Raw genomic sequence first — 144,179 nt, 5'->3', positions numbered from 1 at the left:
CTCAGCCGCATCCTGGCCTTTTTCACGGCAATAACACCCCTACCCCACCGCAGCCGCCTCGCTGGGTAATTACGGTTCCACAGTGGCTACAGAGCAGTGGGAACTGTTCAATGGCGCATTCCCTGGAATCCTAGACCCACCAGAATGAATGAAATGCGTATTTTCATTCCATTCCATTCATCCCTTTGTAAATTAAGGACAGAAAATGAAAATACTTAACCTGTAAAAAACATATTGAAAACATTCTGTTTCTATATGATGACAAGGCAAAAAAAAAAAAAAAAAAAGAGAGAGAGAGAGAGACAGGAACCTCATTCCTTTTGAATCCCTCTTTCTAGTCACTCCTCTTGGTTTCTTTCGCTGTCTCCCCTCCCCCTTCCAGTCTGGGGAATGTGGGAATCTTCCAAGATTCTCTCCTCCTTGGTTCACATCCTCTGTCGTGGCCGTGTCCTGCCAAGGGCTTCAAGTCTACGGAAATGCCCCACCGGCTTTCTAATCTTACCTCTCACTCCAGTGTTTCCCCTAATTTCCAAACCAAAGTATGCAACTGTCTACCGGATAGTTCATTTGGGTGTCACAGAAGGGCCTTGATCTAACACGTAGAAAATGACACTCCTTGTCCACTCGACTTTGCAGGCTCGGTTAGGAGGGTGCCAGCTGCCCACGGTACATGGGAGGGCGGCTTGGCTGACACCTCAGTTTGATCACCGGGGCTCATTGATTCTGCCCCCCAAGTTCCCCTTCCTGTGGGTGAGTTTCATTCTTCACGCCCAGTCTTGGGGCTCTAACAGGCACTCTGTGCCACTCGATCTTCCACTGCTAAAAGTGTCACGCTCCAAAAGGTGGGGGACTGATGTGTCACACTGCCTGGCTTTGGTCCAAAAATAAGATGAGAGGTTGACAATGACTGCCACGGACTACTTGCTGTTGAACTATTACTCTACGTGGGCTTGTAAGTGCTGCATCACTTTGAGGGACTGCCATAAATAACCAGGAACTGGTGGCTTGAAACCAAGGAGATTTATTCTGGAGGCCCGAAGCCCCAAATCAAGGGCTGTGCTGCACCGGTAGCTCTGGGGCAGAAGCCTTCCTTGCTTCTTGTGTTTTCTGGAAGCTGTTGGCATTCTCGACTCGTGGCCTCATCACCGCGGCGTGCGCCTCCACGGTCACATCCCCGCCTCTTCCGGGTCGAGTCTCCCTCTGCCTCCCATAAGGATGATGAAATTGCACTCGGGGCCCACTGATAATCCAGCACGATCTCCTCATCCCAAGATCCTTAACTGCACCTGCAAAGGCCCTTTACCCTTATGTGGTACCACTCGCGGGTTCTGGGGGTTAGGACGTGGACCTATCTTTTGGGTCTCTGTTCAGCCTACGTTAAATGCTTGAATTTACCCTCCCCTTTAATCCTCCCGACAACTAGGAAAACGTTGAATCACCAGGTACTGTTCATACTTGCCCACCCAGCAGGCTATGGTATGGATGAAACAAGATTCCACCCGTGGAAACACTTTGTAAAGCGTAACAGTATACGCACATGTTCGTTACTGTTTTATGCTATTTTCAAAACCTCCTAATACATTTTCGTAATTGTGAATACCTCCAGGGGTGGTGAGTTCAAGGGGGCAACAAGGCAAACAAGGCCTCGCTGGCCTGGCGTTGACCATTTCTTCCCCTGCTTCACTCACATCGGGCCACTTGAGACTTTTCATACCTCGCGCTGCTTTCTCTGAAGAATGCTTCCCTCCACGTCCTCCTGTAATCGCTGTCAAACTCCTGCTTTAAGTCCCGGCTCAGATGCCACCTGTTCTATGAAGTCCCTCCCGGATCCACCCTCGATGCCCCTTCTCTCATCCAACCAGAAAGAACTGCGCCTTCCTGGGGGCCCATGGCACACAGCACAGCACCCCACTTAAAGTGCTCGTTGGCTATTTTCTCTTTCTTCTCCTCACCTGTGAGCTCCCCAAGGCCAGGACAGGGTCTCTATGGCCTCGGGCCTGTGGTCTCTATGGTCCATGGGAGGGGCTCAAGCCTTGCCTGTAGGATGAACAGAAAATGAGAGAGGTAGAAAGAGGAAGACAGAATCATGGGACGGGTGGACACAGAGTTAGAGGGAAAGACACTGGGATACTTAGCGAGAATAAACGTAAAAGAAAGCAGTGGCACATGGCTTGCAAAGACGTTTTTAGAATATTCGGATTATAGATTTTTAAGTTACTGCTGCTGTTAACGAAGAGGGTTAATTCTAATAGCATTTTATTTGCAGGAGCTTTGTCAATGGAAATAAAAAGCGTAGACGCAGACCTGACCTAGAGACTTTTAGTAAGAAAAACCGTTAGACAAAAAGAAGAAAGATGTCCTGGAAATTGAGTGCACATCTCGTCATGTTGGTCATCCAGGCGGATTAGCATTAGGGAGTGGGGGGTCCGCTCGGTCTCAGGTCCTAGAGGCAGCCAGGCATGGCCTCTCCTGCACCCGATGCCTTCCAGAATAGGATCTTGGCAACAGAAGGCGGCCAGCACCCAGCCTGTCCTCAGAAGGAGGAAAGGCCTCAGGCAGCGGCAGCCAGAGGTGTTCCTGGCTTGCCCATGTGATCAGTTGGGAGATGTTACCCCGGCGCTGTGTTGCCAGGGTGTTTGAGGTATATTTGGGCTTAACAGGAAATTGGTCTGGCCTGGGTCAGTGTTGTTTGCTTTAGGAAAAAGAGGGGGAAATGGTGCGTGGGCTCTGTGCAGAGAGGATCCTTCCTGAGCCCTGCAAACGTCACACTCCGAGGTTCAAATCAGGTTCCATGGAGGTTTCTTTTAAGAGCCACACTGCCTCCCAATTTCTTCCCACTTACTTGTCCATACTTGGAACTCTCTGAACAAAGAACATTTAATGCCGCAGTTGGAACAAAATGCTTCGAAGCATGAAGTGACTCCCACTAACGAGCCGGTGTCAGAGCATGACGTCATTTCTCGGAGGCGCGTGGGCTCGGGGCGCGCACGCCCGCAGCGTGTGTGTAAACGGAGGCACAGAGCGTAGCCTGCGGGGCTCTGGCTTTTGTGAGACCCGGGGGAGCGGGCGGAGGGGAGTCTCAACCCGTGGGAGGGCAGTGGGGAAACAGTCACGGAGGAGCGGGTCCAGCTGCCTGGCTCCCCCAAAGGGCCTGTTAAATGAGAAACAAGACCTGCCTGGGAGATGGGAGAGGAAACAGAAGTATAGAGGCAGCACGAATGAAATGTTCCGTCAGGGCCCTACAGGCCAGGCGGGGCATATAGATTGTAAAGCTATTTGGAAACTGCAGACGTATTTGAGAAAAGTATAGCGATTGTTTTCACGATACAGGAGTGGGAAGATACACAGGCAGTTAGGTGGCTACAGGGTTCCTGCGGTGAGGCCCTAGACCCCGGACAGCGGGTTATTCAAATAGTAAAGGGGACCCTTTGGACCCAGGTTCTAGTGAGATGTAACCAGGTTAATTGCCTAGATAGGAAGAATGAGAAAATGTCGGAGTTAAATTTAAAATCTGTATTCCCAAGAAAGGGACTTTCTTGGTGCTTTGTGGACAGTGGGAGGCTGGGGCAGTCAAAGCCTGTTGTTGCTAGCAGGTGCCTGATGGTTAATTCTCTATCCTCAGTCGTCTGGACCCAGCCTGGCAGCAGTTGCCATGGGCGATCCCTCCCCCACCACCTAGTGGAAAGCCCTCCTTCCTGTGGCCCCTGATGTCCTCTGCCCTCGCTGACTGCTTTTCTCAGTCTTCCCCAACCTCTTGACATTGGCGTGCCCCAGGCTTTATTTAGCCTTTGGGCTGGTCTCCTCCAGCTATGCTCCCTCTCTTGTTGAATCCACCTGCTTGTGCAGATTGAAATATCACGCATGCTGCAGAATCCTGCACAGTCGCGGCAGAGAACGCATCAGAGCTGCCCCAGATGACACTGTTCAGTGACAGAAGAAAAGGACACTTTGTGTATTATGAGCCCAGTTTGGTAAAACAAGATGGCGGAAACTAAAACCCAATATGTCAACGTCCTTATATATGCATATATAAATCTCTGTATCATCGTATCAGCAGATGCAAAAGCGTGGAAAGAAACCAGCACAATTGTTAACATGGTCTGGGAGGAGGCCTGAGGAGGAGGAGGGAGCACGGGGAAGGTGCCCAGAATAAAACCGGAGGTGAGCCCCTTTGTGCAAAATCATTTCATGTGCATATAGGTTTATCTAATAGGGTTCATGAGAAGTTGGTCACTAAAGTCACAGTGGGCATCTTAAGGGGATAGAACTTCAATCGAACTTTCTGTTTTATATTTTTACGCATTGCTTAAATTCTTCACAATAGCATGTAGGAATCCTCAGGAAAAACAATGGACCTACTTTTATATAGGGAGGAACTCAGATAATTCAATTGAGCCTCCCCTCTTTCCTGAAAGAGGCCACAAGTTGGCATTTATTCCTTTAGACTTTAATTTTTTTTAACATTTACTTATTTTTGAGACAGGGAGAGACAGCATGAAAGGGGGAGGGTCAGAGAGAGAGGGAGACACAGAATCTGAAGCAGGCTCCAGGCTCTGAGCTGTCAGCACAGAGCCCGACGCGGGGCTCGAACTCACGGACCGTGAGATCATGACCTGAGCCGAAGTCGGCCGCTTGACCGACTGAGCCACCCAGGCGCCCCTATTCCTTTAGACTTTAAATTACTATCCCCAATTTTTTTCTCCTGAAAAATTATTTTAATTATGAAGACGACACATGATGGAAGTATTCTGGTTTGCCACATTTCAAACCGTTTTGTCATCCTTTTGCCAGGCGAGGCCACCTGGGATTCCTACGCGACCACAATGAGGACTGCATTCACACCCAAGACGGGAGCGGTGCCTGCTTTAATTCGGTAGATCCCGATTTGTGTCAGGTCGATGGACTCACCTTCGTCTGTTCACCTGTGTTCTATTATTCGGAGTCCCAAACCAACAGAAAGCAGTCATCAGAGAAGGTTTAGAAAAGTGCACTCGGGTAGAACCTGTTGCGTGCACAGTGCTCCTCCAAGCACCAGACAGGCTTTCCCCCCTTCGGACCCTATCCAGACCTCCTACAGGAAAACTAAGGAAAGAAACACATGGATCCTTCATAAAGTCACTGCGGGTCAGGACAATAGAGCCAGTATGTAGGTTAACAGAATTGTGCTACTCAAAAACATGGAGCAGGCATTGAATTCATTACCTGGTATGTAGTAGGCAGACAATGACGATTCAGTAACTGGATGAATGAAGAATTGTTAGCACTTGATCATCAACACTCATCTTGGAAGCTGGAGGGCCATGACCCACTCACCCTTACCTTCACTCCTCCACTCACTGCTTCCTAAGTGGCCTCTCAGCGTCTCCCATTTCCACCTGAAATGTGCGGGGTGGGAATTTCTGTCCGTCAGCTGCCTCTTTAAACTCATTGGCGGGTGAGTGGGATCGGGAAAGCCTCGTTACTGTTCATTGCATCACGGGTGGATGGGAAACCAGCATGGAGACGCTTCACCGGCCTGTGTTTACTCTGTGAATTGTTTCCAATAAAGAGGATCCTGGCACCTTAAAAGTTCAAGCTGCTGAGAAGTCAAATGGATCGTGGGCAAGACCACGGCTGAGGAGTCGGGCAGAAATGGGCTCTGACCTCTGCTCTTTGCTCTACCCCTTCTTATCTCTGCTACCTTCGGCAGGTGACAAGCTGTGGCTCAGTTTTATGGTTGGCAAAGTAGGAATAATGATTCCTGCCTCAGGTGGTGGTTCTGATGACAGAAGAAAACACTAGTACAGTGACCAGCATGGAGAAGTAACTCAAAATTTTTCATTAATTCCCGCCCCCCAGGGTAATCTCTGATAGACTTTCACAAACTACAGGGCTGTAAGACTCCTCAGTGGCTATCCCACTGAGTTACATTATGTCCCCTAACTGGGAGATTTATCATCTGACGGTAATGATCATGCCAGCTTCCCAGACAGTAACAGTTGTCTGAAGAAGAAACATTTGGGATAAGAGCCAAAAAACAAATGGGTACTAATGGAGTCTAGGTCAGTGGTCTTCAAATTCGCATATTTTTAAAGTTCACAGGAAAGTTTTCATCGTAAATTAAAATAATTGCAGAAGATAAAATGTATAGCCCATCCTAGATATTGACACTTTAAGATAAAACTATTAAGTCATTAAAAAATATAGCCAATGGGTAATCTAAACACCTTAGCAAATTGATACTTTCTATGATCTTTTTAAAAAATACACCAGACAGTAGACAATTTATTTCATTCCTTTTGCTTCTCGAACTTTTATTCCTCGCCACTTCCTCCGTAGAATTTTACCCTGCTATCATATATTTTGTGTTTGAAAGCAATTTATTGATCGCCCCATTATACTTCTTTGAAACTATTTTAGTATATTAATTGAAATTAATTTTTAAACATATTATGTGACCCTAAGTACTGAGTTATAACAATTATTTTTAGTACACGATTGCTCAAAGCAATAAATACTTTACCGATGTGAATAGTCACTAAACACAAGAAGGAAATTTTTTGGAATTGTATCTTAACGAGATAAATGTGACTGTTCTGTTTGCAATTAGTTTATGTATCCTGTTTGAAGTGTTACTATTTTGGGAGTGAGACTGCATTCAGCGTCCATTTTTTTTCTGCTCTTGCTGTTTATTTTTCAATTTATAGATGCTAATGTTAACCAGTCTTGTTCACGTGAATAAGTAGCCGTGAATGAAAGGAGTTGGGTGTGGCACTGCCATTCAAGACTTTGAACTCTCTCTGAGTTAAGTGCCAGAAATGACAAGGTGATTTTTGTTAACGATTGAGCAGCTGACAACCTGGCTGGGAACTCCTTGGATTTTATTGAAAGCAAATAATTAGATGATATGTCTTCCAGTTATTGAGTTTTTCCCCATCTCATTTTCCAAGTATCCTGAAAGTCTGTGTCTTAACAAATGGCTATTAAATCACATCAGTTACTCTTTCACATGGAAGGAACTTGTTTAATATTTTTTCCAGTTCTATTGAGGAATAATTAACACACATCACTGTATAAATTGAACCCGTGCGGCACACCACGGGTGATGGCTTGGCTTCCATACATTGTGAAATGATCGCCACAATAGATTCAGCTAACACCCATCTTCTCCTATAGATACAAATCAAACATCCACTATGCATTTAATGAAGGAGAAAGTTCTATATGCTGAAAATTAATTGGTCTGGCCAGCCAGCCTATATTTCCGTGTATCGTTAAATATTTTACAATGTAGAATGAGATGAGGACTGGCTGGACTGGATTAAATATTTCATCGTATGTTTGGCTTAAAAAAAACCAAGACTTGAGTACCTTATTGAATGATGGAAATCTGAAGGAAAACGTGACAACATTTTTATGTGCCAGCGTTACCCAGTGAATCCTTAAAAATTTGGTAGTCTCAGAAAAGATTCCAGTTGTGTTTAAAAGAATCAAGCATCACCACCCTGTCCTGCTTCCCCTGCTCAGAGATGCTTTTCTTTCTAGCTAATGACATGTCTTCGGGATTTTTTTTTGAAAACCTGAAAAAAAAATGTTTAAATAGGTGGGGAGAAGAACCATTCAAAGCATTCTATATTCTCTGCTCTCTCCTCAGAGGCTTCTCCCCAAAGAGGGACGAACGTTTTGTAATTATTAGGAAATGAGAAGCTAGACACTGCTCTTGGCCAAAGCAGGGCACAATGTACCTAAAACCAGAACACCCTCTCCCAGAGCATTTGCCCTCGTTAGAGCACCCCCAACCTCCACCCCTTCAGAAATCCTCGTGAGCCCAAGGTAAGGGCATGGAACTTGGATTACAAGATGGCTTCCTTGGAACCACACCCCTCTCACTGTTGGAGGCTTAGACCCAGAGGCGTACTGCACCTTCCTAAGATCCTGCCATGACCTAGGGGAGAGAGAAAGGTGTGGGACAGAAGCACTTGGGTAGCGACGCGGGTTTGCTTTCAGGCAGAGACACGTTAAGGAAGATTACACTGGGAGATGGAGATCTGAACATCAACTCCTTTCAAGCCGATTGTGCTGTGTTGCCTTTGGAAAATCGTCATGTGCCTTTGATTACTTCAGTTTGATTTAGGACCACAGTCCTACCTGAGCCCACACATCTGAATAACAAGTAAACTGGTTCATCATCCAGATGTATCCCACTTCCCAGATGTTTGGTTTCTTATAGATAGTACCTGAATCTAACCCAGTCTTCTTTTTTTAAAAAGCCAATATGAAACATTTTAGACGTACACAAAAGAACATACAACGAATCCCCAGCCAGTATCCAGCTACAATAATCAATACCCAGACAATACCTTCCACCCCGCCTTCCCACTGGATAATGTTGAAGCAAATTCCAGGCATTCTATCATTTTAATTCTAAGTATTATTCTTATGTATCTCCAAAAGATAAGGACTCTTTAAAAGTATGCTACGATATAGGGGCGCCGGGGTGGGTCAGTCAGTTAACTATCTGACTTCGGCTCAGGTCATGATCTCATGGTCCATGAGTTCGAGCCCCGCGTTGGGCTCTGTGCTGACAGCTCGGAGCCTGGAGTCTGCTTCAGATTCTGTGTCTCCCTCTCTCTCTGCCCCTCCCCCGCTTTCTCTCTCTCTCTCAAAAATAAAATAAAACATTACAAAATAATAATAAAATCATATGCTACAATACCATTGTGTCGGCTAAAAAGTAATTCCTTAATATCAAATGGCCAATCAGCAATCAAATTTCCCCCTGATGTCTCACAATTAAGAAAAAAATAACAAGTTGGTTAGAAATTAAATTCAAAGAAGTTCTACACATTGCATTTGGTTATTATGTTTTTTGCCTCGTTTAATCTATAGGTTCCCTTTCTTTTTTTTTTTCTGAGAATTTCATTTTTTTCCCCTGAGAATGCTGGATTTTTCTGATTTCATCTCCACTGTGTTATTTAAAATATTCCTCTTTTTATGCATTTCCTATAATCTAACATGCCAAAGACTTCATCTAATTCAAGCTGGGTATTTCGGCAAAAATATTTAATAGGTGTTGTGTATGTCCATCTAGGGAACATGATAGCTGGTGGACCCTCTTCTTGAACTGTGAGTACAAATGCTGATCGTTGCCTGGATGCTTGGTTTCCTTACAGCCTTGCAGACCAGTGATGGCCTGTTCTTACCTACCTTCCTTTTATTAACCAGAAGGAATACATGCATAGAGAGAAACATTTCTTCAACAAGTATTTGATTACATTGAAGTGCTATTTATACAGGACAGTACCTAGCTCTTTAAGAAGTATTTTTAATTAAAAAAATTAATGAATTTCAGATTGTTGTTCTTTTAAATTCCATTTTAGGCCTCCAGTACTTTTGTGAAGAGCCGTCCTAAGATATGGGATTGTTTCCTTTCAAGGGAATCTGGAAATTAAATTCTTTCTGGCATCAAGTCTTGCTTGAGCCAATCTTTAAAAAGAAAAAAATGTAATAAGGAAAATTATTTGACCTGTGTGTTGCTGTGTGATTTGGCATTTAATCCCTTATTCTGATTTTCGCTATCTTTTCTTGTAGTCGAAAGGGTATCAGAAGACTAGTATATACCTATTCACTTAGTGACCCTATTCCCAATCAGACACAGTACAACGATGAGTATGTTTGGAAATCATATTCTAAAGAAGACTGGATCAAAACCGGGACTTCAAGAGGAGTCAGGAGCCAAATATCTCGCCCCAGTCAAGTAAGATGATATCTACATATCTGTTGAATTTAATGCTGTATCAGTACTCCATAAGAACAAGAGTTTGAATATTTCCAAAGATCCTCATCTACAGTTATGGTCCTTCTTATACTATTTTTTCCCCCACCTTCTCTCATTTATAACTACTTCTCCCTTATCTCTCCAAGTTTTCAAAACATTTTTTAAAATTTAGGGATGTCTGGGTGGCTTAGTTGGTTGAGCGTCTGACTTTAGCTCAGGTCATGATCTTACTGTTCATGAGTTTGAGCCCCACGTCAGGCTCTGTGCTGACAGCTCAGAGCCTGGAGCCTGCTTCAGACCCTGTGTCTTCCTCCCTTTCTGCCCCTCTACTTCTTGCACTCTGTTTCTTTCTGTCTCTCAAAGATGAATAAACCTCGAAAAAAAATTGTTTTAATTAAAAAAAAATTTTTTTTTAATTGAAACGAAATTCACAGGGCATAACATTAACTATGTAAAAATGAACAATTCATTGACAATTAATACATTCATAATGTTCTGCAACTACCACCTTTATCTTATTCCAAAACATTTTCATCATCTCAAAAGGAAACCCCCTACCCTTTAAGAAATTGATTCCTGGGGTTCCTGGGTGGCTAGGTCGGTTAAGCGTCTGGTTCTTGATTTCGGGTCAGGTCATGATCTTACAGTTTGTGAGATCAAGCCCTGTTATCTGACTCTGCGCTGGCAGTCTGGAGCCTGCTTGGGATTCTCTCTGCCCCCCATCTCTCTCTCTCTCTCTGCCCCTCTCCTGCTTGTGCTCTTTCTCTCTCTTAAAATACATAAACATTAAAAACAAATAAAATTACTTCCTGTTTCCCTCTTCCCTAGCCTCTGGTAAGTAACAATCTACTTTCTATCTCTGTGGATGATGTATTCTGGATACTTTTTATTGGGAATCAGAGAACACGTGACCTTTACACATCTGGCTTCTTCATTTCGTGTAATGCTTTCAAGGTTCATCCGCATTGTAGCATCTATCGGTACTTCATTCCTTTTTATGGTTCCCTTTTATGGTTGAATAGTATTCTATTGTATGTGTATCCCACAGTTTCTTCATTCATTTAGCCATTGCTGGACATTGGGCTGTTTCCACCTTTTGCCTATTGTCAATAGTGCTATCAACTGGCACTCGCAAACATTTGTGTTCAGTATTATGCGTCCTCAAACTGCCAGATCTTTTGTCATTTGTTTACTCTACCTAGAATCCCTTCTCCTGTCCACCAAGGACATTCATACATTCACCAAGGCTCAGCTTAAAGAGAGCTATCTCTAATTCCCTTCTCCTATAGGTGGAAGTAACTGACCCTCCCTCTGTCTCCTGGGCACTGGGTACCCTTCTCCCACCATAAAAGGCACTGCTCAGTTGTAGTAAAGAGTTTCATTTATTTGGATGCCCCCCGGAATGGTACCCACCGGGATGTATTCATTAGGTAATAAGGTGGTGGAAAGGGTAGGATTTGATGACTAAAAGAATATAAATGGCAAGGAAGGGGAAAGAATGAAGGATGATGTTTCTGGTTTTGAGTTGCATGGCTGAGTGGACACTCCTGCTGTTTACTGAGCAGGCATGGGTGAGGACCAGGTTGGGTGGGAAAGGGCATAGGGGAAATGTGAACTCAGCTGAAGACACGTTGGTTGAAAATATGTCCAACAGGCAGTTGAATATCTCGGTCTGGAGTTTGTGTGGAAGAGGTGAGCTATAGATGTCGACTTGGGAGTCATCAGGACATACACACATATCCCATTTAACACCCCATTGCCTCCTGGAACCCATTCATTATAATGAATTTACCTCTTAAATATTTGCCTTAAGATTTTAAAATTAATGTAAAGCAGTTACAATATTATACTGTGTATGTATACATATATACACACACAAAGCATTTGTTTTCTTTAGGTGTTATTGAAGGCTCCCAGCCAATGAGAGCTAGAGCGGTAGGTGGTCCTGGGCACTCGTAGCCAATGAGCAGTAGCGGGGGCCACTGCCCTGTACGCTTTCAACCAATGAGGTTTCACACCGGGCGTAGCCCCTCCAGCCATCAAGGCTCTTCCAATCGACCTGAATGAGGGTGTGCTGCATTATTTACTCTGCCGAGGCCTCTCTATCTGCCATTTGTTTGTTTCTGTTGAACAGTTACGACTGTGGCTCAGGACCTGAACTAGGATGAGACTGGCCAGGTGCTCCCTCTCTGCCAACAGAGAGGATCTGCCGCAAAGTGAAAATACAGACTGGTGGGTTGGAGCTCCTTCAAGGAAACCGTGGTGGGAAACAGGGGCCTGATGATATATTGGCAGCAATTGTGACGCATCCGGGTGTGGGCAGTCAGGCAGAACACGGGCTGGAGGTGGGTCAGGGCTTGTCTAGTGATCACAGGACCCTGCAGCCGTTTCCGTCGGCTGGCCCCTTTTGCGGTCAAGGCTTGCATGTGTATAGTGATGCCTCAGAGTGACTAGTATTACGAGGATGTACATGTGGACCATAAAGATACCTCCGGCTGATGAAGCCCTGGGGAATCCCCAGGTTTGAGGTGCAGGTCAAAGAAAGAAGCCGTAAATGGAGACCAAGGAGCAGCCCCAGAGGAAAGCCTGAAAGAGGTGGTATCATAAATGCCTGGGAAAGAGATACAAAAGAGATCCATCACCGTGTAAATTATCTCTGCTATCTATGGAGTGTCCCACCGGAGGTCAAGGGTGACTGCAGTTCCCATTCAGGATATTGGAAAAAACCAGTTTACCTGGGTTTAGCAATGACCGGCAGGGCAAAGACCTCAGGCAGTGGATGGTTATATGTGCCACCTTTTATTCATTCATTTAAGAAACGAATATTTCCCGAGTGCCTCATATGTCAGGCACTCTTCCAGGTCTGGGATGTAGCAGTGAAGAAAATGAGAAAAAAAACCCTGTCTTCACGGAGCTTGCACTTTAGTAGGGGGAGACGGACAGCTGATGATAAATATAACACTCAGGCAAACTGTAATGCACCATAAAAGTTTAGAAAGTGATAATTCTATGGGGAAAAAAATTGGTCAGGGTAAGGCGGATCCAGAGTGGAGTGGTGGGGGAAGGGTTTGCAATGTTAAGTGGGGGTAATTTAGGGAGGTGTCATTTAGATGGTGACAGGCGAATTGAGATTTGAGGGAGGTGAGAGAAAAAGTCATGCCGAAATCTCGGGTGAGAACCTCTCACCCTTTCAAAGGCAAAGCCTTGAGGCCGGAGCGTGGCTGATGTTTCAGGAATTGCAAGGCAATCCAGGCAGCTGGAGAGAAGAAGGAAGTGAGGACAGAAAACAAAGGGGAGGTGCGTTGGAAGGAGGTGAGGGGTAGGTGTGTGAGGGGGGCGTTGTAAATTGTGTAGAGTCCTATAGGCCATTGCAGAGTATAACTATTACTCTGAAATAAGGAGGAGCCACTGCTGAGTTTTGAGAAGAGGGGGTCACATGATTATGCTTTAACAGGTCGCCCTGGCCAAGAGTAGACTATAAGAGCGTAAAGGTGGAAGCCAAGATACTGGCTAAGAGGCTACTGCAATAATCCAGGAGATAAACGATGATGGCTCAGACTAGGGTGTTATGTGTGATTGGAAGAACTGGTCTGCTTCTAAATATATTTCATAGGTAAATAAGTTTCCTGATGCAAAGAATGTGGGGTGGGAAGCAAAGAGATGCGCCAAGAATGACTCCAGGGATTTAGATTGAAACAGTGGCAAGGATAGAGTGGCCATTAACTGAAAGGTAGAATATTCAAGACTCAGGGGGACGCTCAGGGGTTCGGTTGTGGGAATGTGAAATTAGAAGTGTCCTAGCAAGCTTCCAACTGGAGATCGACAGAAGAAGGACGTTGGGCCGTAGGGATCTGTGTTGAGGGAGAGGGTCTAAGCCAAAGATAAATGGGAGTCATCCTATGTATTTGAAACAAATGAGACTGGATGAGATGATCAAGCTAGAAAAGACAAGAGGTTCAAGGACTGAGTCTTGGGGCATTTCACTAACAAGCGGTCAGTGGAAGAAGCAGCAAAATGGACTGAGAAGGGGCAGTCAGTTGTGAAGGAGAAAGCCCAACAGAGCGTGTTGTGCTGAAAACCAAGTGAAGAAAATGAAGGAAAAAGGACCGATCACTGTCAAGGTCAAGGAAGTCGAGGATAGACTTGGCCGTTGGCGTGCATGGAATGGAGTTCATGGGTTGCCTTGACAGGAGTAGTTGTGGTTAGAAGAATGCTTGATCAGTGTGAGACAGAGGGCTCCTGGGAGAACTGGCCGAGTCCAGATCTGGGGTGGGAAATGTGCAAGATGAGTCTGGAACTACATAGAAAGAAAAAGAAAAAAAAAAAGACTAGAGCTATATCAAAATTAAAGAGGTGCCCACAGGCTCAAAGGTAATTTGAGCTTCAATAAGGATAACATATGCAATAGATTGAGACACCTCAAATATGCTCAAATCTGTGAGTTCTGTTAAAAAAAAAATGGGACCACTTTCAGAGGATGATAAGAAACCAATTCATTATCTTAGAAACTGATGGAAGGAAAATGATCAAGCTCCCACCCCCGCTCCCCCCCTGGTAAACTAAACGGTAGATGAGGGAAAATGTCTCTTTATAAACATATTCTAGCTTACACATGATAAAGAACTGATAGACTATCACCCCCTTTCATCCATTAATCTAGGCATTGAGCATCAACAGCTGGTAACCTCACACAAAGAGAAACAACTATATGTTGTAATCTTCCTTGTCACATACCACTTGCAGTCTTGTCAGAGGGATCTATCCTGAGAGGAGGTCAGTCTCTGCCAATTGTAGGAAATACAGGGAACAGAGGAACTTGCTAAACTACACAATGAGTATGCATTCAACAAAATCCAGAGCGTGGGAACCTCTCCACATCCAATGGCTTGGTTTCTTCAATAGATTATAAGGGAAAGAAGGGGATGGAGAGGGACCCTGAAGATTAAAAGACACGTAAAAGACAAATTCGGGGCGGTCAATGTATGTAACTATTTTGGGGGGTTTCCTGGAAGGGAAATTGGGAAATATCTAAGTAACTAGAGGGGAAGTAGAGTGAAGGGGGCGTTTTTTTTTTTTTGTTTGTTTGTTTTTTTTTGGGACAGAGAGAGACAGAGCATGAATGGGGGAGGGTCATAGAGAGAGGGAGACACAGAATCGGAAACAGGCTCCAGGCTCCGAGCCATCAGCCCAGAGCCTGACGCGGGGCTCGAACTCACGGACCGCGAGATCGTGACCTGGCTGAAGTCGGACGCTTAACCGACTGCGCCACCCAGGCGCCCCGGGGGGGCATTTTTAAGATAAGAGAAATGAAGGCAAGCTTGGACAGCCATATCCCCAAAGAGAGGGAGAAATGGAAGTTGCAAGAGACAAGTGAGAATGGGGGGGGGGGAGGGGGGGGTCACGTGCCAGAGTAGGCTAAACACAGTGGTCTCCCATCACAGCGTAATGAGTGCAGATGTGGTGACGTGCCAGGCGGTGTTTGGAGGTTCTCATCAGATGGCTTCAGTTTTCTCAAGGAAATAGGAAGCAAAGTCGTGAGAGTGGGTAGATGGAAAGAGGTGCTGGAGGCTTCAAGTTTCATAATCGTAAAATCTCTTTGGGGGTAAAGAGGAGAGAGCGCCTGCCCTCCCCCTCTTACAGGCTGCTTCTGAGAACTCTGCATGGGAGGCAGGGTGTCTCTTGAAGCCTGAGACTGTCTGCTCCTTGGGCATTTAAAGCCAGGTCAAGAACTCACGTGGGTCTTCTTCTCTGGTCTCAGCTGGAGATTTCTGGTTGGAGGCACACTCTTTGGACTCGGCACACACTGCAGTGTGGTAAGTGGGTGTAGAGGACCCAGAAGAATATGTACCCACAAACACACATAATCTTCATTTCATTAGGTGAACCTATATCGATTTCCTTGAAAATTGTGTTTGTATTAATAGGATTTCTTTCTCTGGACGTTGCCTCAGGGCCAATCAACAGCATCAATAAAGAGCCACCTCCCTTGGAAAATCGCTGCTACAAAGGAAGAGGTTAGGAAGGCGATAGCAAATCAGTTTATTTCTAGTACTAGAAGAGACTTTGTGGACACAGCAAAAGGTAAACATGTTCATTTTCTCTCTGCTCATATGTTGTGCCCTGGAGTTGCAGTGGGGAACAGCATAGATGCAGTCTCTTTCCTTAAGGAACTCACAATACAGACACAGAAAGAGGCAATTTAGCAAACAAAAGGTCACATATGAAAAGGTGTATCATACGGGAAATTCTGGGTGCCGTGGGTGCAGACAGTGGGACATCTAGCCTGAAGTTGGGAAGGGGAAGCCAGGAAAGGCTTTCTGGGCCTGGAAAACGAGGATGAAACAGCCCTGCAAAGATGAAGAGGTCAAGTTCAACATGCCATTTCCAATTATTGCTATTTTGAAAAAAAAACTTTTATTAAACTAATGCATGTGTACATCTAAATCAAATAGTAACCTAATGGCTTATTACAAAGTAATAGCAGTTCTTTGACCCTACTCCCCATTGGTGATCAATTCAATCCTTTCAGTGGTTCTTATGTGATACTCCATATTTTAAAATAATATGCATATACCTTTATCTTTGGTTCATCAATTTTAGACATTGTTGTTGACTTCCTGTTATAGTGGTTGAGGATTTGGCTCTCCTGTAACTCTTTCTCACTCCCCTTCCATCCATTCTCTCTATAATTATATTACAAATTCTTGTTTGATTCAATTGCTAATGTTTATATTGTGATACTGATATGATATATTATGATTATGTAAACATTCATTGCTGAGCTACGTGGTATTTTATAATTGTTTCCTTTCCTTTTTGTTTTCTTTTTTTTTTTTTTTTTACCAGAGTTAATAATTGACTTTTTATTCATATGATTAGTTTTCTATGGGCCTGTCACTAATTTTTGCCAAATTCTTTATCACATACGTTTCAAGACTTTTTTCCAAACACAGTTTCAAACACTCTATCACTTCTGTTTTTCCCAGAGATCTTCTGCTTGACACCCTTCATCATTCTCTTCTAAACCAGACTGGCTGTTCTGTAGCTTTGCTGCCCCACCTTGCACTGCGACTTCCTTTCTCATCATTCTAGGAATGACTTTGGCCTCTGCCTGCATTGAATCTTGTTTCCTCTTCCTCTTTCTTATCCCTTCTCCCTAGTTTTGCCAAAGGACATCTTTCAGTACGTTCCTAAGAAAGAGTGCACGGGAGGAAGTTTTTTGAGTGCATTCTGCCCTATTTGGAAATGTCCTTTTTAATTCCTTAAACTTGTCTGATAGTTTGGCTGGATATAAAATTTTAGGTTGATAATCATTTTCCCTCAGAAAGCATTCCTCCAAATATCTTCTAGCATCCAGGATTTCTTTGTACAAGACTGATGCCATTTTGATTCCTGACCCTCTCATATATATTTTTTTTCCCGGCAGCTCTTAAGATCTTTTCTTTATTCCTGACATTATGAATTTCACAACTGTATGCATTAGTGAGAATCTTTTGTCATTGATTATATTGGACAATTAGGGGCCCTAGAAGCTAGAGTCATGTCCTTCAATTCTGGACATTGTTTCCTGCATGTCCCTTCCCACATTTCTCCCATCTCTTTTCTCTGTTCTCTTCTTGAACTCCTATTAGTTGGACTGATCCTCCAATTTTCTCATCTTTTCTCTCCTAATATCTTTCTCTTTGTATTTTTGTTTTGCTAACTTGAAAATTTCTTTAGCTTTTAATCTAGCTCTTCTATTGGATTTTTATTAATTTACTAGCTTTCTTCCTCCCTTTGATTTTTTATTTGAATAGTAAAATTAATAAGTTTTATTTACTGCAATATATAGACCTCTGATTATTATGGTCTATTATGGTCTGATTATTATGATTATTTTTTAAAACAGCATTCTGTTCTTGTTTTATATATGTAGTAATTCTCTTATAAATTTTAGGATGTTTATGATACACTTAATTTTCAACATTTTCGTCTATTCCTTGCATTGTCTCTATTTTCTGAGTGTTTTAATGGTCTAATGAAAATTTGGTTTTCTGTTCATACTTACAAGAGGGCAGAGGCAGATTTACTATGATGCTAATAAAACTTCTTTTAATTCTTTGGACTCTCTTTTTAAGTGAGTGTAGGCAAAACCTTAATCTCTAAGGTTCACAAAACCTACAAGGGAGACACACAAATCTGACTGCAAACTACATACAGAGATGGGGCTTATTAGCTGGTACTTGATTTAGGTGGTTAGGTGATAAGCTCTCTTTCTGTTGGGAAACCCCCAAATACCCATATTTATAGGTCAGTTTCTCCAAAGAGAGAAACCCTTGGCTGTTGGCCTTCTGAGAGCAGGATTGGGGAGGAAACTGGGATCTTCCTGCTTCCCATGCAACACTTACTGAGCCCTTCTTTTTCCTGTTCATCTCACTACCCCACCTTCTACTGTGCCTCATGTCCTGGAATCTCCTGAGCTTCTCTCATTCAGTTTTACACCTAATAAATTTCTGGTTAGGAAAGGATCACCAAATGACTGCATGAGGTTAAGAAGATTGTGCAGGAACTCAACCATGCTGTATACAAGCTTTCACCCAAGCTGCTTGTTTTCAGCCTGAGCCTCAGTACCTGCCTTACCCTGTTCCTGTTACAGAAGCCTATTGGGGGTCTACAATGTGGATTAGCTCACTGATTTGTTATTCCTTTCGGCAACCACTTAGTTTTAGCTTCCTCTATTTTGCTAATTCAGTTGCCACATCTGTATTTGGTCTCCAGCTTCTAAAAATGTGGTAACCTCTAATCTACTATCATTCTGGTGAAGTTTGGGGAGGGAGGAGTCCAGTATGATATATGATAATTTTTATGAATCTAAATTGGATCATATTATTCCACTGCTTTATTTCACTGGCTTTGCATTGTATTTTGTTTTGATTTTGTTTTTGAGAGAGAGAGAGAGAGAGAGGGCACAAGTGAGTGAGGGGCAGAGAGAGAGAGAGACAGGGAGAGAGAGAAAGAGAGAAACAGGACTCACCTGAAGTGGGGCTCATGTTCACGGGAAGTGGGCTTGTGTTCACCCAAAGTGGGGCTCGTGTTCACCCAAAGCAGGGCTGGAGCTCATGAGAAGTGGGGCATGAGTTCACTTGATGTGGGACTTGAACTCCCATCCAAGTACTAACCAGGCCCGACCCTGCTTAGCTTCCGAGATCAGACGAGATCGGGCGCGTTCAGGGTGGTAGGGACTTGAACTCATGAACCGTGAGATCATGACCTGCGCTGAAGTCAGATGCTTAACCCACTGAGCCACCCAGGCTCCCTGCATTGCACTTGGAATGAAATCCAAGTTTCAGTTCCTTCTCTTTGCTCACAAGGTCCTGCAAGACTGCCATAGCCCTTGCTTACCTCCTCACTGTTCCTCCTCCCTCCATCCCCTTGTTCATCAGGCTCCAGCCACATGGGCCTTTTTAAAATTCCTATAGGATACCGTTTCCCCCTACCCCCAACCTTCAACCAGTGCACAGGCTGTCCCCTTTGCCTTCATTGTTCTTCTCCCAGCTCTTTCTGTGATTTTACTGTGTCATTCTGTAGACTCCAGAATGTCCCCTTGCCTGTGAGACCTTTCCTTACTGTTTTAGCTGAAGAGGTGTGCCACCATCTCATTTGTTGCCTTCTAGCACCTGGCATTTTGCAGTCATTTGTTTACTGATTCTTGTTTTTTGTTGTTTTTGCTTTATTCTTTCTTCCACTATTCGGCAGGTGCCCCAAAGGCCTTTATTCACTCAGAATCTAGCACGGTCGGTATAGTCTAGTCTGGGTATGGGAGGTGCTCTGTAAATATTTGTGGAATGATGGAAAACATATACGGGAAGTACACTTTTTGAAATTAGATGAGTATAGAATCAAAAGACCTCCCTACTTCAGGTAAATATTAAGGGTGATGGGAAAAGATTTGAAATGTCAGCCTTCTTAAAAGATGTCTTCGAGCTTCTAAGCAAAGGCCTTTCTGCATGTACAAATTACCATCTCCCTATGTGTAGATAAATACCCAAGACCTGCCAAGAGTCTCTCCTAAATCTCTTAGCTCCGTCTGTTCCTCTTCCTCCCCAAAGCCACGGCCGCCCGTGTCTCCCCCTTGGATGACCTCTAATCCAGCTCTCTTTTCCAGTTTTGTCGCTTCCGATCCATCACCAGGACCATCACCATAGTTTCCAGATGTGCGAATTGATGTCACCTTCCAGCTGAAAACCTTTCAGTGACTCCCCAGTGTCCTCAGGGGACACTAAGCTACATGCCTTAAATGCGAGGCTGTACAATCTGGTCCCTACCTGCCACGCCAGCATGCTCCCTCACCAGCCCCCACACTCTCCCCGAGACCATCTGCCTTCCTTCCTCCAGACCCACCGCGCCCCAGGCGGCCTTGTGCCTTGAGCACACACTGCCCCCCTCCCGTGGGCCACCAGCCGCTCCCTTTTTGAAGCCTATGTCTGTCCATAAATGAAGTCCAAAGACAGGCTTCGTGTCTCTCCTGGGAGTCTTCTCTGATCCCCCACGTTTGGATTGCTGGCCTTCCCATATGTTTTTATAGATCTTATTCTTATCTTTTCCACATTATTTATCACCCAATATTGTCATTCTCTCTTTTTTGTTCTGTTTCTCTGGTATTTGAAGCTTCTAAAGCACAGGGGCCATGTCTTATCTTTGTATCTTCATCATTGTATTAAGGCCAACGAGTGAGAAGCAGGAAAAGGTGCTTGTTTACACATTGAGGCCTGGGGAACTTGGCTTCGATGAATTAGAACAGCAGACAGAGACAGCAGAACTGGTTCTTGCTTGGCTGTAGATGATGCGCATGGTCCCAGTGGTTTTGAACAGTCCTTGCTGTAGATGCACATTTGACTGGGACTTTCTGCAAGTGCCATGCTAATCTTAAATGGGCCAGTTTCTCTCCTTGGGCTATAGGTACACTAGTGTGGCGTCAACTGTTCTCAAGTGAAAAAGAAAGAGTGGGAGCTGAGCTCCTGAGGAGCAGGGATGGCTCCCCGCGAGGAGTCCAGGGCTTGGAAGTGTGGTTACCATTGGGTCACGTTAGCTCTGAGTCATGGTTATCCCGTCAGGGCAAACTTCAGTTCCACTACGGGGACTTCAGGCATAAGTTGGGTCCCTTGGGATCAAGAACTTCTCTTCTTGATGATACTGAAGGAACTCATTAACTGAAATTTTGTGAAGACAATAAAAGCGTGCGTTGAGAAGAACGAGGTCGATTACTGTGATAATGGCTAAGGATCAATGAAGAGTAAGACTTAATCTTTATCTTCAAAGGAACGCAGACTAAGTCTAGGCTCTAACTTTGTCTTTTCTGGGTCTTCACGTCCAATTGCTCCACTACGCTTCTTGATCCTGGTCTACACGGACCAGCCCCTCAAAACCCTTCACAACCTGGTTTCTAACTTACCTCTCCTGATTCACCCTCAGCTACTCCCTGCCCTGCATACCTCACACTCTTGCCAGCGAGATCATACTTAATGAACACAGTGCACAACTTTTGCTGCCCTGTTGACCCATCACCGAAGCACATCCTTTGCTGTGTCTGCCATTTAACTCTTGTCTTCCTTCCCTTCCCCTAACAGAGCTCATTATGCCCTCTCTGGGCTTCTATAGCACCCGTTGAAGGCTCTGAGTCAGTGATTCTTAAGCCTAGGGGAAGCTTGTTTACAATGTAAGTGCCTGGGGCCCCACTTCTAGAGATTCTCCATGTCTGGGATGAGGTTCAGCAACTGTGTTTTGGAAGAAGCTTCCTAGGTAAGTGTGATGTATTATCTCCATGTGAGAACCACGGTTCCAAGGGTTACGGTTACAAGATGTCACATTCCGTATCTGTTTGCCGTGTGTACATCTTTCTAATCATGCTAGTTTGAGGTCGTGCAAGGTAGAACGATGACTAAGTTATTTCTAGCTTTGGCACAGAGCACTTCAAGGACTTCACCAAGAATTTATTTTCCTCCTATAAAGCTACTAGTGATATACAAAAACCAAGGTATAGATGGTGCTTACTAGGAACCATACCAGATGGTTTCCCAAAACATCTTCAGGGATATCCTGTTTTTAAGCCCTTGAGTTGCATCTTCTCTATAACTTTGTCTTCTCCTTGGACAGGTTATGAGGTCATTATGAGGGCCATTGAGTACCCACATCCTCTCTTCCTGACTCATCTAAATGAAGAGGCAGCACGTAGTGAAGCTTTCTCTCACTGTGCTGGTCTAGACGTAAATCATTTCTAAACAGATCATTAAAATGCTCTTGGGTGCCAGTAGATGCCATCACATATTGTTGGATGTACCTTTGAATTAAATATCCATAAAAACTACGGAAAAATGAATTCAGCACAAGACTCGAGTTTAGTTTCAATAGATCGTGGCACCATTCGGATATTGCTCAAGATGGCCATGTTAACATTCTTGTCCTGAATAAAATTGGTGTTGTGTGACGTGCCTCTGAACCACCTTGGTAGCCAGAATTAGGGATGGACTCCCTCTAAGTGAGGTAGCTTGTGCCTCCTCTGTGATCTGGTAGCGCTTGTGGAAGCTGGCGTTTAGTCAGTGCCTCGTAGGTATTTACTGATTATTTATCATCACGTCATCGATATTTGATGAATATTCGTTAGCAGAGTTATTACAACGAAACAATGGCGTCGTTGTCCGCCGGTGACAACGATGTTACCTAACCCTCCATCAGAAAGGGATGAGCTTCAGGTGGTTCTTTCCCAGGTGATGGGGATGGTATGCACTTCTAGGGTTGCCAGATTTAACAAATGAAAATACAGGATGCCCTGTTACGTTAGAATAACAGTATTGAGTAGATAAGCGAGTATTTTACAAAAATTCTTTGTTATTTATCTGAAATTCAAAGTTAACTGGCATCTTATGTCTTACATGTCAACCGTAGCCTTACCTGAGATCTCTCTCTCCACTCCCCACCCTGCCCCAGGGAGGAGGCATCCCTACTGGAATGAGGGATGCCTTCTGTGTCCATTGAGCAGAACGGAAGAGCGTTCCAAACTGACATACAATATATTCATTAAAATCCACTTCTAATCATTGGAGCATATACTTCCCATGCCTGATAAAGCAGAAAATTATTTCTTGGTTGAAATATCCATAAAAACGACATTGATTGTACCTCTAAATACGAGAAGAGTGGGTTTACTGTGATAAAATTGGAAGCTACTGCCGGAAGTAAAAAGGGAATGAAAATATGATGCTATTTTAAGTAGCTTACAAGGGGTTACTGCCTTGTGTCTGTGCCTCCATTCCAGCTCAGGAGATTCAGGAAAGTTCTCAGATGTCGCTGGGACAGAAAAAGTTATTTCCTCGACCTGCGGACACTGAGTTTCGACGGAATTACCAAGTTCCAGCTAAAATTCCTGAGCTTCAGGACTTTAGCTTCAGATATGGATGCCACTCAAGCCTCCCAGTTGCTTCTCAGGGTCTAGGTAAGTACACCTATAGCTTTTAAAGCAACTTTATAGATTCTGTCCTTGTTCCAAGATTCTTCAGCACATTGGGCCCTGGCAGGTAATCTTGGTGACAGTCACAAAGAATGCCAGTGATCCCTGTAAGCCTCCAAGGGATCAAAACTAGGCCTAGCTTCAAACCCAGGGAATGAGTAAGTCCTGGGAAAGAACTGATTCCTTTTGCTGTGAAATGAGTGCACGCTCTGCCTGGGGGCAGCGGTGGGGATTGAGGGACACTTCCTCCTTGTAAAACAAAAGGAAGAATTTAGTTACTCTAAAATGACTAAAAAAAGAGACTGAGTGGGACTGAACTTAGATTTGTCAATCATCCACTGGAAGCTTGACCGTATGGTATGTCCATCAAGTATCTTCAGATTCAGCAACCATTCCATTCACGTATTCTTTTACGATCCTGATTCCTACTGTTTTCAACAGAAAAGCTCTTAAAAGTTCCATGATCAAGCCACCTCCAAGCTACTGGTTAAGAGGATAATTTGCTGTCAGTCTGAGACGGTGATATATTCCTGGTGTGGAGGTGGGATCGAGTAGTACTCTAGACAAAAATCACAGGATAGAAGCTTAGCCTCTCGGGATTAGAAGACAGCGTAGAAGTTACCTCATCTGGATCTCACACCCTGTGGGAATCCCCTCTACCCCGTCCTTGCCAAGGGCTGATGTTTTCACTCTTTGGAGGATACCCTCCACCCCCAAGGCAACTCTTTCATTCTCAGATACTCCAACTCTTGGAAAGTTCTCAATGGCTGGAACCTTCCTTGCTACACTTTGGCTTTGGTTCTACGTCTTCCTACAGAGGTTAACTAGTGTGAGTTATTCTATGAAAACCTTCCTTTATACCTTCCACGCTCTCTACCGAAAGCATTTCCAGACCCTCCAAATGCTCTTCTTAGGATGTAGCATGAAAGTGCCCTCTTCCTCCCCCTGCTTCCTTCCCCTGGCCAGTGGTCCCTGTAAAGGGACGAGCTGGAACTGAAAGCAGTATTTAATGTGTCCTTAAGGTTCAAAGATTGGGCATGCTGTAGAAGTTAGGTTCTCACCTCATGTTTTCATTGCTTTTTTTTTTTTTTTCTGTGATAATTCCATGACCATCGGAACCCACATTAAATGAGCAAATATTCAGAATCAAACGTAAGTGATTTTGGTTTTGCTTGCACCTGATGCCTTTATTAGTCTGAACGTGCAATGAGTGCCAGCTGGAGATGTCATCACCGCTCACCTGAACACACCTGGGTCCCTGAGGGACTCCTGTTAGTGTGTCAGCCCGTGTCTGCACAGGGGATGGCACAAAAGGGAAAGAAGCTCCTGTGAAGGCAGTGGTTTACTAAGGAGGTAGTGGATGCTACCATCCCACCACGCTGAGCAGCAGAAGAGTCGATTTCAGGGAGCATTTTTCTGAAAACGGAGGTCAAACTTGAGTCTCCGGCCATCAGCCCCAGTCGCCACCACTGCCAACAGCAACGGTCCTGAGTCGGAGCAGCTCTGCTCAGCCCGAGTCCCGGGAGGAGTCACTCATGTACAGCGCCTCCCTTTCCAGCACCTTAAGGGTGATGATTAAGCTCCAAGTGGGTTCAGGGCTGTTGGGGGCTTGCTAGACAAATAAGGGCAGGAATTCTTTCCTCAGTGACAGCCTCCGTGTCTTTCCCTCCCGTATGTCCCTCTAGTCCCTGTACAGCCACATGAGGAATCAAGAACGCACAAAGAAGCAGACTACGTACCAAAGCGATTATGGGAAGACCTACCTGGATTTCTTAGTGATTTTAAACTCATTTACTCCCTCTCAAATCACAGAGTACCTTCAGAGTCTTTCCTATAAAGGTAAGAGGAGGTCTTGAGTTACTGTTTAATGGATTTACAGATCATAATACACTGCTTTATGCAAATAGAAACTGTTGCAACTTTCAGCCACTGGAGTTAAATGTTCACAAAAAGATAGATATTGCCTTATAGAAATCCCATAGTTTTGGGTAAGCCTCAGCCCATTGAAAATAACGTTTTCTTTTTCTTTTTGTTTTTTTTTTTTATAACGTTTATTTATTTTTGAGACAGAGAGAGACAGAGCATGAATGGGGGAGGGTCAGAGAGAGGGAGATACAGAATCTGAAACAGGCTCCAGGCTCTGAGCTGTCAGCACAGAGCCCGACGCGGGGCTCGAACTCACGGACCGCGAGATCATGACCTGAGCCGAAGTCGGATGCTTAACCAACTGAGCCACCCAGGCGCCCCTCTTTTTTGTTTTTAACTTTTTAGTGTTTATTTTTATTTTTGAGAGAGGGAGAGAGACAGAGTGTGAGCGGGGGACGGGGCAGAGAGAGAGGGAGACGCAGAATCTGAAGCAGGCTCCAGACTGAGCTGTCAGCAAGGAGCCCGATATGGGCCTCGAACCGTGAGATATTGACCTGAGCTGAAGTCGGATGCTTAATCGACTGAGCCACCCAGGTGCCCCGGAAAAAAAGCTTTCTTAAAAGAGGCCCCAGTGACTGTAGCCCCACTTATTACAAAAGAAACACCTAGCTTTTCACTCATTCCTGATCTCGCTCATTTCACTCATTCAGCCCGTGGTTGAATTGCTCCCATACGACTTTTGTTTTTATTACAGTTAAGTGATTTCTTCTGTGGGTGTTTATACTGTCTCACGATTTCGTTTTATCTTATGTGATCTTTATTTCCTGTTTGGTGGTACTTTTTGTGACAGCCTTTTAGAGTACATGAGAATCTCTGTGTATAATGCCCTCAAAAAGAGCGAAGGCCGTGCTCAGGACAGTGTTAGTTCATTCTGCATGACAAAGACTTATCCCAGCTCAGGGCCTGGGGACTGGAATCTCCTCGAGAGCATCTCAGGGGCCGCTGGTCATTCTGTGCCTGTGTAAAATGTCAACTCAGAGCAGTTGGAGAGAAGGAAACTCAACTCCTTCAACAGCTGTGCTCGACACCCACTGCTAGTGACTGCCCTGTCACTTCTCATCTTTGAGCACATGCCCCAGTGCAGACATTTATTTTTATGAAGTATATTCATACGCCACTAAACTAACATATTAGGTAAGTTATAAAACACACTAAATGCTAAAGGAAGAAGTGCTTCGGGCTGTGTGGGGGTCACTGCCTTGTTTTGTGCCCTGTGCTCGAGCGTAAGCTTAGGTCTTCCGCCAGCTCCTCAGTAATCCTCCTACTGCTCCCTGTCGCCTACCTGCCTTGGTCCCCAATCTCTGTCCTTTGCCTGTCCCCAGCTACGATCGGAAGAGCTTGATCTTCTGAAATCTTCACTGAAACCCTTTTATCCTGAGATCTCCTACCCCACACAAAACTGAAACCCTACTGTGGGCAAGACAGAAAAGGGAGTGTGTGTGTGTGTGTGTGTGTGTGTGTAAGGGGGAAAAGAGGATACTTCCTATGATTGCAGACTGAGGGCTGATGGCCCAAAGGCCTTTAAAAGAGCTTAAATGTTGGGTTTTAAGAGGTACAAGAAGTAGGTGTTTTGCCTCACTCTAAGGCAGAAGCAGAAGTCTGTATTTTCCATCGGGAGCCTCATTCCTCTCAGCAGGTGCCTCTCGGCCCGTTTGGCACGTCAAAAGGAAACCAAGAGGCTCTTTGAGGTCGGCTGGTCAGATCTTCCAGGGAGTCATCCCATCAAGCTCAAGCCTGCTTTCTGTTCCTTTTCCCAGCTTGGTTCACATATATAAAACTGTGGTTAGCATCCTGTAAGGTGCTCTTTTCACCTTGGAGCCACATCTGTTTGACCCTATAGAGTGCTCCCAAAGCAGATGCTCCCATCTGCCCAGGGACTTGAGATACAGATGCAGCTGTCGCTTCTCTGCCTGCGTGGAAAAACCGTGGTGGCCGCTGGCACTTCTGTCCTTGGTTGTCTGTGTGTGTGATTTGTAATTGAGCCTTAGTGGCGCCCCCCAGGGGTGAACTGAGGACTCTTTAGATGCTTTGCAGCCTCTGCTCCACTCAGATGTACCTTCTCCAGGATTCCTAGCATAAGCTGATTCCGTTGGACTTCTCCAGTTGGGCTTTTCTCTCCAGACAAGTGAGACATGGCCTATTAGTTAACAAAGTAGCTTTGGGGCCAAGCTAGGCTTCGGTAGTTTTTCAGATCTCCTCTGTTCCTGGTGCCCTCAGGATGGGTGCTGGGGCAGGTACAAGATGCTTGTGCCCCAGAGCCTTGCCATTTTGCACTGACTTGGTGGCTTGTAGGATCTGCTTGCTATGGGGTCTTGGTTTCTCTTCCCTAGTTTTGCTTTAGAATGACCTACCCATCAGCTAGCTATGCTACAGGCTGACAAGCAAGTAGGAGGTTCCCTTTGAATTCTTATGCCCAAAACCTGCTGTCATTTTCTAGTATCTGGGACGACGCTTATGCTTTTTGGATGGCGAGTGTCTCAGCAGAGCTCATTTGTGGTAGGGCTGAGCCAGTATGCAAGAGAATAACAATCTTGGCAGATATATTAGGCTGAATGAATGATTACCACCTCAGGTTAAAGTATTTTACTGGATTATCCCTCTTAGACAGTCTCAGAGCCCAGAGCAGGTACATTTTGAAAGAGAGAGGGGAAGGGGAGGGATGAAGGATATGGCCCAGGGCAGGGGCTAGGGAGGTGGTGGGGGGAGATAGGATAGAGAAGACTCCAGGAAGACACAAAATGAAGCTGGGGAAGAAGAAAGGGGGAGCAGCTGAAGGCAAATCTTTTGTTTCCAACAATTCTGAGGATCGCTGCTTGGTATTGAGTTTCTCTATGAGAACTTGAGGGGTTTGAACTAGATGTCTTTAGTGGCCATTCTGTTTTCAAAATTGTTTTAATCTCTGAGTGATTCAGACCACCAACAGCTCTGACTCTTGGGGCCTCTGTTATCTATTGATAAGGACTGTCATCTCCCCAGGTAGTCCCCCCTCGAATGACAAAATTACCTGAAATCTGGCTTCAGATGCTTTCAACTATTACTCCCTCTCTATCTCTTCCAATCAGCACTCCCAGGAATATTCCTTCCTAGGGTGTGGATTCAATGTTGTGGCGAATATATTCACGGACTCGAAAAACTTCACCGATTGAATACCTATAATGCCTACTTGATAAATACCAAGATAAATAAAAAACAAATCCTTCTTTTTTCAAGGAACTCATCGTCAGGTGTGGGAGACAGGCACACAGTGGTAATGTCATGAGCTGTGTAATCGAAGTAGTCTTTGGGTCTGTTCCAACCCTGTGGATTGACATTGCCTGAGGGAAGGCTGCTTCTGGGAGGGAGGCTTCCTTTGAAGGTTAAGGATGAATCACCCTGACAAGAACCAGGGCCTTTCAGAGGGAGCAGAGGGAGGAGCATAAATGAAATCACGGAGACATGAGTCTGAATCTGTACGTAATAAATACAGTAGCATCTGGATTACAACTAGTAGCCTGTCTGACATTAATTTATTTAAATTGATACTAAATTGGACACAATCTCATCTTTTTTTATTAATTCACGCCAAATTTGATTCACCTCTGTTTACCTTTGGTATAAGAATGATTTTTGGTTCATTTGCTTGCTTATTTAAAATGACCTCTTTGCTGTAAGGTTTAAAATGGAGCCATCTGGGGCTTGCAATGACAAGGACTCAAACTAGCAAATGTTAAGAGTAGGGAGCAAAAAGTTGCTGGTGGGTATATCGAATAGTAGGATCACTGTAACACTTGTAACAGATCTGGCAGTTTCCCACAAAGTTAAACCAAATCTACTCCATGACCCAGAAATTCTACTTCGGGGTATTCACCCAAGAGACAAGAAAACACATGCCCGTGGAAGGACTTGTGCAAAAATGTTCACGGCCATTTTATTCTTAATAGTCCCACACCGGATACAACCCAAATTACCACCAATAGCAGAAGGTAAACAGACTGGTATGGTCACAAGATACTACTAGATCTTAAAAAGCCCCAGTGATTGGTGTATTCAACGACAAGAACTTCCAAAACATTATGCCGAGAGGAGCCAGACACAAAATCATACGTTTTGTATGTGGGCCTTTCTTCAAAGGGCTACAACAGGCAACATTTATCTGTGATGAAGGAAATCAGAAGAGTGAGTGTCTTGAGGGAGGAGGTGTTGACGGGGAAGGAGCCTGACAAGCCTTTCTGGAGTGGTGGCAGCGATCTCTATTATATGGGTATGGGTTACATACACCCAAGTGTCAACCCATCGAACTGCACGCGAAGGATCAGCGCGTTTCACTTCATGAGAAATATACCAAAATTCAAAAAACGCTGAGGTCAGAAAAGATATGGAGCAGGGTGGGGATGGCTTACAATTAAATGTTAGGTCATAAAAGCAAAGAACCACAGAGAATTGGAGAGTAAACCTGGTGCACACACGTGCACTCCTGATCTTTAGACCTGGGCTGACATTTGTAACATGGGCATTGAACTTGATGACATGGTACCACTTGCATTTTTCCTTTCTTTTGGTCTTTGCTACATAGATGACAATTGCTGGGAGTAAGAAAAATTTTACAGCTCCTCTCTGATGTATATAATACACACACGCGCGCGCGCGCACGTATATGTAACGACGATGGGGGAACCATGGATGTTCTGACTCAGACAGGGCTCCTTTACTTTCCAGATGAGGAAATGGAGGCCAGAAGGTTGAAGGGCCCTCTCATGGTCAGTTATTACTCAAAGATAGCAAAGCGTACCAAGGTTTGTTGGCAGAAGAAATAGCCCTGGCTTCAAGAAGCTCTTGAACAGTAGCCTCTATGGTTTTATGTCATCACGGTTTATTACTGTGTTCTCAGTAGTAAAGGACAAGGCTATCCTATTTATTGTCTTTTATGGACCAGGCCCTGCCCAGGGACCTGGACCATTCCTAACCCAGTCCAGCAAAGGTGCAAGGTAAGCGCTATTATATATATTCAAAGACAAGGAAGTGAAGAGATGGAGAGGCCACGTGACTTGCCAAAGCTCGCGAGCACGGAAACAAAACTTAAGTCAGTTTCATTCCAAACTCCATGCCCTTTCCGGGAAGACTTGCTGATCCTTTGAATATGAAGTGTACTCTTTTTAATCCATACTTATACAATTGTGCCTTTCTAGGTATTAGACAAATGCCCTTTGATATTTTGGTCCCATCAAATTTGTATATAGAGCGCTATTCTCAGATATTTTTCCTCCTTCCTAGAATTTCTCTATTTAGTGCTTAAGTAGTTAAATGGAAGATTTCATCCTGTTTTTCTTCATAATTTTCAGACAGACAAATTCTTGATCGCTTTATTCGCTCTCACTGTGGCGTTGACATGGGACAGGAAAATAACGGAAACGGTTCAAATGAAGAAAATTGAAAATCAACGAAAGCACCGGGTCAGAGGGCCTACTGAGTCATTTTTTCAATAATGAAAAAATAATAAGATCCAAATTGTTCTAAATAATTTATTCGTGATGCTGTGTAATTTTGTTTTTTTTTGTTTTTAAACAATAAAATCATTTAAGGTCATAAATCCTTCCCACCACCATAGCTTTAAGTGTATCTAATAGATTTTGCTGTAATGTTTTGTCCTATTATCTTTTGGATACTTAATTTGTGGTTTCAGTTTTGATATCCTCTTAGACCCAGAAATTATGCCAAAGAGGTTTCTTAATTTTCCAATAATTAGAGGATTTTAAAAAAACGTGTAATTGTTGATTGCCTGTTTGAAAGTTAAAAATATATATATTTGCTTTGAAAAATACACCAAAGTTTTCTTTCGTTGTGCATATGATTAATTTGTAAATTACATGAATATAAGAGGAGAAAAAAATGTGTAGGTTATTGTGTTTCTCACGTCGTGTCTATCTTTGCTTGTATACTTGAACTGTCAAATTCTGAAAGAATAATATTAAAAACAGCCCACAGTAAAAATGTTTTCATTAATGTCTCCTTGGATTTCATATATTTATATTTATATATGTAAATATATAATATATAGCTGCTATGTTGTTTGTCAATGTTCATGACTCATAGAGCTTTTTCAGTGATTAGTTTCCTACTCATTACATGCTCTTCCTCTTTGACCTCATTAATAATTTTGGCCATGAATTACCTTGAAGCTGATATTAGTGTTGCCATCCATGTTGGGCTTGCTTTTCTTTGCCTTTTCTTGGTATATCTTTGCCTTCCCTTAATTTCCAATCTTTCCTTGTAGCATTGCTTCAATATGCTTCCAGAAATACCTTATGCCTGGATTTTATATCGTAACTAATGAGAGTCTTTATCTTTTGCCAGGAGAATTTAGTCAGTAATTATGATGTTTGACATACTTGCTTTTATGATTGCCATATTAGTTTTTGTTATTCTTTATTGTTCTTTTTAGATTTACTTTTAAATTTTTTCTTTATTTTTTTCTTAAGCCATTAATTTTTATTATTTTTAATGTTTATTTATTTATTTTGAGAGAGAGAGAGAGAGAGAGCACGAGTGGGGGAGAGGCAAAGAGAGAGAGAGGGAGAGAGAGAATCCCAAGTGGGGCCTATGCTGTCGGTGCGGAACCTGACAGAGGCCTCGATCTCACAAACCGTGACATCATGACCTGAGCTGGAATCAAGAGTCAGATGCTTAACTGACTGGGCCATCCAGGTGCCCCTGATTTTTAAATTATACTATTTTTTGAATTAAAAGCAGTTTTTGAAAAGTCATACATGGCCATTGCTGAATTTGGGGTTCTCTATTAAAATAAAAAATCACACAATTCCTATGCTTCCAGTGCCTTTTCCTTCACAACTCCTCCCTTCCCCACTTACTGATGGGAGATATTTTATTTCCCCAACTCGTAGTGTACTTCCTGTCCCATCCCCACACGCACATGTACACACACGCTCACACACACTTCACTGCTGAGGGAGTTTGGAATTTTTGCTTCAAGCGCTTCTTAAGGATTTCCTTGCAATTTCCTTTCCTATTTAAAGAAGATGTAAGGCATATAATTTTCAGTCACATCATCAGTATCATCCACTTATATTTAACTATCACCGGTTCCTCCATTCTTTTGTCTTCCTAAATGATGAGATCCGTGCTCTGACTTACTTTTATCTGGTTAGAATAGTTTCTATGGATTTTCTCAGATGGGTTCCCAGGATGGTAACACACTGAACCTTACTTATCCCACAAGGTCATTCTTTTGACCTTTTGTCTTAATTAAATGGTATCTTGTCTGGGTGTAGAATTCTTGGAACTAACTTTGATTTTCTCAATTGCCCACAGGTATTCTACTGTCTTGTTGAGAGTACAGTTTATAAGTCAGATACTGGTCTAGTTCAATTACTGCCATACGTGATCTGGGTTTTGTGAGTGTGTGTGTGTGTGTGTGTGTGCACGTGTGTGTGCTTCCTGGAAGTTTATAAGATTCTCTCGTTATCTTTAGACTATTTCGGTAACTTTTTGAAACTATGTTCAGTTTCATTTGGAATTTTTCTTTAACTTCAGGTAATTTCTTTTATTTCACCTTTTGTTATTATGGCCTTTCTCTATAGAACACTCTATGCTACCTTTTCTCCTTCTGAATATAATAATATTTGCAGCAGAGGCCTCCTGGATCTGTCCTTTTAGTCTTTTGCCTTTTTGTTTATAGTTGTCATTTTTAAAAATGGTTTTAACTTCTGTTGTATGTTTCTTCCTTTTGCTCACTCAAAACATCAGTTTGGTTCTTAGCAATGATCCTTCTGTTTGCCACATTTTATTTATTTATTTAAAAAAATTGTTTTTAACATTTATTCATTTTTGAGACAGAGAGAGAGAGAGAGCATGAACAGGGGAGGGTCAGAGAAAGAGGGAGACACAGAATCTGAAACAGGCTCCAGGCTCTGAGCTGTCAGCACAGAGCCCGACGCAGGGCTTGAACCCACGGACCGCGAGATCATGACCTGAGCCGAAGTCGGACGCTTAACCAACTGAGCCACCCAGGCGCCCCGTGTTTGCCACATTTTAAAATCCAGGCATCAAATTTTATTTTAGCTTTAGTTTTAGAAAGTGGTTTTTTTCACTCTATGATTGAATCTCCTTGAGAGTTTACTTCTCTTTTGTTAAACTTATCCTTACCTTCTTCGTTGACTCTGCCTTAATTGGAGCCACCTGTTCTAATTATTGGGTCTGGTCTTTTTCCTCAATGTATAGAGTACTCATAAAGGATATCATAGGTTGTCTGCCCTCAGGCTAGGTCAGTCCCCTGGGGCCTCTGAGCCAAGAAAAATGAGCCTTAGGGGAAGGCCGGTCAGTATTTGTTTACCAGCTAAGCAGTGAAGGGCTTGGCTAATAGAGGGGCCCTTGCTACTGAAGGGCAGGGGAGAGTCCCATGCTCCCTCTGGCTCCTCCAAGAAGGGGATGAACAACTCTTTCTCAACTGCACAGACTGGGAAGAGTGTTGCAAACCCCTCCAGGTTTTGTATGGTCATCGGGCTTGGACAGGTTGTCTCGGAACCACAAGCGACAAGGGGACAGGTGTAGTGCTTCTGGAAGGTATATTCCCACATCTGCCCATTGGGGCCCATCAGAGAACCTTGAAACGTAGATCCTTGCTCTGGGCTTCTCCCATGGCTCGGTGCCTACTGCTCTACCATGGCACAAAGATTCGAGGGGAATAAAGATCTGTACCTACTCTGAATTTCTGACGAATCTGTGACTTCACACAAGGCCCGGGCCCCGCTCAGTAATGTGCAGTTTGGTCGTTGTGAGGTATTGGAGTGCATCGGAAGCTCTTTAAAGATAAGACTTCTCAGCCTCACTCTCTCTACTTCCCCGGAAGCTGTGTGGGGGCATTCTCTCCTCTGCTCCCTGCCCTGAATAACGATTACCGGCAAGATTTGCGTGGGGAGGCAGCTTGACCACACAGCGTTTTATGGATCTCTTGTTTGCACCTGTCCTACTTTCCATTTCCATTTTGTATGAAAGCAACAATATCCCAATGGTGTCTCGTTAAGACGGGTAATTTTCTACCTATAAGCTGGTGTTTGCCCCGCTTGGGCCAGCACTCGAACATCAAATCAAGCTGCTGTTGATGTCTTTCTTGGAGTTCTAGGGATTTCGCTGTGGCCAGCCAGTAATTTCACATGGATTCACTCTTAGTTTAGTGTGTGTAGTGTGGGGCTTCCTGACTGTCCTTACAACACTCACTCCAAAGCACGGTCCACACACCACTGGGATCCTGTGACAAATACGAAACAACGAGTAGCCACTTCAGTCGATATTTATTGAACACCTACTTAGTCTGCAGTATTTTGTTACAGCAGCCCAAATAGACTCATACACCTACCCCAGCTGACCTGCCCCACTGACCCACAAATTGTGAGTGAAAAATAAATGGTTTGCGTTGCATGCCGCTGAGATTAATGTAACCATAGCTAACCGATTCACGCACAGTATTTATTTAGATGAGACATTTCGGGGAAACCTCAAAACAAAATGAAAGGCTTGGTACAATCAGTTCTCCCTCTTAAAAATATTAAGTCTGAACACCACTAAAAACTGGGTAGTGTTTAAAAAGTGGTTGTCTTTTAACATAGGAGAGGGCGGTTGTGTTTCCTTTGTGTTTTAAAGCCTGCCAAATGGTGAAGGCATTGGAAACATTGAAAACTTCAAAGGTTCTCCTGAGGCCAGTAGCCACTGGTTATTTTAACGTGGCAAAGGATGTGAATGATTGCTTTGCTATGGTTCCTTCTCAGAGCATATTGTCAAGACCAGATCAGTCAATGCATCCGACGTGAATTAATTATGTGGTCCTAGTATCTCTATTACCGTATTTCAAAGAGAGTTGCATTTCAACACAGATAATGATTCTGAACTTGTTTCTCTTGTGGAATCCCCTGATGGTTTTCTTTTTTTTGATTCCCTTTCCACTCTCTTGCAAAACTCACCCCCGCACACACATCCAATCAAAAAAAAAAAAATACATACATCACAGATTTTTATACTTTCCAGAAACATCTGTTCTTTGTTTTTAACCTCTTGAGGAAACTGCGATATAAATATGTTTAAATTTGTTCTGTTTTGTTTAAAAAATGCTTTCGCGAACGGAAGAGTCGAAAAGTAACATCACTTTAAATTAAAGACTGCAGTAATTTATTTTAAAAAAATAAGAGGAAAAGAGAAAAATCACCATGGTGCATATGTAGTGGAATTTTCATTATGTGCTAAGAACCTCTCTGTACAGCAAGTATAGGACAGAGCGGTGCTTCTTAACCTTGGCTGCACAACAGAATGGCCTAGAGAGATTTTGATGCGGGACTCGATCTCATGAACCACGAGATCATGACCTGAGCTGAAAATAAGAGTCAGGCATTCAACCAACTGAGCCACCCAGGTGCCCCTGTCTCCATTTAAAGTGGGCTTCCTTGTGTGTGTATATACCACATCTTTTTCTATTCATCAGTCAATGGGCATTTGGGCTGTTTCCATAATTTGGCTATTGCAGATAATGCTGAAATATCAGGGTGTGTGTATCCCTTTGAATTAGTATTTTGTGGGTGGGGGGATGGTTTAAATAGGTGATGGGGATTAAGGAGTGCGCTTGTTGTGTTGAGCACGGGGTATCCTATGGAAGTGTTGAATCGCTATATTGTATGCTGTATGTTAACCGACCGGAATTTAAATAAAAACTTAAAAAATGGGGGTGCCCGGATGGCTCAGTGGGTTGAGCAGCTGACTTTTGATTTTGGCTCAGGTCATGCATGATATCAAGGTTTGTGGATTCGAGCCCCGCCTTGGGCTCTGTGCTGACACTGTGAAGTTTCCTTGGAATTAATTCTCTCTCTCCCCCTCTCTCTCTGCTCCTTCCCCACCCTCTCCTGCTTGCTCTCCCTCTCTCAAAATAAATAAGTAAATAAAAGAAAGAAAGAAAGAAAGAAAGAAAGAAAGAAAGAAAGAAATCTTTAAAAACCTTTAAAAAATGAAAATTAAAAAAATAAAGTAGGTTTCTTGTAGATAGCAAATAATTAGACTTGCTTTTATTTTCAATCTGATAATCTCTCTCTCAATTAGTGAGCTCATGCCATTCACCTTTAATGTGATTATCGGTACGACTGGATTAAAATGTTTCATTTTGATATCTGTTTTCCATTTTATTTCATATCTTCTTTTTTCCCTCTTTTTCTATCTTCTCGTGGATTGATATCAGATATTTTTTGAATCAGTTGGATTGATCCAGATTATTTTTATTATTCCGTCTTTGTCTCCCTATTATTATGTATGCTGTTTTCCAAATATTTTCTAGTGCTTGCCTTAGTTTCTCCAATATACATCTTGAAGTAGTATGCATCCTCTATCAAATATTTTACTGCCTCCTATGAGTTTAAAGACCTCATAATTTTATATGCCTAATTCCCTCCTTCTTTCTTTTATGCTATTGTTATCATACATTTTCTTTTCACCTATGTTATAAATATGCAACAGACTACTATTCTTTTTAGATAGCTTTCTTTTAGAAAAATCAAATTTAATGTTATCTTTGTTGTATCTCCAGAACTCTCCATTTCTTTGTGTAGGTCTGAGTTTCTGTCTGATGCCATATTCTTTAACATTCCCAAAGCTTTTCCTTCTGGTAGACTTTTGCGTGAGGATTAAGGTTAATCTTATCAGGAGCTGGGCTGAGTTTGAGGTTACTTGTTGCTAGGATTACCCTCGGTACAACAAAACCTACAAATTTTTCTCAGTTTCTGTTTGAGAATGTCTCTATTTTGCTTTCAGTTATGGAAGACATTTTTTGAGCTATAGAATTTTTGCTTGACAGATTTCTTTTCTTTCAACTATAATGCCCGAGGTTGCGAAACCCCCCACAAGAGACCACCAGAGTCGTAAGTCAAAGCCAAGCGGCAAGGGTCGTTTATTGCAGGTTCGAACCTGAACCTCCGCGCACTCGCTGCCAGTGACGCTAAGAGGCCCCGATCAGGGTTGGTACAGCGTTTTTATAGACAGAGACAATTAGCATAGGGGAGGTTTCAGGTTATGAGGGGCCTGATTGGTTGATTTTAAAGTAAAGACATTTGTTGTTCTCTGATTGGGCATCCTTTGTCTGTCCTTTGGTGGGAAGGCTTTGTCCGTTACTTGTGGCGGGAGAAAAAGGGGGAAGGGGGAAGGGGAAGAATGTGTTAAGCAAGCAAGATTACAGAAGCGAGAAAATGCTGGTTAGTAAGTATTTCCGTGATCTTAGGGTATAGCAAACTAAGTCTAGAAAAATTTAACGGTGCTCACATCGAACAATAGGCAAGACATACAAAATTTTAAATTCATTCTTTACAATTTCTTTTCTTTCAACATTTTAATGGTGTTCTTCCTTTGCCTTATTGCTTGTGTCATTTCTAACAAGGGGCGCCCTAATTCTTATCTTTATTCCTCTGTAATATGTCTTTCTTTGGTGACTGCCTTCAAAATTTTGTTTCTTTTTTTTTCCAAGGAGTTTGACTATAATATTAAGGTTTTTGTTTATCCTTTTGTTTGGCTTTGGTATTTACCCTGCTTGATGTTCTCTGAGCTTCTTAAATCTATGGTTTGGTTTCTGTCATTGATTTGGGGAAATTCTTAGCCATTATTCCTTCAGAGAGTTCTTCTGCCCTGTTCTCTTGTCTTCTGCTTTTATGAGCTAAGCACACGTATATTACTTGGCATTGTCACTCAGCTCTGAAATATTCTGTTTTGTTCTTTTTTTTTTTTTTTCTGCTCTATTTTCTCTTTGTGTTTCAGTTTCGCTAATGTCTATCGGCCAGTCATCAAGTTCACTGATTCTTTTCTTGATTGTGTCACGTCTACTGATCAGCCCATCAAAGGGGGGGGCTCTTCATCTCGATGTCTACATTCTTCATTTCTGGCATTTCCATTTGATTCTTTCTTGTGGTTTGCATCTCTGTGCTGACCTTACCTGTTTGGTATTGCATACTGTCTACATTTCCATTAGACTTTAATATATTCATGGTAGTTGTTTAAAACTTCCCATTACATAGTTCCAACATCGGTGCCATAGCTGAGTCTTGTTCTGTTGATGGCTTTGTCTCTTGACAGTGTACTGTTTTTTTTTTTTTTAAATTGTCCTCACATGTGCCTCATAACTTTTTTGCTGGAAGCTGAACATCTTGCGTACGACAGTAGAATCTGGAGTGAACAGTTCTCATGACTGGGTACTGTTATGCTTTGTCTTCTAGTAGACCTTTTGGTGTGGGAGTTAGCATTCCTTCCGTCAGGTTTGTTGTTGCTATGGTTACCCTGGGTGCACCACAGGTTTCAGATTCCTCTAACGATACCTTGTAGTGGAACAGTACCTTGTACCATAGCAGCTGGCTTTCCAGAGACTTTCAATTCCTGCTCCTTCCCCAGCGTTAGGTGTCTCCTGTACGATGCACCTCATTGTGGGTGTATTTCCACACTTGTAGCTCTGCTGGCAGTATTCTACTGTTACTTGTCACTCAGCTTGTTAGCATCGTGGTGGGGATGTTCTCTGGTGCACTGGCTAAGCCTTATTCTTAGGCTGATACTAGGTTCCCGGGTCTTGGGATGTGGCCTTCTCAGGACTCCTGCCTGCCCTCTAACTATAGTTCTGAGCCCAGTCCTTGTGCCCGTCCCTTTCCCATGAATAGAGGATACTTTCATTTCCCTTCCCTCAGCAGCAGTGGGTTTTCCCCTAGGCCCTAGAGGCAGTATTATTTTCTCCCCCCTTATAGAATAAAGCTTTTATTCCATAGGAGAGATAGGGAAAGGGATCGGGGCTTCCTGCTCCTCCTGTGGTAGCTACTCTCCCTAAAGCCTGCACCATATTTTCCCTGGAGAGTCACAAGTCCCTCCCATGAACTCCCGGTGGGGTCCATGGAGAAGTCTGCAAGGGGGTGGGAGATCCCCCAAGTCCCGCGGCCTCAACGGGCTCCACACTCTACTGCCAGCCCGTATTTAGTTTCTTTTTTTTTTATTTTTTTATTTTTATTTATTTTTTTTTTTTAAATTTTTTTTTCAACGTTTTTTATTTATTTTTGGGACAGAGAGAGACAGAGCATGAACGGGGGAGGGGCAGAGAGAGGGAGACACAGAATCGGAAACAGGCTCCAGGCTCCGAGCCATCAGCCCAGAGCCTGACGCGGGGCTCGAACTCACGGACCGCGAGATCGTGACCTGGCTGAAGTCGGACGCTTAACCGACTGCGCCACCCAGGCGCCCCACCGTATTTAGTTTCTATCAAATCACCAACTGTTCTTGCAGAATTCTTTCTGGCGTCCAGCTGCTTCTGTCCTAGGTTAAGCAAATATCAGTTCCCATCTCGCCGCGCAGGTGCCCGTGTCTCCTTAGATTTGGGGCTAGTTGGTTTGCCCTGTGACCCCAACTCTGTGACAGGCACAAAAAAAGTTGCAAACTTGCAGTTTGTCCAGGTTTCCGTGGTGGTTGTTCTTATCGGGGTGGGAATTATACCTTTTCCTCCTCTCCAGAGCCCTGAGCGGAAGCTGAAAGTCAGAAATAGGGTTTTTAGTTGAAGTTGTCTGTCTTTTAACAGTTTCTAACTTCCACTTATAAATAAGTCCCGAGGATGCAATGGACAGCATGAAGACGATGATTTGCTATATTGTATATTTGGAAGCTGCTAAGACAATAGATCTTAAACGTTCTCATCACAAGAAAAAAATGTGTCACTATATAAAGTGATGGATATTAATTAAACGTATTGTGGTGATCATTTCACAATACCAGCATGTATCAAGTCATTGGATTGTGTGCCTTAAATTTATACAATGTTATATATCGATTATATCTCAATAAAACTAAAAAGATGTGACTTTTTTTGCATGTTACAGATATCTCACTAAAAAATCATACAGTGTTTTTAAAATCGTGTTGACTAGGGGTGCCTGGGTGGGTCAGTCAATTGGGCGTCCGACTTTGACTCAGGTCATGATCTCGCGGTCTGTGGGTTTGAGCCCCACATCAGGCTCTGTTCTGACAGCTGGGAGCCTGGAGCCTACTTCAGATTCTGTGTCTCCTTCTCTCTCTGCCCCCCGCCCCCAATTGTGCTCTGCCTCTGTCTCTCAAGAATAAATAAATGTAAAAAAATTTTTAAAAAATCGTGTTGACTGTTTTTAAGCAATTGATGGATATAATTAATCAGTAGTCAGTTATTAATTAATTTTACTAGTTTTTAAGTTTTATTTTATTAGCTTAATGTTTCTTGTTTTTATAGTAATTATAAAATACTTTGGGTAACATTTAATCAGAAACGTACAGGACCCATATGAAGAAAACTCATAAAATTCTCTAAGGAACATGAAGTAAGTCTTGAGGAAATAAAGAGGGGGTGCAGTTTCATACAGAAGATTCAATATTGCACAAATGTCACTTTTTCTTAAATCGACTTATAAATTTAATACCAATAGAATTTTTAACTGTAGCTTCATGAGTGTATATAACTTGACAAAAAATTCCAAAGCTCGCTTGGAAAGAATAAATGTCAAGAATAACCAGGAAATTTTTAATCCAGAAGATAATTGGAGAAAATAATTAGGAGAAAATTTCCCTTATAAATATTAAAATGTGTCATAAAGTTGCCATACTACACTCTGTCATAGGTGGAGGGAAAATGAACAGATTAATGAAAAAAAATAGGCAAGGAAAAGACTAAAACATATATGGGAATGTGGTATTTAATCAAGATGCCAGTACAAAACTGTATGAAGGAAATGGCTTATCAAATAAATGCCACTGAAAGCCAACCATGGAGGCAAAAAGACATATCTATACATCATTCCCTTAATAAATGGCAGAACGGATTAAATAAACAAATGTAAAATGTTTAAAACATGAAATCTTCCAGGCACCAGAATTTTTTGTTTTCCTAGTGAGGGTAAAAAACACAGATTCTTAAATAAAGAGACTATAAAATCTGTCCACTTCCCCAACTCCAAAACAACCTTGACCGTAAGAAAATGAGAGACAACTGAAAAAGTATTCACATCACCTATAACAAAGTAGCAATAGTATATTCAGATCGTTTTTACAAATCAACCAGAAGTTAACAAACACCTTGATGGAAAAATGGGCAAAGGCTTGCCATGTTGGCAAAGATGAACCAAACAGCGATGGCAAGGGTGGGAAAGGATGTCCTCATGCGTGGTTATGATGTGTATTACTTTGTAACAAGTGACCAGGAACTGGGCGGCCTGAAAGCAACAAAAATTATTGTCTCACCGTTTGGGAGGCGAGAAATTGGAGATCAAGGGGGAAACTGGCAGGGTCATGCTCCCTCCAAAGCCTCTAGGGGAGAATCCTATGATTCTTCCAGCTTCTGGTAAACCTAGGTGTTTCCTGATTTGTAGAAGCATCAATTCAACCTCTGCCTCCAATGTCACATGGCATTCTTTCTGTGTCTTTGTGTCTTCACAAGACCATCTCACCTCTGTGTCTCTGTCCAAATTTCCCTCTTCTTATAAGGACACTGATCACATCAGACAAGGGCCCACCCTAATCCAGTCTGATCTCAGTTTGGCAACATGTTTCAGAGTCCCTTTCACGAATTTACCACAATAAGATCTTTGGATAAATGGGAGAAGTTACATGTGCAGTTTATTTTTTAAATCAAAGATCTATGAAACTGGAGAAAAGTGTCAATGACTATTATGTCCATTAATAGGGGAATGTTGAGGCACCTGGGTGGTTCAGTCAGCTGGGCGTCCAACTTCAGCTCAGGTCATGATCTCATGGTTTGTGAGTTCAAGCCCCGCATAGGGCTCTGTGCTGACAGTTCAGAGCCTGGAGCCTGTTTCACATTCTGTGTCTCCCTCTCTCTGTCCCTCCCCCATTTGCTCTCTGTCTCTCTCTCTCTTAAAAAGTAAACATTATTATTTTTTTTTTTTTTAAAAAGGGAATGTTAAGTAAATTCAGAACGTAACACCATGCACACAGTTAGGTCTCTATTTTTTTAATGTTTGTTTATTTTTGAGAGAGAGAGACACAGAGCACAAGCAGGGGAGGAATAGAGAGAGAGGGAGACACAGAATCCAAAGCAGACTCCAGGCTCTGAGCTGTCAGCACAGAGCCTGATGCGGGGCTCGAACCCACAAATCATGAGATCATGACCTGAGCCAAAGTCAGATGCTTCACCGACTGAGCCACCCAGGCCCCCCTACATCTCTACTTATTGACAAAGAAACCCAGTCTGGACATCTTGCTAAGTGAAAAAAAGTGACACGATGTCATTTCTATAAAATTGCACAACTTCACATTAATGTAAGATAAAAAAAGGAATACACCGATGTCCACCAAAATATGCTTTATCTTGAGGAATGCATATCAGAGTGCTACCAGAGGATATCTCACAGGTAGTGCATAAAGTCAGAGCATTTCCACACTTTGTGTAAAACATCAGGAGAGACGAAAGGGGACGCAGCTGTAGTGAAGTTCAGGGGACCCCACACTTGAGGACAGAGAGCCAAGCTGGCACATCTCAAAGCAGAAATCTCAGATGGGTCCCATCCGAGCTGGGCTGCTTTCTTCACGTGTAAATGAGGATCGCCACACTTCAGGGGGTTGACCCAGAGAATAAGCAGATGAAGTTTTCGGACCGACGGGCAAACCGAGAAGTGCCATTCATTCTCGCTTCTCCTATTCCAGACATAGTTCTAGCCTCTGGGGATTCAGCTGGAAAAGAGATCAATTTATATCCATGGAGCTTATGTTCTTGAAGGTAGAAAATTGATAACTAATAAATGCATGATACAATGACAGTTCCAGTAGGGTGAAGGAAACGTACATATAATACAAATATGTATTTCACATGTAATACACCAGTGTCGAATTCAGGAGTATGAAGGAAAATACAGCAGACTAACCACAGAGACACATGAGGGGTTGCTATTTTAGGTGGGGTGGTCAGGAAGGCCTAAGGTGGCCTTGAGCTCATTCCGAGCCGACAGAAGCCACGGAAGAAGGCAGAATCTCGCGGATATCTAGAGGCAGGGCCTTCCAGGTAGGGGAACAGCGGCAGAAGCCCTGCGTGTACTAAGAGAAGGTCAGTGTGGTCCTAGATAACCCAGCAGGAAATGGTAGGAGGAGATAAGGTCAGGAAGAGAGAAAGGCAGGCAGGTCACAGGAGCCTCTGACGCTATGGATTTTGCATTGCATTTCGCTTGAACGAGATGAGAGTCATGGCAGGGTTTTGAGCAGAGGATTGACATTATCCAACTTCTGTTTTTAAAAGATGGCTCTCTACACAGCATATAGAGCAGGGAGGCAGAAATGAAAACAGGGAGACCGACCGGAGGCTCGTGGCAATGGCCAGGCAAGAGACGTGGGTCGCTTGGACCAAGAGGAGGTGTTGGTGGAGAAAGCAAGGAATGGTTGGACTCTGAAGGGGTTTCAAAGGTAGAACCTATAGAATTTGTCGGTGGACTGAACGTGCGTTCGCGAGGGAAAGAGGACGAGATGACCTCAAGGATTTTTCCACCAAGCAACTGGAAAAATGGAGTTGCTGTCTGAGTCCGGGAAGATGGGAGAGTGGGGTTGGGTAATCAAGGGTTCAGCTTTGGACAGTGAGTGGCATTCAAATGTAATTATTATGAATTGTGCCTTGGCAGGGCAAAGTGACGAAAGAATACTTTCATTTTTTAATTTTTATTTTGAGAGAGAGAGAGAGAAGGAGAGGGACAGAAGGAGACAGAGAGAGAGAGAGAGAGAGAGAGAGAGAATCTTAAGCAGGCTCCATACTCAGCGTGGAGCCTGACGCAGGGCTCGATCCCATAACCCTGGGCTCATGACCTGAGCTGAAATCAAGAGTCACTCAACTGACTGAGCCACCCAGATGCCCCAAGACTGCACTTTTAAGACCAGAGTTATTTTTCCTCTTTGGTCCCTCCCTGGCATCTCCTCCCCACCCCACCACCAACTTCACGTTAGCATCAGTTACCTTCTCCGGTGATGGGATTAATGTACCTTAAGGTACATGAGTCGGGGGGGGGGGGCGGGGAGCAGAGAGAGGAGGTACCCTGGTACTCCAGTTACAGACCTCGGCAGCGAGAGGCAAGCAGCCACTCTGGGCAGAGCTCATCAGCACTGGTTGCTCCCAGCGAGAAAGCAGCAAGATTTTCTTCTGCTGGCATCTCTCTGATCATTAGTAATTGCCCTAGGGCACCTAGTGGACACAGTTCTTATCAGTAAAGCAGCACCTGGCAGGTTTTGCTGTCTGAGACCATGAACCAGAGAGGAAGAAGAACAGACGCTGCTTTGGGAAGGTGAGAAACATCTCACGTTAACAGGTAAGAAAAGTTATCTTCATTCCTTGCCTTTTTTTTTTTTTTTAAGTCTCATAGAATTTTCTCGAATTCTGCTTGGGTACAGACAGCTGTTTGCTGTAACAGTGAGTATTCTGAGGTGACTGTTTACCTTGTCAAGGAAGCAGGTTTTGCTCCTCAGGAGGAAGGTAAAGAGAAATTTGTCACATTCACTGTGGAGCCTGACCATACCCCACATGGACCGGCATGAACATCAGTGCGTTACAGTGGATTGTGCTCAGTGTCCTTAACTGGCTGTTGCTATGGAATTTTGTCTCCGTAATCAGAGCCTCTGCCTTGATAATTTGATTGCACTTAAAAAACAACAAAAAAAAAAACCCTTGAATTGGTGTAAATCCTGATAACATCACGAGAGGGCTTTTGATTAATGCAAAATTAAAGCTCTTTCAGAAGCATTAATTGAATAAAAAGAACACTATTCAAAGAGCTTTAAGGACATCCCAAACCATTTGAAGATAACAGACTCTACAGCCGTTATCTTAAAATCTGGTTAATTAAAGTACTAAGTGTCATCAAATATTTTGACTTCGGGGTACTTTATTTATATTTGTTTCTATCTAATTTTCTTGTTGTCCTGGCCATTAAGTATCTGTTCTTCTTTTCTCACACTGCCCAGTCACGTTAGCAGGAAAAGAAACCTTAGAGTATTTCCAGCTCAGTCTTTCAACCCATCCTTCCTCCTGGCCAAGCTTTGATGAAGTATCGTAATTAAAAGTGACCCATTTCGGGGCGCGTGGGTGGCTCAGCCAGTTAAGCAACTGACTCTTGCTTTCCTCTCAGGTCATGATCTCTCGGTTTGTGAGATCAAGCCCTGTGTTGGATTCTGTGCTGACAGTTGTGGAGCCTGCTTGGGATTTCCTCTCTCCCCCTCTCTCTGCCTCTATCTTTCTCTCAAAATAAAAAAATAAACATTTAAAAAGGTGATCCATATTTTCTGAGGTGGCTAAGGTACAATGTGCCTTTAGCTCGGCAGAAGGATGTGACAGAAACAAACCGTGAACATAGTATTAAATTAGTATCTATATTGACAAACAATACGCTTAAAATTTGCTGCACAGGTACCATCTAGGAGGCTTAGTGTCATAGCTCGTAGGAGACCCACATTGCCTAGACATTTAGAAAGCTCATTACCTTACAACGTCCATTTGCTGGTAGGGAGTGCTCCGAAGCTGGTTAAATCAACAACTCAAAAGCGTCATTTAACACAAAATATCCTTTCCAACCTCCTTGTTCGGGCTTTGGGCCTCACATTTATCTGGGTTGCGTGTGGTTACGGCATCTCCAACCAGAGTCCCCACGTCTGAGGCAAAGGAAAACCTCGGTGTCCCCCTTTTCTTCACTTTTTAAATTTCTTCTTCTTTTTTAAAATTTATTTTGAGCAAGAGAGAGAGAGAGAGAGAGAGAGCCAGCGCATGAGTGGGGAAGAGGGAGAGGGGGAGACAGAATCCCAAGCGGGCTCCACGCTGTCAGCCAAGAGCCTGACGTGGGGCTCGAAGTCACCGTCGAAGTCGCCAACGGTGAGATCGTGACCTGAGCCAAACTCGAGTGTGGGATGCTTAACCCACTGAGCCACTCAGGCACCCCTCTTCACTTTCTAAACGCATGAGACCTTTCCCAAAAGCCACCCAGTGCACTTACACTCACATCTGATTGGCCAAGTTGTGTCACGTGCCTGTGACTAAGCCCAAACCAGCAAGGACAAAGGCGGTTACCTTTGTCGTCTTGCATCTCGGGATTCCGCCCCCCCACCCCCACCACTGAGATGAGGGAGGAGCCCTGCCTTTCATGAAGGGCACGCCCCCTGGACACCCACCGCAAAGGCAGAGTTCTGTCATTAAAGAAAGGGTGGGGACAGAGGGCTGCTGGGGGGAAACGCATGGGCACTCTCTGGATTTCTTCCCATCTTTTTAGCTGCTCATCTGTAGTCCTTTTCCTTACTTCTCTTCCTCTGCCTGTCCTTGAAATATCGGGATTCCTCAGGGCTCAGCTGGGCCCTCTTCCCTTCTCTGTGTGCCCTCTCTGCTTAGAAAATCCTATCCAGTCCTGTGGTGTGAATTGCCGTTTACACGCTGGCAACCCTCCAGACTGCTCTCGTCAGCCCATACCTCTCCTCTGAGCTCCGCATTTGGCATCCAACTCCCCACTCAACAGCTCTACTTCTGTGCCTCAGAAGCATCTCAGACAGGTACGTCCCAAACTGAACTTTTAATTTTCCCCCAACCAGCCCCTCTGCAGGCCTTCGCATCCTAGAAAACAGCACCTCCCCCTACCCAGTGTTTCAGAACAGATGCCTGGGAGTCAGTCTTGACGCTTACCTTCCCTAACTACCCATCACAGCTACTTTTCTTTTGCTCAACATGGCAGCTAGCACGGGCCCAAGGGTTCAGCCCACAGTGGGCGCTCAACAAACATTTGCTGCAAATTGATTGGATGTGCTAATGCAGCACACGCCTTGATTGGAGAATGGAAATGTGAAGGTCAGAAAGGGCTTGGGGGTAATAACGGGTGGCATTCTGATAAAAGATGTTCATTCTGGGGTAAATTGAAAGGAACCTTCACAGTGCCTTCTGACAGGTGTAATGGCGTCTTCCTCCCCAATTCAAACAGAATGCCACCAATCTTTCTTTTTTTATGTTTATTTATTTATTTTGAGAAAGAGAGATAGAGAGCAAGCAGGGAAGGGACAGAGAGAGAGGGCGACAGAGAATCCCAAGCAGAGATGCGGGGCTCGGACTCATGAACGGTGAGGTCGCGACCTGAGCTGAAATCAAGAGCTGGACCCTTAACCGACTGAGCCAGCCAGGTGCCCCCCACCAAGGTTTTCGACAGGACTTGCATGAGCGCTAAAGGAGTGGTGGCCGTGGAATCTTCTAATTTACTCGGATTTCTCTCAGAAGCATTGGCCTCCTTCGTGCTCCTGGTAGCAAAACCATGTTTGATGGTGAATGCGCAACGAGGGCCCCATGTGAGGTGCAATTGTGACGAAACCTGCATTTTCTCTCTAGAAGCCTTGGGTCAGTGACTAATGAACTGTTCAGCTGAGGGATGTTATTCTTGTCTTTGCCGTCATTAATGATGCTGATACACCGTGATGTTGAACTGATGGAGAATTACACCAGTCAGCTACTGCTGCATAACAAGCACCTGTGACATCTTGGCGAGCACTTACTTCCCACGCATCGTCCGCTTGGCCGGAGTGGCTCATCTAGGTTGGGCATTGCTGGGATAGTTCTTGACGCCATCACTCTAGCTGGGTGCGACAGGGATGACTCCGTTCCACTTGTATTTATCCCGGGTCCCAACTGAAGGGGTAGCAGTTGTCAAAGGAAGTTCTTTTCACGGTGATGGCAACAAAGGCACAACAGGGAAAATGGAAACATTTGAAGCCCCTTAAGTCGTGGGCTCAGAACTGGCACACTGCCACTTTGGCCAACGAGGCAAAGCGAGCCACAAGACCCAGAGCGGTACGTGACGCCTTTTGCGGAAAGATCTACTGGGTTACAGGGCAGACAGCATGGATGTGGGGGAGGGGTGATGAATCAGAACAATGTTTCAATCTGCCTGAGTGTATACTACACATCAAAGAAAACGGAAGAGAAATCGCGGGTTCAGCTTGAACTAATCAAGCCCGGGGTAGGGCTGAATTTCCTCTGTTCCCATCTGCTTGTCACTGTAATTCAAGCTACACCTTACGGTCCCTTTGTAGTAGGCTATCCAATATAATATCCATCCCTCCCAAAGCCATTCCGTTAGTTATCTATTCAGGAATGCCCAGACAACTTCCCAGGCTGGTGCCCTGGATGTTGGTTCCTCTGGTACGGTTGTTATGGGAAACATTTCATTTCACATCTGCTGACACGATTTGCTGTCTCTCTAATTTTTTTTTAAAGGAGAAAGAGAGAGACTCATATTCTGATGGCTGTAAAGGATAATGAGTAATTTATTCAGAGCTATATACAAATCAGACTATCATCTTCCAGACAGAATCAATAATATAATTTTAAGCCCACACACATTTACAAATGCTAACGCTCCAGCGCAGCTGGGTTGCCATGGGCAACCAGGGCATGCCAGCTCGTGATCTGAGACGGGCCCATGTCTCCCAGCCTGGTAAGCACATTCTGCAGACAGAATCCAAGGGAGCCAAGGATGTTAGTGTTGGCTCTGATCTGGCCGCCGCACAAATGCACCCCTGTGATGGTTTGGATTAGTTCTTGATTGAACTGCTCAGCTTTTTTAAAGCTCCTATTTGCACAGGACTTCTTCAGTACCTCTTCTGTGTCCGTGTTTAAGCAGGTTGGGGGATGGAGTGGGGAGCGTGGAAGGAGCTGTGTGGGGTAGAGCAGGTGACGAGAAGCTCTGCCATGGCTGCTGAAGGTCAGGACAGCGAAGGGCGGCACTCAGGTCAGAGGCGAGGGAGCAGGCTGGCTAGTCAACTGGAAAAGCGGGCCCCGTGGGTCTTCTCCAAAAGAGGGCCTGATCAGATGTTGGGAGCTGACCTATGTTGGCTGGGAAGACAAGAGCGAGAAACGAAAAGTCGTGAAGGGAAAGGAGAAGGTGGTCGAGCACAGGCAAATAGTGGGAATGTGGTGAGAGGCAGGCAGGCCCCACTAAAAGGGCTGCAGGAAGGGAGGGCACACAGGAACGGTCCACGATGGTTCCATTCAAACGTGTCAGCACAGGGGTGCCTGGGTGGCTCAGTCTGTTGAGCGTCTAACTCTTGATTTCTGCTCAAGTCATGATCCCAGGGTTGATCCCAGGGATCGAGCCCCACGCCAGGCTCCATGCTAAGCGTGGAGCCTGCTTAAGAGTCTCTCTCTCCTTCTGCCCTTCTCCCCCACTCATGCTCTCTCTCCCCTTCTCAAAATAATTTTTAAAATGTCAACACAAACCGAAATACACTGCCAAAGGGGTCTGAGTTAGCTCGGGCAGCCACAACAGAATACCACAGACCGGGTGGCTTAAACAGCAGGTACGGATTTCTCATGCTTCTGGAGGCTGGAAGCCCCAAGCATCAGGGTCCTGGCATGGTGGGCACCGTGGGATTCTTGCTGAGGCATCTCTTCCCGGTTTATAAACAGTCAACTTCCCGGGTACTCACATCACGGAAAAACCCATCATCCCTCTTGTGTTTCTTTTTAGAAGAGCACGAATCCACTCACTGAGGTTCTACCCTCATGACCTTGTTACCTCCCAAGGGTCCAGTCTCCAAGTACTACCACACCGGGGATCAGGACTTCAGCACGCGTATTGGGTGTTCCCAATTAGGGGATGTTCCCGGCGAGAGAGCCACTGATGTTCACAAAAATCATGAAAACATTTAGAATTAGGTGGTGTTTTATGATGTTATGACATGACTTGTCCCCCGTCACTGGCCCTAATCTTGGTCAGAATCGAAGAAGAACAAGCTGACAGAGAGACCTGGGCTGTATCCCACCCCCACCACTGGACAGCAGCATTCCTGGACTTGTTCTACCTCAGTTTATACACCTGCGACACTGAAGAGGCGCCTCAGGTGACAACCACATGAGCAGAAGGTCTTTGAGGAGACGAGCACTGTGCATCCCGCGGCTGGGGAGGAGACCTGTAAGCCAGAGGGTTTGTGTGAGTTGGTGTGGAAAGCCATCAGGAGATTCTTTTCTCCCCCCCCCCCCCTTTCTTTAAGTGAGAACATTTAGGTTCTACTCTCTCAACAAATTTCAATTATACAATACAATGTCATCAACTGTCGTCACCACGTTATACATTAGATCCTCAGACCTTATAACTGAAAGTTGGTATCCTTTTACCAAGCTCTCCCTGTTTTCCCCACCTCCATCTCCTGACAACCACTGCTGTCTCCTCTATTTCTACGAGTTTGACTTTTTTTTTAATTTTTTTTTTAGATTCCACATTTAATTGGTACCCGGCAGTATTTGTCTTTCTCTGTCTGGCTTATTTCACGGAGCATGATGCTCTCCAGGTTCATCTGTGTTATTGCCAAAGACAGGATTTCCTTTTTTGTTTCTTTTTTCTTTTGGAGAAACATCCAGAAGTGGGATTGCTGGATCGTATGATATTTTTATTTTTCATTTCTTGAGGAACCTCCATACCGTTTTCCATAGTGGTTGTGTCAGTTTATATTCCCACCAGTGGGGCACGAGGGTCCCTTTTCTTCACATCCTTGTCCACATTTGTCATCTCTTATCTCTTTATAACAAGACATCCTAACAGGTCTGAGGTGATGGGAATCTTTAAAATGCAGCAGAGAAATCACAAAAAGTCCTTGGGACACCAGCTGATCCGAGAAAGACAGACAAGAAAATTAAGGTCACAGAAGTTACATAATTTGCCCGTGGGCGGAAAACCAGAGAGTGGCAGGTGGGCAGCTCCGTAGGGCAGTGGGGAGCTTCGAGCAGAGGGTGGCGTGAGGAAAGGGTCTGCAGGAAAGTGGATCTGGGCTCGAGAAGAATCAGGGATGGGAGCTTCAAAAGTCAGGGAGACCCAGAAACCACCAGGTTGGGGGGGATGGGAACAGAGAATAACAGGATTGAATGACTTGGTGGGTCGGTCAAGAGGACAGATGGCCAGAAAGGGGGCACAAGATGACTACCCTCCCGCGTTTGGGCGGCTATTCAACGTTTTTTTTTTGTTGTTTTTTTTTTTGTTTTTTTATTTTTTTTATTTTTGGGACAGAGAGAGACAGAGCATGAACGGGGGAGGGGCAGAGAGAGAGGGAGACACAGAATCGGAAACAGGCTCCAGGCTCCGAGCCATCAGCCCAGAGCCTGACGCGGGGCTCGAACTCACAGACCGCGAGAACGTGACCTGGCTGAAGTCGGACGCTTAACCGACTGCGCCACCCAGGCGCCCCTGGGCGGCTATTCAAACGGTGGTTCTGCTTCCAGGAAAGTGAGAAGGAAGAATTAAAAAGGTCTCAGACTCGGGAACCGGGCAGCTGGTTCAACGGTGGGTCCATCCCAGGGAAATGAGACTAGAACAGCTCTCAGCATGCTGGGATCCAGGAGCCATAAGGATGGAAGCCTTCTCTCCAAAAGGAGAGACCCTGCAGCCCGGGAAGTGAAGGCTGCCCGGGATTCTGGGAACAGTGGAACCCCCACTTCCTCCTCCCAAACTTCGTGCACCAATGTCTCTGGCTCCAGGCTTTGCCTCTGGCTCTTCTCTCCCTTTTGCTCAAGTCTTCAGGCTTCCGATCGCCCAAGATCTGTCCCCCAAACCTGATCCTTTTTTATTAACGTGTGTGCATTAGCTCCTCTGAATTGCCGAACTTGAGCATCACCATTAGGGGCTTGGCTCCCTGGGCACGCGATCAACAGTGACGCTGACATTTCTGAGTGAGAACAAGACACTCTCCACACAGCCTTCCCTGCCTCCACTCACGCTGCAGTGACCACCGTGGGGCGGTGTCCCAGGCGGGTCTCCAGCGCTCCAAACCTCTACTTCTGATCGTCTGGTGGAGCTCTGTTCCTGGCTATCTCAACAGGAGCTTTGATTCAGTGAGATCTTGAGCGGCACGTCTTTTTCCTTTCGCCATGGTTTTCTAATAGCCTCTCCCCACGTATCTCGTCCAAAACCCGGAGCCATCCTTCACCTGCCCCACAACAAAGTCACGGAAGTCTGTTACTTCAGACATCTACCATCATCTCCACTCCCGCTACTGCTGTGGTTCAGGCCCTCTACAGTTTTCTGTGGACTCCTGCAAACACGTTCTGTCCCTTCTAATCTCTCCTCTTGCTACAGAGAGAAGGGTCTTTCTAAAATATCTTGCTGGCATTGGCTCTCCGTTGTTTGAGGATGAAATCTCCTTAGTGTGACATACACGCTCCTTCAGGATCTGACCCCCACTAATTTTTTTGCCCTTGTATCTTTCATCTCCCTGCTCAACTGCTTGGAGCTCCCTGACGACATCCAGCATCCAGCTCGCTCTGGCCTCTGCACTGGTCTACTTGCTCTGGCTCTTCCTGGAAGGCACTGCCCTTCTGGTCTTCCTGGAACGAATACTTCTCTCTCCCATGGCTTCTCCTTTGGGAAGCACCTCCCCACCCGGACCCGTCCAGCCAGAGTTAAGTGCTTCCTCTCTGTTGTTATAGTGCTGCCCTGCAACATGGCATTTATTGCAGTGTTAAAATTATTGGCTCACCTGTCTGTAATCTCTTTTGTCTTTATAGCGCCAAGATCTGACACAATGTCCGGTGTCGGTCATGCGCTCAACAAATGCTGATCTCAGTAAGAGAATGAATGAAGAAATGAACAGAGAGTTTCAGCGACGCTGTGCCACCCACACCCACCCTCATTCTGAAGGGTCACTGCTTCCAGAGCTCAGGAGCTGGTAGACGAGCTGCAGGTTTGGGGAGTATAGATTCTGCTAAGCTGGATAATAAGTAGATTAACAATAATGTTTAGAACCCAAACGGAACCTAGAGATTCCTTAGCCCACTTTCTCATTTTAGGGGACATGACTGGATAATGATGGGCTGCTGGACATCTTTTCTACCTCACCCAACCAGCCATGGGCAAGAGGGTCGGGGGCCCTTGGTCCATCTCATGTAGGATAGGAGGGGGCAGGGCAAGCCTTAATAACAATAATAACGCAATAATAACAATAGCTAATATGAGCAGAGCACCAACTCTACGTCTTGCACTGCTCTAAATACTTGACATACACTTTTCCATCTCACGTTTACTTTTTACCCAGGGGGTTAGGTGCTATGATTATGATCATTTCACAGTTGGGGAAATTAAGCTTCGTAAGCCATGTAGCTGTATCTCTCAACTCTATCATCCTTTAAAAAAAAAGGATTATACTTTTGCAATGTTTCCATATCCTGGCCTACTCTCTTCCCTTTGGCCTCTTCCTGCAGAGGTCCAGTGCCCTCACTTCAGTTGTCCAAGGTACTTCATTTAAATGCCCATGTTCCCATAGGATCCCTACTCCTTCTCCCCTCCACTACTCATCCAAATCCTACTCAACTCAGTTCGCCTCTGGCTCTCTTTCCCCTCCCCTCCTCATATCCGGGAAAAGCCTGGTTTGGCTGTTTGTGGTGTAAGACCCACCATTGTCAGGGAGGTTTTGTTCCAGGACAGACTCTATGTCCTTTTGGTCACATGAAATAAAATTCCAGGGCACCAAGAGTAAGAGACTCTACTCAGAGGTTTTCACAGGCTCTGTAGATTCAGTTTCTACATCCAGCATTCGAGTAATAATATCCAGGATGCTCCGAAAGATGCCCTCTTAATCACTCAATAATCCTGAACCTTCAGGAGGACCCACAGTCTACCCTATAGCTTACAGCTGAGCCTCTGAGCGGCATAACTGGTCTACCTGTTTGTTCCTTTCCCGAGAGCCCAGATTATGAGCCCGATAACATGAAATGAGATTACAAACTTCTTTTGCCTAACTTGGCAGCCAAAGAGATGAGTTTCTTCTGAGTCTCTATATTTCAAAAAAATCCCAGTGAGCAAGAAATTTAGGCAAGGGACTAGCAAGTGTTACTCTCTCTGAGCACAAATACAAAAGGGCACGTACCTATGAAAAAAGTCTAGGATCTATTATTGCCTCTGTTTCTTTAAGATGGAAATACTTACGTAGAAAAAGCAGCAATCTCAGGCATCTTTGGGGATTTTCCCGAGCAGCCCCCATAACACTCTTGTAAAATTAATAGTAATTAGGATTATTGCTTAAACAACTTGTCATTTATATCTAATTACCATGCACTACAATAAAAATTATGACAGATTCATTTTGGTGTAGCCCTTATTTAATTACAATCCTTAACTTCTGTGGATTTTGTCTTAATAGTTTCCTGCTTACTTGTTACATTGTCTGTCCAGAACTGAAAAATATTTGAGAAATTAGTAGTTCTAGGCTTATATTGGGGTGTCTTTTTCTACCTTTATCCTTTTTTCCTTAAAGCAGGGCGGGAAGAGCTCAGCTTGCTGTCTTTCGTCTTGGTCAGTGAAGGCAGAGATCCTGCCCCCACACACCCCCACCCCAAAGTCCTTTCCTACTTCTGGTGCCACTTCTGAGAAGGCGGCTGCTTAGTCTGCTCCCAAGGGAGTTGCATGTGGGATCGAGGGCAATGGCGGTGGAGTGGGACCCGGTCTTCTAACTGAGACCCCTAACGTGACCATGTTCCGGGCTGGGGTCTGGACAGCATCCTGGATGCCGCAGCCATCCTGGGAGAGCCGGTAACGCTCAGAGCCCAGACTTGCCCCACTGGACCTCAGCCTGCAGGGGAGTAGGGGCTGCTGAGAGCCAACCCCCACCCCCCGGCCTGGCTGCTTCGGGCCTGCTTTGCCAGGCAGAGGGTGCGCAGCCACTCCATCGGGATGGAGGGTCTGGCTCAGGGGAGGACGCCACCGCACCCCGCGGGCCTGGCTTGGAGCCTGAGGGCGGAAAAGGTAAGGGGGCAGGAAGCGGGACCACAACGTCTGGGCTATGCGGTCTCTTGGGCAGAGCTCTGGGGCTTGGCTGGAATCCCCTAGGGTCCAGGGCCAATAACCCAATTTAAAGCCAGAGATCCTACTGGGTGCGCGGTAGTCTCCTCCCGCGTAAGGTCTCCCTGTCCTTGCTGCTCCTTAACCACCTCTCCCCTAATGCACGTACCTCCCAGACCCTCCCGTCTAACCCACGTGGCCAGCTTCGCCATGCTTCTTGTTCTCCCTCCTTTCCATGTCTTGCAACCTTTTTTTTACACGGCCGGCTGCTTTCCAGTATCATTCTTTGGTTTTCAAGGTCACAATTGCCTCCTCACATAAATCAGATTCATGCTAACGTGTCAAGGGTGTGAATACGTTCCAATTAATCCGTTTTATTTGATTTCAATTCAGCAAACATTTATGGGGCAATACCGTGTACGGAGCCCCAGAGAAAACTCAAACTTAAGTAAAATACAGCCTCTCGAGACTTTATACAACGAGCACGGTTTTTCCTCACAGGACATGGTAGTAGGCTGAGATTTTTAAAATTTTAGTAACAGTGGTGTATTCAGGCAAATATGTGCTAGAACTCTAGCAAGTACATCAAAGCCTTGATTTCATAATTACTATTATTTAGGATGAGGCTAAAGAAGGTAGCATGTAAAACAAACAAGTCTATTTAAAGAAACATAGTAAGTAAATAACAGAAATGACAAGCTGGGCAGGGGATGACGGATTCGTGGCTGCTTTTCGGAGGAGGAGCTCGCTAAAAGAGGAAGATTTGCAGATCAAAGACATGCTCCTAATGAGGAGACGGGGAGGGGGCAAGAAAGGCTTCATGGAGGACGTGGCATTAGAGACGGGTCTCCAAGGATGAGTAGGAGTTTTTCCAAGACTGTGTGCAGTAGAGGCCATCCACATGGAGGAAACAGCACACGCCAAGTCACGCAATTGAGGCACACAGGGCCTGAGGGGCCCATATACGATGACTGCGGGACAATGAGGTTAGAAGTGGGTCATGAGGAGTGAAGAACTGGGCTTTGTTCTTTTCGCCGTTGTGACCCACGCGACCCATCTATCAAAAGGAGCTTTCCTGGGGACAGGACCTGCATACTGTGGGTGAGATCAACTAATGGAAAGTGATTTCCCAGACTATGATTGGCATCTAAAGGAAAGACGGACGGTCGTTAACACCAGAGTTCTTCCAGAAGATGCGCAAGTGGTGGTCGGCGAAGCCTTTGTTTTCTGAGTGGGCACTGCGTCATGATGGAAAGTGGGTGGCGGCTCTAAAAGTCTGAAGCCAGTGGCTCCGTGTGGGGAGCCTTTGCTTTACCCATTAGATTCTTGTTCGCTCGCCCACGATTGAAGGAAGCTTCCACCATCGTCAGAGGATGGCCGAGCTATGGGGGGGGGGGGGCATTTTGTAGTTGAGGGTGAGTTTTTAGCTGCTTGTGGCCAGCCTGGGGTCTGATCCTTTGTTAATTGCACTTGCCCTGGCCACACGGTGACCGGGCTGTGCCTGGCAGGGGGCTCCCCGTTGCCGTCCCGAATAGTGACAGGATCTGGATCTCCTGGCACGAAGCGGGTGTGGGATGGTGCGGAATCCAGGCGGTGCAGGAGGCTGTGGGTTGAAGGCACTTCAAAGCAAAAGGGCTGGCCTGTGTGGCACATATTTAAGTCAGCTGTGGGGAAACAGGCACACAGCAGTTATTTTTAGTTTGTATTAGAAACTGGAAGAGCCAGAGTTGCTCATAGAGTACTGGCTTTGGATGTAGGAGAGGAAGACTTTTTCAGCTCTACCCTAACTTCTGTGCCGACAGCCAGGGGGAAGGAGCCGAGGAAAGACAGCAGACAGCACAGTCAGCCCATTGTGGGCTCGTTCGAGTTTATCATCACCGTCTCCAGACTTATTCCATCTTCGAGGGCTCCAGCCTTCCTCCGGTTCCACCTGCTCCTTCACAGAATACCCCTCCCTCTCTGAATGCCCTCCCAAGGCAAGACCCAGAAGTTTCTTTCTCTTTTGGGTGTACAAGACTGATAATAGCTTGAATTGACCCTTGCAGAAGATTTTGTACTTCAGCGAGGCTGGGTACCTTAATGTGAAGAAGAAAGCTCTAGCTGGACTCTGACATTGGTCACTGAGCAGAGCATCTGTCGGGGACGTGGGGTCCTTCTTGACACAGTTAAAGCACAGTATGTAGGTATTTTCTCATCCCACGTGTGCATACACTCAAATTTGGCTGGCACCACGTACAGCTTGGCTTTTAAGGCTGGAAAGAACCGGACCAAACGTCCTGTCTTTTCTGTAAAGAAACCAAGACCCAGAGGATTGAAGTAAGCTAAGTTCAACTGTATAGGTATTTTTTGAGCACCTACTCTGTGCTGGACATCATGCTCGACGCAGGGAAGCAATGGTTAACGTGATCCAGTTCCTACCTTCATCTCTCCACCATCATACACCCACCTGCGCAGACTCAGAGTGGGATTGTCACTTCTGCGGCTGGTCTGTCACTGAGAGTGGACAGATAGGGCACCAGATTCTTTGCCCGGATGGAGCTGTGTGTGAACAGTGACTCATAAATGGTTTCTGTCGAGTCTAGGAACGGAGCTGGGGGAAGAGTAATTGTCGTGACTCTGAAGTCTTGGGAGATAAGAGAAGATCCAGCAGGCAGGGATTCAAAATGCAAACTGACTATAAGCTTCTCTTAATTCAACCGAATTCAACAAATATTTGTTGAGTGACTGTTTGTGCCCGTGACCGACAAGGATACCGAGAACACAAAAACGAATGAGGCCCGTTTGCTAACGTGAGAAAGTCTGTGACACGGTCTGCTGTGGTTTTCAAACCGCAGGTCCCGGCCCGCCAGCGGGTCATGAAATCGGCCTAGCGGATGATAATAAGCACGACTCAGGGGGAGAAAAAAAAAAAAACGGAAATAAAAGAGAATAGAATAAGAAGGAGCGTGCATCAAATACATTAAAGGGAAATAGCATTTCACAAAATCAGGACTTTCAAACTTTCTTTTATATCAAAATCCTCCCTGAGAACGTGTTAAACACACACATGTATGCATGCTATAAATCATATGTGTGCATGAGTATATATATATATATATATATATATATATATACATGCTCACAATGTTTTCTGAGCTTGTGTATGTGTATTTACACATATGTAATTTATAGCATGCATGCATGTATATGTTTAACAGATTCTCACCGAGGATTGTGATGTAAAAGAGAGTTTAGAAGTCGTGGTTCACAGTACCTAACATTGCAAAGGCTGATATTTCAGGCATATGTGCCAGTGGTGGGACCCCGGCCAATCCGTGAGCGACAGCGTGGCAGTTATCCAGTGCCACAGTGACCCTGCCTAACAAACAGCACAAAACCTCAGTGGCATACAACACTCCCTGCTGGTTTCTCACGTGCCCGCGGAGTCAGCTGCGCTCATCACGCCTGGCTGGCTTATGTGTGGAAACCAGCAGGTTGTCAGCTGATCTAAGACCTGAGTGGCCGGGACGCCTGGGACAATCTGAGATGAGTGTCCCTCATCTTCTAGCAGGCTAGACCTGGCGTGTCCTTATGCCAGTTGTGCAAACACTTTTTACGCCTCTGTTTGCGGCACGTTTTCTAATTTTCCATTGACCAAAGCAACAAGTTTCCACGCCAAATCCAGAAACAAGGTGGGAAGACATTGTAACCTGGCAGGTAACAAGGGCCATTTTCACAGTTTGCCACAACAATGAGCAATGAACTTGGATTTGCTTTGATTGATTCTGTCCCCAGGCTATTGGTCTTCCCTTCTCTGATCCTGACTTTCAACAGCTGGTGCCTAGAATTCTGGAAGGCAGGACAGGAGCCTCTCTTCCCTTTGCAGGAACATCCTTGTCCCTCTAACTCTGCATTTGGTTCCAGGGGAAAGTTCCAGTCAACCATTCCAGCAAGGGGAAGGCTTCATCCCATTTCTGTTGTGGAAGGAAACCAGACGTGATCTTACTGTGACCTTGGGCAAGTTACTTATCTTCTTTGGTCCTCAGTTTCCCCACGGTAAAGGAAGGGGGGGTGACCATATGGGTCCTAAGATCACTTGCAGCTCAGTCTTTCTCTGGCTCTTTCCCTGGTTGCCTTGCTCGTGGTACAGATCTGTTGTTCCTGTACTCACTCGTCCCTCCAGTGCTCGTGGCAGAGCAAATCCACCCTGGCCTTTTTCTGCCAAGAGTGAATATTGCCTCAGAATTCTCCTCTACATAGTACTTGATCACTACTGTTGATCAGAATACACATGCAAGGTCAGCTTTGTCCTACTTATTTGGTGAGGCTGGAGGAAGCATCTCTCTCTCTCCCTCTCTCTCTCTCTCTTTCTCTCTTTAAACCACTAGGAGGCCATGGAATCTACCCAAGCAGCTGGAAAAGCAGCAATGTATTCATTTTAGACTAATTTAGAGAAGCAAGCTGGGAAATGCTTGGGCTGCTCCTTGCAACGAATTTGGATCCTCTTAAGAGCTTACACAAGCTGTAAAATCTCCCTGTGGTGGGAAGTCTTGAATACTTGCTGAGGAAAGGGAGAGGATTTGCCTCTTCCAATGTCACCACACTTTTAACCACACAACATATGACCATAACCAAAATAAGAAAGTAAGAATACCTCCAAGTAAAGGGGAATTTGAAGGCCACCTTTAGGGTACCAGTCACCTGAGCTGAAACAATCCACTCTGATTTTTAGACTGTCCAGAGGAGGGACGGGAGTGATAGTGAACAGTATAGATCTTGAAGTCCATATATCTCCACAGTCTATTCGTCTGTCTGTGTTCCCCTGGGAGCTGGCCCAGGACCTCGGGCAGAGGCTGGGCACCAAAACATTGAGCTGGGCGATCAATGACCTGGTCAGCGGCACAGACAGCCTGCGTGGGGATCCTGGTTCCAGTAGTTAGTAGTTGTGTGAATTGTGCGAAGCTGGGAAAGTTCATTGGCCTCTCTGTGCCTCAGTTTCCCTATATTTATTTGCTTGTTTGTTTGTTTGTTTAGAGGGGAGAGGGGAGAGAGACAATCCCAAGCAGGCTCAGTGCTGTCAGCATGGAGCCCGACATAGGGCTCGATCCCGGCAACCGTGAGATCACGACCCGAACCGAAATCAAGCGTCGGACGCTTGCCTGACCGAGACGGTCAGGCGCCCCTGTTTCCTGACATCTAAAATAGGGAACATAATCTCCTTTACAGAGTTGTGAAGGTTGATGGAAACATGCAGATAAAGTGCCCAGTGGCCGGCTCACGGTACACTCGATCAAGGTTAGAGGGTGTGGCAGTGTTGCATTAGGCTGCAGTCATTATTTCAAAACTGAAGCTACTCTTTTGATCTTCGTGCTCCGAACATGGCTAAGACGACCGTCTTTCTTTAGAGCCGTGGCTGATGGTGGCTTTGAGAGTTCCCGGAACAGTCACCCAGAATACCCCCCCTCTCCCTTTTTTTTTTTTTCATCTTCTTCCCTAGGTTATGCTATGATCTTTTGGCACACAGATGCTTTCACCATGTAGGTTCATTGCACAACTCCCTGCAGCCTGCCTCTTTCCCTCTTCATCGGGACGATCTGCCACGGAATCTCCTAAATTTCAACCCGTAGAACTCCCCAAACCCTCTGGAGTTATTTTCTCTTTGAGAACCTTAAGACGACAGGATCATATCTATTTTCTGAAGCTATAGAGACAGCCGCTCAAGGAACAGATTTTCAAAAGGATACTTTATTCGATTAATTAGTCAATTCCCTTGTCGGAGATGTGAAATTACCCCTAAACCATCCTGACTGAGGAGACTCTTACAGTGAGCAGCACGGAGATGTTGGGTTGTAACAATAGGAGAGCTCATTTGCAATGCAAATGAGCAACCAGCAGGCAAATGAATCCTTATGGGAAAACCACTCTAATCATAAAAACCACTTGCTTTGGGGAGACTGCAGTGTAAGGACAAGCAGAATCATAGCTCCATGAATTCCCCTCTAATATAGGATATTAGAGAATTATCCAGGTAATTTTCTATGAAATTGCATTTGAGTAAAGCAAAATGCATTGCCGGGCAATAGATAATATCTTTAAAATGTGACTCCACAATTGTAGACTGAATTATTTATGGTTGTCACTATAGCTATGATAGTTTGGAAATAAAATAGTCAGGCTTTTCTCCCTGTTTTTATTTGTAGGAAAACAAGTCATTCAAGCTTTTTAGTGATACAATGTGACTTGCTGTCGATGGCAGTTACGAATTTTCAAGCTCTGCCAAGCACAGGAGTACCCAGAAGGGACATATGTTTTCTCTGCTTTGTGTTCCAAATTTGCCTTAAAAAACATGCAATTATGTGAAGGCCTGATTTATATTTTCAAGGAAAAGCACAATAATGGCTCTGTTTTGTAGCCGTGTTTCTCCAAAACGGATTTATATTGCTGCCTTTTCAAAAGAAGTTGGCTAATGATCATTGGATTTTCGATTTCTGTCATGACATATGAAAATTTGATGAGGTCTGAGAGATTTAAGAACTGTTTTCTTAAGTGCAGTGGAAATTTAGTTAACAGCGTTTTGTACTGCAAGCCTGAAAAATACTTACCTTTCATCCATTTCATTATTATTATTATTGTTATTGTTATTATTATTATTATTATTTTTGGTGGAAGGTGGGGGAAGGGGATGCAGGAAAAATTGTTTTTGTAGCCAGGATGGAACAGAATGATTAGGATAACAAAGAGTGAACCCTGGAAGATTGGAAGGCTGTGGGAGTGTCATGAATGTAGGAGGAAGCAGGGACGGATAGGATATTTCCTGGGGATGGAGAGATGGCTCTGGGGAGGAAATGAGGCTTTTTGGTTACATTTATACTTTAATGAAGATTCCTGTAAAGCCCCTTATACATCATATAATCACACCGGCTGTAGATTTCGTGCCCTTCATTACTACTATTTATGATTGCGTTCACACTCCTCTTTCAGCAGCATTTCTAGTAAATTTATTGAGAGAAGATGAGTTAGTCTCTTTCTGGATTGGGGAGCCCCCTCCTGGGAGGTAGGGCAATTTTTTTGGTGTTTATTCTCTTCCAGTAATGGAAATAGAGCAAGGTCAAAGGCCAATTTCACATAATCAGGGAGTTAGTGGACAAATAATTGCACAGCGTAAAATTTCAGGAAGTTTTGAAGTTAAGAGGAAAGAAAAGGTATCGGGGCAGTGAAAAGACAGAAGGAAGGATAACATACATGCGACATGTTTTTATTGCCTGGTACAAACCTAGAGTCGCTTTGTGAGTTTAGGAATACATGTCTTATGTAACATATAGGCCTGTAAAGTATGTTGTATGTTTAAAATCATAAAGACACAGAAAGATACGATGTAAAACAATTGGAATGATAGCATGTCTTCCCCATCATTTTTCAATCTTAAGGGAAATAATTTTCAAATTCTTTCAACAATTGTTTTACCCCCTGGAATTCACATCTAGGGTGCAGGGTGAGAAGTCATATGCTCTGAGAGTTGCCATCTTGGTAGACCTCAGATTCACGTACTTTTTTCTGTATGTGTTGCATGTAAGCCTCGTAAACTCTCATCTGCTTTTTTTGGATCTAGAGAGGTTTGGTCCAAGGAATTTTTCATTCGGTGGTAATAGGTCTTGTTGGGTAAGGGAAGTGGTCCCTCAGTGGGATGGAATCTTCTTTGATACGATGGAGATGATTCCCCCAGTCAGCTTTTTAATACTACCTTTTGAGTTCAGGCCTTACCAGAAAAGCTCTACAGGGAAATTTTAACTAGAAACTTCGGGTGGAGTGTTTTCCCTTCTGGAGCCGGGTTTCCAATTTGGTTCCTTGATGAAAACAAATTAAAAAAGTAATTATGGGATCATTCAAGATAGAATTTGAAAGGTACTTCAATTTTATGAAATGATGTGTCTCTCAATAGCTTGGGTGTCGGTCTGAGTTTTATGGTAAAGGCTACCACCTTGGAAGCTTGGAGGCTGGACGTAGTGATCTCAGAGGATGATTCTATTGGGGAAATAGCCACTTTCACCCCTTGGTATCTTCCTCAAGTCTCGTGACATGGTGCAAGGACACCGGAGCTTAACTTGGCTTTACTCACTGGGCACGGTTTATTCATTCATTCTAAGCCGGAAGTTTAGACATTTTCATTTATAAAAGCCAAATCGTTGAGATAGTAGCTCAGAGGCTGGGGGTGAGAGGAGGCAAACGCTGGTGGTCTGTTTATGGAACTAAGGACAGATGACCAAAAGACAGCTGGTTTCCCTCACACCCAGTGTACCAAGGGCCCTCTAGCCATAGCTTCAGAAAATGTTTCCGGGTCACTTCTCCCAAGACTTCCTCTTGGTTCAGCCTGGGTTGAGATGGAACTGGGGCCAGAGGATGCGGCAGAAGGCAGGACAGGACTACTACTGAACAGGACATCTGACAGGAAAGAAAGAGAGTCTCTGTAATATGATGTAGCAAAACATTTTCAGTCTCCCTTTTCCCATTTCCGTCTAGGTCCTGACAGGTCTTCAACTGGCCTCTCCTCTCCTCCTCCTACCTCGCTACTTCTTCCGTCCTTCCAAGCCCATCCAGCCAATCTTCCCCCAGAACTGGGAACTAAGAGGTCAGTTGAATTGGAATAGAGGCTAGAAAAATGAGGGTTGGACTATCCTAAGTGTTATTCGGAGGCTTAGCTGTCTCATTGGCTTCTCATAAAGGGAGAAATTGTGGGTTTCCAGAAGTTGCATTTTATGGGCATTACCATTAGTATTATATGTTTTTAACTTTTTTCTGTTTTGATGAGATTGAACATCTAATGACTCTAGAAGGGCTACAGAACATAAAAACACTCTTTCAGGTAAGACTTGACCAGGTAAGCTTTCTAGATATTCATTGGGTAACTTGATTCTCTCTTCCATGGTTAATTTTTCGGTGAAAAGTACAATCTTCTTAAATTCCTATAAAATAACAATGAAAAAGAAATTCTCCTTAGTTGTCATTTCTTAATGGAATTAGAAACAAATTGCAAATGCATGAGAGAAATGAACAAGGGGGGATAGAATGTTAGAAGTTGACAAGGTTTAGGTAAGTCTAATTAGACATTCGATCCTTTGGGTTCTTGCTCCTAGACTAAACAAAAATGCAACTATGTTCATCACTAATTATTCTTTTTCCCTTCTAAGAAGTATGAAAAGAGAGGAAGACAGCTGCTGGACATGAAACATTCAAATGCATAATGAAGCAGAGTATGAGGTCACAGAGTAAAGTAAATGGATTTTATAAATGTTGGGTTATGGAAATCACAGTTAAAACTTCACCTGTATGAACTAATTAGGCTTGATGTTCCATCTGTAAGATCACTCTCAACTCTAAACTGTGATTTCTGGGGGCGCCTGGGTGGCTCAGTCGGTTAAGTGTCTGACTTCGGCTCAGGTCATGATCTCGCGGTCTGTGAGTTCGAGCCCCGCGTCGGGCTCTGTGCTGACAGCTCGGAGCCTGGAGCCTGTTTCGGATTCTCTGTCTCCCTCTCTCTCTGCCCCTCCCCTGTTCACGCTCTGTCTCTCTCTGTCTCAAAAATAAATAAACGTTAAAAAAGAATTTGTTTCTTAAACTGTGATTTCTGCTAGTATCTACCTGATTCACAGAACAGTTTATTTGGGAAAATATTTAAAAAATTTTTTTCTTTAACATTTATTCATTTTTGAGAGACAGAGAGAGACAGAACATGAGTGGTGAAGGGGCAGAAGGAGGGAAACAGAATCTGAAGCAGGCTCCATAGGCTCTGAGCTGTCAGCACAGAGCCCGACGTGGGCCTTGAACTCACGAACTGCAAGATCATGACCTGAGCCGAAGTCGGATGCTCAACCGATTGAGCCACCCGGGCGCCCCGGGGAAAATATTTTTAAATTATTTAAAAAATACTAGACCAACAAGGTATTTAGAGATTTTTATTGAAAAGAAGGGAAAGGCTCTTGTTGGATCACTAATTATGTCTGTAGACGGTCCCCGACAGATGATAGTTTGACTCTAAGATGTATGTGAAAGTCATATACAGTCAGTAGAAGCCATATTTTGAATTTTTATTTTTTCTCCAGAGTTAGCGATGTGGTCTGATCCTCTCTTGCAACGCTGGGCACAGCCACAGTGCCTAGTCAACCACGCGTTCATGAGGGTCAAGCTGACAATACAATGACAACCATTCTGTACCCAGACAACCATCAGTATAGTATTCAATGCTTTATTATAAAAGAGACTTTGTGTTAGATAATTTTGCCCAACTGGAGGCTAATGTAAGTGCTCTGATCACGTTTAAGGTAGGCTAGGCTAAGCTATGATGTTTGATAGGTTAGGTATATTAAATGCATTTTCCACTTAAAATATTTTCAATTTACAGTAGGATTATCAGGACCTACCCTGATACTCCTAAGTGGTGGAAGATCTATCTGTTGTTTCCAAAGAGTGTGGACATCAATTCTACCCCCAATCTGCTGGAATTAAAAAGTTTAAACATTCCCTCTGCCATCTTGGTTAGCTCAGTTGTTAGCTCAGAATATGAAATCTTGGGGCGCCTGGGTGGCTCAGTCGGTTGAGCGTCTGACTTCAGCTCGGGTCATGATGTCGCGGTTCATGGGTTCCAGCCCCAAGTCGGGCTCTGTGCTAACAGCTTGGAGCCTGGAGCCTGCTTCGGATTCTGTGTCTCCCTCTCTCTCTCCCCTTCCCTGCCCCTGCTCACACTCTCTCCTCTCCGTCGCTCTCTCTCTCAAAAAGAAAAAAAAAGAAAAAAAGAATATGAAATCTTAATGAATGGCCATTCAGGCTCCTTTAGCAAATTACCACGACCTGGGTGGCTTATAAATAACCAACATTTATTCTCCACAGTTCTAGAGGTTGGAAGTCTGAGATCCGTGTCAGGTGAGGGCTATCTTCCAGGTTGTAGACTTCTCCTTATGTCCTCATGTGGCAGAAGGGACTTGGGAGCTGTGTGGGGTCTCTTTCATAAAAGCACAAATATCATTCATAAAGGCTCCCTCCTCATGACCTAAGCACCTCCCAAAGGCCCCACCTCCTAATACCATCACATCAGGCTTTAGGATTTCAACATATGAATTTGGGAGTGGGGTCAGGACACAAACATTCAGTCCATAGCAATAGATAATTATATTTATATAATTATTATGTGTATATAATCATATTATGATAGAAGGGGCTCTTTAAGCTCTAGTGACTGAGGTTTCCTGGTTACATCATAAATCATATATAAAAGCAAATTCAAGGTAAAGCTCTTTGATCTTGTCCTTGGAATTTGAGCAAAACATGCCCCTTCTAAGTATAAGTCCACAGTTTTAATGGCTACAGTAGAAGTTTAGGTGTGTCTAAAATTTCTCCTACAATGAGAAACGATCATTAAATGGAACCTATTTTTAAACAATCTCTCCTCTATTTGTGCAATACTATACAAAGAACTTCTGTTTGGAGGAGAGAGTGTTTTAAATGGATAAATTATTGGGTGATTTACCAACATTCCAGATCTTTTTAACCAAAGCAGTCTAATTACTTATATTCTAAGAATGCCTGGTCGCCTAGTCAGCCATTCCCTCCCTTATCCTCTCATTCATTCATTCACTATATATTTAGTGGGCCAGTATTTACTTACTGAATATTTACTAAGGCTTTGTTTTAGTCCCTGTGGCACACAGTCAGTCAAGATATAGTCTCCGCCTTCAGAGAGATCAGAGCCACTCTAAAATTCAGGGGTGCTTGGTGGCTCAGTCTGTTAAGCATCTGACTTCGGCTTGGGTCATGATCTCACAGTTTGTGGGCTTGAGCCCCGTGTCAGGCTCTGTGCTGACAGCTCAGAGCCTGGAGCCTGCTTCGGATTCTGTGTCTCCCTCTCTCTCTGCCCCTCCCCTGTTCGCACTCTGTCTGTCTCTCTCTCTCAAAAATAAATAAACACTAAAAAAATTTTTTTTTTTTTAATTCAGCATGGGGGCCGTGGGGGCATATCATCCACACCAGGCAGTTGGGCCTGGAGGAGACAAACCTTGGGCTAAGTTTTGAGGGATGAAGGGAATTGCTTCGTGAAGGAGGGACAGACAGGCAAGGTCTTCCAGAAGAGGGAACAGCATTTCCAGAAGCACATAGGCAAGAGCCAGCATGCTGCTGTTACACCTCTAGGGGAATCTGGGCAACAAAATATAGGACAAGGATCAGATTATTTGGGGCCATTTGTACTAAGGTTAATTTTATCCAGTCTATCACCGAGGAGCCATGAAACTGTGTCTTTCTTATTTAATCAAACAATTAATTGATTTTTGACCGTGTGACCATACCGTCTTAGAATCTTTACATATTTCATTTCATTTGTCTCTGAACAGCAGAATAGCTTTGTCGGAAAGCATTCCTATTCTTATTTTGTAGCTGAAAAGACAGAGGGTTGGAGAATCTGAGTAAGTTACCTGAAGCCCCTCAGCTACTCAGGAAAGCCTTCGGGATTCAAACTCTGGTCTGAAACTAATGCTCAATATATCGGTTAAGATTACGTTCACCTACAGGGTGACAGAAAATGCTAAGCCACCAAGACGGAAGCAAGATAAAAATTCTTTCCTCTCTCACGTAAAAAGTCAGGCAGTCAAGGGGCTTCATGAAGTCATCAGGGCGAGCCTGTCCTGCTTTGCTGCTCTCCCACCTTCCGCACGTGGGCTCCTCTTCATGGCTCACGATGGCGGCTCAGACTCTAGCGGACATGCTCTCATTCCAGGCGGCAGGCAGAGAGAAGGGGCAAAAAAGGATGCACTCCTTTCCTTTAAGGACAGTTCCCAGAAGCTGCCTGTGACGTTTTTAACTTTTCCATCAGAAATGAATCACGTGTCATATATAGCTGCAAAGGAGGCGGGTAAAAGTCATCTTTTTTCCGAGGAAGCATGTATCCTGTTAAAAGTTGTGCGTTCTCTTAGTAAGGAAGGATGGCTAACACCCCCACGTCCTCTCCACTGTTCTAGGGTTTCATAGTCTAGTCCCTGCTAAAAACCAGGAAGTATCTCCTTCGCTCTTTCTAGGAAATGTTGACTTAGTCAAAATTTAATGCCAGAAAAGGGCAAGGGCACTGAAGAATAACATTTAGGGAGGGCACAGTGCACAGGGTGAGAATTTCAGACGTAGGTGGCATCTGTAGGAACGGGAGTCTTAGTTCCAAAGTCCACCAAGACCTTGGGTTTTGGGGGAGTAGAGGAGGTGATACCCTATTTTCTTATTTCTATTATCTTTGCATGCACTGTTCCCTTTGCCTACAATGCTCTCTTCCCATTTTTTGCTTAAGAAATGACTCTCTGAATTCTGATTTTTTTTTTAACGTTTTATTTATTTTTCAGACAGAGAGAGAGAGAGAGAGAGAGAGAGAGAATCAATGGGGGAGGGGCAGAGAGAGAGGGAGACAGAGAATCTGAAACAGGCTCCAGGCTCTGAGCTGTCAGCACAGAGCCCGACGCAGGGCTCGAACTCACGGACCGTGAGATCATGACCTGAGCCGAAGTCGGACGCTCAACCGACTGAGCCACCCAGGCCCCCCATGATTTTTTTTTTAACATTCTTAGAATCTAGTACCATGTGCATGACACGTGCAGGTGCCAAATAAATGTTGTTGAATGAACGGATGACATGAAGGCAGTGTGGCCACCGTGGACTTGAAGGGATCTGTCCTAGCTTTCCTAGAAAGTAAGAGGTCCTTCTTTTAACCTGACAGTGGTCTATGGTTACCTGGAGCAGAGAACTAATCATTTTGCATCACCTCATTTGCTTGTTTGTGACCCCGCTAAACAGCGAATGCTGTGAGGGCAAGGTAACATACCTTTCAGCTCTTGAGGCCTCAGCATCTGGCACCGCCCTTGGTATACCACTGGTGCTCAACCTGTGTTTCTTCTATGCGTGAGTCAACGTGTGGAGGAAGCAGGCAAGTGTCTGTCAGAATCCCGCATAATCACACTGAGAAGGCAGAGCCTTGGGCAAAATCCATATGCATAGGCATATCCCCACCCCAGCTCTGGACTGGAAGAGAGAGACCATCTGATGGCCCACGTCCTGCCCGAGGGCCAGCTCCTGCCGGGGCTTGCGATGATGCGTGACCCTTGCCGGATACACCTTGTCTGGAGCTCCAAGATGCCCCGGTGTACCCACAGCTCTCCTCCACTCTGCCTTGTGGTGACAAGGTGGTCGAGGTGGGCAGCCTGAGCCCAGGCAGCGATTTCTCCCATCCTGAGCTTTTCTGTTTCCAGTTCCATCTCTGGCCCTAGGCTCTTCTTGAGTCCATCCCTCTGGGTGTTTTGGTTTGTTTGGACATCCATTTCAAAAACACTTGTTCCATATTATGTGCATGGTATTGTCTAGTTGCCATGGTGAAGTCTGCACTGTCAGCCGCATCCGGGAGGACGATACGTCTCCATTGGAGCATGACTTAGAAGGAACTGGGGCCGCGCTGAGTTCCACAGCCAGGGTCTTTGCTCACAACCTCTACACTGGCACTGAGTGTTGATTCACCATGGGGCAATGCCTTGGTGTCTTGAACACCCAGGCATTATCTTATTTTTACCCTTTTACTGCCATTACTACACAAAGGCAAACACACCCGGGACTTGTAAGAGAAAAGGCAGCATCTCACTCCCCCAGATAGACGTATAACCTTTCCATTTCTGTTGAAGCTACCTTCTGCATACATTCCTGAAATTACAGAAGCTTGGGGTTTGAAACGACTTTAGAGGTTACCGAGTATATAACCCCTTCCATGCTCAAATTTTCTTCTCTGAGAAGTCATGAGTCAGCATATGCCTGAATACCTTCAGCTAAAGAAAACACAGTGCTTTACAAGGCAGCCCATTTCAAGGTTAGAGAGCTCTGACCTTAGGAACTTTTTCCCCTTTATGAACTGAAATCGGTCTTTCTTGACATTTTACCCATTAGCTCAGTTCTTTTGAGCCACCATAACAAATTACTACAAACTTAGAAGTTTAAAACAATATTTATTTATTTATTTATTTATTTATTTATTTATTTATTTATTTTAAGAGGGGGTGGGGAGGAGAAAGGACAGAGAGAAAGGGAGAGAGAGAATCCCAAGCAGGCTCTGTGCTGTGGGCTCAGTCTCACGAACCGTGAGATCATGCCCTGAGCCAAAGTCGAGAGTCGGACCTTTGACGGATGGAGCCACCCAGGTGCCCCCAACAATCCATATTTATTATCTCACATTTTTTGTGAGTTAGGAATCTAGTCATGGCTTAGCTGGGTTCTCTGCGGTAGGGCATCCCATGAGCGTCTCATGAGGCTGCAATCAAGGTGGTAGCTCTGATCGGCGTCTCATCTGAAAGCTTGACTGGGGAAGGATCCACTTCCGAGGACACATGGTTGTTGCCAGGCTTCATTTCCTTGCTGGCTGTTGCCCAGAGGCTGCCTTCAGTTCCTTGCCATGTGGGCCTCTCATTAGGGCAGCTGACAACAGAGCAGCTGGCCTCATCAAAGCTAGCCAGGAAGAGAGCCTGTGAGCAAGGCCCAAGTTACGTTCTCATGTAATCTAATCACAGAAATGACATTACCCTCTACATTAAGGTATTCTATTGGCCACAAGCCAGCTGCTCAAGGGGAGGGGATCACATAGGCCATGAATACCAAGATAGAAGTTCTAGGAGCCCCAGTATTTCATGGGGAGAGTTTTAGGGTCAGCACACTGAACTCCAACTAACCACCCTATTCATGTTTTGGAGCAGGCATTCCAGAGATCTTTGAGTATGGTGCATTTTAATATGAAATTTATAAATTGGAAAAATTAAGATTTCCTCTCCTTCATCCTCTCCCCCAACAACCTAATAAAGTGTTTACTCCTGTGCCATCTATAAACGGGTTTTTTTTTTTTTCCTTCCTTTCCAGAGGATTGAACAAATAGAACAGCTTTTCATGAAAATAGACTGTGAATCAGTGGGCAGAACTGAATGGGTAAGTTGGGTTATGCTTTATAGTCAAATTGAAGATTAGTAAGGAAAACACAAAAACTGTTGGTGCCGAGTATGATACGTCCCTCAGTGCCTTCATCTACTTGAAACTGACCTGAGAGGATATACTTGTTCACAATTTTCAAATTTCATAATGTCAGGTTAAACTCGGGATAGTTTAACTGGGGATTTCAGTAGCTAAAGCAAGTTTCAAGAAGAGTGTCCTAAAACCGGAGAATAAAGGATACATTTGTCACCTTACCCCACAGCAAAAGTGAAACATCTGAGCAAGAAATTCTGTGACGTAATTGGATCAGTTAATACATGTCAAGTGTTTAGAACAGGGACAGTCGCAAAGTAAATTCTCAACAAATATTATCATCATCATTATTATTAATGTTACCTAATTTTGATTGTATAAGAATAAGGAGCTGAGACATCTGCTTTAAACATTCTCTGCCTTTGTGTCTGCCAGTGCCCTTCTATTGTTCCAGGATGAATTAAGTTCTAAAATGACTCCTCTATTCAGACCTGGGGCCAATTCTCCAGCCAAATCGATACAAGTGTTTACATTGTCATCTGATTTGAATAGGAAATCAGGCTTCCAGAGAAGAGAAAGCTCTAGCGCAGTGGGGCTTTGGGGGCAGTGGAGAGAAAAGAGATGTTCCCAGGCCCTACAGGTCCCCCCACCCTGTGCCTATGACCCTAGTTCTTTCCCCTAGGTATACCGCTGAGATTCTAAATGCGGCATATATCCTGGTGGGTGGGAACTGGGCAGTGAGATCAGTACGGACTCGAGTCTCTGGCCAGCCACTTACTAGTCGTTTGATCTTAGGCAAGCTATGTAGCTTTTCAAAGCTTGGGTTTCCAAATTTGTAAATGGGAAGAACAGTGGTACCTATCTCATACAGTTATCATGAGAATTGTGAGGAAGGTCTAGTTTGCGTGGGACATTGCATACTTTCAATCACCACCGCCACCATCTTCTTTAGAGAGACAGAGAAAGAGACTGGAGGTGGGGAAGGGAGCCCAAGCTGGGTGACAGACCTCCAGCCCCAGCTGAACAGGCACACCCAATTATCACTCTTGAGTTTTTGGCATACAAATGAACTAGTCTCTACAAATAATTAGGTCGTGTCCAAGAAAGGAATTATCCATACCCTGATGGTAAAGAGAACTTTCGAAAGGAAGAAGTGTAGTAGATGTTTAATGAACCTCCTTTTACCCTCCAGGATGGCTTCTGCACATATCTGCAGCTCGAGTATTCAGAGCAAGCGGATGCTTTGGCCCGACAGAAAGAGGTTTCCTTCCATCTGCCTGCTGTGCTGCTGAAGTTGAAAAGAAGAAAGAGAGTTTCTGTATGTGATTTTCATTTGATAAGGATGCTGAGTGCTCCAGTTTGATTTTATTTGCTATTTTAAACTGCTCTTCAAGTGGCATGATTACAGAAATTGTGTCCTTGAATGTAATATATTCACGTTGTCTTTTGCTAGTCTATAGAATGCAAATAAAATATGATCTCTATATGTAGTACAAGATAATGCTTCATTTTGCTTCTAAAATCAGATGGAGTAATGAATTACACATGATTCCATCATGGAATTTGTCGTATGTCTTAATGAATGACAAGTGGAAAAGAATTTTCCTTCTTTTTTTTTTTTCCTGTTAAATGATTATTTCAGTTTAGGTAGCTAGCTATCCTGGGGTTTGTCTTCAGAGAACTTATTGAATCACAGAATCAGAAATTCAGAAGGCAAAAAGCATCTGGGAAGTAGACTTAGGATAGGAATAAAAATGCCTGACCTATTTCAGAATATATGCTCTCTTTAAAGTCTTTATTATTATTGTTATCTCATTCAACAAATAGTTGAGTCTCCGACATAGCCTAGGCTCTCTGCTGGGTGCTGGGGGTATAGAAACTCACCTTTGCCCTCTGGAAACTTATCATCTACACTAGAAGTTCCTTGCGATCTTAAACCCCTTAGGCTGTGAAATAAGCCCGCCCTAGAGAGAGGGAATAAAGGTGGCTCTTTGAATCTATGTAGTAAGTTCTTTCTACATGAAGGAGAACATCAAATTTTTAAAAACTATCATTTTTTTAAAAGTTTTATTTATTTTTGAGACAGAGAGAGACAGAGCATGAGCAGGGGAGGGGCAGAAAGAGAGGGAGACACCGAATCCAAAGCAGGCTCCGGGCTCCGAGCTGTCAGCAGCTCGGGGCTCGACGCGGGGCTCGAACTCATGGACTGTGAGATCATGACCTGTGCTGAAGTCGGACGTTTAACCAACTGAGTCACCCAGGTGCCCCTAAAAAACTTTAATTTTATTAAATTTTTTTTTTAACGTTTATTTATTTTTGAGACAGAGAGAGACACAGCATGAACGGGGGAGGGGCAGAGAGAGAGGGAGACACAGAATCGGAAGCAGGCTCCAGGCTCTGAGCCATCAGCCCAGAGCCCGACGCGGGGCTCGAACTCACGGACTGCGAGATCGTGACCTGAGCTGAAGTCAGACGCTTAACCGACTGAGCCACCCAGGCGCCCCAAAAACTTTAATTTTAAGCACACCTACTGTCTTATGAAATTGTCCTATTTAAAAAGGCATATTTTTGTTTATTTCCACTCTTCCGCACATTAGGATAAGTCCATCAGCCGGAAGCCCAGGTGAGTGACAGATGTCAGCAGCATGCCACAGTACAACAAACTGATCATAGCGACTGGGTGAGTGTCTGCAGCTCTTCAGTTGGAAGGAAACAGTTGTGGTATGACATCCATTTCCATGTGTGTTTACACAGCCACATACACATTTGTGGTATTTAAAAGTCCTGAAGCCCTTTTTATTTATTTATTTATTTTAAAAATTTTTTTTTTTAACCTTTATTTATTTTTGAGACAGAGAGAGACAGAGCATGAATGGGGGAGGGTCAGAGAGAGGGAGATACAGAATCTGAAACAGGCTCCAGGCTCCGAGCTGTCAGCACAGAGCCTGACGCGGGGCTTGAACTCACGGACTGCGAGATCATGACCTGAGCCGAAGTCGGACGCTTAACCGACTGAGCCACCCAGGCGCCCCCTGAAGCCCTTTTTAAAAAATGCTGGCACTCATAATATCAATCAAAGCTACTTTGCAAAGTTATGGCCTTGGGTGGCCCATTTCAATGATGTCATTGCCTCAAACACGGGCAAGAGGCCCTCTTTTGGAATACTTCCAGAGTGAAAGTATGGGCCAGATGGGGAAATATCAGTCTTGTGACCTTTTAGCACATCTTATTTGAGATTCAACATAATATTCCTATTTTATTATCCACCAAAATTCAGTCCAAAGTGCTCTGGACAGATTCAAAAAAGTCATATCCCCAGTAAAAAATGATGCTCGTTGCTGAAGAGCCTCAGAAGAATGGGGCTGGGGCTGGGAAGGAAGATGCGGAAGGTTTTGCTCATGGCAATGTAAGGAAAATGAATGGGCACCACCCTGGGCTGCTTGGTTAACCTCAGTCGTGGCCTGGGCGAAGGGGGTGTGGCCTGGTGGGAAGGAAATTGGGAAAATTCCAAATCAACGGGGAAACAAAAGCAAGTTTAACAGGAGGGTTAGGGGTACAGGGTCGGGGATGGGAAATGTGATCCAGGGCGGAGAGACCGAGGGCTCTGGCTCTGGGGGCAAGACTAAGGGAAGGGGCGGAGCTTGAAAGGAATTCCCACAGCCCCGCCTACTGGGACTCCCCCTGACACCCCGCAAGCTGGGGGTTCTCTCTTCTCCACCTGATCTCCTCCAGAGGCCCCTGGTTTCCTAGGCTTCAACCATTTTAATGAACAAACAGTTAATCCAACCTCAGATCATCGAGGCTACTAAACACAATTAAATTTAATAATGAAAATATATTTGTTAATATATTAAAATGTATTCATATAATTAATATTAACTACTAAAAAACAATAAACCTGGGTGTATGCTTTCATCCGTCCCAGTTTGATTTTAAAAGCCACGCTTGATGTAATTATCATGTGTTTTGCACACGTAGCAGTTCAGAGATGGCAGTCACCTACTAGAGATTCTGAGCTGACAATTCAGAAGATGAGGCAAGGCTTATGACAGCAGGAAGCCACTTGAGCTGCAGGGCAGGTGAAAAGGAGGTGGAAAAAAGGACATTTCACGCTGAGGGAAAGACAAGGCTTTGGAATTTAGAGAGTGACCCCTGTTTGTTCCATGCCAACAGGTCAAAGCAGTAAGTTGTTTTTCTAACACCCACAGTCAGCTCCAAAGTAGACAGGCTAACAGAGGAAGGAAGGGGTCAAGGGTGAAGGCTGGAAAGGTGGGAAATTAGGGGAGCACCGAGTTAACCCCTTAGTCTACAGAAAGAGGCTTGGCCCTCCAGTTTGCAGATCTTTATTATATGCAGTAAATAACAGCCCACATTTTGAGCCCTTAGGAAATCCCAAGTCCTGGACTAATCACTTTCGCACACATCCTCCCATTTAACTCTCCGGAAAGACAGGAACTGGTAGGATCCCCATTTTTACAGGTAAGGGGCCGAGTGGTGAGCTGGAATGTAATGCCCCAACTATTGGCCTGTGCCAGCCTCCTGATGGTCAAGGACAGGCCAGGCCGGTTTAGAAGCAGGCAGAAGACATGCCCCCAAACGGTAGGATAGCAGAGGGAGGCCTCAGGTTCAGCTAGAGGGGTTGCTTGGTATGACAGGTGTTTTACTGATCAGGGGTCTCTGTTTTGTGTAATCCATGGAATATAAAATATGTTTTACAAAAGTGAAGTGAGGAGTGTAAGTTTACTCCAGCTGTGCTTGATCTTTGAACAGAAACTGTGAAATCCAGCTCTATGAACTCTCCAACAACCTGGAGCCTTACTGTCACATCGGCGGCCTGGAGGCTGTCCCTCTGAGACTGGACTACTGGTAAGAGCATCTCCAGAGCCAGGCGGGCCTCAAGGGGGCGCTCTCACCTGGTCAGCGGGGCCTTCCCTCCTCTCCCCTTGGGCAGTTATGTTCAGTTGTGTTCAATCAATATTGAATCAGTAAATGTCAGTATCAGTTTCAGTAAATGTCAGGGTTTCCATGCAGCCTGTGGTGACCACATCACACATCACAGTACTGCCCAGGAAGGAGGGACCTTCTCGCGTCTAATAAGGAAACGGAAGTCTAGAGATGTGAAATGATTCTTAGAGGCATGCAATTATGAATTAATCTGTGTCTTCAATGTGACTGGATTAACTTTCCTGAAACTCGACTCGGACCATGTTAGTCTGCTGTTTAATGGTTGCCAATTCTCTCTCCAAAAATATCCACACCCTTAAGAGAGCATCCAAACCCCCCTCTGCCTTTCCGGCCTTCAGCCCCCCTGAAGCCTCAGGCCTCCCAACCACCAACATAGCTAAATAGAGACCTCTCAAGTTGGGTCAGGCATCGTCACCACCACGCTGCTCCCAATGCTTCCCTCTTCCCCAACCACCCATCCCATCATGTTTCTTGAGCACCTACTGCACATACTCGTTGTTGGATGTAGGACATGTGCGTGAATGAGATGAGATTCCCAGTGTCGCAGAGTGGGTGGTTCCTACTGAAATCCTACCATTCTTCATGGTCCTAACTAACCTTCGTGGATTCCCCTGATTCTCCTCTGTACCCAAAAACCAATGTCCCCTGGAAGCTTCCCCATCCTTCGGATGTGGTGGTCCTGCATGTCGCTGGGGCACAGGTCCCAAGTAACTCTCAAGTGGCACCAGTGCCTTCGTCTGCTGTGTGCTCTCTGACCCCTGCCCAGTGACCGGCAGGCACGTAGCAGGTTCCCAAGAAATGTTTGTTGAGTGACCAAGTCAGAAAACTCTTATTTAAGTGGATGAAAGGAGGCTCCAGTTTTATTTTGCCTTTCGCTTCCCCCTCTTTCTTTTTCTTCTTCTTATGAGATAGAAGCCTTTTAGATGCTCAACGATTTCAATAAAATATGTCTTTCATTCAGTTCTCTTCTACCAGTCATTTTGTATTTTTGAGAAATAGGGAGAAAACTTGATGCATTAAAAAAAATGTTTTTAATGTTTTATTTATTCTTGAGAGAGAGAGAGAGAGAGAGAGCACAAGCAGGGGAGGGGCAGAGGGAGAGAGGGACACAGAATCTGAAGCAGGCTCCAGGCTCTGAGCTGTCAGCACAGAGCCTGACGCGGGGCTTGAACTCATGACCTGAGCTGAAGTCGGACGCTTTACCGACTGAGCCACCCAGGCACCCCTAAAATGTTGATGGATTTAGAAGAAGTGGTTGGAAAGCAAACTTGTGGCCAAGTGGGTTCTCATAGAACAAAGAAGGGAGAGAAAACCAGACCCGCCTGGCCTCCCTCTTGTGTAAGGCAGAGCCATCCCCCGGAAGGCCACGGAGCCCCAGCTGTTGGACTGCCCTTCTCCATCCTTATCAGAAGCCCCATTCCTGTGCCAAAGGTGGCCTCTGCCCATAGTTCATGATGAGGGCTTGGAGACTTTCCCTGCACTAAGGGGCCCAGATGACCGTGGCACCTCATTGAGTTGTGCAGTGATTCATTGCCTTTTACCGAAGACATTACACAGTTTCCTTGAAAATGAAAGCCTGAGTTGTCACTGCTTTCAAGGAAGGACACTTTGATGAGCAAAGAAAGATGACATCTTGAGGGAACTCATTCGTCCAGGCAAAGAGAGTGCAGCTTAGCAGGCTATGCTTGTCTCTTGCTCCCCTGGTCCCCTAACAAGACATCAACGCCCATCAGCCCAGCTCAGGAAGCTGGGCTTCTCCTGGGATGGATTGGGGACCCTGGAGAAGGCAGGACAGGGTGATGGATCCAGAAGTCAGCCCTCTTAGTTATCTCTGGGGACCTGGCCAAGTCATGTGTTCAGTCTTGAGGTCGGGTGGCTCATGTGCAAAACAGAGATGGTAGTTGTGCCTCCGGGCAGTGTGGTGAAGTCAGAAGGGCACACTGCAGATAAAGGCCTTAGCATAGTGCCCAACAGAGCACCTACTCCCTTCTTCTTCTCACCCGATGTGCGTGAGCCATGAGAACAATGCTTGATGGCCCCCAGGGCTTCTGTCCCCTTAGAGCTCTTCAGACTCCTCTCATTACACTCTGCACTCTCTCTCAACTCTCAGGCTAGCCTCTCTGGCCTCATTCAGCTCCTCAGCCTTGCTCAATACTTTCCCCCTTCAGGGCCTTTGCACATGCTGTTCCCTTTGCCTGAAAGACCTCCACTCCCACCTTTCCCTTCAGATCTGAATTTAAATCTCATCTCCTCTGACCATCCTTTCCTAATGGCCTTACCAAACTATGTCCCCACTGACCTTGTTCATTTTCTTTATTGCACATATTATGGGCTATGAGTATAGATGGTGAATTCTTTGTCTACTGTCACTAGATTGGGAGAGCAGGACCACATCTGTCTTGTCCCCCCTGGAAGCCCATGCCTATTGCAGGGTATGATACACGATAGCTGTTCAGTATTTTTTTAAAAAATTGAATAAGCAATCAAAACTTTAGTCTCTTAAATCACATGTCGCTAAGATTCATGTTAGGTTGTCTAAACTCTTTGTGCCTTAGTTTCCATGTCTATAAAATTGGTAAATAAAAGTAGTATCCACTTCATTGGGTTTTTGGGAAGATTTCATGAGACAGGACTTGTCAAGTACATGTCTGGCACACAGAAAGGGCTCTTTAAATTCTGGTTTCCATCATTATCATGATTAGATGAACTCTTGACAAGAGAGGGCTAAATGGAGAGCACCCTAAATTAATAAAGACTCTAGTCATGAGGACCTTGTTATGCCTCATCACTCCTGGGGCTTGGAAGTGTGTGTGTGTGTGTGTGTGCGCATGTGGGAAGGGGGTCCTTTGCTATGGGCTAGGGATTCATGAGCTGAACACATAGGACACCTAGCCTCAAGAGGAGTACAGTCCAGTGGATCTGAATATGTTAGTTGGCTTGGGCTGCCATAACAAAATATCAGAGTCAGCAGCTTTGACAACAGAAACTAACTTCCTCACAGTTCTGGATGGAAAATCCAAGATCAAGGTGTGAGCTCGTTCTGTTTCTTGTGAGGGCTCTCCTCCCGACTTGCAGATGGCTACCTTCTCACTGTGTCCTCACATGGCCTTCCCGTGGTGTAGATACATGGGAAAGAGAGAGATGTGTGGTTAAGGGCACTAATCCTATCATGAGAGTCCTACCTTCATGAGTTCATCTAACCCTAATTGCCTCCCGAAGGCCCCATCCCCAAATACCATCACATTGGGAATTAGGGCTTCACCGTATGAATTCTGGAAACACAAATATGCAGTTCACAACAGGGAATATTGACTGACATGGGTGTGCACTCTAATCATGGCATCTGCCTCCTGCTGAGAGGATGGAGTCAGTGGTATTGGCCACACACAAGTCGCATCAATGAATGGGGCTGTCTGTCGATGATGTCATCCTCTCACAGCCCCTCCTCTGTTGTAGGGCTGTCCCAGGGGACTAGGAGTGAGGTTCCAGATACTTCTCTGCTCCTGTGAGGTGAAGACTGGTTGGTTTTTTTTTCTTTCATTCTCCCTCTGGTGTTTAGCTTTCAGACACACCCAACAAAAAGCCAGTTTGAAACAGCACTTATAACCCATTATAACCCCCACAGACCGGGCATGGGGGTGTGTTGGATGGAGATGACCCTATGTCACCCTAAAACCTCACTTAAGAGTTGCTGGCTTGATTCCTTACTGATTCCTTGCTAAGCAACCAGCACATAAACTTTGTATTTTATCTCCATTTCATCTCACCACCCCCTCACACCCAGACCTAATCACTTAGAGCAATATTAGAACCAACATGGTATTTATCATAATATCCTGGGAGAGTAGGGTTCTGGTAAGTACAATGAGAGCTAGTTACAGGGACTGAATGCTCCAGGGAGCATTAATCATGGTGTCTGAGTGCATTTGTGGGAGCACATTGTAAACTAATTGCCATGTATGGAGCTCACTCTATCATTACCTTTAATATACAATTTCGCATACAATACAACTTCTATTTTGTTGCTTTCACACCACTGTAGACACACTCTAAGGTATGCTTCAGCCTTAAAAAGTTTAGATATAAAAGTAAAGCAGAAAGCCAAGAGAAACATGTTTGATGAATGATAAATGTATGAGCCTAACAGGACCTTTGAATCATAAAAGACATTCAATGACTATTTTTTGACGAAGCAAATAAATACAGGAAAAAAATCAGTATTTTTTAATCCCAGCTTGATCTACTGCTAATTTGTCTGCTAACCTAGGGCAAGACATTGCCCTCCTTACACATAAAAGAAACCAACAACAGGGGCGCCTGGGTGGCTCAGTCAGTTGGGCGTCCGACTTCAGCTCAGGTCACGATCTCGCGGTCCGCGAGTTCGAGCCCCGCGTCGGGCTCTGGGCTGATGGCTCAGAGCCTGGAGCTTGCTTCCGATTCTGTGTCTCCCTCTCTCTCTGCCCCTCCCCCGTTCATGCTGTGTCTCTCTCTGTCTCAAAAATAAATAAACGTTAAAAAAAAAAAAAAGAAACCAACAACAACAGAAGAAGAAGAAGGGGGAAAAACCCACTTTACTAAGGGATGTAACATCAACTTACCTCAGGAGATTTCTTGGAAGAAAAACTTAAGTTTTTAGAGCCTTTTATTAGAACAACATGTCAGTAAAAGACCAAGTAGAGATTGACTTCACTTCCAAAATTAGAGACATTCCGCTCAGTATATGTAAAAAAAGATGTTTGTATTTTGAATACTACTCACAAAATGAGCCCTGAAATGTAGAATTAAAAAAACACTATTTTTTCATGTTTGCACCCCAGTGAGGGAGGTAGACAAGCCAACCAATCTGTCTTTACAACATGAGAGTTAAGTGCTGGACAGAGACCTGTGTGAGGTGTGAAGGCAGGGGTCCCACCTGTTTGACTGGAAGCCAACAGCAAAGTCTTTGCGGGGGAGTGACCTTTGAACTGGAGAACAAATAGGTCATGGTCGGCCCAGGGACAGAAAGGACATTCCAATCCCTGGCAACAGTATGAGTATAGGTGGGGAGAGGGAGGAGTGAGAGATATTGAAGTTTTTGCAGAAACCAATGTACTTTGGAATGAAAACATCTTTTAAGGAAAGAGGGAAAGAAAACATCAGGAAAGACGAGATTTGCCAATGGAGAGTCATCTCTGCCCTGCTAAGCACTTTGTCTTGCATCATCAATTCTGTGTGTATTTTATCTTAATAAATATTTCATAGCCTCCTTGTATTCAGTCTTAGAAAAGGAAATAGAACATTATATTGTATACTACAGCCAGCAATGTATTTTCATTTGTATAGGTCCAACATGGTCAAATAACGGCAATTTCTTCTAATTCAACTTGTTCTATAAAATACACATGAAGCAGGGTGCTTGGGTGGCTCAGTTGGCTGAGTGTCCAACTTAGGCCGAGGTCATGACCTCACGGTTCATGAGTTCCAGTTACATGTTGGGCTCACTGATGTCAGCTCACAGAGCCCACTTTGGATCCTCTGCTCCCTCTCTCTCTGCCCCTCCCCCAGCTCATGCTCTCTTTCTCAAAAATGATTAAGTATTTTTAAATAAATAAATAAATGAAATACACATGAAGCTCACAAAACAGAATTTTGGTAGATTATAGATTTGGCTGCAAGAAATATATTACCTCAAATATATTTCTGACTTTTTATTTAATGACAACATTGTTTGACTGATTAGAAATACTCTTTGGGGATAATTTGGGTGTCCTTTTTAGAAGGCTTGGATTATATATATATTCTATTCTATTCTATTCTATTCTATTCTATTTTATTGTTATAAGAACACTTAACATGAAATCTACTCTCTTAACAAATTTTTTAAGGTTATTATAGGTGCAATGTTATACAGCAAGATCTCTAGAGCTCTATTCATCTTGCTTAAGTGAAACGCTATAGCCATTGACTAGTAACTCCCCATTTCCCCCTCTCCCTAACTCCTGGCAACCACCATTCCTTTCTCTGATTCTGTGAATTTGACTACTTTAGATGCCTCATATAAGTGGGATCATGCAGTGTCTCTCTGTGCCTAGCTGATTTATCTTAGCATAAAGCTTTTCTTGCCTTTCATTTTGGTATCACATCCATGAAATCTTTGCTAAGATCAAGGGCATGAAGATTTTCTTCTATGTTTTCTTCTAGGAGATTTATAGTTTCAGGTCTTATGTAAGTCTTTAATCTATTTTGGGTGGATTTGTGTATGATGTAAAATAGGGGTTCAGTTTAATTCTTTTGCAGGTGGATATCCAGCTTTACCAACACCAATGAATGGATTACCTTTCCCCTATTGTATAGTCTTGATACTCTGTTTTTGTTTGCTTGTTTTGAGAGAGAGAGAGAGAGAGAGAGAGCACAAGTGAGTGAGGAGCAGAGAGAGAGAGAGAATCCCATGAGGGGCAGAGAGAGGGAGATAGGGAAAGAGAGACAGAGAGAAACCGAGAGAGAGAGAGAGAGAGAGAGAGAGAGAAGTGAGGCTCACCTGAAGTGGTGCCCATGTTTGTTTTGTTTTGTTTCCCGAAGTAGGGCTCATGCTCATCCAAAGTGGGGCTTGAGATCATCTGATGCGGGACTTGAACTCATGGACGTGAGATCATGACCTGAGCCAAAGTCAGATGCTTAACTGACTGAGCCACCCAGGGGCCCTTTTTTGAAGATCAGTTGACCATATATGTGTGGACTCATTTCTGGGCTCTCTATTCTGTTCCATTGGTCTTCATGCCGTCTGAAGACATCTCTCTTCATGCCAGTACCATACTGTTTTGATTATTACAGCTTTGTGATATAGTTTAAAATTAAGAAGAGTGATGTCTCCAGCTTTGTTCTTCTTTATTGAGATTTATTTGGTAATTTGTGATTCCATATGAAGTTTTAAATTGTTTTTTCTATTTCTGTAAAAGTGACATTGGGATTTTGATAGGGATTACATTGAATCTGTAGATGGCTTTGGGTGTTAAGCCTTCTAATCCATGCACACAGATATCTTTCCATTTGTTTGTGTCTTGTTCAGTTTCTTTCATCAATGCATTATAGTTTTCAGTATGTAAATCTTTCACCTCCTTATTTAATCTTATTCCTAAGTATTTTATTCTTTTTGGTGCTATTTTTAAATGAGATTGTTTTCCTAATTTCCTTTTCAGATAGTTCATTTTTAGTGTATAGACACACAGCTGATTTCTGCACATTGATTTTGTATCCTGCAACTTTACTGAATTTGCTTATTATTTCTGACTTTCTTCTTTAATGCAGTTTATAGGGCTTACTATATATAAGATCATAATGTCTGCAAACAGGAACAATTTTAATTCTTCTTCTCTGATTTGGATGTCTTTTCTTTCTTTCTTTCTTTCTTTCTTTCTTTCTTTCTTTCTTTCCTTCTTATTTTTATTGCCTAATTGCTCTGGGCAGGACTTCCAATATTGTGTTGAATAGAAGTGGCAAAAGCAGGCACCCTTGCCTTGTTGCTGATCTTAGAGGAAAACTATTGAGTTTTTCATTATGAGTATGATGCGTTAGCATCGGGTTCTTCAAATATGACCTTTGTTACATTGAAGTACTTTCTATTTCTAGTTTGTTCAGAGTTCTTAACGCGAAAGGATGTTGAATTTTGTCAAATGCCTCTTCTGCATGTATTGAGACAATCGTGTAATTTTTATCCTTTATTCTGTTAATGTGGCATATCACATTAATTGATTTCTGTATGTTAAACCATCACTCCATCCCAGGGATGAATCTCACTTGGTCATGGTGGATGATCCTTTCACTGTGCTGTTGGATTTGGTTTGCTAGTATTTTGTTGAGGATTTTTGTGTCTACATTCATCAGGGATAATACCCTGTAATTTTCCTTTTCTGGTAGTATCTGGCTGCCTGTGATATCAGCGTAATGCTGGCCCTATAGAAAGAGTGGTAAATCTTCTTTCTTTCTTTCTTTCTTTCTTTTTTTTTTTTTTTTGTTTGTTTGGTGTTTGGGGTTTGGTGGTATTCACCTTTGAACCTTTGAAGTTATCTGGTGCTGGACTTTTCTTTATGGGAGGTTTTTAATTACTGATTCAACCTCCATACTAGTTATAAGTCTGATGTTCTATTCATCCATGATTTTAGTCCTGGTAGGTTTTGTGTTTGTAGGAATTTGTTCATTTTTTTTTCTAGGTTATCCAGGTTTTTTGGCATGTATTTGTTCATCATAGTCTTTTATGATCCTTTTCATTTCTAGTGTATCGATTGTCATGTCCCTTCTTTCATTTCTAATGTTATTTATTTGAGTGTTTTCTCTTTTTTCTTGGTTAATCTAGCTAAAGGCTTGTAAATTTTGTTAATATTTTTGAAACACTAGCTCTTGGTGTTGTTTTGTTTGGTTTATTTCTATTCTAATATATCTCATTTCCTTCCTTCTGCTAACTTTGCACTTTGTTTGTCCTTCTTTTTTTAGCTGCTTAAAGTATCAGGTTAAGTTGGCGATTTGAGATCTTTCTTTTTTTAATGTATATATTTGTCAGTATGAACGTCCCTTTTAGGACTGCTTTTACTGCATTCTATAAGTTTTGGTATGTTGTATTTTCATTTTCATTTGTCTTGAGGTACTTTCTAATTTTATTTTCTAATTTTTTTTTGTTTTTTTACCAAATGGTTTTTCAAGAATGTGTTGCTTATTTTCCAAATATTTGCATATTTCACAATTTTCCTTCTGCTATTGATTTCTACTTTCATTCTACTGTGTTCAGAAAAAAAATATTTTGTATGATTTCAATCTTTGTAAGTTGTTAAGACTTGTTCTGTGACATAACATGTGATCTATCCTGGAGAAAGATCTGTGTGTGCTTAAGAAGATGTATTTTGCTGCTCTTGTGTTAGATGTTCTGTATATGTCTGTTGGGCCCATTTAGTCTGCAGTGTAATTCAAGTCCTATGTGTCTTTATTGATCTTCTGTTTGAATATTCTATTCATTATTGAAAGGAAAGTATTGACTTTTTTACTATAATTGTATTTTTATCTATTTCTCCCTTCAATTCTGTCAATATTTGTTTTATACATTTAGGTGCTTTAATGTTGGGGACCTATAAACTTATTATTGCAAATATCTTCCTAGTGGATTGACCCTTTTATCATTATATAATATCTTTCTTTGTCTCTTGTGACAGTTTTTGACCTACTGGATACTTTTTTAATACAAGTATGGCCATCCCTGCTCTCGTTTGTTGGCCATTTGCACAGAATATCTTTTTCTATTCCTTCATTTAAGCCCATGTGTGTCCTTAAATCTACAGTGAGTTTCTAGTAAACAGCATATAACGGGTATCATTTTTATTTATTTATTTATTTTTTTTACGGGTATCATTTTTTTATTCATTGATGGGGGAGTTTAATCCACTAAAATTTAAAGTAATTATTGATAGGAGGGATTTACTATTGCCATTTTATTGTTTTGTTAGTCTTGCCTGTCTTTTCTTCTCTTGCTGTCTTCCTTTGTGTTTTGTTGCTTTTTTGGTATTGATATCCCTTGATTCTTTTCTATTTTTATTTTGTGTAACTTCAATAGGTAATTTTTATGTGTGGTTACCATGGGGCTTACATAAAATATCTTATAATGATAACAGTTACCTTTTAGCAGATAACAAGTCAAGTTCAATTACACACAAAAACTCTACACTTTAACATAGTCACACAAACACACGTTATGTTATTGTTGTCACAATTTATTTTTATTCATGTTGTTTAACTTAATGCAGTTTAGTTATAGTTATTTAGAATACTTTTGTCCTTTACTTTTACGATAGAATGAAAAGTGATGTACTCACCACTATTATAGTAACTCAGCATTCTGCATTTGTCTACATATTTACCTTTATCAACAAATTTCCATTTCCGGGATCTGGATGTACATTCACTTCTCCAGATTTTAGCCATTGTTCCTTAAAAAACAAACAAAAAAATTTTAATGTTTATTTATTTATTTACTTATTTTTGAAAGAGAAAGAGACAGAGAGTGAGCAGGGGAGGGGCAGAGAGAGAGGGACACACAGATCCAGAGCAGGCTCCAGGCTTTGAGCTGTCGGCACAGAACTCCAACTCATGAACCATGAGGTCATGATGGAGCCAAAGTCAGACACTTAACCAACTGAGCCACCCAGTCGCTCCAGCCATTAATTCTTTAAATGAACTTTCTTCCTTTGTCTCTCTTCTCTTTCTGGAACGCCTATAACTTGTATATTGGCCCACTGGATGGTATCTCATAAGTCCCTTAAGTTTTCTTCATTCTTTTTTATTTTTGCTCCTCTGACTGAATTATTTCCAATGACCTGTCTTTGAGTTTCCTGATCTTTTCTTCGGCTTGAGCTAGTCTGTTTTTGAACACCACTAGTAAATTTTTCAGGTCAGTTTGGTTCTCTTCAGCTCCATGATTTCTCCTAGGTATTTAAAAAAATATATCTTCTGTCTCTTTTTTGAGATTCTCACATTGGTCTCTTGACCTTGATGAGCATCTTTATGACAGTTATTTTGAATTCCCTATCAGGTAAATCCTATAATTCCACTTTATTAGGGTTGGTTTCCAGACATGTATCTTGTTCCTTTGTTTGGAACATATTTGACTGATTCTTTATTTTCCTTGGATTTTGGGGTTGGTGTCTGCTCGTTAGACAAAGCAGGCATCTTTTCCAGCCTTTACAGACTGCCTTCACAGGAGAAGATCCCCATTAATCAGCTTAGCCAGGGATTCTGAGTTTTTCATTCTGTAGAGGGAAGCTGAGAGTTGAAAAGTTGGGATGCTGGACACACAAACCAACCCTTTCCTCCCCTGGATGAAGCTGGGAACAAGGGGGACCAGCTCTTCCTGGTCATATGGTGTTGAGCCACAGGCAGAGATTTCTTGTGAGATGTTTTAAGCCTCCTTACCGGCTTCAGTGAGCCTGCTTTCATACTCATCCAGGATGCCAGAGGCTTTCAGTTAGTTTCTGGATTTCTCACAAGGGAAATCTGTCTGTGGATTGTTGCTGAACTAGTGTGTCTGTTGGGGGGAAGGAGGGCCCAGGGCTTTGTACGCCACCATTTTGTTGACATCGCTTCAGTGCGTATTTATTTTACTATTTATTTATTTATTTATTTATTTAATTTTGTTTATTTTTGAGACAGAGAGAGAGAAAGAGAGAGAGACAGAGTGCAAGTGGGGGAGAGGAAGAGAGAGAGGGAGACACAGAATCTGAAGCAGCCCCCAGGCTCTGAGCTGTCAGCACAGAGCCGGACACGGGGCTTGAACTCACGAACCGAGTGATCACGACCTGAGCCGAAGTCAGACACTTAACCGACTGAACCACCCAGGGGCCTCACAATGCATATTGTAAATACATGTTGAAGGAGACTCACTCTGGTAGAGAAACGAGGGATGGATTAGACTGGGTTCAGAGAGACTGATAGAGTATTGCAGAAATTCAGGTGCCTCGAGTTCATTGTCTGTAAAATGGGTTTCTTCTGAGGATTCAATGAATGAATAAATATAAAGCCCTTGAACTGGTGACTGGCATATAATAAGTACTCAATAAGTAGTCGGAATTATTATTATCATCCATATGACAAATGCCGAAGGTAACCAACAGATGAGATGGAGAAGAAAACGACGCGAGTTTTGCAGAAGGCCACGTAAACTGGGCTTGTTACTGGTTGGAGGTGCGGGCCCGAGGGCCCCTGAGCAGAGGCCACTCCAAGTCTGGGTAGCTGATGGAGCCTTTCGCCACCACTCGGGGACTAACACAGGCATTTGGTTTTGCTCAGTTTGGGGGAGATAATCATTAAGGTCCCTTCCATTCTTTCCTCCTCACCCCCTCTCCAACATCACATCTGTCGCCATAAAGGACAAGAACCAGGATAAAGGAGAGGCACGGAGGAAAGGATCTCAAAAGCGCCGCCTGCTTGACCTCTGAGCCCACTTGGGAATCTCAGATCCGCTGCCTTTGCCCGTCGGGTTTTCCTCTAAGTCCTTTCCCGAAGGACTGAAGACCTCAGCTCCAAAGAGCAAACATTTGTTAAGCCTGTCGTATGCAGCGGTCCTTACAGAAGTCAAATGATGAGTAAGGGATGAAGATTAAAGGAATGGAAGGAGAGAGAGGTGAGTACAGCTGAAGAAAAACACGATTCCACACTAGCGGAGCTCACTCTCAATTCATGACTCTGAAGCTCAAGTGGTCCCTTGAGATCCCAGGCAGGCATCTACAAGCCCCAGGCACACTCATTCCAACCTTGTTCCAAGCCTATAATTTCATTCTTTCTCCTTCCTCGTCAAATCCCCATCAATCCCTCCCTTATCCTCACCTTCGCTCGTGACCTGTTTCTTACCTTACAGTGAAAATTTAAGCAGTAGTGTCTGTAGGCCAGACGCTATTCTGGGTTCAGGGAACCCATCAGTGTACAAAATAAGTAAGATTTTCTGCCCTTAAAAGATGTTTCCATTCGAGTGGCGGTGGGGGGGGGGGGTGGGGGGGGACGATTGACAATAAAAAATAAATACTGTAAATAAGCAAGTGATACAGTGTTGTTAGAAGGTGGTAAGTGCTATGGACAAAGAAAAGGTAACGCCCAGGATATATGTGTGTGTATCGATGGGAACGGAGGGGGCCGTCAGTTGCAGCCTCAGGTAAGGTGGTCAGAAGCGGCTTCAATGAGAAGGGGACCTTCGAACTGAGACCCAGAGGAAGCGAGGGAGTGAGCCAAGGAAGCCAGGGGGATACCTGCGAGACAGCAGCCCAGACCATGGAAGAGTGAAGCAAAGGTCTGGAGTGAGACGTGCCCCCTCGCTCTGCATGTTCAAGGACTCACAGCATCCTGTCCCTGGTCCTCTGCTACGTGCCCATGAGACCATCGCCTGCCAGGCTTCCCGTGACTATTTCTCACTGGTCTCCATGCAGTGACCTCCTAAGAGGCAAATCTTTTCCCTCTTTGGAGTCTTCACTGTATCCAACTCTGTGATGTATGCCATTTCTCCTCCCTTGGCTTCTGCTATAGTGCTCTGTCTCTGGTTCGCCTACCCTCACTGCTCCTCCCTCTCCTTCTTCCTCCTCACCACCGCCCCCCGCCCATACTGAGAGCCCCTCAAGGGCTACCCTCAGCCTTCTCCTTATACCACATTCCCTCATTAAGTATTGTCTTTTCTTCAGTGGGTTGGGCCATGATTTAAAATCTACTTCTCGACACCTGCTCTCTAAATGCTACATTCATTTCCTTGGGGATAAGCTATGGGCCTTTCGAACTTGAACTTGAAGCGTCAAAATTACAACTGCGCTGCCTTCAAATTCTGCAGTGTTTTCCTGTCTTGATTTCAGCCTTCGTCATTCAAATTGAGAACCTCGGAGCTCCCTGTGGTTGCTTTTTCTCTTCCTCACCTTCCACTTCCAGTCACGGACCGGTTCTTGTCCCTTCTCTCCTCTCATTTGCGCAGTCACTGCCCTGACTGAGTCCTCACAGTTTCTCAAATGTTCTAGTTAATTGGCCCACTGCCTGCAGTCTCTCCCCTTTGCACGTTGGCCCACAAGCTCTGGGCGGATTTGATTGGGCTCTGCTCTGCTCGGTCTTGAACAAATCTCAATGGTCAAGGCCTTTTTGGGACACGGACACTTGCCATGTGATCTGAACTCGCTCCAGCTTCCTCGAGGTATGAACGTGATGAACATCACTGTTGCTTTCTGGTTTTCATCCAAGATGGCTCTCGCAAGACATGGTTCATCCCATAACAGCAGTCTCCACGATGCTCCGGGTGAAACTTCTCACAGAAGTGACAGAATCCCAGCCACCCTTCAACGCCTTAACACACTCTGTTTGCTTCAGGTCAAGCACGTGCTAAATAAAAATGACCTGCCTGCTCCCCTTAGCTGGGTTATGAAGTGGGAGCACTGCGGATCTAATCACTCCATTTCTGGAAGGCTGATGTCTAGAGAAGAAACCAACATCATAACTAGAGACATACTCTGCCACCTAAAGGAAGGCACTGCTTGGCCCCTTGTGGACAGCTGTCATCGGTTCCAGTCTCCCGGAACACCTTTCATAACTGGGAGTTGATGATTCTCACCATTTTAAGGCGGAAAACTGGATTTGCGTCTAGGCTTTATGTATTCCAGACAGAAAAATGTATGGAGTTGGTAAGATCATTAGGATTTAGAATACCAAGACTTGTCAGACATGGACTCACTTATCATACATAATACTTGGCAATTTAGGAAGTTCAAAGAAACAAAACCTGGAGCCAATCCAAACGCTGCGGGGTACTTCTAATTTCCTGGCTCCCCTGTTCTTTCCAGGGGCATATGCTGAGTTTCCCCAGCTCTGGGGCCCCGTCCTAAGCACTGTCTGAAAACTGCAGGTTATTAGATGTGACAAAAACGCTCTCGTGAATCTTTCAGCTGAAGCCAGTTGGCTACCGCTCTTCTCTGCTACCCCTAACTCCCAAAGGAGAGGTTTCTTTTACGGAGACTAAAATACACCCACCGATTAGCCAGAGAAATTTCTGAAGCAGGAAGGAAATTATCAGTCTTAAATTGGACCTCTCTGCATCTTAAAAAGAAACCAAAGATAGCCTCTTTGAAAAACTCAATCCTTCTAGATTGTTATCACCCGTGGCTGCTGCTGTTACTGCCACAATGAAATGCTTCAGATGCCTTGAATTCCAGGAAATCTGGTCTCTTGCCAGAGCTGCGGAGTGAGATGATTAATTTCTGGGCTCTGATACTCAGGATGGATGTGTTTCTGGGATTTTTTTTTTTTTTTTTTTTTTGGCAGAAATACCGCTGGAGTCTAGCTCTCTTAGAGAAGTCAGCGATTTGATTCCTCGAGGCAGGCCCCGGGGCTCCTTCCAGAGTGAGCCACAGCAGACCAGAGATCTCCAGGCAACTCTTTCCATTTTTTTTTTTTTTTCCAACGGTCTTATTGTTGTAAGAACAATAGGCCAATATTCAGGGGCAAAGATTTGTGAAGGAGAAGCCAGGGACGCACCCACAGTATGTTTATTTTAATGTACTTGGGATAATTAGCAAGTGTGAATCTCAGTCCGTAACTTTGGGTGTGTGCCTCAGGGCCTTTGCATTCTCCATTATCTCCTCCAGGGGCATCCTTCCCTCCTGAAATCTGTGTGGCTCAGTCCAGTGTCACCCACTAGGAGAGGCCTCTCTGAATCACCCTACATGCAAATGCACTCTCCACATCACCCCACCCCCAGACCCAGAATCCCTTATTGCCCTTACCCTGCTTTATTTATCTTCATGGCAATTATCATTACCTGCCATAGGCTGTATTTATTTATTATCTGTCTCCTTATCAGAATACGAGCATCTTAATGGCAAGAACTTTATCTATTATATCTCACTGGCCTAGAACAGTGCTGAGAATGTGGCGTATATTTAATATATATTTATATTTGAAGAATGAAGGAATGAGTGGGTTCAGGGGAGTACCTAGACTATCACAGACACTGTGTTTGACATCATCATGCATTCAACTGGAAGACAAATCCCAGAGTGGGCGAGGTGGCCTCTGAGTTTGGCTGAGGCTCAGAAAGCAGAGAGGACACACGTCATGGGAAACCTGGGACTGAGAAAAGAAGTCCTGTGGCCTCCAGGACAGGCTGTGGTATTGGCCGAGGCTGGTCACGGCATGGGGCTTGGAAGCCAAGCAGCCAAAGGTGAACGAGGGCCACCGAGGAATCAGGGTGGTGTGCAGGCCAGACCTAGTGCACCCGGCTAGTGCCGGACTGTCCTCCCGTCCATACTCGTGACGATGAGCGGACCACAGAGAACTTTATAAAGGATGCTTTCTAAGTAAGTACTTCCAAAGACATATGCCAGGCACTGTTCGGGTGCTGGGGATAGGGGAGTGAAAGAGACAGGTGAAAGCTATGTTCTCAAGGAACTTCCATTCTAGCGGAAGAAGTAGCAATATGCAAAATCAGTGGGTAGTATGTTAGCGAATAAGGACTGAAGAGATGAAGTGTAGCACAGAAGGGGCTGGAAGGGCAGAGCTCACCAGGTGCCAGTGGAGGAAGGACCTGAAGGGAGAACAGCCATGAGCCACGAAGTTTCCAGGCCAGGCCGGCGGCTGTGTGGTGGGACATGCCTGGAAGTATATGAAGGCATTAACCACAAAGATCGGTGTGGCTCCTTATGGGCCCAACGCGGTTCGGGGCAATTAGGGCACGTTAGTGAAGAAAACAGGCCAGAACCCTCGCCCTGGCAGAGCCTGGCTTTGAGACAATAAACAGCCAATATCTGATTACGTAGGACGCGCCCAAGTGGTAAGTGCTGTGAAGAAAAAAAGATCAGATAAGGACATCAGAAATTCAGGGTGGTCACGTGCCTGCACGTTGGGCGGAGTCGGGATCATCAGCCTGAAGAGATGGGGGTAAAGCCCTGACGCTGATAAGCGTTTGCCGCAGGCACACAAGCAGGTGGCCGGGTCTGAGTCTGGGGCACTCAAACCTGGGGTGACCACTGTCAAGTGCAGCTGCTGGAAAGATGAGGACCCCGAATTTCCACCGGAGGTCACTGCACTTTTGTGTGAGGTGGGATGAAAGCCTGATGGGAATGCCTTCACATGGGAACTGGAAGAGAAACTGAGGCACCAGTATGAACCCCTGTCTCAAGTAACTCTTCTGTAAAGGGAAGGAAAAAACTGGGGTGATAGTTGGAGGCGCCAGGGGATCAGGACAATTTTTTTTTTTTATAATTTCCCCCAATGAGAGAAATAAGAACATGTCCGTGTGCTGATGGGAATGATCCAGAACATGGATAAAGAAGGAGAGAAAAGAGGGGAAATGCTGAGTGACAGCCTTGGGTGGGCAAGAAAGGATGGGGTCCAGGGCACACGTGAGGGGCTGACTTCAGGGAGGAGCTGGAATTCATCAGCGGGACCCAAGAGAAGGCCGAGGGGGTGGGTCGGGGTGCAGGTGAACGTGTGCGTATGTGATGGGATCCGGTAGAGGCCTCTTGTAGGGGGTTCCATTTTCTCAGTGACTTAGAAAGCAAGATCGTGATCTGAGAATGGGAATTGGGAGGAGGTGTCAGAGATTTTCAGACAAAGGAGGAAGTAGGGAAATGGTCCTGGAGAGTGGGAGATGAAGGATGGCTGCCAGGAAGCTCTGAGAACTTATTTGTGGTTTGTGGTCATGAAGCTGAAGCCAGCCCACGCAGCACAGTTGTGTGGTTTGTCTCCAGCCACATTTTCATGCACGGGGTGGGTGGAAAGTCAAACTGAATCAGGGGTGTGCTTGTGCCAAAAAAGAACAATAGAAGAGAAAGTTGAGGGCACCCACGTGAGGAAGCGGTTGTGGCTGACCATGGAATCTAAGCCACACATGACAGAAAATGAGGCACAAAAGGGTCAGTGGACAGTGGACGGTGAAAATGTGTTGGGATCAACGCACCGGAAGTCCTGGAGTTAGCCTGTGTGAACAGGCTGAAAAGACTGGACATCAGATAAGGACATCAGACATTCAGGGTGGTCACGTGCCTGCACGTTGGGCGGAGTCGTGATGTTTGATGTTGTGATTCCGGAGGGTCGCAGTTGTTACGAATGCCTAAATCAAGGAAGGGTATGACCGTGCCAGTGAGTGGCCGCCGCACGGTAGAAGACAGAACCGTTGTAAGGAAATGAGAAATCAGTAGACTGGATGGATGAGTTATGATTGATATTATCTCACAAGAATTATGGAAAGAGCAGTGTTGGGGAGGATGACGATATGGAAGGAGGCTAAATTCTACCCTTTAAATCTTCTGTGAGGTAGAGAGAAATTTTCTTTTGGTCCAAACAGGTCTTTTTGAGAGCCTAGCAGAGAGCCTCAGATCTTCGTCTTCTTGAGGGATATGTATGACCTTCTTCCTTTCTTTTTTTTATAATTTACTTAACTCGCCAACTGTTTCTAGTATTTTCAGTGTTGTATGTGGGCTGATTGCTAGGAAAAGGTACGTCAAGTCTCTGCAGGTGAATATGGCTGCATAACAGGAATCCCTTGGCCAAGGAGAACTTGACTCCTTACTATCTTTGTCACTTCTTCTCTGAGTTGAAAATTGGTACATAACTGAATATTTGCAGAAATAACCTTAACAAGAAATGTTAAGATAGAGAGAGAACCTTTCTAAAAACGTGAAAGAAAGCCCAAATAAATGGGAAGTGACTATGTTCCTGGATGGGAAAATTCAATATTGTGAAGATGTCACCTCTCTCCGAATTAAATGTCAAATTCAATGGAATGCCAATCAAAATCTCTATGAGATTGTTTTGGAGCTCAAGAGGTTGATTCTGAATTTCATCTGGAAGAGTAAACATGGGAAAATGGCCAAGAAATGTTGAAAAAGGACGATGGGGAGGGACTTGAGCCATCTGATATTAAAGGATGCTATTAAGTTACAGTAAATGAAAGAGATAAGATACTGTTGTAAAGAGACAAATAGATTGATAATAGACCTATGTTTATACGGAAAGTAGTATTTGATAAACCAAGCATTTCAAATTAGTGGGAGAACAATGTAACAAATAACTCTTGGCTATATATTTAGGGGAAAAAACTTAAGTCTTCGTATCACGGTATACATAAAAATAAATGCCAGATAAAGATCTAAATATTTTTGAAGTGGGTAGTAGAGGAAAATATAAGTGAACATCTTAATAATAATTGGGGTGAAAAAAGTCTTTTGCAAAAGCAGGACTCAAGAGATAGCAGTCGAGAAAAGATGAAAAAAACGGATTTGACTTCAAAGCTCGAAGACCATTTCTTTTACTAAAAACTTCCAGGAGAGACAAAAATGCCCTCATTGGTGTTGTGTATTAATAACCACATTATCTAAAAGAGGATTTGGGAACGCTTCTAGCAATGAATATAGAATAGAAGATAATACACATGTGTATATGTGAATGGGGTGAAGACAAAAAACACATATAGAAAGATAAAGTCAGTGAAGAAAATATCCACCACAATATCCCCGAATAATACATTTCTTTTTAAACTTCCCAGAAGCCAGAAAAAAGAGGGAAACAACATCCATTGGCAGCTTCATAGTATCTGTCAGATAACAATGAAGGTGTTTACGAGACGCACAGATTTCTGGTGCTGACGCAGAGAGAAAGGTCTCTAGTAGGTCCCTTCCTGCCTTTGGAAATATGAGAACAGTAAATAAACCCGATATAAACTGATGAACTGTTCGCCAGATTTAACGTGACCACATCATGTCAAACAAGCCTTGCAGTGGGGACGTCGATGTTTCCCAGATACGGGTGGGTGCCCACCTCTTGCAGCCACACGGCCACGTCACTGGTTTGGATAAGAAATCCAACCGCACCACGCATTTTGTGATGTTTGCCAACAAAACTGAAGATTCCAGGGGTCACGGGGAAAGGTCCCGCCCTCCGTCCTCACCACCTCCTCCTGCTCGGCCTCTTCATCCCTCCTCCCTGCCGTGCGCCCGCTCCTCCTGCCATAAGCCCCCTGTGCTCAAGCCGTCCTCCACCGGGCAGTCATTTCCCTCTGCTGGTCCTGGCACCTGCCAGCGCTCGCCCAAATCCTTGGAGCCAGCCATCTACCCAAAGCGGGACTTGTCACATTCCCCCGTAAGAATCTGGCCTCTCTTTACACACTTGGGCTGGGGAGCCAGTCGTCCCCCCACGCTCCCTCCAGCTCTCACCTGACAGGAGGGATCCCTCCCATCCGAGAGGTCCCTGCCACTCCTTCCAGGCTGGCCGACATGGTTTAGAGTCGGCATCACCGAGGAGCACCTCCTCACAGTCCTCGCTCAGCTCCGCCACCGGCTTTATAAATAAGTCTCTCATTTTAATTATGAAGCTGCATGGTGGAAGCAGGCGATTACATGAAGAGAATCTGAAACCACTTCTGATCTAGGCAAAGTCGCCAAGTGCCTATTTCCAAGAAGGTTCTACAAATAGAACACGGGCATGACATAAAGGACATTTGTCAGATTCTACCCTCCCCACCCCCCCCCCCCCCCATCCCCGAGCTTGTTGTTCTTGGTGTCTGAAGATGTTTTCTCTTTACGTTCTCTGCTTCAGTTACGAGGACTCTGACAAGTCGATTCTCTACGGCGACGATCAGGTAGGTGTGGAGGGTGGAAGGAGGGCAGGAGACACTTAGAGGCCAGAAAACCGTCTGCCTTTCTCTCGGGGAGAAGCGAGGGGTGGGGGAAAGGAGGGTGGGAGCATCTCTGTCTGGAAGCTGAGACAAAATGCAGAGGAAAACAGACGAGGAGACCCAGCCGTAGGTCGAATACATAAAAGCCTAAGAGGTGACATACACGAAGTGCTCACTTACATGCCCGGGGTTGTCCTCAGGGCTTTCCACCGGATCCGATCAGCTCATGCTACGGTTGCCGTTTGTGAGAATGTTTCACGCATACCTGCTCCCGGGAGGTGACAGACTGGGATTCGAACCCACTCGGTGTGAACCAAGTCTGTGCGTTTAACCCCTATGCTTTACTGCCTCTCGTGTAAAACGGAAGGGATGCTCCAGGTAATGGGGTGAAGGAACGGCCCTGGAATGGAGCAGTCTCTCCGAAAGCATTGCTGTCGGAGCGCAGGGGGACAGGGGCACATCGGGTTTGCCTCCCGTTGGGCACCGGGGGCTCTTGCTAATCGGGGGCGGGAGGGAGGATGCCCTTCTGTGTGTTTTGTTTGACAGTCAAAGATAAGGTTTAAAGGCAGATTCCCGTGGGAGAGGAGGCAGAGTGCTGTAAACACAGCTAGGTCGAAGGGTCCCGTATCCCAGGATCTTTCTGAAGAAGTGTTAGCAAGGGCCAGGGGACCAACACCAGGGCTTTAGGTCCTGAACCGAAACCGAGCAAGCCGGAGAGAGGAAGAAGGCAGATGGGACCATCGCGGACACCAAAATCCCAGAGCTCCCAATTTCTCATTGTGCCCAGGAGTTGCCTTACTCTTTCCCCTAACGCCTTTTCATGCTGTTTTTTTCAAAAACGAGGAGCGGGTGAGAGAGCAGACGGGCCCTGGTGCGGAGACCTCCAGCCCACAGGCCCCCACGTGGCGGGAGCGGGGAGTGATCTGCGCGCCGCGCAACTGTAGGGGGCGCCATTCACACAGACTAGGAGGTGAATGGTGTCCCTGGGTTTATGCTGCACGGCCTCTCCCGGGCCTGACATTCCTCAAAGGGACGCGGACACCGGGACGGAGTGCAAGAGGGAAGCACCCCACCCCCACCCCCACCCCCGGCCGCGGGGTCAGTCGTGCCCCTGTGGTCCCGAGCCCCAGGCGCCTGGGAAATCGGGCTCCGTGGCTCTGCCTGTCTCCTTGCTGCAGTCCTGGGTGCGGTCCAGCCCGGTGCCTGTGGCGACGGTCCAGCAGAAGCCAGGAAGGCGAAGCCGGGGCCGATCCGGGCGACACTGCCTGTTCATTAGAATGCAGGTTCATTGGCAAAAATGCAAATGATTCATTTCACTTCATCCTTCTGACAGACTGTGCTGGTAGCAATAGCTGGCTGCTTCCCTACACCTGTCACTGCCGCGGCGCTGCTCACTTTGTGTAAAAGGCCTGCCACACTTCAGGTGTATATATAGCAACCAACCCGCGGCGCAGCCCGCCTGCGGGAAACCCGATCATTCACTGCCCCCTAGTGGACTAGATGCGAATGAGCCAATTCGCTGCGGTCCTTTGAGCTTCTCTGCAAATCAGAGTTGCATTTTATGGCAGGAAGAGTTTGCCGGAGTCTGTTGATTTCGTCGCTGTTGCTGCTGGTGGCTCAGGGTCTTAATTAACAGCACTCTAATAAGATAAAATGTCAGTGGTGGAGGACTCTTCGTGGAGCTATATTTGAATGTTAAAAAGCCACGACGTTTTCAAAAAATGTTTGAGTCTTCGTTTGATGTTTATTTAAAAAAAAAAATCAAATTTTCTTTAGGCTAAAAAAAAAAAAAGGCTTACAGTGAATGTAGCATTAAAGAGTTCGTGCTGTCATCCAGCAAAGCCATCAGTTGTACCTGAGAGAGAAGGGCAGTTATTATAAAGCAGAAGCACGGGCCTGACTTTTCACCCAACCGTCCTCTGGAGGTCACCTATTGAGGACCTAGCGTTGAGGACCCAGTCACACTCAGCATAAGGGAAGCCACATTTGCAATCTGCTGACAAAGGCAAGGGGAGCTTGGTTGGCTAACGTCATATTACCAAGTCTCTCTTGATTGTCCTTGGACTTCTTTCGATTGCTGCATCTGGCCCAGGCTTATGGCTTAAGGATCATTTGATAACATTCATCAGTGTTATTTGCATGCAGCAAATTAAGAAACCTGCTTCTTAAAATTAATAATCTACTTTTATACCCTTTCTGAGCTGTTTCCTCATTGCAAGGACTTGAACAGCCTTGTAATTATCTCTGAGTTCAGTGACTTCATTGCTCTGAACTTTTGGCATACCTACTACTGGAATATTCGAGATACTAGAATAACTCCCTTTCCATAGCCCGGACTCTGGCCATAAAGACCTCCATGGGTATAGTCTAGGCCAACCATGCCCAAGTGTATCCTTGTGTATGGATTAGCTTCTCACTTACGCATCTAGAGCGATGTTGGTTGGAGAATGGAAAAAAAAAATTGTCCCACAAAGCATTTGCTGTACTTTGTGGTACAGATGAGGAAACCGGGCTCAAACGGTTACAAAAGAAGTAGCATGTGGGTGAGATGGGCAGAGGGATAACGCTAGACCCTCCTGTAGGACAGCCTTGTTCACTTGACTCATTTATTTCAGGCTGACTGTAGGGTCACCACAGCCCTGATGATTGGAAACTTCCAAGAGAGAAAAATGTTGGTGAGAAAGCTTTGGTGGATGGGCACAGGGCAGGAGTCAAATTTTTCCACCCCGTGTAGCTCAGAAACAGCAGGAAGTGAAGCGTTTCGGAGTGCTTCCTCGGCAAACTGTAGTTTTCCTCAGAATGTCACAGAAAGCGCTGCTGGTGATTCACCAGGTTAAACTTTTCCTCCTGAGTCAGAAGTAAGAGGAAGCTGCTGTCGAGGGTGGAGGCCCAGCAGCTTGGGGCGGAGGGGAGGCGGGGTGGGGAGGCTTGTTGACTAACTGGTCAGAACATTCTAGCCAGGAAACTCGAATAGCTTGCTAAAGAACACAGGGAAATGAAACCCTCACTGTGGAAACTTTCGATGCAATAATAAAAATTAAATAGGCTTGCGGTATAACTTACCAGAGAGAAATAGGTTAGTGGAGCTGCCTTCCTGTAGGTCCCCATTACAGCCCAATGAAGTTCGATGCTTGCCTATTAAAGTTGGGCAAACTGCCCATCAAGTGGCCCCATTTTACCTGACCTGCTTTACATCAGTCGGTCAACGCATGTCATAGACCCAGAGGCCCCAGGACTGAGTGGTCATCTGGTCTACCCCTTGGCCTCCCCAGCCAATATCCCTGATATCGTCTCTAAAGAAATGCTTGAGTCAGGATTGAATTAAGTGTCAGAGGCAGAGAGAAAGGGAAGCAGAGTGGGGTCATGGGGCCAAGCTAAGAATATTCTTCCGGCGGCCTTGGGAATTTTACAACCGAACCAGAAGAATCCAGACGAACCACGTGTGAAAGGATTTTCAAGTGCCCATAAAGGAAACGCACACAGAACGCGACCAATATTTCTGCTTCCTAGGCTTTGTCGCTTCGTCCTATTAGGGTCACCTGGCTGCGTGTCCCCGGTAGGCAGGCGGGCGAGGTGAGGTTCCGAGCAGGCCATCCTTCAGCCGAGAAGCTGGCTTTTCCTGAGGCTTCGGCACGCCGGGCTGCCCCGTCCTCCCCAGCTGGTCTCCGGCCAAGCTGCCTCCCCAGCCAGGCCGAGCGGGGTTTCTGTGGGGGCTCTGAGCTGCCGGGGCTGCGGCTGCGGACGGCTGGTGCAGGGGCGATAACCTGGCCTTTCCTGCTTCAGTCTAGACAGATGCATGATTGAATAAAGGATTCATCCAAGCCCTGTGTCACATTGGCCATCTGGAAAGTAGCCAACCACTCATTTAGCAAATTGCTCTGTTTAAATGCAGCTGCTGTGTCTCAGCGTTTATGCTACCAAGACAGATCGCGTGATTCCTCTGCCTTCATTTATCTAAGCCGTTCCTCTCAATCTGCCAGGAACTTAAAAAGGCTGTTAATGCATGACAAGGCACTTGACCCACATGATTTCCAAACTGAGAAGGAGCATCCGTCTTGTGCTGGGTCGTCCTTTCCTCAAAAGCAAGGGCACCTTGTCTATGCTCCCTCTCTTAATGAAAGCTGCCTTTATTAAGAATCCCATTAAGCTCCGCAGCGCCCAGCTCTCCAACACTGTAAATATTACCCTTTAGAAACGGGTCCAGAGGCCCTGCGCGGGCAGCTGGCCGGGTGGTGGGTGCTCTAGGCGACAGTCGGGGGCTGACCTCAGACCTCAGATCTCTGGACTGAGGGTGCCGTATGGCAGCCCGGTTGCCTCTCTCCATTTGGAAAGATGGATTACAGTCGTTAGCAGATAATGTCAACAAAGCCTCTGAGATGATTTGATAAGACTCAGAAGCAAAATGACTGCAGACCAGCCACGAGCTCTCAGGGTTTTTACCTTGGTTTCCTTCTTCTTTTTCCTAAAGGAAATGGTAAAAAAAAAAAAAAAAGATACCCCTTTTTTTACCTTTTTTTAGGTGAAGCAGTTTATTGTAGGATGTCACTGGTCACTTTGGCCTGGTACTGATTATGATCTGTTATTTATCAGGCAAATAATCCTGATATGACCACTGGCTTCATCAACTGCTTAACTTAATTGGGGTTACGGTATCATTAAGTCTGGAAGCCAGAAGCCAGAATAAGGGAGTGTTAATTAAATTAAATATCATCTGCTCAGCCCTCAGCTAGGCCCATTGGAAGACCAACGAAATAGCATAATAAATGATCTTTGCGGGGACAAAAAGAAACAAACACAGGAGTATTCAGCACAGTGCAATTGTGAAGGTGCGAGCTTGGGGTCCCAGCAGGTACAAAGAAGCTGCTGAGAGGGACAAGTTACCCGCAGGAGGCGAGGGAGGGGGAATGTCCAAGAGGCAAGAGCTGATTAGCAGCTGAACATCCAGGGAGATCGAGGAAGATGAGAGACGGGGAAAATTCCATTTAATTTATTAGAAACGGAAACAGTGGTGAGAAAACTGTGAGCGGAGGGACAGGGAGACAGATTGCAGGGCTCTAAGGGGGGGTGCGGAGACAGCAAATGACATATTAACTGGCAAAATGTGGAGAGAGGGGAACAGCATACGGTGGCTTCTTGAAATAAGATGAGGTTCTAAACGGTACTGTAATTGCATGGAAAGTGACAGAACCCAAGGACGCGGATGTAATTCTCATTAATAGATTTTGCGCTGGAAAAATATTACATAAGGCACACGTCACAGAATTTTGGGTGGATGTCACAGAAAGGCTAAAAGAACAGCACAGCGGTTGACCAGAGATTAATTCTAGAGATTCGGAGCCAGGCTGAGCAAAAAATGACATTCCCTACCACGCACTCCACACACTGCGAACCCGATGAAGACCGTAGCTGGTTCCACTGCTGAGTCTCCTGAGCTCGGAGGCCGCACGAAATGTAGCGAATCCAGTGCCTATGCTACCTAGGACCTCTGGTCCCCTAAGTATGCCATTCAACCTCTTTCTGCCTCGGTCTATATAATGAAATAATCAAAGCGCCTACCCCGCGGGATTGTCGTGAGGATGTAATGAGAGAACGCGTGCGAAGCAGGTAGTGTGGCACTGGCTGCTTATTGGAGGTTTCCTGAGTCCCGCTGTACCGGAAAATACTGTAGCAAGCTCCCATCGACAAACTAGCAGCATTTAGTTCACACCCCAGAGGGCACCTTTCGCTACTACTGTCCCCTCCTGCTATTGTGCCGGTGATTTCCGCTGTAGCAACCGCAGTTCCAAGTACGGGTCACTATGAGACACGTCCTGAAATAATCGGGGTCCCCTGCTTGCAGTCACACACCACAGGGAGCTCCCCCTGTGACCTAGGTCCGGGCATGGGGACAGTGCGGTCTGACCGAGCTCACGTCCCATTCAAGGTGGCGGCAGCTCCACCTGCTAAACAGAAAGGCCCATCTGCTCTGAGAGAAACAGAAAGGCCTGGAAAACTATCTGCTCCCTTTTAACTGGAAAAAACATTGCTTGTTGTTTCTGCCAAGAGTGCACAAGCTATTAGAGGCTGGGAAATACATGGAATGTGTTGGCTTTTCTGAAGGGGATTTATTTTTCTTTTCTGTTTAAAACCGTGTTGCAGGGATGTGTGAACATTCTGTCTTTGGCTTCCGTAGGTGAACTATGAAGGTAAATATTGAAGTTTTAAATCTAATTTCAAAAGAAGGGAGTAATACATTTTGAAGCAAGGACGTAGCCTCTTTACGTAACGATTGCCGTGGGGTAAAATAATAATGTTCTCAAGATAGCTTAGGGGTTGAACTAGCTTTTTCTTCTCCTCTCCTGCCCCCTGACAGACTCATTTTCCCATTCCAACCCTCCCCTGGAGTGGCTACAATACCACTATGGACCTCCAAAGTTGGGACGTTTGTTCCTTCACTCGAGAAATGTTTTCTGAGGGCATATCCCGCCGTTCTGCCTGGTTCAGGGCAGAGAGCAGGGAAACCAAAACTCATCACAGACAAAGTCAGTCTGAACATGTCAACGAAACATACAATGTCCAGACCTCTGCGTCCAAGCGGCAAATTAAGGAAGGTAGTTGAGTGGACGGTCACACGGGAGGATTTGGGGACCGCGCCTGGAAGTGTTATGGGTCATTTCTGCCCATATTCCAGAAGTCAGTAGTCGGTCACATAGTCAGCTTAATTGCAGCGGCAGCTGGGACAGGTGAACAAGTCATCAGGAGGGAAGTGCCTACAGCGAACGACGAGCCAGTCTTTACCATAAATATTGAAAAAAAAAGCACCCAAACCCAACACATCCTAGGTCTCCCGTGACATAGGATCCGTGACATATGATCTGGTGGCTTGGCATCCCCGTCCCTCCCGGGGAATTCCCTCTTCCTCTCCCCTCTCCCATCTGCCCCTTCTTTCCATTCCTCTCTGCCCGGCCTGCTGAATCCGTGTCCCCACAGGCTCAAGGGTGGGCTGTCTTTAGAACCCTGCTTTCCTCTGCATCTTGGCTTACAAACTGCACATTTGGAATGTGCCCTCCCCTCTGTCCTGGTTTGTCAAATTCCTCTCCCACCTCCAGTGTTTGGGTCCCACCCTGTGTCTTCCACAGTCTGCCTGATCGCCGCACACAGCCCTCCTGTAATATTCATGGTCTGCACCGCCCCTGGGGCTTTCTCACTCACCACCTGGTGGTGAGGCTTTACAGCGATGCCTCACCTTTCAGTAGAATGGATGCTGTTAGGGAGGACAGCACCTGTCACCTAGAGGCGGTAGCTGGGGAAGGAGACTGAGGTCATGGCGATGCCGGCCCGCAGCTCTGTCCGTGTGCTGCCTGCAGTGTGGCTGTCGCCAGATGCTTACCTCGGCTCCCATGTCCTCACTCATAACCTGAAGACAGCAATACTTAACCCCCCCCCCAACTTCCCTCCCAGAGGGGCTTTGAGATCTGAATGAGGTGATTCATGTGTATCCAGAAGGAGGACAAGGAAGATCATTCACCGGGCTCATGTGACCGAGAGGCAACACAGGAGGGTGTCCTGGGGACGGGGCTCAGGTTGTGTCTCAGCACCTGCCAAGGGGCAGACAAAGCCCTCGTGTGTCAGCTGGGTAAAGAGGTGAAGGAGTGGCCACCTGTGGTGCTTCTTGGAAACCGGAGAAGTTTTATCTAAAGTGAATGGGAGGGTGGGGGGCACCAGGGTGGCTCAGTCGGTCCAGTGTCTGACTCTTGATTTTGGCTCAGGTCACGATCTCACAGTTTTGGGAGTTCCAGCCCCGCATTGGACTCTTTGCTGACAGTGCGGAGCCTGCCTGGGGTTTTTTCTCTCTCCCTCTCTCTCTGCTGCTGCTCTCTCTCTCTCTCTCAACATAAATAAATAAATACATAAACATTAAAAAAATAAAGTGACTAGGAACGGTACATCAGGAATGAACACCACCAGCTTTTGGCTTTGAAGTTAGGGAAATACCTTTCTTTAGACAAAAGATAGAGCCGGCCAGAATCACCCCGTGTGGCACCTGACAGCTTTACTTAAAGAGCATTTAACGCCCCTCGTGATAAGCACAGGAGTCCTGCTCAGGACCTCTAGGTAAATACGTCCGTCCACCTGCCTCCTTGCGGGCATTTGCTCTTGCTTGGGCCCTCCGAGTTCCCTCCCGGAACGTTGGCCACCATAGCTGGAGTGACCCCAGGAGCGCCTTGGCAGGCTCCCTGAAGGAGGGCCCGGTGAGTCCCAGGCTAACGGGGCGTCTCTGGATCCGGGCCCTGCAGGGGCTCAAGCAGGAGTGTGGCCGCCTTCCGCTCTGCTTTCCCCATCTGTCAACCGGGGAGCGGATACAAGCCGCATCGTGGAGATGCCGAAAGGACTTGATTGCTAAGGCCGAACACCAACCCTACACACGCGAAACCTAAATACCCCTTTGCCAACCACGGCCTCTTGACGAGGAGACGCGGGATTCCTCCGAACGGTTGTGGCGCCGGTTAATTGGCAGCTGGCTGGATAAAGCGAAAAGCACCATCTCTGTAGGACATCTCATTTTAGGCGGAACCCGTGATTCCCTCTTGGAGAAAAGTGGATTGAAATCCAGCGGCCCGTGCTCCTTGACATGTGTGGGAGCTGGCTGGAGGGACGAGTGCCGGACGTGCCCCTTCTTCTGTCTCTCCGGGCGGTACCCCAGATGACAGGTTGTGCTTGCCCCGGCGGAGGCAGCCCCAGGTGCGTTGGTGGGTGCCCCGGGGAACGGGGTGAGGACCGCACGGCTGTGTCCACCCCACGGGACAGAGCAGGAACTCGCACCTGCTCCTCGCAGGAGAGGTGGCCCCCGAGTCAGCTTGCGGCCTCAGTGACCGGCAGCGTGCAGCAGAGTGGTGAGCAAATCACCGCTGGTGACCGGGGGACCCCAAGGACAGAGCAGCCTGCTGCGGGAAACTGGGCCTGTCACAGTCACACTCTGGGGACCACAAGGCACTAAGGCAAGGCAACGGTTTGTGCTTCTGTGGGAAGTTTTTGAGGCCGTTTTCCTTCGTGTACTGCATCTCCACAGACACACCTACTCATGGAGAAAGGTGCACAGGCCTGCGGGCACCCCCACAGCCAGCCACACCCCCCCCCAGAAACTTGCCCGCAACCCCCCCACAAATATCCCCGAAAGCAGGTGTAGACTCTTTGCAAGCTCACCCACAAAGGCCCCTACGTGCTCCCGAGTGGAATACCCTCCATACCCACAGTCATCCCCATAGACGCCGCATAGATGCTCTGTGGTCACGCCCCACAACCCCCCCCCACACCCCACTGCCACCACATCGACGCTTTTACTAACACCCCCGACATCCTCCACGAACATCTCAAAACATACCCTCCAAGCTTTTGCAGACACCCCTCCACCTATCTTCCACACGTTTCCTTTGACGACACTCGCCCAAATGCATCTAATTTCACCCCACAATCTCCCGGCACAGACACTCGCAGATAGCCCTGCAAAACAGCACGCGTTACCCTCTGACACCCACACAGGCACAGCCCGGTCACCCCCAAACAGCATCTGCAGATCCAGAGGGACGGCACACAGTCGTTGCCCCACATCGATCCCCTGTGCAGTCACACGCAAGGATCCTGTGCACACACGCAGATCTTGTACGTACACACACACGCACAGTCGCCCTGCACAGGTCCTTGTGCGTGCACGGAGCTGGACACAGGCCAAGCATGCAAAGAGATCCACCCTCTCCCGGCACAGGCAGCACCACCCCAGCAGACAGACACACAGACACCTTAGCTTCACTTCTTCAGTTTGTTATTTCAGACGGTCTTCTAGCTAGAGCCGTGTAAATCAAAGGTCTATATTGCAAACAACTGGGAATATGGTGCAGTAGTCTCTGGTCGTGGTTGGGGGGGGGGGGTTGGAACAGAACAGCGATCAAACGAGATCACGTGGTACATTTCTCCATCGCCCTGGCCGGCTGGTGAGAAAGCCAGGGAGGGGAACAGACGTCTCGTCATGCCCATGAAGGGTGCCGGCCGAGCACAGCTGGAAGACCGAGGTGTGGTTTCTGGGACATGCCGGGTTCATTTGTCTCCCTATAGCCTTGTCAGGAACATAAAGTCTGCTCTGACTCCTTTCATGCAGGAGGCTGTTGATCTCCTCTAGGAGACAGTTCCCTGCCCCGCCGCGGCTGGTTTTCCTTACAATACAAAAGAAAAAAAAAAGAGGTAATGTTCCAAAAAGTCCTCAAATTCTCTTGGTGCTTCCAAAGAGGGTTATAAGAGTATATGGTGCTGTTAGAAGGAGGAGGGGCAAGACACGAAGATCACAAAGAAAACCAGGAGGACGGATAAAGGGATTCGAATGCAAGAAATAGCCCAGACCAGCTGGTGGCCATCTGGGAGCTATGAAGAAAGGGAAGAACAAAGTTGTTGAGTTTCTAGCAAGTGGGTACAGTTTTATCATGAGACGAGGTTACTGCTTTGAGGAACTGGAGAGAAGCCAGAGCCTTGCCAGCCATTAAAAACAACAACAACAACAACAACAACAACAACAACAACCAAAAAACCCCCAATCTAATGGTTTCCCTGAGGATTGGATTACAGTGAGTTTGCTCCTGTCTCAAATAAACTGGCTAAGGGCATGACCATTTCCAGGAAAGTTAGAGGGCGTCTGAGGGTGTAGGGAACTCGAGACTTAGTCTCTGGATGTCAGGGTGAAAATGGACACTGGGGAAACGGGAAAGATACTTGATTGTGCCTTATACCGAGGTTGTCTTTAAAGCCTCAGGTAAGACCATGGGGAAGGCCACTGGCTATAGGGTGAGAAGTAAGTTATTACAATCGGTTATTTTGATTTTGTTAAAAATTGAGGGTAAATTGTATGTGTTTGCATTGGGGCTGTGCACAGAGGAGAGAAAACGTAAAACCCATAAGTACGCCATAATATGTAGAGAGAGTATGTATCCACTCACCTGCCCCACAGGGAACTGAAGGATGGCTCACCAAAAGTTAGCGTCTCTTTTCTCTTCCCACTGCCTCCAGGAATGGGGCCACTATCTCCAGGTGCCCTCTCCAGGCCAGACATCCCAGCCACTCAGCCCCACATCCAAATAATTGGTCACCTTAGTGACCAATTCTCTCTCTTTAGTAATTCTAACCTGTGCCCTCCTTTCTCTCCCCTCAGTCACTTCCCGCCTCCCACCTATCATTACCATCACAGCAACAAATTCCTCCCCAGCCTCCAATATCAAATCCCTGCAGATAATTTTCCAAATTTTTCTTGAGTATTTGTTTGTTTGGGGGGTTTGGGTTTTTTTTTTTTTTTTGTTTGTTTGTTTTTTGTTTTGGTAAAACATCAAATCTATTCTTCCACACATTCAACGAGCATTTATTGAGCATCTACTATGTGCCAGTCTTTTATCCTAGTTGCCTGGGACACAACGGTGAACCCAACAAAGAGGTCTTTATTTAGTCAGAATCTAGTGGGAGAAGAAAAACAGTAAACATAATAAATTATATGAGATCTTTGAAGGTGATAAGTGCTGCGGATAGAGTAAAAACAGAGCAGGGCACAGGGTATCGACAGGGTAGAGTGTGTGTGTGGGTAGGGGTTAAAGTAGGGTAGCCAGGATAGTCCTCATTGGAAGGTTGGTATTTGCTCAAAGGAGGTGAGGGAGTTAGCAGCAATGTGCAGAGTGAGATTGGGAGGCATGAGGTGAGAATGGAGAGAAGTCACATGGGGCCTCATAGCAGGATTGAGCTGTGGTGGGGTTTTAAGCAGTGGGAGACATGCTCTGACTTCTACGTCGAAGTGATGTTCTAGCTCATAGTTCACTATGTTCTAGTGATGATGGTGACTCAGACCATGGGGAAGCAGAGGAGACAAGTTGGTGATGTCTCTATTCTGCAGAAAAGCCTTCAATGACTTCCCTTAGCCTTCAGATAAAATCCGAGCTCTTCAGTATGGCCTTGCTTATTTTTTCAGATTCATCTCTTCCCGGTGTTTTCACCCCCACCCCACCCCCCGAAATGGCCCCCATATTCTAAAGCAGGTGGGCTTTTAACAAGTATCCTCTTTTCTCATGGTCCCATGAGTCTGTGTAGCTGACTCCCTCGGGCTTCACTAAGCCTCTTGTCCTCAGGAAGCCTTTCCTCCCCATACCATGCATCCCAAAGCAGACCATACATACTTCAGTGGTTGGGACTACAGTTCCGAGACAGAAAGTTCTGTCCACAATCTGTCTCTCTCACTACACTGGGAACTCCTAAACGGTAGGAATAGAGCTCTTATTTCTGAGTCCTTAGTAGATATTAAATGGTTGGATGGGTGATGGATAGATGATGGATGGGTGGATGGATGGATGGATGGATGTTTGGTTGCTGGATCTTCATCAGATCTTTAATTCAAGGGATTTTATTTTTAGTTTAAAATTAATCATTAGAAAATGCTTAAAAACAACTATAAGACATTAACGTCTTCATTGTTGAAGCGATGGTTGAAGGAGTGTGCTCGGGTAACCACTCGTGAGCATGTGTACTCATCAACTGCACATGACAACTGTTTTGCTCGAGAGTTGAATATAAAGGGAATTTTGATTAACGACCTCTTACTTGCCCGTTGACCAAATAGAATTTATTTTCTTGACACGCTGTTCAATTAGCAGTGGTTCACACTATAACTTTATGTTCCTTAACCTTCAGCTTTCCCTACCGGCCTCTGTCAAGTATATCATTCAACTGAAATGATTGATTTATGTTTGGGAAAATACTGAGGAGAACCTGACGGTGACTAGAGACATACGTCTCATCACCTGTAACCTTTGGAGAACAGAACCAGAAGAAGTAAACTCTCCTTTCTTCACCAAGGCCATCCCTCCACAGAAGTATACTGTAAGCTGTATGGAAAATGAAACAAAAACACTAGCACATTTGCTCAGATTTGGACATTTGAACATTACTCCAAGCCTGGAATAACCGTAATGTAATCAGAGATTGAAACGATAGATTTGAAGGATTCTGAGTGAGGTCTCAGATAGACATCTTACCTAATTTGTGGCCAAGCCAGTGGAACTAGAAACCTCTCTGCCACATCCCTGAGAAGTAGGCATTCCAAATCGGCGTGGCCCTTCTGGGAACGGGGAGCTTCTGTCTCATGGCAGCCCCTGAAAATGCGGATTATTTTTTTTTTTAATTTTTTAATGTTCATTTTTGCTCATGAACTGTAAGATTATGACCTGAGCCGAAGTCAGACGCTTAACTGACTGAGACACCCGGGCACCCCATGGATTATTTCTAAATATCCAAAAGCAAGCCCTACATGACTCCAAATGGACTCTCTGTACTTCCAGGAAACAGGATAATTTGAACACACGCCTCTACTTTTATTCCCACCTAAACGAAACTCATCTGAACAACAGGGAGAGGATTTTTTTTTTTCCCTCTGAAGGCATAGAATGAAGGATTGGATGAATAGAAACAGTAGCAGCAAAACGTGGAATTTGGAAAACAGAAAACACATGGTAAGTTACTTAGGAAACCCCCCAAAACTAAATCCTTAGGTCAGCTGTGGGAAAAGCAGAGAGCCAAAAAACCATTTCACAAGGCAGAACCCACTCCCCCATGGGCCCCCGAATTGGCAACACTTCCCCCTAGATCACTGATGCCATATTTTCTCCTTTTAGGCAGGAAATAACAATCAGATGTCATTATTATCTTTGGAGAAACAAGATGAAATTCATTAAATAAGAAGGAATCATTATAGAGGAAAACTGAAGGAATAAAAAGTTCTTGGAATTTAAAACTGTGATCAATATTTTTTACCTCGACAGAATGGTTAGAAGATAATATTCTCCCACAACATAGGACAAAAAGACAAAAAATGTGGAATAAAAGAGGAAAGATAATAAAACCATAAGACCAATCCGGAAGTATAATATCCAAATATTGGGCCCAGAAAAAAAGAGAAAAGAAAGTGGAGAAAATAATCAAACAAATAGTTTGAAAACACTTCCCAAAACATTAAGAGCAAAGAGAAGATTCTAGTGGTGTCCAGAGGAGGAAAAAGTCAGTTCGTTATGCATAGGATTAGTACTTACGGTGGATTTGGACTTTACCACAGCAGTACTGAAAAGCAGAAGGTAATGGAAAATCCATTCAAAAGTCTAAAGGAGGGACACCTGGCTGGGTCAGTCAGCAGAGCAAGGGACTCTGGATCTCAGGATTGTAAGTTCCAGCCGCATGTTGGGTGTGGAGATTACTTAAAAATACAATCTTAAAAACAAAATCTGTTAGAACATTATCTCCAGTGTTGAAGTCTATACTGAGAGAAACTATTACTGCAATGTAGGAGTAGAACAAAGTCGTTTTCAAAGATGCAAAGTTTCAGGATGTACTTCCCATATACGTATGCTTCTCCGAATAATGTGGAAGGATTTTCTTTTTTTTTTTTTAATTTTTTTGTTAGTGTTTATTTCTGAGACAGAGACAGAGCATGAGTGGGGGAGGGGCAGAGAGCGAGGGAGACACAGAATCCGAAGCAGGCTCCAGGCTCTGAGCTGTCAGCACAGAGCCCAATGCAGGGCTCGAACTCACAAACCGTGAGATCATGACCTGAGCCGAAGTCGGTCGCTCAACTGACTGAGCCACCCAGGCGCCCCAGGATTTTCTCTATAAAATGAGGGAGAAAACTGAAAAGTGGAAGAAACAGGATACAGCAAACAGGAGATAGGAAGAAGAAGATCCAATGCCATCCCCCCCACCCCCCAGGAGGACAGTAAAAAGAGGGCCCAAGATGACAGCTGTGGACCAGGCTTCGGGCAGCCGGAGTGACTCAGAAGATGAGGCCAATGAAACGAAAGCTGAGAGGAGACTGAGATGTTGGGTAAAGAATGCTAAGTACTCAGACGTCCAAGCAAACGAAAGTAGAGAGTCAAGAGATAACACCCCAGCCCGAGAAACCAAGAAGCAAGATAGGCATGTTATTTAGAGACCTCGAATAGACACCCAAATAATCATCTAAAAAGGAGGGAATGTGGAGACCCTCGGGGCCGGAAATGGGGAAAGGCGTCGAGTTTCTCAAATTTGCAGAACGATTTCACTCTTTAAGCAAGTGCATATAGCTTAGATAAAAATAAAAAATGCTTCTTAAAGGAAAAGAAAAACAAAACATAAGTCCCCCCAAAATGCATGACTCTTATCTTCTTTTCTCCCAGATAAACATTTCTAGTTTTCTCAGCTGTCCTTCATATGACTTCATTTCAAGATGTCTTGTCGTGAAGCCTCTCTTCTAGGCAATGTCTGGAGTACATGGGACTGGACACCACAAGGCACCATATGGCCCACCAGGGCTTTACCTGCTGGCATATTACCTCCCACATTCAAGCCATGTATTCATTCCTCATTCTTTTCTTATAAATTGATGCTTTGAACCTACATCCAGAGCTTGCCTTCTTGCTAAATTTCACGTTATTGATTTTTGGCATCCTTAATCTGTTTGGTTAAAATGATTTTAAATGCTGTCATTGACATCCAGTAGATCCACTCTTTCCCTCAGCTGTGTGCGGTCAACACATTTCACAGTGCTACACATAGTGTATTCATCCAGGTCCTAGAGGAGACTGCTGAACAGGGCACAGTGAGAACACAGTCCTGTGGCATGTCACTAAAACCTCCCCTCAGGGTGGGATTCACCTGGTACTATTCATTTTGCTTTGACTAGAGGCATTCACTCATTGCTCAAAAGCTACAATGCAAGGACACCTTTGCGAGAGGAGTGGAAAATAAACAGTGCTGGTAGTAACAATTCCAGGAACTTTTGTTTCCCTGGAGTCACAGCAAGACGAGTCACGGTATTCTTCAGTTGCATCTGGGTGAAAAAGAATAAATCTGTTGGAGCTTTGCCCTGTAATGGATAAGCACTCTTGTCTCCCCTCCTCGCCCCCCTCAACACACACAGTGAAACAATTTCTCAGTGTTTTCTGCTGGGAACCAGAGTCCCAGGTGATATTGGCCTTCCACAGCCATTGAGGGGGGATGTCCAGAAGCCCTGCTCTTCTGAAATGTGGGAAGGGGCTCTCATGGGCCACCGTGGAGAGTCCCACACTCCTTCTTAAGGGGTCTTGAGTCGGGAGGGGGGAGACTTGAGGTTCCAGTTGCATTGACAGACTCCTCCAATCTATGCTTCCTTGGAGATTCGCAGTGGTGCTTAAACACTGTTAGTTAGGTTTTTTGTTGTTGTTTTTTTTGACAAGCTGAAAGATAAAGTTCAAGGTGAACAATTGGCTGCTGATACAAACATTCCTGAACTCAGCAAGCTAGCAGTGTGGAGAACAGTTCCTCAGATGTAATGAAACCAATTTCAGAATAGATGAAAAGCTGATACAAGAAAGACACCTTGTCTTTAAGTCTCTCCTCTAGAAACCTTCAAACAAGAAGAGCTTTTGTCATCAATATCCCAGGAAATTTATCTGCTTTATGCAGACATTAAAAAAAGATTATGGTGGACATTAAAAAAAAAGATTATGAACCTTGTCTGAATTAAAAAAATATATTGATGGATCATACAGAAACTATTACCAGAATGAAATGTAACTTACAATCAAGTCCTTATTCCTTATTTTAGAGACCTTCTCCCCATCAGGTAATTCAGCACAAGCGACTGAATCCATGTTTCCCAGCAGAATTTAAAGATTTTCTTTTAGAGTTTTATATCTTGAGATTTGAATGCATGTTTCAAATGAGTTACCTTCAAGTCCTGAGCACCATCACCATCTCCTGAATCTCACTAAATCTCTAAACTTGGCCAGTCTTTCTCTTCTGCCCCATTTCTGTCATGAAAATTCCTTCCAAGAAATTAAATGTATCCAGAGGAAAGTAACAGAGATGGTGAAAGATATTATGAAGGAGAGGTTAATGGAACGAGGTCAGCAAAATTTTTATTCAAGAGAAATTTAAGCAAGAGATTAATTGACAGAAAGAGCAAGTTGAGGGATTCTCGAAGTACCATAAAGGAAGGTGCAGACTGAGGAGATGTACTCGTTATTTGCTCTATTGTTGGAGAAGAGACGCTTTATAAAGTAACAATATCAGACATTTTAAACTACTTCTTGAAAATTGCTTTTTAAAGAAAGATGTTCCATTTAACCAGTGAGATCAGATTCATTGGGGTATTGTTATGGAAGCCAAGTCGATTTAGACCATAAAATAAATCTTAAAAGGACAATTCCACAGGTAAAATGGAGGTCGTCCGGTAGTCAGCATTGGTTTCTGAGGTGTCCTAATTTGAAAGCAGAAACAAGACAAATACTAGGCCTTGAGTTCTGAAGTTTGGGAATTGAGATCTTTTCAGTCTAGAACTTCCCCTTCTCTTTGGTTCAGGTGGGTAGGGGAGGAGGAGGCCTGGGTGGAAAATTTGAGAAAATTCAGCAGTAAAGAGTTTCATCGGGCAAAGGTGGCTGGAAGGGCAAGTCCAAGAGATGAGGTAACCTGACAGGAAACTCATCTGGAGAGAAAGTGAGTCTTCCCATAGACTCTCACTCACCCCTCTACGATGTGAGACAATACAGCAAGGGTTACAACCAAACCGAGAGGGAGTGCTGAGTGATTACCAGTTGAGAAGGTCGCTTATCAGTCTGATAGGACCACTGTTCACAGAAGCGTCTCAAGAAATAAATTTTGAGTGGATTGAAACATGAAAAATTAGTACTTCGAAGTAGTCAAAAGCAAATGAGCAATGTAAGTGAAAAAATATACACTGCCATGCCAGCAGTGGAGAAGTACAGAGTGAGGATCAGTTAGAAGATAAAAAGTAAAATCACGAGTGCAGAGTAAGAGAACTTTACTATGATAGAAGTAACCAAATGAAACACAAGGAGTATGGAAAAAAATCCAACATTGGGACTGCTCGGGAAGTCAGCTCATTTCTATGGCTGGAGGTACGGAGAAAAATGGCTTACTCACAGGCTGCCGCGATACATCGACCACCATTCCAGGTTCTCTCTAACTCAGGTTATTTTCAAGGTCATCTCAAAGGATCGCCTGCAGCTCGAAAACAGTCCATAATCCTGTGACAAGCTGCACTACCTGAGCATCAGTTGCGGACGATTGTGTACAGTTGGTCTGTCCACTAAGAACGCTTTAAGTTGCAATCCGGGCTCCTTGGGTTTGAGTCCCAGCTCTTCCACTTACAGATTTTGGCAGCTTATCTAATCCCGTGCCTCACATTCCTCATCTTTAAAAAAGGAATAATAACAGTGCCTGTCTTATAGGTTTATGCTGAGGAGTAAACGGGTTAATATGTACACCGTGCTTGCAACAGTGCCTGACACATAGGAAAAAGTTAAACGTTTGCTATTTTTAAATGACAGAAAAATGACCAGCAAAGGATAGAAGAGTTTATCTTTCTTTCATTAACAAAGACGTCAGGATATAGGTGTTTGCTGTGCTGGTTTAGCTGATCAATGGCTTCATGAAGAGCCTTCAACCTCTATTATGTCACTTCGCCATCTTTTAGCACATTGGCTTTTTATCCTTCAGCCTATGGCCTCATGGTCCCACAGTGGCTGCCATAGCTCTTGACATCATCTCACATACTGACTGTGTTTAAAAATCAGAAATAATGCCAGCCAGGGAAGAGGAAAAGTGAGAAAGAAAAATGAGAGAGAGAGAAAGAGGGAGGGAGACTGCTTCACACTATTTTCGCATTTTTGGAAGAAGCAAAATATTTTCCCAGAGCCCTTCGCTGATTTTACCTTATCCAATTGGCCAGAAATGAGTCACATGACCGCTCTGAAATCAAGGGATCTGTGCCTTGCTTTTGTTGGCAGGGAACAAGTAAGGGAGTACCTGTTGGACAGACACGGGTCCTCCACAAGGAATCATTCTTTTGTTTCGTTCCTAGTGCTTTGTTCCTGTTTCAGCCATGGAAGGACAATCTATCTCCCAGAGCGCTCATGTGAATTACTCAATAATTAAAGAGGGTTTATAACATGGTCACTGATGCCATCTCCAAGTTCTTCCCATTTGACTTCGTACACGATGCCTATAAACAAGGCCCGCTTCTTTATAAGACTGACTTCAAAAACCCACTATCTTCTTCTGAAAGGCTGCTCAAACCCCAGCTGGGACACACAAGGATACTCAATACTGGTTGAGTCCTTGTTCTCTACTGGGCTTCCTGGGGCTCTAAAAGCCTTCTGGTTGTACACATCTGAGTAAGAAAATAAAGGCAGGCATGTCAAGCCTATCCTGGAGTCCAGGAAAGGGAGTGATCAGATGGTCTAGCTTAATCAGAGAGGGAGGATTTAGTGAGGTCTCAGAGGATGGGAGGGGAATCCTGGCCGGAAGAATAATCTCAGAAAAGGTTCCTGGTTGGAATGAGCAGGATGTGGGAGGGACATTCGTTCTTATCCCTTTGAGATTTTTATAGCTTTTTCCTTAGAACTTGGAAGAAACTGCCCAAAATTGAAAACATGCCAAACATTAGCATTAAAAATGCTGTGGCCTCTCCAAATGTGAACTATATCTGCTGGAAAGTGCATGGAGACTGGATTACTCAGGTAAAACTAAGAAGGAAGGAAGGAAGGAAGGAAGGAAGGAAGGAAGGAAGGAAGGGAGGGGAAGAAAGAAAGAAAGAAAGAAAGAAAGAAAGAAAGAAAGAAAGAAAGAAAGAAAAGAAGGAAGGAAGGAGGAAGGGAGGGAGGGAAAAAAGAGAGGAGGGAGAGAGAAACAAAGAAGGAAGAGCAGGAGGGAGGAAGGAAGGAAGGAAGGAGGAAGGGAGGGAGGGAGAGAAAAGTAAGGGAAAAGAAAAGAAAGAAATGTTTAAGTAAAAGTAAATAGGAATTTGACAACCTGACATCTCTCTCCAGATGTATCAGCCAATCAAATATATATATATATATATATATATATATATATATATATATATATATATATATTTTAATGAGTGACCACTGTTCCCAAGATAACTTTATTAGCCTAGTTGAAAACAAATAAAAATGCTGCATGAAATACCAAGAATGGTACAAAGAATGATAAACATCTGGTTTCTAGAAGCTAGAGAAATTGATTGATTTGAACTTCCTGGTATACTTGTGTTGGGGGTTCCCATCTGACTGTCCTTTGGGTCTAAAGACAGTTGGTGTGTTTTCCTTCCTCTTGTAGGAATGAGAGCCAACTCAAATGACCCGAGGGTCTTAGGACCAATAATATGACTTTGAACATGAGAGTCCTTTCCCTGCCATTTCTACTGGCTCTGAGAAGCTAAATTAGTATTTCTTAAGCGCATAAACAAACAAGACATTGTTCTTTATGTTGAGGCAGATCAGAAACCAAATACCGATTGGACACACTGTCCTCCTGAGTAGAGAGAGAGAGCAGGGGTTTTTCAGAGAACTGTTAGGGGAGCATAGACTCCTGGAAACATCTCTTGTGTCCTCCTAACACATCAGGCTTACAATAGGTGGGGAAGATTCTTAATAAAGAAGACCTATGCAAGATAAGAAAGTCAGGAAATATTATTGGGTGAAAGGAAATAATAGGAAAACAGCCAAACTTATTTGCTAAGTAAAAAAGGAAAATTCAACGGGAAGGAAAATTGGACCAGGAAAACAGCATTTGTCTAAAAGATTAAGACCAACAAAATTTCAAACACAAAGAGAAGCAAACAAAACACCAATTCTGGAGAAGAACGATAAGGTGAATTAAGTAAGAATACAAAAAGAAAACAATCCAACTTAACAAGCACAGGCAAATTTGCCATATGTAATACCGGTATGTTTCTCGAAGGTGATTGGGACAAAATCCTTCTTTTCTTCAACTTTTACATTTTAACGTGCATTCTAATTACACTTAACTTTTTACATTTTAAACGTACAGTTAATGATTGTTAAGTTTACTGAATTGTGCAACTATCACCATAACGCAGTTTAAGCACATTTCCATCACCCCAATAAGATCTCTGTGCCAGGCAACCGCTAATCTACTTTCTGTCTCTGTTGATTTGCCTTTTCTGGCCATGCCATGGAAATGAAATCATACACTGTGTGGCCTGTTGTGCCCGGCTTCTGCCACTTTGCAAAGTGGAGCCATGCTTGGAGGGTGGACGTTTTGTCCCACTGAATTATCAGCCCCTGTTGCCTTGGAAGGCAGTAGGAACCAAAACCAACAACATCCGGGACTAGTGCCATCCAAGAGATGACCACACGTGGAGGGGGTGGGGCAGAGTGGGGAGAAAACAAAGCCGGGCATTGGCATTGGCATTGTCCTTGGCAGCATAGAAAGGGAGCTAACAGAGAGGAGCTGTATGAGAGGAGAATTCCCCAGGGGTCTGCTCTCCTTTTCTCCTCCCACCACCTCGGGGGGGGGGTGTTCATGATCTCTCCACTGAGACTTCTGCCTTGTGGGCCGTCTCCAGGGAGCCCTTTCTAATAGGGAAAAGACAGAGACAATTCTAAGCTCTGTTAGATTGTTCAGGGCACCGAGTCCTGTTGTGCTGGGTCAGGTCCCAAGTTCCAGAAACCCTCTCTTCCCCTAGACTTCCCCTTCCTCTTCCTGTGTCTTTGGCTCTATGGTTTCTGCCCTCCATGGGGGTTAGAACCAAGGGTCATCTTCTGCGCATGCCCCCTCTGAGCCTAGCATAGTGCCTGCAAGGTCTCAAAGAGACACCTGTCATCCCTTGTAGCTAATGCTGCTCTTTCAACACTACTACGGGTTTATCCATTTTACATGCTTATCTTCTTAATAAGGACTTCCTCCAGGAAGGAAATGTCCCAAGAGCAGAGAAACTCCTCAGATCCCACTGACTGCTGTTCCTCGCACCTGAGATGAGCCCTGGCACCTGCCTGAAAGGCACGCTTCCCTGATCCTGGCACGTGTGCTTCAGAGGCTGGCTCTCAATTTTCAAAGACAGGGGAAGAGAGTCTTTTACCCTTCCCAGTATGACGCTCAGCATAGCTTCCAATTTAAATATGATTTATGGCAAAGGATAAGCTGTTTTCTCCGTGAAACCCCTGTGGCTACGCAGGCAGCATTCAATTTTCTCAGAAATATCTAAAATAGGTGGTAGAAACTTCAGCACGGTCTGTCAGACAGGATACCCAGGAATTGTGGTTCTGGTGTTCGCCTTGAGCGAGCGTCAAGGAGAGAGAACCCCCACGCACTCCACACTCCGCCAGGCCACCCACACACATCTGCCCACTCCAAAAGTACAGTTTTAAAAAATGTGCCCATCCTCTGAACAAGAGGTTCCTTTCTCCTTCTCGAAATGGGGGTCAAAAGAATGCTTTAGATGTTGCTACAAACTCTTCCTTGACCTGGCATGTGATCTTCAACGTTAATTAGCATCTTCTCTCTCTCTCTCTCTCTCTCTCTCTCTTTTGTCATTTCCAGCTGAACTACTACAATCCTATCAAAGCCGTCATTTCAAGCTCCAACCACGAGCCTACAGCTCTAGTAATAGGTACTGCTTACATTCCCCTTACGTTTGTAATGTTCTCTGTGTGCCAGATCCTTGGATGTCTCCCACCTTTATAATTTCTGCATTGCAACAGGCATCCCACACTCTGCAGCTCAGAATGTGACATCCTCCACTCTTCTGTCCGCCTTTAGCTTTAGAAACCTCACACTAGGCTGCTGGAGAGACAGAAGGAGGGCTTCACAGGGCGTCACACATGCTGAGAGCTCGATCAATATTTGCTGATTTGAAATAAGAGCAAAATCTACTTTAAGCAACCTCAGGCCACACCCTATGAGCACCCCTAATGTGCTACATGCTATTGAATATGCAGTAATATCAACATCGGACAGTGGTCTTGGGGCGTTGGTGTGAAATGGGAGGGGGTCATTCCTGTGAATTCAAAAGGCATGCTGAAAATAACAGTTTTAAGTGATGGCAACAGGAAGAACCAGAACCTGAAGACCTTTGCATTTTTCTGGAAGCTGGACTCTGACCAAGTGAACTCAGAGGAAGGTCAAGGGAGAACCAAGAGCCCAACCCATCCCTTACTCTCACATCCCCAAATGCACACCTGGTATGGTCATGGGCTTGGCCAAGCTGATCTTGGGTCCATGAAGTAGGGAAGGTGGCAGAGCCCGTCTGTGCTATTCATGTGGGAATCATTTTGTCGGGACCAGATGGAGGACATACATCCTGGTACGGGGGGAGGGACTGGTCTAGATTGGAACCAGGAATCCACTCCCTTTATAAGGGATCATGCCCTGGCTATGAGCTCATGGTCTGCACTAGATGCAATCTCTGGCCCTGAACACTAAGTATCCGATACTATACTAAGCTCCTTCCGTGTATTATTTCATTTAATCTCTGTAACAACCTTGTGGTTTAGGTCCCACTACTAGTCCCACCTTACAGATGAGTAAAGCGAAGCACAGAAGAATTCATTAACTTGTCCTGGGGTCTTGTTTGGGGTTTTTTGTTGTTGTTGTTGTTGTTTTCTGTATCGAAAGAAATGTCATCCAAATGAAGAAGCAAAAGGAAAATTTTGTGGATGGCTCATATGACGTGAGAAGGGCAGACGCGTAACCCAGTGTGGGGAAGTCCTGGAAGCAGGGACTCGGCTGCTTCTCCGACTCTGTTTCTCTCTCTCCTCCGCACATCAGTTCCCTCAGATGGTGATGGGCCTGCCTCTCATGCTGCTTGGTCACGGATAAAGACTAGCTGCAACTCTTGGTCCCCGGTACAGCCACCTCTGGGAAGGTTCTCGTTGCACCAGTCTGGCCCATCTTTGAGACAATTGCAAGCCAACTGACCTGGGAAAGGCAGGGACAGTAAGAGGCTGACCGTGCCCATGCAACTACATGACGTAGGAGGAGGCATGCTTTCCAGAAGTGGGGATGGGAAGAGGAGGTTTACCCATTACAAAAAAGTGAAGAATGGTGCCTGCACTCAGCCCCACAACTCAGAAATGAAAGAACGAGGACTTGAATCTAGGTCATCTGTGCTAGTCATCTTGGGACCCACCGCGATGGCCTCCCCGGGGTGTGGGCTAGAATTGAAGAGTCCCGGGCCTCCCTCGGAACAATGGAACCCGAGTCTGTGCTTGAAAAAGAACCGAGGGTGACTTGTATACATGTCAAGTCTGAGAAGCACCCTTTAAACACGACAACACAAATTTTTCTATGTTTCTAATTGTACTAATATTTTTATATTTTTTTCTAATAAATTGCCCTTTGAAGGCCAGTCTCAATTCCTCACATTTACTTTGTTAAACTTCCTGCTCATTTTGTGAAGCCCTTGGGAGTATGTGGGAAAGCCCCATCCAATTCAAAATCACTATCAACATACTTAATGTTCAAGTTGATACTGATGATGATTCCTTACATGTATTTGGCACTTGCTAATTGATAAAGAACTCTAATATCATTAGTGATTCTCAGTCTTGGCTGCCTATTGGAATCATCTGGAGACTTTATAGAAACTGGGTGCCTGGGTCTTATCCTCAGATAATTCTGACCTAATCGGCCTGGGATAAAGACTGGGCATCGGGACCTTTAAAAGCTCCCCCTGTGATTCTAATGTGGCCAAGATCGAAAACCACTGTTGAAGGCAGTGTGACCCAGGCATCTGTATTTTGTGGACACTTCACAGTGGCTTTAATTTGCAGCCAAGTTCAAGAATCACTCACATGCATGATATTTTTTATTTGATATTCATGGTAGCCAGGTGAGGTATGAGTTGTGTGCACCCCATTTTACCAGGAGGCTAAAATTTGCCCACTGGGCACTTAGCTAGAAGAAGTGGAATGGGGACCCAAGTCCAGTTTTTCTGACCCCAAGGCCAGGAGTCCACCTGCCATCCCCTAGGGCCGGGCTGGGAAAGCCTATCCCTCTGATCCCGGGACTTGTTTTAGGACAAGCTGGGTTCAAAAGGAAGATTCTGACCCTGGAGCAGAATAAATCTCTGACCACAGAGAAAAGAAATGTTATCAGTCACCCTAGGATAGTAAGAAAGTTGTAGCCAATAAAAGCCGCCTTCTACCAATTTTGTGCTGTCTGGGTGGGCTGCTTAGCAGCAGCAGCATCCTGAGAGAGGAATCTTTGGAAGAGCCCGTCACAGACACTCATGTCCGCTGCCCAGCCAGGCTCACGGGCAGAGAGAGAAGGGGAAGGCTGGGAGGCAGGAGTTGTGTGCTCATCACCAAGAGGATAGTCATGACTTGGGGTCTCTTCCTACCCAAGTTCTTTTCCAGGTATTTCACTTGCTGGAATTATCTTCACCTTTTTCTCTTGGCCTTTCTAGCTGGCCCTTACCTTCCCTTTCTCTCCCTGCACCCGTCGATCTTAAGGGCCTGGTTGGAACTCACCAGTCAGTGCATTTGTAATGAAGAAAATATTTAACACCTTTTTAAATGACTCAGAAGTCAACCGTCCACCCGCGTAATGACGACAGCCATTTCTCTCATGATGCCTTTCAGCCTAGCTCTGCCTGAGCATTTCTTAGCTTCGGAAAGGCTGAAATCCTAGGGGTATTTTTCCTCCTTTCCTTTAGAATCTTGTTCCAGTTGCCACTGAACATCATGGAAAATCAGTAATGAGTCATGCCTGAGAGCTCAGCCTCCTATGAAATACCACCTTGCTTCCCCGAGGCCTCTTCCACCCCTGATTCACAGCCTTCGAGCTCACGTTGTCTTTCAAGGAAATCTTCCTTTATACATTTCGGATTCACTGACATTTAAATCACCAAAGCATTAGAAAGAGATGTGCAATGGTTAAGAAGTTTCTTGGGAATTTTCATTAGACGTTCTTAGAACTGGGAAATTGTGGCTTTCTGGAACTGTAATGGAGAGGAATACTAAGAAACTAACACTCAGCCTTCAGAAACTGAAGCAGCTCAAAATCGAGTGTTTGTGCAGAACAGAAGCAAAGAATCCGTCATGAGGATCTCTGAGTTCTAGCCCCCGGCCCTGCAACTCACAGAACTGTGACCTCAGGCTTCAGTTTCCTTTCTAGTTCAACAAAAATGCTGGATGTGAGTTCTAAAGATTCATCCAGCTCACACTCCCAGATCCCTAATTTTGCCATGAGTTTCCTGTGCATCCCTTCTTTCTTCTCACGTTCCAGAAAGCAGGGGCCACTAAAGCTCCTTACACCCTGAACTGCCAAGTGTCTTTAGAGATCTAGACGAGTCTGTGACCAAAAGAGTCGGCGCCCTCCTCACTCCGGTTACCATCTGTGTTTTTTGCTCTGGTGTGGTGCTAAGAGGAGAATAGTGGGGCTTATGGAGCCTTTGCACCGAGACTTCTAGGAAGAGCTCTTTCCCATGCCTCATTTCCCAGTCTGTCTCAAGCCCCCAGCAAGCTGGCCTTTGTCCCTGCCACACCTCCAAACTCACTCCTGTCAGGGCCACCAGGGCCCCTCGTGCTGCTAAATGCAGGGTGGATGCTCCTCCCACTGGCCTCTCAGCACCCAAAGCAACAGATGGCTCCCACTCCCTTCCTGCGCTTCTCTCACTGGGCTCCAGGCCCCCAGCCCCTCTTCTCTCCTTCCCTGGGCTGGAGCCCAGGATTCCGTCCTTGCTCTTCCTCTCTTCGATCTCTTTCAGCCCCTCAGTGATGCCCTCCGGCGCTATTGCTGTCAGATCCCAAATTTATGTCTCTAACCCAGCTCTGCCCCCCAAACTTCAGTCTGGCATTTCCAGTTGCCATGGGTCTCTCTGTACAGGACCTTCCCCTTTGGATGTCTCACAGACATAAAAATTAAATCCAAACCCAGATTCACATCTTCCCCTCACTCCATCTTCCCCGGCTCAGTTGGTTCTAAGTCCATCCTTCCAGTCAAAACCTAGTAGTCACCCTTGACCCTCTCCGCCACCCACAGCCAGCCCATTGGCTTTATCTTCATACTGCGCCCAGGATCTGGCCACTTTGCCCCAATCCCTCTCCTACTATCCAGTGAGAGTCACTCTCTCCTCTCGCCTGGATTACGACAAGAGCCTTGCAACTCTCCCTGCTTCCACCCCACCCCTATGGTCTCTTTTCCACAAAGCAGCCAGAGAGAGCCTGGAAAACTAGATGTCAGATCCATCCAAATCTTTCATCAGGCCCCCCATCTCCTTCACAGTCAAAGCCAAAGTCCTCCAGGGTCTTGTGTGTCAACCCAGCCCTTACATCTCTGGCCTGGTTTCCCACTTCTCTCCCTCACCCACTCCCTCCCAGTCATACCAATCTCCTGGGATATATTTAAGATCCTTTCACCAGATCCTCCCTCTGCCTGGAAAGTTCTCCCTGCAAAAGTCTACATTGCTCATTCCCTCGCCTCCTTGAAGTCTTTGCTCAGATGTCACCTCTTGGGGAGGTCCTCTTTGCCCACTTTATTATACACATCCTGAAACAGCCCAGCTCCTGCTCCTGGCATTTCCAATCTTCCTTACTTTGCTCTACCCTTCGCTAATTCTATATATCCCATCACCTTCCTTTAGACTATATAATTTATCTCTTGTTTGTTGTTTATGGTCTGCCCTCCCCCATCAGAAGGTAAGCCCCACAAAGGTAGAGGTTTCTATCTGTGTTGCTCATTGTTATGTCCCAAGTGCTAGGACTAGTGCCTGGTACATAATAGGTGCTCAGTAAATATTTATTGAATGAACTTACTTGTGGTCAGAATTCAAACCACATACCTCTCTCTCCCCACGCGGTGCTCTGAAGCTTTGCCCTCCAGGAAAAGTAGAATTCTGTGGTGACAGGTTCCTCGCATGTTTTCTCTTTCCATCTACCCATCCAACATGTCCCCCCAACATGTTCCCACAGTGTCCTACAGTCACATCACTGCTTCAATCAGGTATCCATATGTTTGCACACACACACACTCCTCCAAAAGGTGCTACAGCACCAGCTCCCCACTCATAAATGGGGGTTACAGAGAGGGCTCTGTAGTACAGGAAGTGCTTTCAAGTGCATTCATTTACTTAAGGTGATGGAAGACAGAAATCCTTGACTTCGTTTTGGTTATTTAAAAAATTTTTTTAATATTTATTTATTTTTGAGAGAGAGAGACAGAGTGCGAGCAGGGGAGAGGAAGACAGAGAGGGAGACACAGAATCCGAAGCAGGTTCCAGGCTCTGAGCTGTCAGCACAGAGCTTGAAGTGGGGCTTGAACTCATGAACCATGAGATCATGACCTGAGCTGAAGCTGGATGCTTAACTGACTGAACCACCCAGGCGCCCCTCATTTTGGTCACTAATAAACATGAAAGGGAGTTACATCTTGGTCAGCTATGGAGAAACCAAGGCTGGACCTTGAATGTCTTCCCTCCTGCAGACCTGGGCAGGGATCCACTTATCACAGCAGTTCTGTGGGTTCCTACCATACTGAGGAAACTGATGGAAGGGAGGAATAAGATAAAAGGAAGGATGTGCAAGAGAGGCTCCAAGACCCATATCGAAAGAGGAAGAGTCAAAGTCTGAGCTTTGGGGGAACACACACACCTTGCTGTCAACCCCAGAGGATGCTGGGAGCCCATAACTGTAGACCTGGCTTCTGGGTCAGCGCTGGTGCTAGAAGCATAGAATCTACCCTCCTGTAGGATTCCAGCACCTGAAGATTTATTTGCTAGTTAGTGTGCTAGGGATCTGAACCTGCCTTGAATCTGCTCTAGGTTTCCATGGTGATTGCTTTAAACTTTTCATCATCCTTCCTTCAGACCTTGGGGGAGAGCTACGCTCTCTGGTTTCCATGACGACCATTTAAACATGTATCTCTGTCTGGCTGTGTTGGAAAAGAACTGCTAGAGATCATGCAAATGAACTGGCTGCTCTCCCTCTACTTAAAAAAAAAAATGACACACCTGCTTAGAAGTTTCAGATCTTTGCTCATAACAAGAAGGGTGAAGGTGTCAAACTGGTGTTTGAGGGGGGGTTGGCTGCGTGGCTTTGATACTTCAGGTGCTCATCCAGATACGCACGTCCACTCTCCTGTCTTAAGTAATTATCTGCGCTCAGCACTCACCCTCCCCTCCCCTCTGTCTAGCAGATGAAAGAGCCCTGGGTTCAAGACTGTTTACCTTCCTGCTGCCTACCAAAGGAGGAAGGGAAGGACAGGGCCAGAGAGACTAGCAAGGTACCCTACCCAAGCCAGCTCTTTGCCAGCGCTGGGAGAAACCATGGGCAGCAAGGTTGTGACCTCAACTCACCATCAGAAAACTGTCCCGGCACCCAGACCGCAGCCCCAGAGAAGGTGGAAATCACATACCCCGGTCATTTGCAAATGGAGTTCATGGACTGAAGAGCGGCCAGGTGACTCTGAGGGAAAAGGGCTCAGAAGGAGTGGAAAGATGGCGGCCCCCTTCCCCTTCCTAGATACGTTCCTGTCTTCCCCACACCAACACGTTCCTAAACCGGAGGCCTTCAGAGACAGCAATGAGCGAAGCAACCACAGACAGATTTAAAACATGTTTTGAAACTGTGCACCAGCATTTAAAATTCTGGAAGTTTTCCAGTGAGAATAAAGATTTCCCATTTCTCCCGAAACTCAGCAGACCTACATCAGAGTCCTACTTCGGGAGAGTCTGCTGGACTGAAATAGCACCGCCCTCCGAGATGAACTTGGGCGTGGGGGCAAGGGGAGACTGAAGATGAAATATTCTTCGACCTTCTTCATCCAAGGCCCCTCGGCCACCTTGGACACAGCCGAGGTCGGAGGTCAGGGTAAGCTCGATGGAGAGTTCCTTCGTGATCTCCCGGTGAAACTGATGTCTGACACCACATGAAGGCCTTTGATTGCTTCTGGATGATGCTACTATTTTGATTTTACTGTTTAGTAGATTCATAAGCCAAAAAGTCATTTGACTAAAAATATGTCAAAATAATTGTAGGAAAAAGTTGGCTGGTTGGTGGATGAAACGGGTAGGTTGCCTTAATGAGCTCTGATTTAGGGTTTAAGATGTTGGTTTCATTGCTTTCTTAATGACAAGTTTCTTAACATCCCAAAGGTGTAAGTTTTCTTATCTGTACCCTGGAGGTAAAGGTGCTTGCCTCACTGAGTTTCTGTGAGTTTCAAATAAAATCATGGATGGCGAGACCCTGGCATACTGCCTGGTGCTCAGCAGAGATTTATTAAAAGCTGGGTTACCCACCTCAGAACGAGTTGGCCTTCTTCACGCTTCCTCCTTCCTCCAGGTGACCCTTCTTGTCTCTCTCTAGAGAAGGAGGGGAAATGAATCTTGACGTTCTTACAGAAATCATTTTCATTCTTCAGATGATCCATGGTGTAACACCAGAGGGTGAAAGAGGAAGAAAAAAGTAGTCCTCACTGGAAGCAAAAGCGGGACTTTCAAAATCAGCAACTTGTCAGAAAATTGATCGTATTAAGAGGCTGTGTTTTGTTTTTCTGTGAATATTTTTAGGTCATACTATGGGAACAACAAATGTCAAGCAAAAGATGAAAGGATAAGGGATGTTAGAAAAGATGTTGAGGCAAGAAGACACCAAGCGTTCCTTGGTTTGCCCCAAAGGCGAGCAGAATGTGATCAAACCGTTTTTCACATCTACAGAGGAGTCAAGGCATTTTCATTCTGTAAGAGAAAGAACTTGCTGCTGACAGGTGGGATGGATCAAATCATTCGAGTCTGGAATCCTTATCTGCCTGGGTGAGTTTGTTTTCTTTCTCCAACCAAGAGTGCCATTGATCTAGTAAAGTACCTGAGAGCAGGACAGGGGATCTCCAATTCCCCTTTAGGATAATTTAAGAACCCCTGCCTGACATTGATCTCGCACGCACACAGCCTGGGAAACTCCTGTTTGTGGCCACTAGAGACTCATTCTTGGGGATTAATAAGCAAATCATTGGGCCCGTTTTTCTAAGTTTATTTATTTTGAGCGAGGCAGAGAGAGAGAGAGAGAGAGAGGATCTGAAGCTTGCTCTGTGCTGAGAGCAGAGAGCCTAATGTGGAGCTCAAACTCACGAACTGCGAGATCATGACCTGAGCCAAGACCAAGAGTTGGATGCTTAACCAACTGAGCCACCCAGGCGCCCCAGCCACTCCCTGGCTCCATTTACCAACGGGGTAACATGGAAGCTCAGAGGAGTTTAACTTTTTGGAAATAACACCGGAATTGGGTTCAAATGCATTTTGGCTGATTCTAAAAGCCTATGTCATTCCCACTGGTAAGTGTTGAAGATGGAAGGGGAGTGGAAAATAGGGAGGAGTCTTCTCGTGCATTAATGGTGGGGATTTGGGGACAAGAACAGGTCCTCTAGGGCGCGCCAAGCTTCCTCCCCGAGCCTCTGTATCAGGCGTCAGTGGAGGATCTGAAAGGTGACCCATGCCCCTCAGCAACAACAGGCAGTGGTGGAGGCAGCGCTAGGAGCAGGTGGGCATGAGGGATCTGATTCTGTCCCTGTCACTTGGTAGCCAAGTGATCCTGCTCAAGGGGTTCTGCTGGTTTCCTCCTCGATAATGATGATCCCAAGAGTACCTACCCCTCCAGCAGTAATAAAGATTACTGATGGGGTCATCCACGTATAGCGCCCAGCACAAGGTCAGATGCCTAATCAGAGAGAAAGAAAAATGATTTTCTACCCACTTCTATTACCTTAGGCGCCCATTTGTCTGCTGACGTGGAACAATCCACTTACCTTCCAGGGACTTGGTTATAAAACGATAGTGTGCTCTCCCCTTCCATTTCAGCCCTGCCTCCCTTCTCCCAACCTCCCACCCTTTCACTACACACCCAGCCCTGCGACCCTGAGGACACCTTGATCCCTCAGAGTTCCTTGAAATAAACTTATATCAAAAAGACATTCCCCCTAGAGCTGAATACTTTTAACTCTGGCCTGCATAAAGCAACAACTTGCCACAGGATCTATTCCAGCCCCACCCTGTGCCATTCCTCGTTATTCCTTTTATAGTGATGTTGTCAGCAGTTGGTGAAACAAAGCCCAGGGCTTCAACTCGCACTGAGTTGTGTTGCTGTAACTGGGTATTATTTGCTTCAGTCCTTTTATCACACAAGATATATACTTGCGTGATTTCAGAAGGAGACGTAACCCTCCTCCAGGCTGAATAGAACTGCCAGATCCGGACCAAGTTTAGTCTTGCATTTTTATTTAGAAACAGCGCTTAGAACTGCTTGGTGTTCATCTGTTCTTTTTTCATTCTAGAAAACCAACAGGTACGCTGAAAAGCCACACAGCTCCAGTGATCGACATCCATGCATCTGCTGAGGATAATGAAATATCTTCCAGGTCCTCGGACAACACTATTAAGGTCTTTGCCCTTTTATGTTTTGATACATTGTCCAACAGTTTCAGATAGAGAATGTGTTCTTTTCCTGTTTTCTTTCCCCTCTTCAGCTTTAGAGGCCTCTGCATTAGCAGATACTCAAATGGTAGTTACATTAGCAGGATTTGTTTTGGAAAAAGAGGATACGTGGGCAATGGAAGGGTAGTCTCTTAGAAAATTTTCTATACCTGGTGTTTTGTTGGGATGAGTAAACCTTATGGCATTTCAGCCCCCGTTTGCATGCTGCCCTGATTCCCCCGGGAGAATGTATGTTGGAGGTTGGAGAGGAGGAGCAGGGGACAGAATGGGGACACGGGGGAGGCAGCAGTCCCTTGCTACTATTGGTCATCTTATTGTGCGATACACACAGGGCAGGTGGGCCTTTTCTGAAATGTTGTCTGTAAGGCTTAGGATTTAAACACTTAGAGTCCTTTAGAAGCAGTGATATTACCATTTTCATTTTGTTTGCCTTCACACCTCTTTTTGTACTTGTATACCTAGGGTCCTATCTACCTCTAAAATTCAGTTGCCCCTGTGATCTTTGTAATGCGTTGCTTTTCTACCGAAAGAAAGAAAGAAAGAAAGAAAGAAAGTTCACTGATTTGCTTTTTCCATCATTTCGTATGCTTTTCCAAAGAATATGAAAAGTTTTCATGATTTCATCCCTTTTTTTTTTTACTCTCATGGGGCCAGAGGGTGGGAGTTTAGAGCAGTCTGAGTCAAAGAACTCCTGGAGCCTCAGGCAAGTCAGTATGACTGGTCAGTATAGACACATAAACCAGTTCACTGACCACTCACATAATAAATGATTTACAGATGCTCTGGGCTGAATCATATCCCCTCAAAATCTACACGTTGAGGTCTTAACCACCAGTGCCTTACAATGTGAGTATGTCTGGAGACGGGGCCTATAAAGAAGTAATTGAAGTTACGTGAGGCTATATTGGTGGGCCCTAATCCAATATGCTGGGTGTCCTTCTAAGAAGAGGAAATCAGCACACTTAGAGGAAGAGCAACCATGGGAAGACACCACAAGAAGGTGGGCATCTGCAAGCCGAGGAGCAAGCCCTCAGAAGAAAGCAAACCTGCCGACACCTCAATCTAGGAGTTTAATCCCTAAGCGCACACCATATATAAAAGTTAACTCAGAATAGGCCATAGACCTAATGTAAAAAGAGCTATAATTTCAAAACTCTTGGGAGAAAACATAGGAGTAAGTCCTCATGACCTTGGACTAGGGAATGATTTCTTAGATATGATATCAAAAACACAAGAGACAGAAAGAAGGAGAAAATAAATGAGTTGGACGCCATCAAAATTAAAAACTTCAGAAGACACCATTAAGAAAATGATTAGACCGCCTACAGAATGGGAAAGAATTTTGCCGATCACACATCTAACAAGGGACTTGCACGTAGAATACCAAAAAATCTGTATGCTCAATAATAAAAACACAAATGGCTTGATTTAAAAATGGGCAAAGGACTTGAATAGAAATTTCCTCAAAGAAATATTCAAATGGCCAATAAACACATGACAAGATGCTTCACATCATTAGTCATTAGGGAAATGCAAAACAAAACCACCGTGAGTTACCACTTCATACCCATTAAGATGGCTAAAATAAAAATATAGATAATAACAAGCGTTGGCAAGGATGCAGGGAAATCAGAGCCCTCCATACATTGTTAGTGGGAATTTAAAATGGTGCAGCCACTTTGGAAAACATTTTGGCAGTTCTTCAAACATTAGCCATAGAGTTATCTTATGACGCACCAATTCTACTCCTAGATTTATACCCAGGAAAATTGGAAACTTATGTTCACACACTTACATATGAATATTCAGGGCAACATTATTCATAAAAGCCAGAGAGTAGAAATAACCCAAATACCCATGAACTAATAAGTGGATAAACAAGATGTGGCATATCATTACGATGAACTTTTCCTCAGAAACAAAAAGAAATGAAGTACTAATATGTGTTACAACATGGATGAAACTTGAAAAGTTTATGTTAAGTGAAAGCCAGTCACAGAAGGCCATGTATTGGATGATCCCATTTATATGAAATGTCCAGAATTGGCAAATCCACAGGGACAGAAACTTGTTTAGTAGTTGCAGGGAGGAGGGTGGAGGGATAGGGAGTGGCCGCTAATGGGTATGGGGGTTCTTTTCGAAGTAATGAAAATTTTTTGAAATGAAACAATGCTGATGGTTGCACAACTCTGTGAATATGCGAAAAACCCCTGTATTATACACTTTAAAAATGTGAATTTTGTGTGATGTAAATTAGATCTCAATAAAACCGTTATTTTTTTTAAAGGAGGGGGAGAGGAGAGAGAAAGAGGAGTCAAGGGGGACACCAAGGCTTTGGGCTCCACCCAACTGAGACAGGGCAGATAGTGGGTAGAAGGAGCCTGACCAGGAGCTCAGTAGTAGATGTGTTGGATAGAGTCATCCTGAGTTGATGGGCGATGTCAGAACTGGAGATATAAATTTGGAATTCATTAGCATTTAGATGAAATTTTAAGCCATGGAGTGGATGAAATAGAGAAGAGAACAAGAGTGGGCAATGGGGAGAAAAGCCTCAAAGACTGAGCACAGGGACGCTGCCATGTTTATAGGATCCAATATGGCTCCTGTATAGTGAGCTTAGAGTCCATCTCATGGCACCAATGAGGACATTTTACATAAAATTAATTGTTGACATCACAGGTCGTGATGCAACCAGGACCCAAACTCAATTCAGTCCTCCAAGAAAATGTGATTAAAATGGTAAAACCTATGGACTTCAGTTTTTGATTTATTTTGAAAATCAAATCCATCCAAAGGCATCCTCAAAGCCACAAAGTTGGAGACTTCATATTTTTAATGAGCTTTTTTTCCTCAAAACTTGGCACCATCAGATAATCATAATTCTGTATGTAAGAACACGTCTCCTATCCTATTTTCTTTTCCTAGTGCCTCTCCATTTTCTTCCAATCTAAAATCATGATTACAAGATTAGCATCTTGCCTGTGATGATTCAGGCATATTGAATCACTTCCCAAAATGTGTTTAAAATATATTGAAATCCTATCTTGGAAATATGGTGTGTAATTTATTTCAGAATACATTATTCCTATCAAATAAAAAGTAATCAACCAGGAACCAAACAGCTAAATTTCTAGCATGCCTGATCAGATGGTCTTCGTTCTTTGAATTGATTTTTCAGCCCAAATATTTCACTTCTCTAAATCATGGGGACACATGGAACGTTTCAGGAGTCTGCTGGTTTCTGGCATTACTCTAAAGGAGAGTAAAGTGACAGGTTCGGTTTTCTGTTTTCACTTGTTATTTTCTGTGAATTTAACATTGCACACCACAAAGACGGCTGTTTTGTGTTAACAGGAATCAGTACAGAAAAGTTATTTCTTGAAAGAAAGTTATTTCTTGGAAGGAAGATAGCACGGTGTATCAGCTGAGGTAAGGCTTGCCACTGTAACAAATAAACCCCATATTTTCTAGAGGTTGAGACAACAGAAGGTTATTCCTGTTTGTTTTCATAACCCAAGGCCAGTGCTCCTAGTGAGGGGCATTTTTCTCCCATTCAAGAACTAGGCTGTCTTCATGTGGGGTCCTAGACTCCCAGAGTCTTCTTCATCCTGGGGCGATGGGCATGAGAGCAGATAACACATATCTGCCTCTTAAAACCCCAGCCATAAATGACCCATCACTTTCTTTCAGACTCTACTGTGAAGTTCATAACTCTGGTGGAAGGGAAACCAGGAAATGCCTTATTTTGGTGGCCATTCCCCAGAAACACCTTTCCAGTGTGGACAGAGAAGTGTGCATTTGGGGGTGGGGTACAGAATGCTTTGGAGAAATACAGACTTGAGTTTAAACTCTGAAACTACCAGAAACTCAGTGACCTTGGGTGAAGGATTCAATCTTGCTAAACTCTTGGACATTGGTCACTCTTAATTCTCTTGGACATTGGTCACTCTCAATTCTCTTGGACATTGGTCACTCTTAATTCTCTTGGACTTTGGTCACTCTTAATTCTCTTGGACATTGGTCACTCTTAATTCTCTTGGTCATTGGTCACTCTTAATTCTCTTGGACTTTGGTCACTCTTAATTCTCTTGGACTTTGGTCACTCTTAATTCTCTTGGACATTGGTCACTCTTAATTCTCTTGGTCATTGGTCACTCTTCTGCAAAATGACCCACCTCGTAGGTTAGTTGTGCTCATAAAAGATAAGGTATGAACTGTGCTCACCATAGAGTAGTTTTACCAGTTAAGACTCTTTTAGGCCAAAGAGACAAAAATCTAATTCAAACAGTTTAAGCTAAAAAGGGAGAATTTATCGGTTATTGAAACCTGATCATCAGACAGGTGGCCTCACAGGCAGCTGGGTTCAAACACGGCACTGTTATTTCTACACTTTCTGCCTGCGCTACGAATTTCTGCTCCTTGGTGCACACTGATATTGACTCCTACTGCAGAAAGGTTTTCTCCTTCCAAATGGCTGGGACCATTGATGGCCAGTCTAAACCCACAACCCAATTCCAGATTCACTATCAGCTCTAGACAGAAAAATCTAAGGGAAGACACAGATTGACCAGGTTTGGGTCCGTCCCATGTCTACTGCTTATAATCAGAGAGGCAGTTTTCCTAACAGAAGACAGGAGGGTGCTGGACAGACCATGGATAGGTCAGTGATACGAATTTGTTGTAGCTACTTTTACTTTGGGGATTTAATGCCAACTTGCTGAATCAATGACAACAGCAGTGTGAAAAATTCCTTCCTACCTTTCCCTTTCACAGACCTTGTAGGGGTCCCTCTATGGCATTCCAACTAAGATCCCTCTGCCAGGCTCCAGAATTACCTTATTTTTGTCCTCATCAAAACCTTCTCTCTCTCAGTAACATTATCTCATGAAGTAAGAAGAAATTACTAGATAAATGGATTCCTATTGTGGTTTAAGTGACTGTGTGTTACCTTTTATCCAGGAAAATGAGCGTTTTCAAACAATTTAGTTCTCCAGAAAGGAAGGGGGGACATCCCTTGAACAAGAAGGGCCTGAGATCATCTTTTCCATGGGATTATTTTACTTTGATCACTATTGTCACCCCGAGACTGACCTCCCAAAGTGTATTGCTTCCTGCCTTTCATGCCATGACCTAAAAATCACAGCTAAAAAAGCAGGCTAGAACTTTCAAAGTGAGTTTGCTACCTGCTGGGGAGAACTAAGGAAAACTAACAGTATAAATACAACAAATAAGAGTCTGGCTTAAGGGGTAAAGGCTTCAAATTTCCTGATAGCTGATTTGCTTCCTGGAGTCTCAAAGTGGGGGAAAGAAGCCCCATCCAAGTACATCCCACCCAGCTTAGTCCTCAGATTTTCCAGCGCAGCTCTGGTGGGAGATGAGCCTAAGATGGGCTCTTTCCTACTTTAGCGGCTCACTAGGTCTGCGTCAGGAGAGTCACTGAACCTCGCCGGAACCCGGTGGATTATACCCACCTCCCAAAGTTGGTTTCGGATGGAATTAGTTTGTGACAAAATACCTCAAGCTGGGTGGCTTGAAGAATGGAAAGGTTCGTCTCGCAGTTCTAGAGGCCGGAAGTCTAAAATCAAGGTATTAGCAGGTCTGGTCCCTTCCGAGACTGAAGGGAGAGACTGCCTCCCTCCTCGCTGCTGGGGGTTCGCTGGCAACTTTTGGCGTTTTTGCCTCATAGAAGCATCACCCTGATACTTGCCTTCATCTTACATGACACTCTCCCCTTCGGTGCATCTCTCTCCAAATTCCCCCTTCTTACAAGGACGGCAGTCAAATTGTCTGAGGCGTGACTTTATCTCTGCTCATTGCGCCAGACTCCAGCCCTATTTCCAAATGAGGGCACATTCTGAAATACTGGGGGTTGTTCAACATACGAATTCTGGGGGGACGCAACTCAGCCCCTAACAAAGAGTAGATGAAACGACGCATGGAAAGCATTTAACACAATGCCTGGCGCATGCCAGCCCACTAAGCAACAGCTGCCTTCGTGATGATTCTGTCTTCCCAGTTTTGCACTTGGCCCATCTGCTCCTCCCCAGGGAGTGAGCCCTCCCTTGAAGCTCTCATCAGATCACCTTAAAATAACACAAGAGCCGTGGCATGACTTTATGCAATAATCGTAATAAAGGATTAACAATAATATTAGCGTTCTAATCACATACCATTATACTGTGGCCTAGCCATGATCCATGAGATTCTAGCCATGAGCTGTTTTTGTTAATATTTAAGAAGTCCTAAGACTTTAAAGTCCTATAAGATAGGCACTATTATTAGTCTCCCTATTTTACAGATGAAGAAACTGAGGGAAAGGGAGAGTGGTAATTTGCCCAAGGCCACCCCAGGCAGGGGGGTTCTGGACCTCCATGCCCTTAACCAATAACCACGCTGAGGTCTGTTCCCTGAGTGCTCCAAATATCTCCCCAGTGGCTGGTATGGAAGAACTGCGTTAAGAAATGGGAACGTATCTGGGAGATGGGGGTAGCTCTGTGCCCAAATCTGACCCACGATGTCGAGCTCCTGCTTTCAGCCGGTCCACGGGAAGAGAAGCCACTGGCCGCTCCTATGGTGGCTTGGCCTCTGGCATCCCTGCTCCGTGGGCAGCTTCAGCATGGCAGAGGGGCTCAGGGACAAGGGCCCCGCTTTCTGCTTCCTTTATAAACAACAGGGGACAAGAAGCCCCTTTCACCCTTTTTCCTTTTGGTGAGTGGGGGCAGGGCAGCGTGTAAACTTCCATCAGTCCTGACCAGACCCCTGCCCCAGGTGACGGCTTCAGACAAACAGCAAAGCAGCCGGTTCACGACCTCCGGTGACTTTTTCCTCATTTCCTCCTCAGATCTGGGATCTGGAAACAGACAGCCGCTCTTTTACGGCCTCCTCCAAAGCCAGTGGTATCCAGGGGGAGGGCGCGGCCTGCCTCTATCTCCCCCACCCCAGAGCCCTGCGTGTGGCCACCAACACAATCGCACCCCTGCACCTGCGACTCAGGTATGAGGTTACCCTCTTGGCCCCAAGCCGTCAGCTGTCTAGAGGGCATGGCGAGCCCAGTGCAGCTGCCTGCAACCTTTTATATCACGATCCACAGTTAAGGCCTCTGGGTGACCTCCTCAGCTCTATGCCCCACATCTTTATCTTGCACTATGTGTTTGGTGAACTCCCTTTAACAGCTCCCATTAATCACTCCAGCACCACCTCCCTATGTTATCCACAAGTCTGGAATTTACCTCTCGAGCCCTTATCGACCCACTGGCTCTATGTCTATAGGAAATTGTCCAGGAAGCCCTGGAGGCCCACATCTGAGAAACCCATCCCTACAGCAGGGTAGCCATTCAGTCCCAGGTGATGAGACGGGTCCTTATGGAGGATCCCCTAGCAGGCTTCTCCTGCCCAGGGCCCTTAAATGCCTTGAAGACTTGTCTCCCTGATTCCTCTACAAATGAGGCCGCCTCGGTTGCCTCGGCACTCCTTTGCCAGGCCACCTGTCATTTCCTCCTCGGCCAGGAAAGTGGGTGCCGGCTGCCCTTTCCACGGTCAGGGAGGTCACTCACACAATCCTCCCCTTAGCGCCGAATGTCCCCTCCAGGGCCCGCCCCTGGCCTGCCTAGGCTGAGACTGCCTGGTCTTCCTGAAGAGTTTAAGTCCCGCCTCCCGGAGACCCACGAGTCACCTAGCACAAGGCCGCAGTTTTACAGATGAGCGACGGAGGCCGGGAGAAGGGAATGAATTGGGAGTCTGGAGCAGAGCCGGGGCTAGACCGCCTCTCCGGATGCCTGGCACCCAGCCTCCTCCCTGTGTGGTGCTCCTCCCACTGCAAGGGCAAAAGTCTGTCTGAGATTTCGAAGGGGAAGGAGAGCTCAGTGCTTATTATTATTTTTTAAGTAGACAATGGGAAGCACATTGTCTAGTCTTCCTTCTCCAGGGCCCGCAGGGAGGCTTCTCTCAGATGCTCCTAAGAGGCACGTGTCGGGGGTAGAGAGCTTCCTTGGGCCCAGTTGTCTCGAGGTAGATCAGACCTCTTCCCCGGGCTCAGCAGGGCTGGCCAGGTGCACTGCCGGTGCTTTGAGAAGTGACGGGCCGTCGGAACATCATTAGAGCCTTCTCGTGGTTCCAACCTGGCCCCTGGCTATTCCCCCCACCCCACCACCCAGGAATACATCCCTCATTCTCTGCTTGCAGTTTCCCCCTCGGTGTTCAGCAGGATTCCGAATCCCAAATCTGCAGTCTTTGAAAACCAAGGAAAGGAGGCAGGGAAGGTTTAGGCTGGCTACTGCGGTTTGCAGGTGTCACATCCCATCTATATGAAAATGGCGAATGGATTTCCTGAGCCAAAAATGATGGCATACGGTCTCGAAAAGTGTTCTGTTTTTTTGATTTGTGAACATATGTCTAGGAAGAACCTTTATTGTGTTCAGTGACTAAACCACAGATCAAGAATTAACTCTACAGAAAAGCGATCAGATTTCACAGCACAAACACTCTACTGAAAAGTCCAGTGTGTATGGCCGCTGCCCGTGTCTGTACCCACCCTTCCTAATTTGCCCCCCTGAGGCCACAGGGAAGTCTCCCGTGGATCCAGAGCGCCTGGCAGAACTCCCACCCGGTCGTCGTCACAGCCAGGCCTGGGAGAGCAGGCGCTTTGCTCAAGATGCCAGAGCAACTGGCTGAAAAGCGGGACTTCCATCAATCAGGCGGCTGTTTGTTCTACATGGTATCAGTGTGTAGAAAAACAGCCTGTTGGATTTTTTTTTTTTAAGCGAAGAGACTGAAATTCCACCTCGTGGCAAAAACAGACTCAGTCTCTAGCGCCAACACTTAGGTGCCAGATAATGTCTGCCGGTCCCTGCTCTGTCGCTTGAGAGCTTTGTGATCTTGATCAAGTGACCTGGTCCTTCTCAGCCTTCTGGTGGTTCCACCCGCGAAGCGGGGAGACTCAGCGCCTTCCACCCCGCGTTGGGGAAGGGATGTAGGTAAAGCAAGTAGGCTCTGGCTACAGGTCCGGCGCTTTCTCTCTGGGACTGTGCCCCACACACCCTTCCCTCCTCCTCCCCCACAGGCAAGACTCTGGCATCACAGGAGTCCAGAGACCATTCATGGGAAAGTGCAAATCGTCCTTCTGTCAAATGTTATTTTTCCTTGGAAAGGATTCCACACACTGGGAATAGTCTGGCACTAAGTTGGAGGTTTCATACCCACTGAACCTCTTCTAGTGGCCCAGCCTTGGAACCCGGGCATTGGAGGGACAATCAAGAGAGAAGGCAGAGCAGCAGTGGTACAGGGAACCAACATTCATTTATTGAGTGTTCACTGTATGCCAGGCTTCTCCAGACATTTTACATCCTTTTCCTCACTCCTCACAAAATTTCTTTTTTTTTAAAGTTTATTTATTTACTTTGAGAGAGAGAGAGAGAGAGAGAGTACCAAGCAGGCTCCACACTGCCAGCACAGAGCTGATGCAGGGCTCAAACTCATGAACCATAAGATCATGACCTGAGCCAAAATTAGAGTCAGGTGCTTAACCAACTGAGCCACCCAGGCACCCCCACTCCTCACTAAATTTCTACAAAGGATTCCAGATTCCCCTTTACAGATGAGGACATTAGTGCTAAACAGTGGGACTGCTTAACCCCTACAAGTGTCTGTTCTATGTGCTGTTGTCCCAGAGGTTGCTCACGGAGCAAGGCTGGAGGACACAGGTAAGCCCTTGGCCCCTGGTTGCCCATAGGAAGCACCCCGCAGGGCCTTGTCCCTGCTTGAATGAAAGGTGCTGCTATTCAGGCTTGAAGATTCAGAACGGGATAATACAGTTTGTATTTATTTGCGGGGGGGGGGGGGGAAGGTGTAAATTAATAGCAAAGAAGGTCCACTCCATAGTTAGATGAAATCACATTCCTCCTGCCCCAAGGAGGAGACATGTGGTGTCAGTTTTCATGATTAGTGGCTGCTGCTCATTGAATACCAATTATGCCATGTGAGGGTCTTTGGGAAGGACATTATATGAATCTTCTCATCTAATTCTCAAAACAGCCCTTTAAAGTAGATGCCATTATCCCCTTTTAAGAGATAAGAAAGTTAGAGTTTTGAGCAGTTAAACAACGTGTCCAAGGTCACAGACCCATTTCTATCCTCTTAACCTTTCTCCATAAGGCAATAGATGCCTCATCCCGGGTATCCGTGTCCTACACTTGGTTCAGGTTCTCATCCTCTCTCTGTTTTTCATGAGTAAGGTCTCCTTCGGAGCCTTCCCTGGTGGTTTCCCACCAAGAGCCCGCGGTTTGCTACCGCTACAACCGGGCCTTCAGGCAAGTGGTCAGCTTCACGGAAGCATCTGTAAGTATCAACTTTGGTTCTCTTTAGCAATGATGTGTTTGTGAGTGTGAGTCTAGCCCCATGGTCCTCACCTTGGAGTTGAGCGGAGTGTTCCGGGGACAGTCGTCCCTGGAAGTTAAGAATTCTACTAGAATTCTTCAACTCTGCTACTTATCAAGTATTATTTGGACACTCTTCTTTGAAAGCTGACTGGAAGAGCTCACAGTTGCCCCAGTGGCTTGTAGTATGAGCTCTTTGGAAGGGCCATCTGCTACTAAAGGATGGCATTATTTCATGGTGGTTCTCTTGTATGGTGTAGGATGATTAATAGAACTCTACTATAGTGTAATCTGGGGATGAAGGTATGGAGCATTCCATGTCTACTTCCTCTTTCACTGGGGCTCTCGAGGATCATGCTGGCCCGGTCCTGGATGCGTGACACAGTGTCTGGCCCACAGAAGGGACACAACCAATGCTCCTTGCATAAAGAGTGGGAGTAGAGAAGTGCACACATCCCATAATCCATGTACTCCTGCCCTTGAGCTAATGGGAGGACACACCCCAACTACACTCAACTTTAAATGTTCTGAAATCACCTAAATATCAGTTCAATCACTTTATGAACCACTGGCCTAGGCTCTGGCATTACACGCCCGTGTCCCAGGCCATCTGGCAGCATCCTCTTTCCTTCTTCCTGCAATTGCCTGGCACACCCTGTCTTTAGGATTTATAGCCTCGGGAGCACCACAGTCTGGTAGTGTCATCTTCGTGTTCATACTCACTTCGGCTTCTCTCCCAGTGAGACTCGGTTGTCTTTGCATGTGTTCTTGCCAGTTCCTGCTCTAGAAATTAGTCATCACCATGGGTTTATTAAGTATTAAATGAAACAGATTACTTGGCCTGTTGATCAAAAATTTTTTTATGATGACTCAGTCTCAACTCATCTCAAAGAAGGTGGGTTCTTGTCTAATTTGGGTTCATACTTATAAAGAAGCATTTGTCCTCCAGATCTTTCAGAATCACCTGCGACTTCAAGGACGCCAACCTTCTGGTCTCAGCATCCTGTACATGCCTGTTCCTGGCTCTGTCCAACTTTTTCCCATCTCCACCCTGGAATTTCCTGCTTCTTCCTCTTTTCCTACACACACCTTAGCAACCCTTCAAGGTCCAACTCAAGTCCTGTCTCCTCCACAAAACGTGTCTTCACTGCTCTGGACTCACACAAGCATCTCCCTCTTTCTGACCACCCACAGTCACTACCTCCCATGTGGTGTAGATTCAGTCCTCACCTGTCCTGCTTTGTTTCCCAGGCATGAGCCTTGCCTTTCTAACAATTCAGCAGGCAGTTAGGGCAACTAGCACCTCATCTATGTTTCCCCCTTCTTTCCTCTTAATCTGTCAAAACCCTTCTTATTCTTCAACGTACAACTCGGATATCAACTCCTCTGAGAAAAGTTTCTAGATCCCTCCCACATCCAGGCAGAATGAAGGGCTCCATTAGCATTTGGGCTCCTAATTCTGTGCTAACAGTCAGCCTCCTTCAATAGCATTACTTTTGATATGCATATCTTCCCTGGCTGTGGGTGGTAAGGAGATGTTGAATTGAGATATAAATACTCTGTCAACTCTTACTGTATTAAGCACATGCTGGTAAAAAACTCTCAGACACTTACTGAATTGAATTATTGATCTGAGTATTTGCTCATCCTGCAGATCTGTGTGAAATCTATGCCCACTGTCAAAATCCATAGCATCTAAGCCACATTGCAGTCTTTATTTGTGAAGGAGAGAACATAGCCCAAGATTTTCACGATCCTGAAGTTATGAATACCTCTATGCCACACATTACTCATTGAGTTGCGTAGCAAAGTGCTAGGGATCACCCACTGTCAATGCCTCTGAAAATGCTTGAAAATGGCACAGTGTAAACTAATAAATATTCAATTAAATGTTTGCAATGTGTTACATAGGAACTGCAACTTACACGTATACAGGTATATGTGATATGGACGTTTACTTGTTATGAATAATGAATTTTTTTATCAACCGAGCTTAAAACTGTAGATATTTTACAAAGATTTTAACATTTAATAGCAAAATTATATTTAATTTGGGATGTGGTTGCAGTTTAATATGTTTAATTGAATGGGAACTCCAAAAGCAAGAATCACTTGGGGCAAAGAAGTTCTTAGGCCCAGCTAAGGCTTGAAATTCCCTCTACAAAATGCACCTAAAAAGTGTAAGTAGCACCTTTAGACTTTTTTGGATTCTTTTTTATATATATTTTTTAAGTTTTTATTTATTTATTTTAAGAGTGAGAGAGAGAGAGGAGAGCCAGAGAGAGAGGGAGAGGGAGAATCCCAAGCTGGCTCTGCACTGTCAGCACAGAGCCCGACACAGGCCTCTATCCCATGAACGTGAGATCATGACTTGAGCCGAGATCAAGAGTTGGATGCTTAACCAACTGAGCCTCCCAGGCATCCCTAGACTTTTCTTGATTCTAAAAATAGAACCCTAAAGTCATTTTTAAAGATACTGTAATTGCTCACTTCAATCTTTTCACTCCCGTAACCGTAACGGGCAGTAGCAGGTGGTGGTGTTGGGGGAATTTCTTTTTAAGGAAGCGAATGTGTGGCTGTTTAACCACTTAACCAGAAGGCAGGTCCACAGGGAGGTTGCCTCCGCTCTGTGTCAATCCCGGGCTATCTGCCCCACTCAGCGCGCTCTGCTCATTCTTCCATGCCAACAGGTACCACATTCCTTTCTGGACATTGACCGTATTACAAGTCACCGTATGTTGTGAAACTTCGGGATGTTTGCAAAGGTTGGAATAATTAAAGTAATACCCAGTAACGCTAAGGGTCTATTGCAATATTAAGGGGAACAAATGGATGCTCCGGAGCTATAGACACGCCCCGCCCTCCTTCCCACCCCCACGAGCCCTGGCATTGTAAAAGGACAGAGGGGCAGGAAGCAAAGTGTACATTACTAAAAACCTGCTCTTAGGCATTTAAATCAACACCAGTGAGAGGATGCCTTCTGGTTTCTGGGTTGGAGACCTGGAAATTTCTCTATGTCGATGGAATAGCCTCTTTTACAAAGTGGAAGATTAATAGGAACATTCAGTGGTTCTGAGACAGAGTGTTGTCCTCAAGCATTTCTCCTCCCACGCCACCATGCCTTTGGGTACAGGCTCCAGAAAGCCTGCCCCAGAGGAAGCCCTCCTTGGGGTAGGCACTTACCTCAACCAGTCATGAAAGCTGACATTTATCTCCCTTGACAGATGATTCTCATTCAAAGGTTGCTCAAGGAATGGGGCAGAAAGAAAGCCACTCCAAGACTCAAACTAGTTAGACTGAGTGAAACCTGAAAGCTGAGGGTTTAGAAGATATATCCTTCCCCCCAAACAGGCTGTCTTCCTCACTCAGCTTCACCTTGGTGCTGAATAAATTTTGCTGCTCAAAATTCAATCCACACCTATTTCTCTGAGCCTAGGTAGTCAGGAGATTTTTACCCAAAGATTTCTAAATTTTCTAATCTTCTCGCTGAGTGTTATGGGATGAATTTTGTTTCCCGGATATTCCTATGTTGAAGGCCCAATCCCAGCAGCTCAGAATGTGACTGCATGCGGAGATAGAGCCTTTAAAGAGGGGATTAAGTTAAAATGAGGATATTAGGGTGGGTCCTGAGCCAATCTGACTGGTGTCCGTATAACAAGAGAAAATTTGGACACATAAGGAAACCCTGGGTGTGCATACACAGGGGAAAGACCATGTGAGGACACAATGAGAAGGTGGCCATTTGCAAGCCGGGAAGAGACGCCTCAAAAGAAACCAAACCTGCAAACAATTTGATCTTGGACTTCCAGCCCCAAGAGCTGTGAAAAACTAAATGTCTATTGTTTAATCCCCCTGTTCTGTGGTATTTTATAATATAGCCCAGCAAATGAATACACCAAGGTAAGCCAACTTGTATTGGAAGTAAATATACCTTCGGGGTAAGTTTTCATCTGACATATCTGTGGCACTAGACTTCTGAATGCAAATTCCCTTTAATTTGATAGCCAGTATCTCAAGGTCACTATTTTTTTTCCACTTCCAGATACAGGTGGTAAAAGTATGGGACTTTGAAACAGGAAGGCTGTTTCTGGATTTACTGGGGCTCATGGCAATGCTGGAATCACATTCTGACCTTTGACTCCAGTGGAAGAAGGTATGTGTCTTCTCCAGTAGCTTCAGCCATTAGGCAGTGAGCTCTCTGACATGATTTCCTAACAGAAGACTGTTTCCAGGCTAGTCACTGGGGGCAGAGACGGCTGTCTGAAGATATGGAGCTACAACAACGGACATTGTCTGCACACACTGAAACATGCCAAGTTGCTTCCTACCAAGGCTCCCCATAACATAATGATGCAAGATTGGGCATTTGTTGTCAAGGTAGAAGAAACAAATGAGATGGGATCTAGGGTGCGCGTGACAATCCTACATTCTTTTTCTCTGGCCCTTCATTTTACCAATGACTTTAAACTTCTACTGAGGAGAGACGTACTTTACATGAATGTATGTGCTCCCAGCTAAGCCTTGTGCACCTGCTCCTTCATCACCCGGTATGTTTATCTGCGTTCTTAAAAGAGCTTAGCTTTCTAAACATTTTAAACATCACATAAGTCAAAATATGGATGAGCAAACTAAAAGCTAGTCTGTTTTGTGTGTTAGTGATTTTTTTTTCCAAGGCCACTTTTCCACTTGTTCATGTGCTGTACCTGATTTTGGTCGAATTTCCACAATTCTGGCCTGTTGACTTTCCATGAGGAAGATAAGAGGCAAAAACTTTTCAACTACCAGAGAATATAAAAGAATCCAAAGTAAAAAAAGACAAAAATCACTCAAAGTAATGAGTTTGTGATTCCAAGTTCTGCTTTTGACCTGCCTGTGTTCACTTGTCTCCTCACTCAGGAGGGGTCGGGCACCATGTAGGGTCCTGTCAGGAGAAGGTGAGCTTCTTCCCAAAGCTAAGCAAGGGCAGAACCAGCATTTTAGGGCAATGCGGGGGGCAGGGGGGGGTGTGCAGGAAACCAGCAGGGCTTTGGTGGTTTGAAAGACACCTAACTGTGGTCTGAAAACTAGAAAGTTAGTATGTAACTTTTCCCCAATCATCATTGAATTGAGACAACATGTGTAAACTGATTTAAGGACTAATAAAGAAGAATGTCTAATAGAAGTTGACAATGTTATCTTTCTAGATGAAAAGCAAAGTGAAGTCTGTGGTTGTACCTACTTGGAGATGAACCAAAATAAGTGAGTTATATTCAGCTTGGATGTAAGAGGGGGATGCATCTTTTTGATACAAAATCTATGCTGGAGGAGGACACTAAGACAATGAAGGGAATTTTCCAGAAGGAAATATGTCAAAGCATCCCTGAGGACCCTGGTTGCTCCCTGATGGTAATTTAGGCAACTAGGCTCTTCTAGAATATTGGAAGCAATTCTCTGCACATTTTGATGACTATTTAGAGGTAGAGATAGGGAACACTGTATCTCTCCACCAAATGCTTTCTTGAA

At 45.0% G+C, this 144,179-nt stretch overlaps 1 protein-coding gene and 6 long non-coding RNA genes across 7 annotated transcripts in view; 5 read left to right on the top strand and 2 right to left on the bottom strand.

Annotated features, from left to right (window-relative positions):
* TEX26 (testis expressed 26) overlaps positions 1-30,644 on the top strand; it is a 31,430-nt gene extending 786 nt beyond the window's left edge. Inside the window, exons 2-8 of the mRNA XM_053903558.1 lie at positions 4,792-4,873; positions 9,571-9,736; positions 15,682-15,838; positions 23,049-23,225; positions 24,720-24,826; positions 24,926-25,079; positions 30,485-30,644. Of these exons, the coding sequence (XP_053759533.1) occupies positions 4,792-4,873; positions 9,571-9,736; positions 15,682-15,838; positions 23,049-23,225; positions 24,720-24,826; positions 24,926-25,079; positions 30,485-30,576 (935 nt within the window). The 3' untranslated portion in view covers positions 30,577-30,644. The remainder of the gene's footprint in view (positions 1-4,791; positions 4,874-9,570; positions 9,737-15,681; positions 15,839-23,048; positions 23,226-24,719; positions 24,827-24,925; positions 25,080-30,484) is intronic.
* Positions 30,645-69,976: 39,332 nt separating this feature from the next.
* LOC109266086 (uncharacterized) lies at positions 69,977-95,865 on the bottom strand. The gene is made up of 3 exons (XR_002079541.2): positions 95,590-95,865; positions 85,783-85,851; positions 69,977-72,227 (listed from the first exon to the last, which is right to left on the bottom strand). It is a non-coding gene; the product is annotated as an uncharacterized LOC109266086 (long non-coding RNA).
* Positions 70,835-72,423, top strand: LOC128776231 (uncharacterized). The gene is made up of 2 exons (XR_008421348.1): positions 70,835-70,903; positions 72,132-72,423. It is a non-coding gene; the product is annotated as an uncharacterized LOC128776231 (long non-coding RNA).
* A 70-nt stretch (positions 95,866-95,935) lies between the features above and the next one.
* On the top strand, positions 95,936-120,231 carry LOC109266084 (uncharacterized). The gene is made up of 3 exons (XR_008421339.1): positions 95,936-96,014; positions 118,425-118,494; positions 119,652-120,231. It is a non-coding gene; the product is annotated as an uncharacterized LOC109266084 (long non-coding RNA).
* On the bottom strand, positions 119,429-125,768 carry LOC109266085 (uncharacterized). Its single transcript, XR_002079540.2, has 2 exons — positions 125,238-125,768; positions 119,429-119,801 (listed from the first exon to the last, which is right to left on the bottom strand). It is a non-coding gene; the product is annotated as an uncharacterized LOC109266085 (long non-coding RNA).
* Positions 125,769-127,914: 2,146 nt separating this feature from the next.
* Positions 127,915-135,772, top strand: LOC109266083 (uncharacterized). The gene is made up of 3 exons (XR_002079537.2): positions 127,915-128,253; positions 131,662-131,736; positions 135,149-135,772. It is a non-coding gene; the product is annotated as an uncharacterized LOC109266083 (long non-coding RNA).
* Positions 135,773-142,435: 6,663 nt separating this feature from the next.
* On the top strand, positions 142,436-143,873 carry LOC109266082 (uncharacterized). The gene is made up of 3 exons (XR_002079536.2): positions 142,436-142,615; positions 142,726-142,830; positions 142,910-143,873. It is a non-coding gene; the product is annotated as an uncharacterized LOC109266082 (long non-coding RNA).
* Positions 143,874-144,179: the final 306 nt, after the last annotated feature.

The sequence above is a fragment of the Panthera pardus genome, unplaced genomic scaffold (assembly GCF_024362965.1).
Source record: "Panthera pardus isolate Hobbes unplaced genomic scaffold, ASM2436296v1 HiC_scaffold_1, whole genome shotgun sequence".
Taxonomy (NCBI): domain Eukaryota; kingdom Metazoa; phylum Chordata; class Mammalia; order Carnivora; family Felidae; genus Panthera; species Panthera pardus.
Note: the sequence above shows the minus strand (reverse complement) of the source record. Positions and strands in the feature narration are given on the sequence as shown.